Below are 144,179 nucleotides of genomic sequence, written 5' to 3' on the forward strand. Positions count from 1 at the left end.
TGGAAACCATTAAATTATGAGCTCGGGATAATAATAATAATAATAATAATAATAATAATAATAATAATAATAATAATAATATAGAAATTTTGAAAGGTTTGTTTATGTCATGGATATGCATGATAGTCTGTGTGCCCGGCATTGAATTGATGAAATTTCAATTAAATTAATAGTTGTGGTAAACAATGACTAGCTAATGTGTATATATTATTTATCTATTTTTTTTTTTTTGATGAGCAAAGGGGGGAAGGACCCCAACAGCAAAGAAAACAGAAAAGAAAAAAGCAAAAAGAAAAAGAGCAGATTAGGACCCTCTTAAACGGAGGGCCCCGTAACAATCACAAAAAAGAGCATAAGTAATATCAGATGGTGCTCTATCGAGCAGGTGTAAACCAAGAGGCATGTCCTGCCCTTTTTTGGCTAGAAGGTCTGCTACAGAGTTAGCTTCACGAAGGGAGTGTAACCAAATAATGCGCTGCAAGCGAGCTGCCATGATGCGAATGTCCTGAATGAGGGGGGCACAGGGATGAGTTGGGGAGCAGCCATGATTGATGAACTTGATAGCCGCAGCTGAATCAGATTCTACGACAATGGACTGGTATCCGTTAGCTACCGCAATTTGTAGGCCATGGACGATTGCCCATAATTCAGCATGCATAATAGAGCATCCACCTAAATTACATGAGAAACCTTTCAAAAATCTACCATCTGCATCTCTAAACACTCCACCACATGCCGCATTGTTTCTATAGGCATAAAGGGAGCCGTCAACATTAAGTTTTACAAATTCTGTAGGGGGTCGAGACCAAGCAATGTAGCAATTCCCGGCAGCCTGGAGGTTCCTGGGTAGAAGGTTGCTTTTCGTGACTTTTAGAAACTCCTCCGACCGCGCTTTAATTCGACTCACCGCTGTGGCCATAGGAATAGACTGGCCATTAAAAATGAGCTTGTTCCTGAAGTGCCATATAGAGGAGGCAGCTACACCAAAGAGACATGGCCAGTCATTCTTGCTAGTGAGGTTCTGCATCAGCCAGTCCTTCAGATCCGTATTGAAGAAAGAGTTCACAAAATTGGGGGGGAGAAGATATTTCCAAATGCATTGTGCGTAGGAACAGTCTCGTAGCACATGAATAACTGTTTCATCATGATGATGGCACCGTGGGCAGGAATCATCGTTCGTCAGGTGTCTTCGCCTTCTCTCTGAATTAGTAAGGAGGGCATTATGGGCCACCAACCAGAGGAACGTTCTGATTCTCTCCGGACCTTGCCAATTCCAGACTTGCCTAAAAACTATATTCGGAGTATGTTGCCCTTCAGACAAGCTCTGGTACGCTGACTTGGTGTTGAACAACCCATCAGGGGTGAGGCCCCAAGCTAAATGGTCAGTACCCTTCCATGGAGAGGGAGGAGAAATCGCCACTATCTTTTTCACCACATCCTCCGGTAATAGTTCTTGTAGCTTCCCAGTATCCCAATGCCCTGAAACGTCAAGGAACTCCATCAGTGAATTTGAGTAATTAAAATTACTACTTACCTGGTTTGCAACTCTATCGAGACGACCTAATCCCGGAACCCAGTTGTGGTCCCAGAAACGAATTTGGGCCCCGTCCCCTATCCTCCAAATGCAGTTACTTTGGACTTCCGGCCACAACTGACAAATTCCTTTCCAGAGATTCGAGTTGCTCCTCTTCCTTTCTACTCTAGGAATGACATTGTTACCACTGCCATATTTTGATCTAAGAATTCTGACCCAAAGTGCGTCTTTCTTCTCAACCAAACCCCATCCCGCCTTCATCATGAATGCCTTGTTCATTTGGCTTGCATGTCTAATACCCAATCCACCAGAATTTTTCGGTTCACAAACTTTCTTCCAATTTAGCAGGTGTATCTTCTTAGACTGCTCCGTATCTCCCCAAAGAAAATTCCTGCATTTACGATCAATCGTATCACAAGTAGAAGAAGGCAAATAAGCAGATTGCATAGTATAAGAAGGCATAGAGGATAAGACAGATTTCACCAGGGTAACTCTTCCCGCAAGAGAAAGAGATGAGGCTTTCCAGGAATTGAGCCTGGTATTGAGTTTGTTGATGATATCTTCAAAGGTATTTCTTGAGACTTTAGAGTGAAGAATAGGAACACCTAGGTATTTCCCTAAGTCATCAGTCCTGGCAAATTGCAACGTGTTGCTTATCTCTGTTCGGACATTATGCCCCACATTCTTGGAAAAGAAAATGCGGGTCTTTTCTTTACTGACTTTCTGCCCGGAGCTTTCACAAAATGTCTCAAGGCATTTATTAATAACATTGGCTTGATCTAGACTGGCTTCAGCAAACAGGATAAGGTCATCCGCAAAACAGAGATGAGAGATAGGTGGGCCGTCCTTCTTCAGCCTGATAGGCTTCCAGAACTTATGATCCACCGCTGCACCAATAAGCTGGGACAGCCTCTCAATACAGAGAACAAAGATGTAGGGGGATATAGGATCTCCCTGTCTGATGCCTCTTAAGGGGGAGAACTCTTCCAACTCTTCACCATTCCACAGGACTCTCATCTTAGCAGGTGAGATGCAGTTAAGAATTAACTTTATAAACATTTGGGGAAGACCAATATCCATAAGGGTGTCACTGATGAAACTCCATTTTAACCGGTCATAAGCTTTCTCCAAGTCAATCTTGATGGCCATCCATCCTTTCTTCCCTTTTTTTTGTCGCATAGAGTGGATGACTTCTTGGGTGATGATGATGTTATCGGAACTGTGTCTCCCCGGAACAAAGCTACATTGAGTAGGCATCACCAATTTATCCATAATTTTTCTCAGGCGATTTGCCAAGATTTTTGTAACCACCTTATAGGATACATTACATAGGCTGATGGGCCGCAATTGTTTAAGGTGAGTAACAGGATCCACTTTAGGGATAAGAGTAATAAGAGTTTCATTAACCTCTCCAATCTTGTCAGGTTGGTTGAAGATATTCTTTATCAGGTTACAGACATCATCCCCAATTCTATTCCACTGACTCTGATAGAAAATGGCTTGTAGACCGTCTCTTCCTGGGGCTTTCCAGCTTCCAATACTAAAGATAGCATCTTTAATATCAGCATTAGATACCTCTTGGTTCAAGCTTTGCAAATCAGTACTGTTAAGATTGGGAAACATATTATTTACAATGTAAGGAACATTTATAGAGTTGTCAGAATAGAGATCCATGAAGAAGGAAGTAGCCATAACCTCGAGAGTTGCCTTGTCTGTGACCCAATTTCCATTATCATCCTGGAGAGACACAATCTTGTTTCTACGTCTTCGGATCATAGTTGAGCCATGAAAAAATTTCGTATTGCGATCCCCAAACTCAATCCACTTGCACCTAGACTTCTGGAACCAAAGAATTTCTTCTTGGATAAGGATATCTTCATACTCTCGCCATAGGTCCTGTTGTAGCTTATCAAGAAACGGATTTGAATTGTATATCAAACTGTTGGTTATGCCTTGTAATCTTCTAAGGATTTTCTGCTTTCGTTTGAAAATATTCCCAAACACCGACCTGTTCCAATCCTTGATATGGTCTTTAAATTTCGATAAACCCTCAGTCCAGGAGGTCTGAATATTCCAAGAATTATTAACCACATTTCCAAAATCAGGGTGAGTAAGCCAAGCAGCAAGAAAGCGGAAGGGGCGTCGACCTCTATTATGATCCATAGGAGAAAGAAGTTGAAGGCATATAGGTGAATGATCTGACTTGAGCATGGGCAGATGCTTTATTCTTGCTTCAGGAAAAGTAATTTGCCAGTCCAGATTACTCAACCCCCTATCCAACCTCTCCGCAAGGTTCCCTCTCTTCCAGGTGAAGGGCCAGCCTGAGAAACCCAAATCGACTAAACCGCAAGTGGAGACACAGTCTTGAAAGTCCTTACAGGCACTTTGACCGTTATTAATTGCCCCTCCCTGCTTCTCATGGTTGTGTAGCATCGCGTTGAAATCGCCCATCAGACACCAAGGAAGGATAACATTACTGGCATACTCTTTTAGAGAATTCCATAGAGACCTCCTATACACCTTTTGAGGATTGCCATAAATAGCTGTAAGGAGCCAAGGGTTGTGATTATTACCAGAGATTTTGAGGTGCACAAATTGCCTATCGTGTTCTAGCACTTCAACTATCCATTTAGAAGAATCCCACAAGCACCAGATACCACCAGCGCGACCCACTGCTTCCACAACATAAGACTTATCAAAGCCCATCTTATCCCTAATCTGCTTCCCTCGATCACCGCTGATCTGAGTTTCAAGAAGGATGATAAAGTTCACCCCATATTCATGTCGAAGATCTCTGATGAGGGAGGGGAAGGCTTTACTGCCAACACCGCGGCAATTCCAACTAATGATGTTCATCATTAAAACTAAAACGAAGAGGAGGGGTCACAGAGGACCAATGTCATTTACGGCCAGAGGCCCTCTGATCTGGACCAGCTTGGTCCCGGGAGGTAGACTCCTATTTCTTGCCATCCATCATAACATCACCCATAGTGGTGTCCGCCTGTTTTGCTATGCTGCTAGTAGTTCCAGCAACCACAGCTGGCGCCTCTGTTCTCATTTGGTTGTGCCCAGATTTGAATAGAAGGTTGTCTCTTATGGTATGGTTTCCCAAATTAGCACTAGCCTTCTTCAACACTTCGGAGGCTTCCCATTGATCTTTCTCCATACGTTTCATATATTCCCTGACGACAAGCTCCATGTCTTCGATTTCAACCTTTTTGCCTTTCCCTTTCACGGAACTTGGTGAGGCTTCCAATCCTTTAGGGTTCACATTAGAGTCTTCAGGAATTTTAATTTTGTTTCTATTTCCTTTTCCATTTGGGTCGGTTCCAATTTTTGGGTGGGAGATTGATTTCCTTTGATTTTGTGGATTTTTCCCGGCGCCTGGTCTTAAGATCTTTTTTTGCATGGATTGGGTTTTACCATTCACAAGTTGGGCTTGTGGCTTTTGAGGCCCACATTGATTTGGCTCTTCTTGAGCCTTTTCCTCATGATTTTCAATTTCATGCATGTTCTCTTGCCTTTCCTCATGTAATATAATAAATCGAGATCCTGATTCCATATCTTTCTTTCTTGGAGAATTATCCTCTTCGGAAATATATATATTGGCATGATCTTGAACGGCGGAGGATCTTCCTTGCCTTATTGGGACTTTCTTTTTTTTACTATATCTTTTAACTAGCATCCAAGGTCCGAAGTCAGTGGAGATATTCTCGGTACTAGGATCACGCTGATTGGATGAAAATTCATTCTTTCCATTTTGGTTTTCAACCGTTGCAGCCTTCCCTTCCGTTGTGGAGCTTTCTTCAGCAGCTGCTACGTCCACAGGATCACCGTTAGCCATCGGATTCTCCATACATTGCTCCGCCCTATGACCATACTTGCCGCAGGAAAAGCAGATTTGGTAAAGACCTTCATACTCCAGATGAAGTTCGCACCCAAGCACGGAGATCCGCGGTACTAATTGCTTAGCAAGGTCTATTTCGACACAAATACGTGCAAACTTCCCCCTCGAATGAATGGATGTAGTACGATCAATTTTGAGCATATGTCCAATGGCCGAGCCTACCCTCCAAAGAAACCGTTGGTTGTATAGCTCAATTGGGAGATTCGGAATGCGAATCCAAGCGGCAATTTTTCTAACTTCCGTTGAGCCTGCGAGGAAGAAGGGTCTCCATCTTTGCACAATGAGGTAGTGTCCGGCAATCATCCAAGGTCCTTCCATAAGTGCATGCGAATAATCTTCCTCATCTGAAAAGTGAACCAAAAAATAATCACGATTCATATCAATGACATGAATCTTACCTTTATTAGCCCAGTCTCTATGTAAACGTTGCTCCATGAATGCAAAAGACATCCTTTTTCCTAGAACCTTGACCATGAGTGCACTTTTCCATGGTTTACACCACTCTTCAAACTCCTCCTTTGACACTGGGATCGTGGGACAAGGGTCAAAAGGTTTATCTTGGTTCTCTCGTTCTTCATTATCTTTGTACCACTTATCTTCAGGATTAGGACCATCATCGTCTATGTCTATTGGTTCATCTTCCTCATGATAACCTCCCAAACCAGGCCCAGTCAAAAGAGTATCCTTATAGGAGCCTTTTGGTGTTGGTTTTATGGCACTTTCATCACTTGGCATAATATCCATACAGTCGGGAGGATTGTGTAGTTCCACCTCTCGGCGAGTCTTCACTTTTTTTGTGCTTCTTTGTATTTGGTCATCCTCTAGTGGTGAAACTCTAGGAGAGCGAGTTTCCATTTGGTTTTTTTTTTCCCTTTTTATTTATTTATCTATTAAATAGACAAATGTGCTGACATGAAATTTTTCAAAGATTAAAGAATGTGTATTTATTAATTTTCTTTTTATGAATTAAAATGTTTAGTACATAGTAACAATTATTTAAGAATTCAAGTCTAAGCATCTTTTATTTTAATAAATTAGTGTTGAACTAAAGACTATTATAATAAAAATACGTATTATTCTAAACCGTAATTATCAATGAAAAATGTTCAGCTAAATCCGTTGAATTCATCAAAGTTCAAACTTGCTTTAGGGTTTAGTCCGAGACGTTGAATTTATAAAACCTCAAAGATAGAGGTTACGTACCATCAGTCCATCCCGTCTAATATTTTACCATTTTTGTGAAGAAAATAATGTTAGATCTTCTATCATTTTTGTTGCATATAGATATCACCAAAATATTATTGTAGGCCCTGATATTTAGGATTTATTTGAGTGAATTTTTAAGAAAAAAAAAATTTTAGTTATTTTTTTAATTTAAAAGATCTTATAAAAAAATAAAAGTAATTTTATATTTGGATATCTTATATAAAAAGATTTTTTTATTTATCAATTATGTTTGGGTATAATAATATAAAAATACTTTTTTGTTTATCTACTATATAAAAAATATCTTTTTTTAAAGAAAAAATCTTTTAAAAAAAGATGTAAATTATAGCTTTTCAAAAAAAATATTTTTTTAATTTTTTAGTACTTTTATTTTTACTACTAAAAATTTGTCAAATATATTAAAAAATAAAAAAATATTTTTTATTAAAAAAAATTATTTTATTAAAATATTAACGCCCAAATAAGCACCTAATAGAGGGGACGGAAATAAATAATATGTAATAGTGTGATATACTTATTGGAGTTCACTGACCATGGTTTGAATTCAAAATAAATTCGGTTATTTAAGACCTTTGGTATGCTTATTGTCGGGTTGCATATATCTTATTAAATTTTGGATCTTGTTAACATGTAGTTATCATGTACTATATATGATACACATATTAGGAATATTATAAAAAATATTAAAAATAAATTTTATATTTTTAATACATTAAATATAAAAAAATTGATTATATTATTAAAATATATTCTTAAAACACATAATTAAATGTAAATTTTTTTCATAACCGGAAATAAGTCGTCAAGGCACTGCAAACCGATAGAGGAATAAAAAGAAAGAATATAATATAGGATTTTGCTAACTTATGCTTTGAGAATATAGGTTAAACATATTATAAAAAATCTATTTTATAAAAATTATTATAAAAATTATTTTTTATATTTTTAATGTATTAAATACATCAAAAATATTTAAAAAAATTTATTATTATATTTTAAAATATAATTTTAAGTAGTAATGGACCTAAAAATTTTAAAAGTGGAGACAAAAATATGTATACTAAAAAAAATTTGTTAAATATTATTAATTATATAAAAATATAAAAATTAAAAAGAGTTGGTGAACACTTTTCATTCTTAAAATACTATTTATTATATATAATTTATAAAAAAATATTTTTTTATTTCTAAAACTTGAACTTAAAATATTTTAATTAAATTATAGATAACTTATTTTTCTTTACCAAAGATAGGAGACTCGAACTCGCAACTTCTTAATTGAGTATGGGAAGATTATGCCATTTAAGCTATTACTCATCGACAATTATTGATAACTTGTTACTCTAACTAATTTTTTAATACACATTTAATAATAAAAAATTGAATCAATTGGCATATTATTAATGCTTAACGATACACTAGTATTTATAATTTAAAACTAAAATTATATATAAATACTAAAAAAAGTAAATCTGTATATATAATAAAAACTTAATTTATATTTTTTTCTTTCTTTTTAAAATAATTAAATTTTTTATATATTTTTAATTTAATTTTGATATAATGTTAGATGAAATATTTTATGCATTTGTTTAATTATGTATTGTAATTAAAATATTTTTTATTACTATTTCTAAAAATAAAAAATATATTCTAAATTAGTAAATTAATCAATTTATTTTAAAATTTTATATGTAACATATGTACATATAATATAACAAAAGATAAAAAAATAAATAATAAAGATGAATAAATTGAAAATAAAATAAAATATATAAAGTCAATGAAAAGAATAAAAAATTAGATTAATACCTAAATTATAATTGTTTGAATTAAAATTTGTAATTGAAAATATCAAAAAGAAAAATAATGAAATTGGAAGATACATAGAGTTATGGAGAGTTATATAAAAAAATATGGAGAATTTAAAATTTATCTTTTGATGAAGAAAATATGACTACTAGATAAGAAAATAGAAAAAGAAGGTTGAAAATATAAAAATAAGAAGATGATTTAAGGAAATAAATGAGTGACGACACAAGAACTAAATTTGATTAGGTTAAATAATAGCTAAAATGATAGAAAAATAAATTTAAAATTTTGACTAATTAGATTTAATTTATTTATAGTAAAATTATTTAAAATTTAAAGTGAGAGTATATTATATATAATAATTTAAAAAAAAAAATTAAAAACACAGTGGGACAAATATCCCCTCATTGTTATCGTGCCTGGCCTTAGAGTATAAGTTAGTTAAATACTATAATATATATATATATATATATATATATATATATATATATTTTGAATATAGAAGCGAGTTAAATGTAAAATTGGGCTAATTTTTTTACATATAAAAAAAATATTGGTGTTACACAATTAAATTAATGTATATAAAGTATTTACACTATTAAGATGTCAATGTAAAACAAAGTTTACAATTTGATTTCTTTTTTTTAATTTTAATCCTGCAAAATACAGCTTACAATTAGATTTTTAATATTTTTAAACGTGTAACTTACAAATTGTACTTTTTCGTTTTGAAAATTGTAAAATGATATAAATTTACTAGGTTATGATTATAAAAATCCCTCAGTCATAAGAATCAACGTTAATAAAAATGAGTAAAAAAGGAAAATAAAGACCGAACCAAGATACATACAAAAACAAACAGAAAACTTTATTTGGTTTTGGTCACCCTGAAAAGTTACATAATATAGAATTATAGATCTTTTTCTTTTTGTTGTTTTCTCTTGAATCAATACATTAATAGCCACTTAGTAGACTTACTAATAGATTATTAATGATTGTACAAAATTTAGGCGAACTATTATATTAAAATATAGACAATAGTAACTATTCGATAATTGGATAAGTTTTAAATTTGAATCTGATTTTAGAGTTGATCCTTGAATTTCTGATAACCAAATTAAATTAGAATAACATATTACAGGTTACAACACTTCTAAAAAAAAAGCAACAATAAAAATTATCTATTCTTGTATAGCCTCTTTTAGATGAAATATAAAGCTAGCTCTAAATGATTCTATAGTTGTTAGTTGCTCAATGCAGTCCCTAAGTAGTAAGTATGGCATTATGTCTCTGGAGTTCATCCACTATTACAGATTCATGAAATTGTCCTACTCATTAAAAATTAAATAAGTAAAGAATATTCAAATAACATTAAATCGACAAGACTCCTATTAAATACATTACCTAATAGTCTACTTACATTACAACTAATGCACAAACTGCTTGGATGAATTGGTGATTTGACAGAGTTAAATCAAATATTTAGATAAAGTAATAAATAGTAAAGTGATCTAATTCATGGTGTAAATTAATGAAATTTATTAGTCATCATGAGATGAAATATTATATATCACTTAGAAAATTATGATCATGTCTCTTAATTGAAAAAAGAATAAAGCTGAGATGCAGATATTAAGAGGCAATGTTCAAAAACTGCAACTACAAAATTAGAATCTTGCTTAATCAAACACACATGCTAGCGATACATTTTACATCTTATACATTCATGTTAAGAGGTTGTGTTTTATCCAAGCTTCAACAACATCACCAATTATCTACACAAATTGCCAAAATCCACAATATTCATACTTAAAAATAAAGAATTAAGAACAAGGATCTAACCAAACACTTGGCAACACTGAAAAAATAACAATACATTAAAGAAATGACAGTGTTGAATGAATACACATTAAAACTAAGAAAACTCTGCTAGATTCCTAATCTAAAACACTCAAACCAAGTTCGTAAACTAAAAACACACATCCAAAGACACATTAATCAGGCATCATTCAAATTGCATATTCCTTTATCATCTCACATCTTAAATTGAAAATAAAAATAAACTAAACGACAGTTCAATTGGTGACACATAACTTCAGTTGCATGAACAAGGATTAACATTAATAGCAGAAAACTAAATTCGAAGCTTAAGAACTGGAACCGAGAGATCTAAAACAGCGAAAATAATGAGTAACGCAAACGAAAAGATCTAACTTGTAAGAGAATAAAATGAACGAGTTGTAAGAGAGAGCATAATAAATCGAAGCTGCGAACGAGTCGACTCGGCGATACCTGAAAGAGCATATCAAAACTGCAAGAAGAATCTGAGTCAAAGAGCGAGTTCGTGAGCCCTAAATCGAAAACCAGAGAAAAAGATAGAAAGCGATAGGTATGAGCCTTTGCTTGATCTGAACTGTGGTGGCGAGGGCGGCAACGACGGCTACGGCGAGCTTCGGCGGTGAGTTTAGGCTCTCTCTTCTCTGAGATCTCTTTCTTTGGTTTTTCTAAATCTATTATTTCTTTAGTTTAGATAAAAAATTATTTTAATAAAAATAATACTAGCCATAATTTTATGGTCACTAAAAATTTTTTATTTAAAAAGAGTGATAGTAATAATAATAATTGTCATTACAATATAATTTTAATAAGAATAATACGGACCATAATTTTATGACCACTAAAAAGTTTTTTATGAAAAAATATTTTTTGTATTTATTAATGAAAATAATAACAATTGCTATTATAATATATAATAATAATGACAGATATATAATTGCCGCAAAAAGATAACTTGAATTAAGAAATTAGTGACTATTATGTTATTGCCACTAAAAGTTTGTCACTAAAACATATTTTTCTTGTAGTGTGAGTAACATTTTATACAAAAATTCTGTACAAGTATTTGGTGGGTTAATACATTTTTAAATAATGTCTATCATTGACGATGCAGTATGCAGTGGATTTTTTATATTTATCAACAAATCTAATTTTACGTATTGATGATAGAGTTGTACGTTGAGTTTAAACAGCATATGGGACTGGACGCGGTTGGTGAGGAGGTGAATATAGATGAACTCTATAACGATCCAACCTCTAGTACGTTATGATCGTACTAAAATTAAGGTGTTACTGACCCTTTTTTCTTTATTATCTATTTAATATTGAGTCTTTATAATGTTACATTCCCAGTTTTCGGAAAAAAGCTAGTAAATTTTTGTTGTGATTACACTGTGTATAAATCGGAGCCGCAGACATTCTACGCAAAATACAAAAGGTATGATACAAAATGTAATTGGTTTATTCAAACTAGCTTGATTGAGGCTAGTACTAGAAGAGGTATGCTTAATAATTTGAGTGTCAAGGCAAGTAGTTGATGAGGGAGAATCTGAGATATCTAGAAGAGGTAGAGTTTGGAGAGGGTTAGAAGTCTTGCGTGAAATATTAAATGTAAAAGTTAGAAGATCTTTAAGTGTATCCTAGTTCTCTATTATATTTTTATTGTGAAATAAAAAATTGTAAGAAAATTTACTTTCATCAAATATCACATGTCTCAAATATTGAATTTTTCCATCTTTAATCATGCACTTATAACCCTTGTAGTTATTATCATAGTCAAAAAATAAACACTTTTTTTATTTGAATGCAAATTTTATTTTGTTAAAAGATTTTAAATAAAGAAAGCAAACACATCCAAATATTTTAAAGTCCTTATAATTTAGTAATTTTTCAAATAAAATTTTAAAAGGTGATTTATTTTCTAATATAAAACTTAATAATCTATTGATTTATTCTCATTCACTGACACAGAAAATAGAATTAGACACAAAAATAAAACTAAAACTCATACATTATAATTATAGTACCAATCCTAAGTAATAGAATAATATAATATATATAATAAAATTACCTATAATTTAACAACAATCAAAACCAATAAAAACTAATTTACTTATATTCACTCACAAAATCAAACTCTCCTTATCAGAATGATAAGCTTTTAAAACAAGACATCACAACATAAATAAATAACTATATAAAAGTCATACATTAACTTGAAAATGATTCCTCAATTATGCACTGTTTAACATGGTACAAATTATAGTCTCAAAACAGAAAGACACACGATAATCGATCATAGGATGATAGCTTTAATTTCTAATAATGTTAAAATAATACAGTTGTATAACGAAGTATACTTGAAGTATTTGAATTTATTAGAATTTCACTAAAGTTAAAAAATAATATTATCTATCTTATCACAAAATAATTTACTTGATACAAAAATATAAAGACATAAATAATCTTGCATGAATATTATTCATCAAACTAGTTGAAATGTACAGAAAATATTGCACCATTTATTAAATCAACAATCTCCCTACTTCTTCAACGAACAAATTGTATAAGGATGCCTTCCACAGTTACAAGCTGCAACCAAAAAAGTATAAAAACGATAAATCTCATAACTCTAATATTCACAATCATAACATTTTTATTCATAGAATATCACTTTAATTGAGAAACAATCGAAATAATTAAGAAGCGAAGGAATAAATACCCAAGCATAATAATAAGTTAGTTATTGGTTACCTTAAACATAAACAAATGAAAGGAATGTAACGAATCTTTGCTTGATAAGTCTACTGAATTAAGAGCATGGTTCCACACGTAGAAAACCATGAAGGCATGTGCCACAACCTAACAAATTTAAAATATTGATAAAATGATCAACAATTTCACTTTAATTTTATTCTTAAAACAACATAGATATATATAGTTTAAAGAAAATTTGAATAAATGAATCAGAATAAAAAACTAAAAATGCCTTATAACTTTCTATAAAAAATTTTCTAATATCATTATATGAATTTTTCTAATATTATCATAATAAAAGACTATAATCTATATATGCATGTATCATATTACCGTAACAATTTTGCTCCATAGAACAGGAGATAATGCTCCCATTGTAATAGCAATTCCATAAGCCATTTGAATAAGTGATACACATAACCAAAATACCTAAAAAAAAGATGTGAGTATATATATCATCAAAACTTCATTTTTAATTAGATAATATAAGAAACTAAAGAAAAATAAATTACCGGCTTAACACCCAAGCGTATTGGCAAAGTTTTCAAACCTGCTGCTTTGTCTCCTTCAACATCCCCTAAATCCTATTTATCACCAAATAATATTAGATCTAGTTGTGATTAAACACATCCAATAAAAAAATGGTATTAAAAATTAATGTTTCTTTTAAAAAAGTTGAAAATTTTACCTTTGTTAATGTTATTATTGTGTAGAACAAACCTATGACCACACAACCAAGAATCATAGATCTTGGAAAGGTAGCTGCCTTTTTTAGCACAAAGGTCTAAACATCATCGCACGAATTTAAAGTGAAAAAAAAAAAACAAAAAAGCATTAGACTTCATGAAAATTGCATGATAGGAAACTAAAGAATATAATTTTTAAAAATATATAAAAATTAATAAAATTGTAAATACTAACAAAATAATTTAACAATTAAATATTATAGTTTAGTAAAGCAATACCTTCATGTGAAGAAAAGGTCCTATATGAAATGATGCCAACATAGCAATTGCATTAGATAGTGATGTGAGGATTATAGATCTCTTCCATCTTAATAAAGGGAACTGAAAAGTATAGAAATAAAGAGTTACAAACATGTCAATAATCTAGTTTCTATTAAATAAATATGTTAGACTTGAAAATATTAAAATCACAAGCCAATGCCCTTAAATTAACATACAAAATAATCATGGCTTTGTTATCTTTATTTTTTATTTTTGTTTTAATCGATTTTAATCCATCTTGAATTTGACACTACTTCTAAAGTAAGAAGATTACTTATTTTAATTATAAACAGAACACAAAATTTAAAAATAATTTAAATAAGGAGGATGTTCCATAAATATGTATAAAACGTCTTTTTATAAAGACATTTATGTGTCGTATTATTATTGGACGTATTAATGAATCGGTTATTTTTGAATTTCTTAACAAATTAGAATAAAACCGATTTTTTTATAACAATAACAATAAACCCAATTGTTATCAGATTCGGTCGAACCGACCAATTTACAAAACCTACAGAATCATGATTTTTTGAAACAAAAATCAGGAATATATTTGTTTTTTTTATCAAAAGATTTAAACATGATTTGGTTCAGATTGTGTAAATCGATCGAATCAAATAGAGTCTAATAATTATAATGCGGACAATTGGGTTTATTATTGTTGCTATAATAAACCGATTTTGTTCTAATTTATTAAAAAATAAATTATTAACCGATTTAATAAAAATATCCAATAATATCACGACATATGTAAACGTCTTTAAAAGAAGACATTTTTAGTGTCTTTATCAAAGTAGTCTCCTTTAAATAAAGATTTAACTAACTTATATGTTAAAGATATATTTTAAAAATATAATAATAAAAATTTTTATAATATGCTTAATTTATGTCTTTAGAACACAAGTTAACAAAATTTTTTAAATAAATATTTTTTGAAATTTTATTTTAAAGCAACTCACATTAACTGAATATGCTCCCATTAGCGCAGCAGTAACAACAACACTCCAAATTAATGGTTGTGATCCTAACATCCATGCAACTCCAAAACCCTGCACAAAAAGCACAAAGAATAAGCTTTTCTAGGTAATGTTTTTCAATAAACTGTTAGATAATTCAATTAAATAATATATATAATAAAAAATATAAAATTATTTAACAATTAATAATATCATCTTTATATAAAAATATCTTTATGAAAATTAAAAAAATAATTCTATATGCAATACCGCAAGTAAAAACGATGTCACAAGTATAACTCCAGAAGTGAAGGAATATTCTCCGGATGCCAAAGGAAGATCTGGCTTATTAATCTACAACAAAATTTATAGCAAAGGTAAAAAGAATTAATAACAAATTAAAACAAAATATGCAAATGCAATGATACGTTAATTGGTAAATTTATCTTATGTCTTAGGCATATGTTAATTAAACCCTAAAGGTTAAATGATCTATTTTATTAACAATACGTTAACCAAACAATTAATGAAGACCTAGTCTATTGAAGCAATGAAAATCCAAGTGTTGACTTTTAGTAAGAAGTGCATACCTTGTCTATTTCCACATCGGATAATTGATTCACTCCCATAACAAATTGAGACGTGAAGAAGAAAGTTACTATATACTGAAACAAGGGAAAAAAAAATTGAGTAGATTATTAAACTATTTCAAAAAGAATTGAATATATGAATCAATTTTTAATTAGTTAATATATATTAGTTAATTTTTTTATTATAAAATTAATTTTTACTTTTATTTTAAAGGATTAAGGATTAGAATTTAGGATTTAACTTTTTGTGATTATTTAATATTTAAGATTTAAGATGTAAAATTTAAAGTTTAAAATTTAACATAAAAAAAAGAATTTCAAAAAATTAGCTGAAAAAAACTTGACTTTCTTGTTAAACTCTTTCGAAATAGTAAAATTACACCTTTTAAAATAGAAAAAAAAAAATTCTTTTCTAGGCAGATCATGAAAAACAGAGGATAACCTTTTTTAGGCAACTTGCGTTGATGAATAGAGATGTTGTCGTTACACAAAGTTAATTAAATATGAAACTTTGAAAACTTTGAACACTTCGAACAAGACCAAATGTTACATCAAAGAATAATTATACCTTAATAAATACATTTTCTAAATCAAATCATACAATAAGTAAATATAAATAATTAGTTTGAAATATCTAATATCTAATAAACCTAAAATCAAGAAGTACAAACATACTTGAAATGTGTAATTACCATACAAATTCAATTTTATGTTATTTATTGTGTAGAATAATATTCATCTCTTAAAATAAGTTTTGAAATTTTTATAAAACTATTATTTTTATATTAAAATGTGTAAATTAGCACTTTTTTATTATAATAAAAAGATGCATGTAATGTACCATTAATTTTTTTTCTTTTTCTACTGATTTATGATAATATCTATTATGAAATTAGTTAAAATACAGCCGTAATTTTAGAATTTATATTAAACAAATTATCTAAATTTTTAGAGCTCACCTGCAAGACTCCTTTTAAAAATAATAATGGAGATATTTCTGAAAAATTATCTACGGCAAGAAGTGATGAAGAAAGTCCTGCTGGTATCTGTTAAAAAAAAAAAAAACAAAATGAACAAATGATAATGACTAATTTTTATTTAGGGCATGTTTAATTAAAAATAAAAAATAAAGTTAAAAGCTAATTCAACACACCATTAAATAGGACGTAATAAAAAGGATGAAGATGATAAATATTATATTTTTTTATTTTTTTTAATATAATAAATAAATTTGATTCTCCACCCTAAATTTGATATCCAAATCAATTAAAGTTAAATATAATTAGATTTTACTCATTTTGACTCGATTAGCTAGCGAATATAGTATCTAATATAATCGAGTCAGATTGGATTTAATCAGATAATCAAATTATTCGTATCTGTTTACACCGCTATCATTAAGTATTAGTATATGGAATTAAAAATGAAACTAACCATGCCAAGGAATGCATAAAGTCTGCAAAATTGGAGAAACATAACGAGTCCCTTTTTAATAGACTCTAAAGCTTTTGGTGATTCATGAACTTCTGGTTCAGATTCATGTGATTGTGCAGAAGATGATGCATTTGTTAAGTATGTTTTCTCAATTTTATTGCATCTAGATCCTCTTTCAATGGGATTGTAATGAAGCTTTGAAATGTTGTGCTGCAAAGATGTCTTGATGCTGTGATCTTTTGTGAGATTCCTATCACTCTGCCATAAAGCTCTTCTTCCATAAGAATCTGGAGACCCAAATAAAATTTCATATTAGCACTGAAATTAGGAATTAAGATACTAATAGTGTATTTCGTTTGTATTTTTTATTTTCAGTGTGTTTAGTTTGTATATTAAATTTTAGTTTTTTTGTTTTTAAAATTTTATAAAAAAATAAAAAGTAGAAATAAAAACTCATAATTTAGAAACATAATAAATAATTCTCACTACTAGAAAATTAGTTATTACAGACGGATATTTCCGACAAATTTTATCCCACGGAAATACAAAGAAAATCTCAGAGAAATTTTTTGTCGAAAAACCAAAAAAATGGATTAGCATAAATTACAGACAAAAAAAAATCCGTTGATAATTCCGTCAAAAAAATTAATTTTTTTCATAAAAAATGATTACAGACAGAAAATTCGCCTATAATTAAATAAAAAAATCTCTGTCTTTTATTCCAAAGCCAAATAAATTTTTTATTAAATTTAATTTTAAAGAAGTTTTTTGTCTTTATAAAAAAAGACACATAGGTCTTTTTGCACTGAATTCAAACTATTGTTAGAGGAACCTATGTGTTTTTAATTTATAAAGGTTAAACACCTATTTGTATTTTAATTTGGTAAAAAATTTATTTATTTTAATAATAAAAGATCAGAAATTTATTTATTATTTTCTTTTAAAATTTTATTATTTTAACTTTTTATAAATTTTTTAAATTATAAAATATTAAAAATAAAAAAAATAAAAATGTAAATCAAATATATTCTAACTGTTTGTGTATATTAAATTAAATTTTATATTACCACTTGAGCTGCAGCTTATTAATACTATTTTCCACATTCAGCTAAACTTTCCGCTTAAATCATGACTACTTTAGCTATTTAATATTCCAATTTTATATTATCTTCTGCTGAGAATTTTAGTATTTTAGCTATTAATACATTTGAATAAATGTTTATTTGGTTCCATTAAATTGATAAATTTTTTTATTTTTTATTATATTTAATAAATTTTTAATAGTAAAAATAAAAATATTAAAAAAATAAAAAACATCTTTTTTAAAAAATTATAATTTACATCTTTTTTTTTAAAAATTTTTTTAAAAAAATATAATTAAAAATTAAAAAATTTTTATATAAAATATTTAAACATAAAATTACTTTTATTTTTATAAAATATCTTTTAAAAAAATCTTTTACAAAAATGCATCGAAAAAAACCCTAAGAATATTTGGAGTTTACATTAATAGAAAAAATCTTTAATGCCAAAAAAATGTCACTTTCAATTACGGAGAACAAGAATTTGAATACAACAACAACAAAAAAGGACGAAGCATCATCTTTTAATTTCAAAATAATAATAATAATAATAATAATAATAATAATAATAATAATAATAATAATAATAATAATAATAATAATAATTTGTAAATATATAAATGAATTTGAGTGATAAAAATTTACTATAAGATATAATGGTGTCCAATATTTTCTCTTAAAATTATGTTATATGTATATAAAAAATTAATTATTAATATAATTATTTATATAAAATATATATTAAAAAATTATATATTACATATATTTATACATAAATATATAATAATTATTTTTCATAATTAATTTTATATTTTATTTCTGATATCATATACAAGACTACAAGTTGATGAAAAACCGGAATACTTATTTATTTGGCAAATTTTACATTTATCAATATTATTATTATTATTATTATTATTATTATTATTATTATTATTATTGAATAAAAAAACAAGGGTGAATTAATATACAGACACGCATGTTTGGATCTATATAAGGTGAATACTATGGTCTATGGTGTATATAATATTGTGTAAAATTTATTAAAAAAAGACAAATAAATAATATTTAATAAATTTTAAATATTTTATTTTTATTTTATATATTTTATTATTTATTTATAAAAATAAATTAAACGATTTAAGCACCGTAATAAAAACTATCATAAAACTCACCTCTATATAAATCCGTGATGATCTTGCGCGATCTCCTTCCCTTTTCTAGAGTCTAAATTTTATTTTACTAAAATATTTGTTTCATCACTTTCATGTATAAATATAAAATATTTTACTATTCCTAAAGTTGGAATCCAAGACCAATTTTGTTAGAAACTAGTAAAAGTTTGGCCACTTGTCCTAGCAAAGCATATTTTTTATTATTAAATCTAATTCTTTTTAGAGGAAAGAGAAAGAGAGCATACTTGCATAGTAATTGTCGGCGAATTTTTTACTCTTCCAGCAGCTTGCTATAAGAAATGAAAAAGACAAAAAATATAAGTAGATAATAATATTATTGAATAATGTGAATAATAAAATTAAAAAAAATAAATTAATTTTTAATTTAATTAGTAACATAGCATGTTTTAGTTAAATTAGACTAATTTTAAGATTTATTATTTATGTTGTTTAAAAAAGTCATTAATTATTTAATACAAAAATAAAAAAATTCACCCTTGTTAACAAGCAAATATCAAGAGAAAAATTTTACTAACAGCTATAATTTCAAGATTTCATTAGGAAGAAAAAAAAATATACAGTCATGATTTGTGAATATATTTACCAGCAAGCTTTTCGTTTCTCCATTAATAATTTGAGATAACTTTAATTTGTAGTTGTATTTCGTATATAATTAATTATCCCTCTATATCTTATTTCACATAGGTTGATGTGCATATTTATATGGCTGACTAGGAAACTAAATCGTTTAGAAAAATGCTTAATGCAACAATTTTATTTAATATTGTTCAGTACTCAATAGTCTAATATTTTTTAATGTTATAATTTAATAATATATTTTTAATTAATATTTTTAAATATTATTATCTAACTATTGGACTAGAAACAATGAATTGTGTTGAGGTGTAGCATTACTCAATAGTTAATTACCCTGCAGAACACTTTGAGAGATCCATTATAAATTTTTATAATCATAAATCATGACAATATAATATTTTTTATAAGTTACGTACATGTATTTTTTTTTTTAGTAAAATAAGTGGCATGTATATCTTTTACCATGTTTAGTGCGTATTAGTGTAAGGTATTTGTAATTTGTCGGCCCACTTTCTATATTTTTAGATAATAACATAATTTATTAAATTAAAATAATAAAATTACGTAAGTGCAAATATATATTTTATAACACTAAATTAAAAAAAATGAGTAATACCATACCCTTTCTTAAATCTTAAACCACCACCAAACAATCGTCAAAAATACATCGTTACAAACTTGAGTCAGTGTTAATGGAAAAAAAAATATAAAAGATTAGGTCGCAAAATTTAGGAGAGGATTTGGGATATTAAGTATTTTTACACAGAAAGAGAGGGATGAATTTTTTTATACAAGGCCCTTTTTAAAACATCTTCGTATATGAACATCTAGACACTAAAATTGGAGATAAATCTGTCTATTTAAAATAACATAATTTAGATTTATTATAAAACGACACGTTTTAGCCGTTTGTACAAAGAATTTAAAATATCCTAAAAACGACGATAACCTAATCAATTTTTTTTTTGGAAAGCAAATTCATCAGCCGGCCAAATTCTTAAAAATTTATTTAGAGTATTACTAAAAAAATATAAAAAATATAGATACATAATAAAAATATTAAACAATATAAATAATAGATATATTAAATATTTATTTTATTAAATATGTAGATAATTATTATAATATTAAAATTTAAATAAATAATTTAAAAATATCGTATATTTTAATTTAATTAATAATTATTTATATTATTAAAAAATTTATTAATTACCTAGCATAACTCAAAAAGATATTATAATTTAGCGGTCATTTAATCTTCTTTATTTATGTATATACAGCTGTATAAAATATTATAGTTTAGCGGTTATCTAATCCTCTTTATTTATGTATATACGGCTGTAAATTCAACAAACAAATGCATGCTTAATGATATTTTGAAATTATTTTTATATCACTTGTGTTATAAAAATTTAAATTAATAAAAATAATATATAAATAATTATATTTTTTTATATAAGAGATTTTTTAGAATTATATAAAATTTACACAAATTTTCTTTTCATTTTTATTTGTCTAATGTTAAATTTTTTTAAAAAAATTAATAGAGATTAATCATAGATATTTTAATCATAAAAATTTTAATTTTATATAATAATATATTTTAAAAAAAAATTAAACTCATATATATAAAGAACAAAGAAGGCAAAAACGGAATTGCTCGTTTCTAATCAAACTTATGATTGTTAATACGTTATTAAAACAAATAGATCAGAATATATCAAACAACACTCTGTGTCTTGTTCTCTGTTTCTTAGCTTTTTTGAAGAAAAGAACACTGATTGATTAAGGTTAAAATATATCCGCCTAGAGAAAAATGATACTCTATCTTATTTTTAATATTTATCATCTTCCTAACATTCTTTGACTTTTGCTGTGTGAGAAGAGAAGAAGAAGAAGAAAAAGAAGAAGAAGAAAGATGTATACCAGCAGTAGTGGCAATGGAAGAAGTTGATCTGGGAATTAACACCAAATGCCCAAAAGCCATTAGAAATCAGCAAATAATTAATGTTAATGTAATGTGCATCAAACTGAAGATGTGTTGCAATTAGAGCATCGATCAGAGAGCGCTCTCTATGTGTTGCGATCCATAGTTGCATATATATAAATATATAGAAGGAACTAGAAAGGAAAATCGATGAGCCACTATTGGCGGCTTCTACGGTTATTATTTTTTTATTCATGCAACACATGCATGCCCAGTTAGCAACTTAGTATACTAATTTTTTTTGCCTTTTTCCAATGAGAAAATATCATTTTTCATTCGTGTGAGATACTAAAATGACTCTTTCCTCCTCTTTATTTATAAAATATAATTTTTTTATAAAATTTAAAAAACTTTTTTTTAATTTATTTTAAAATTTTTTGTGTTAATTAATATTAATTTTATCTATTTTTTAAAAAAACATTTTTATAAAAATATTTTTTAACAAAAATTTTATTTTTTATCATTAAATTTTACTTACCAAAATATTTTTTAATAAATTATTTTTTATTAATTAAATTATATTTTTATCAAAATATTTTAAAAAAGATCATAATTAATTTTTTTTCTAAGATATCCTTCAATCATTTTTTAATTATTAAATTATAATTTATCAAAATTTTTGTTAACAATTTTTTTATATTTTATTATTAATTTTTTGATATTAATATATATTATTTTAATATTAAATAAAAAATTTTAGTAAAATTATTTTTTAATATAAATATATATTAATTGTTATACATATTAATAATAGTAAGATTTTTTTATTTAATGTTAAAATAATATATATTAATATTAAAAAATTAATAATAAAATATAAAAATAATTGTTAACAAAAATTTTGGTAAAATTATAATTTAATAATTAAAAAATTATTAAAGACTATCTTAAAAAAAATTTTATTAAAGAATATTTTGTTAAGTAAAATTTAATGACAAAAAAATAAATTTTTTATTAAAAGGCATTTTTTTTTAAAAATAGATAAAATTAACATTAGTTAACATAAAAAAAATTTAAAATAAATTAAAAATAAAAATTTTTAAAAATTATAATAAAAAAATATTTTATAAATAAAAAAAAGAATATCATTTTAACATTTTATAGAAGAAAAGAGTGATATTTTCTCTTTTCCAAATTCACCGTTCAATGAAACTAAACATGACTTTTTTCCCTTTTTCCAAATCGAACATTCAACGAAACTAAACATTATTTTATATTGTTCCTGTCTAGCCATCATGAGTTCTAAGAACTTTTTATTTAAAAATAACAAATTTTTTATTAGAGAAAATTTTACCTGCTTTTTTTAAAAGGTATTAAAATAATATTTTTTTTATTTGTGAAATATATATTTTTTTGCTTTATAAGGTTTAAAATTTTTTTTCTTTAATCTATTTTAAATTTTTTGTGTTAACTAATGTTAATTTTATTTATTTTTTTTAAAAAAATTATTTTTTACAAAAATACTCTTTAATAAAAATTTTATATTTTTATTAATAAATTTTGCTTATAAAAATATCTTTTAATAAATTATTTTTTTATTAATTAAATTGTATTTTTATCAAAATATTTTTTAAAATTAATAATTAAATTATTTTTTATTGATTAAATTATATTTTTATCAAAATATTTTTTATAAAAATTAATAATTAAATTTTTTCTAAAATACCCTTTAAAAATTTTTAATTATTAAATTGTGATTTTACCAAAATTTTTGTTAACAATTATAGTTATATTTTACTATTAATATTTTGATATCAATATATATTACTTGTTATACATATTAACAGTGGTAAGATTTTTTTATTTAATATTAGAATAATATATATTGATATAAAAAAGTTAATAATAAAATATAAAAATAATTATTCATGAAAATTTTGGTAAATCACAATTTAATAATTAAAAAATTATTAAAAGGTATTTTAGAAAAAAATAATTTAATTATTAATTTTTTAAAATATATTTTGGTAAAAATACAATTTAATCAATAAAAAAATAATTTATTAAAAAATATTTTTGTAAGTAAAATTTAATGACAAAAATAAAATTTTTGTTAAAGGATATTTTTGTAAAAAAATATTTTTTCTTAAAAAATGATAAAATTAACATTAGTTAATACACAAAAAAAATTAAAATGAATTAAAGAAAAATTTTTTAAAGAATTATAAGAGATAAAAATATACATTTTACAAATAAAAAAGAAAAAAATGTCATTTTAGTATCTCTCATAAGAAAAGAGTAAAATTTTCTTTTTTATTATTGTTGTTGGGTTTATAAGTGTGTTATGTATACCTCATGTGGATTTAAAAGAGAGGTCTGTAGACTTCACTGAGTAGTGTGTATTATCTTTATAAAACTATAAACTATTAAGGCCTATGAAGTTCGAAAATTTTACTAAGTTGTTCAATATTCATTCGATATGTGTGTCTGTTGTATTTAATTTTGTTTTAATAAAAATAAATTTTTTTTGTCATACTTAAATATCATTACATATCAGTATGTCCAATTTTATTCTTAACATGTCTAACTTTATTATTTATTAAAATAAAAAATATTTTAAATATTTTATATAATTAAAGTAAGATATTAAAAAATTAAAAAAAATAAATTTATATTTTAATATAAAAAATATCAAAATATCATTTTTTTGTTATAATATCAAAATATCATTATAATTTATCTAAAAAATACTTTATATTTTATATATATTTGTGTCTTCGTATTTTATAAAATTTTAAAATTCGTGTCGGCATGTCTTCTGACGTGTCATGTCCCGTGTAAATGTCCATACATCATAGATTAAAACTAAACGATGTGGCCGCCATAACTCGGTTACATGTTATAACTCGTCTACATACGTTATAGATCGGTTACCAATAATAAGACATCAAAACGCTCAAACGAGCTATTACTCTCTGTTTAATGCAAAATTACTCGGAAACTCAACTATCACCTTCCATTTCAGATATAAAAGAAAGGGTAAGAATGTTGTTCAGATTATTGCATATTGCAAAGCTCATTATCCACTCACTAACTTGAGTGTCGGAATGCCTTTTCCGAGTACCGACACCCTTGTTCTTTCATTGCCAAAGTATAACTTATCCCGACAGAGAGCTTGCAGTTATTCATCAGCGGACGAGTTATACAGCGGCCAATCTCTACAAGAACAATTGGCGTCCACCGTAGGGTCTAGAAACAAAAATCCTTCTTTCTTTAGGTCCCAAAACTCTCATACTTGTTCATGGTTGACCAGCATCCTCCCACACCATCCATCCGAGCTTCCTCGGATGGTAACGGAGTTACAACAAGCTAATCAGTGTATGACGGACGAAAACCAACGAATGTAAAATCAGATAGCCAAGTTAACTAATGCTCGGATTGAAAATAATGATAATCGCAATGAGCAACCAGAGGGTGATGAAGAAAATTTTGATCCAACACACGTCTCTAAAACTCAACAACTAGAGAGAGATCAACAAAATGATGATGATGACGAATTAGACAACGTTGTTGGACCATTCACAGCCGACGTTATGAATTTCAAACTGCCTTGGAAATTCGTATTACCGATCACTTTGACTCCCTACGATGATATAGGAGATTCGAAAAAACATGTCAAGAAATTTCGATTTGTGATGATAGTGAACGGTGCTTCTAATCCTATTTTATGTCGTTGTTTTCCTATTTTTTTAGACGGTCATACACTTGATTGGTTTTCATCTTTGACTGCAGGTTCAATTTCACGCTTTCAAGAGCTCGCTAAGCAATTCGAAAATAAGTTCACTTCATCTTCCATCTATTTACATGATTCCGACTATCTAAACACTATCAATCAAGGGCAACATGAAACCTTCAGGGAGTATGTCACCCACTTCACCAAAGTAGCAATGAGCATCTCAAACCTTCACCCTGAGGTACACTTGCATGCTATAAAGAGTGGACTCCAACCGGGAACGTTCCAAGAGGCCATCACAGTGGTCAAACCCAAAATCTTGGCTGGATTTCGAGAGAAAGCCAAGGGTCAAATGGAGATTGAAGAGCCACGCCAAACTCGAAAATACGAGAAGAATCAAGCCAATAAGGAAGACAATAAAGCTTGGGACAACAAGAAACTTTTCGATTGATACCATGTTATGATTCTTATACCCAATTCAACACCAAAAAGGAGGAAATCATCAAGGAAATACTGAATTCAAAACTAATCAAACCTCCTTGGAAGGCTGGAATTACCAAGATATAAAGAATGTGGACAAAAAAAAGTATTGTGCTTTTCATCAGAAATACGGGCACACTACTTATGAGTGTATTGTAGCCAAAGACTTGCTTGAACTTTTAGCCCGGCAAGGACATTTAGACAAATACATTGGCGGCCATATCCTAAAGCGTGCCACACATCCATCTGACTCATCTTCTATAGGACAATCTTCACGGGACAAGGACAAAACAAACAATCATCAACCTAATCAACCCCACGGTGTGATCAATTGCATATCTGGGGCCATTGCGGGTTGTGAGCTTCAAGCTCGGCCCGTAAACGCACCAACCGAGCTATGCTTGCTGTCGAACGCATCCACAACAATTGTCAATCTTTGCCCACTTTCTCTGAAATGACTTTCCAACAATTTGACTTCAATTCAACCAAGCTCAACTAAGACGACCCGGTTGTTATCTTTATTCAACTAGGAGACTTAATATTTCGCAAAGTCTTGTTGGACCCCAGAAGTAGTGCCGATGTTTTATTTTACTCCACATTTCAGAAAATGAAATTAAGTGACAACATACTACAACCATCCATGAAAGATTTGGCAAGATTTTCAGGTGAACGAGTACCAGTGCTGGGATCAATGTGGTTACAGACCATACTTGGTGAGAGTCCTCTAACCAAAACTCTAGATGGTTAATACCTTGTGGTTGATTGTTTTAGTCCTTACAACTTAATACTTGGCCGACCTTTTTCGAATAAGTTCGGTGCAATTGTCTATACAATTCATCTATGTGTTAAGTTTCATGTACAGGAAAACCTTGTACTAATCACAGTGACCACCGTGAAGCTCCGCATTACTATAACATCAGTCTCAAAAGGCCTGTATCTAACCGAGCTATAGGTGCACAGATAATACCGTCCACAACTCGCTCGAGCTACCATCATTAGCTGAGTTAGATCCGCACGCCGAGTCTCAAGACCACCCTACCCCCAAATAAAGAATTACAAAAAGTTTCTTTAACTAATGATCCAAATAAGTTCACTTTTATAGGTTCAACTATGCAGGGTGATGACAAAGGAGAAGCTTGGTGTGGTATTTTATAACCCACACTTACTACCGGCAAGTGCACCGGGTCGTACCAAGTAATACCTTATGTGAGTAAGGGTCGATCCCACGAGGATTGATGGATTAAGCAACAGTTATTGAGTGATAAGCTTAGTTAGGCAAGCAGAAATTGGTTTTGAGATGTTTAAAAGGTTTAAGTTTGAATTCAAAATATCAAAAGTATAGACAATTAAATAAATTGGGAATAAAATATGGATAAACAGATAAGGCTTCAGAGTTATCTATTTTTCCGGATTAACTTTTCTTACTAACTATTTTAATTATGTAGGATTTAATTTATGGCAAACTATATATGACTAGACCCTAATTCCTTAGACCTTCCTAGTCTCTTCTAAAATTCATTAATTGCCAATTCCTTGGTCAATTAATTTCAATTAGAGGGTAAAAATCAATTTTCAGTTTATATGCCAAAAAAATTCTAATTACCCAAAAATAAGGGGATTATATGTCACGTATCCCATTAAATCCAAATAATTAAAATTTAGGAGAATATATTTTCAAGCTATTGTTCAAGTAAAGAGTTTTTCCAAGTTTTACAAGAACTCAAATAGAAAGAGGGTCATACTTCCGATCCACCCAAAATTCATAAGATAAAGAACGAAAACAATTCTTAAATATAAATCCAAAACATAAATTAAAATAGAAAAAGTAATAAAATCAATCCATACAAGTAGACAGAGCTCCTAACCTTAATAGTGGAGATTTAGTTGCTCATGGAATGTAGAATGTAAATTTGTATAGAATTCCCTAATGGAATCCCTCTAATGTAATCTAATGTGATGTCCCTAATAGAAGAGAAGTCTCCCCTTTTTATAACTAATCCTAATTAATTTAAAATCTAATTATCTAAAAATAAAAATAATATCTTTTCCTAAAAGATAAGATTTGAATTTAAATTCGAATTAATTAACAGATTTTCAGTTGATGGGTGGGGACCACTTGCTTTGTCCATTCTGCAGCTTCTAATCTGTGTTTTATGGGCTGGAAAGTGGGTCAAAACAGCCCAGAAATTCGTAACCAGCATTTTCTGAATTATTGCAGATCGCGCATGTGACGCATCCGCGTCGTCCACGCGCTCGCGTCATTTGTGCATATTCCAGTCCACGCATTCGCGTCAGGCACGCGATCGCGACATTGCAATTTCTCCATTCCGCGCGGTCGCGTGAGCCATGCGTCCGCGTCGGTCTTCGCTGGTCATCTCATTGGTTTCTTCTTCTTCTCTATAGAAACTTCATCAAATTCCTTCGAATGCTACCTAAAATAAATAATATTGCACAAAACTCAAAATAGCATCCATAGTGGCTAAAATATAATTAATTCTTAATTAAACTCAATAAATTAGATGCAAATTCACTAGGAAAAGATAGACAAGATGCTCACGCATCAAAGCTCATCCAATTTCTCCAACAAAATGCCAATCTCTTTGCTTGAACTCCCGCAAACATGCCAGGCATCGATCTCTCTGTAATATCTCATAAGCTGGCAATAAACTCGTCAATTTGACCTATAGCACAGAAAAAGCACAATCTCGGAATGGAAAAGAAACAAGCATCATTAGAGGAGACCAAAAAGCTCATTGATGCCATCTTCATTCAAGAACTCAGATTCACAACATGGTTAGCTAATGTTGTCATGGTAAAGAAACATAATGGTAAATGGCTCATGTGCATCGACTTCACTGATTTAAACAAAGCATGTCCTAAAGATGCATATCCCTTACCATCTATTGATGCTTTAGTTGATAATTCATCTGGCTTTGGCACTTTAAATTTCATGGATGCATATTCTGGTTATAACCAGATCATGATGCATCCACCCGATCAAGATAAAACTGCTTTCAAAACTAAGTATCGTAATTTTTACCATAAAGTTATGCCTTTTGGCCTTAAGAATGCGGAGACTACTTACCAACTACTTATGAATAAAGTGTTCGATAGGAAAATAGGGGGGAACAGGGAGGTCTATATTGATGACATGGTGGCAAAACCCAAAATCAGCGAGTCTCATGTCAACGACCTTGTGGAAATTTTTGCACAAGTCAGAAAATACAACGTGAGGTTAAATCCTGAGAAATACGTCTTTGGCGTCCAAAGAGGTAAATTCCTTGGCTTTTTGCTTACAAGCCGAGGCATAGAAACAAATCCTGAAAAAGGCTGAGCTGTTTTGGAAATGTAAAGTCCTTGAACTATAAAGGAGGTCCAACGATTAACAGGGAGACTTGCTGCTTTATCAAGATTTTTACCTTGTTTAGCTTATAAATCTTCTTGCTTTTATCAATCACTCAAAAAGAAAAATAATTTTAAATGGGATGATGAATGTGAAACTGCTTTTTCAAACCTACAAACTCTGCTTTTGAAACCTCCCATTTTGCAAATACCCGAACTTGGCGAAGAACTTTACCTTTATCTATCAATTACTGACTTGGCAATTAGTTCTGTTCTTGTTACAGGAAGGGACAAGATGCAAAGGCCTGTTTACTTCATTAGCAAATCACTATAAAATTCCTAGCTTCACTACCGAAAGATAGAAAAACTCGCCCCACCTTAGTATTCTCAACTAGGCATCTCCGACCTTATTTCCAGAGTCATACCATTAATGTTCAAACTGAGCAACCACTATGGCAAGTACTCACAAAACCAGAATTTGCTGGGAGATTAATAAAGTGGTCAATCGAATTATCCGAGTTCAATATCAGATATCAATCATGAGGCTCCATCAAATCACAATATCTTGCCGACTTTGTTGCCGAGTTTACTGCTCCCAACTCCAACGATATGCCAGCACATGGACACTCTATGTCGACGGCACCTCTAATTCTCAAGGGTCAGGAGCTGGAATTCTTCTCGAAGATGGTAATGGAATTGTTTTAGAACACTCCTTACGCTTCTCTTTTAAGGCTAGCAACAATAAAGTTGAATATGAAGCACTAATTGCAGCCCTAAGGTTAGCCATTGAGTTAAGCATTTCTGAAATAGAGGTACACTGTGACTCTTTATTAGTAGAACAACTGGTAAATAAGTCTTTTCAAGTCAAAGATCATCTCTTAACAAAATATCTAGATATTGTCAAATCACTCATGCCTTCTTTTCAAAATTTAAAATTTATCATATTTCAAGGGAACAAAATCACCAAGCTAACATTCTGTCAAAACCCGCAAGTACACAATGACACATTGCCACTCTTTTAAAATCCACACTAATTACACCAAGCATCCATTTCATTAATGTTTGCAACATCAGCTAAGCAGACGATTGGCAATGGCCTTATGTCCAATATATCTAAAAACTAGAAACATTCCACCAAAAATCGATCATTTGAAAAAATTCCGAAGACTAGCTTCATATTTTACATTGTTAAATGATACTCTGTATAGACGAGGATATACCCATCCCAGATTAAAAGTTTTTAAATAGGTCAGAAGCCGATCTTGCCTTGGCTGAGGCTCATGAAGGAATATGCGGCACGCATATAGGAGCACAGAGCTTATCATTCAAAATTCTCTGAGCTGGTTTTTTCTGGCCGAGTTTACAAAAAGATTGTCATCAAAAGGTGAAAACTTGTAAAAATTGTCAAAAACACGCTCCAATGATACATGTATCAGTCGAGCAATTGCATCACTCCGAGGTAAGTTGGCCATTCTATCCGTGGGGGATTGACATCCTCGGTTCATTTTCTATTGCACCCGGACAGGTAAAATTTTTAGTTGTGGCTATTGACTATTTCTCCAGGTGGATTGAGGCACAACCACTGGCCAAAATCACATCATAGCAAATGATTTCCTTTGTTTGGAAGCACATTATATGCATATTTGATATACCTCATCATATTATTACTGACAATGGTCGTCAGTTTGTCGACCATAATTTCACATCTTTTTTACAGAACTTAAAAATCCAACAACACTTCTCTTCAGTTGAACATCCGCAGACTAACAAATTAGCAGAAGCCGCAAAAAAAGTTGTCTTACATGCTTTAAGAAAGAAATTAGATGATGCAAAAGGACTTTGGGCCAAGCCAATTTCAGAAATTCTTTGGAGTTATAACACCACTACACATTCTACTACTAAGGAAACCCTATTTTGTTTAGTCTATGGGTCTGATACAATGATTCCTTTGGAGATCTCTCAATCCTCACTAAACACAAGCAAACAATCACAATGAAGCTCGAAGAATTGAACTAGATTTACTTAAAGAAATCCGAGACATAGCCTCTGTCCACCACCGAGCAATACAGCAAAACATAGATCGGCAGTACAATCAGAAGGTCAATCCTCTCTCTTTTCATGTTGACAACTTGGAACTCAGAAAGACTAAGCAAGCCAGACGATCTCCATTTCATGGGAAACTTGCAACCAAATGGGAAGGTCCACTCAGAATTCTTGAAGCTCTCGAAAATGGGGCTTATAAGCTAAATCTCTAGATGGTATAATATTACCTAACACTTGGAATATTTCCTCTTTAAAGTAATATTATAGTTAAAACGACAAGGACAGGCTTGTACTTATTTTCCTACTCACAAGATTTTTTCCAAAAAGGGTTTTGGTTAGAGAGGTATTAACGAGGCAAGCCTACCTGCACCTTTGTAAACAAAGGTCAAACATCAATACATCACGACTGAAGAAACACCGAGTTATATATCAATCATCCTCTTTTCTCTGATCTCTTTCAAACCAACCTATGACTATATACTATCAAATCAGTCACAAAATATCAAAATGATTTATCCACTAGTGATAACTCTTCAATTCAAATTTGCATCATTTAAACATGCGCAATCAAACTCAATCATCAATCAATTACCAAACTACAAATTTAACTAACGAGGTATTCTCGTCCAAACAATAAAGTGTACTTCTATCAAAACCCCAATCAAAAATAGGGACCAATAATTCAGTGGCAATCTAAAATAGCCATTAGCCAATAATTCACTCATAAATCTACCTACAAATTCATTAAATATCAAATAGTTATTCAGATATTATCCAAAAGAGATACGTCTTAACAACTAACTATTACAAATAGCCAAACTAAACTCGTAAAACTCAAATCCAAACTCATCGAACAATTTGATGTCTAAAAGTAATAAAATCAAATACCATAAGTTCAAAATCAAAATAGAAAGTACAAATTACTTTAAATTATCATCTTCTTCCTCGGCAGCCTCGTCATCATCTACTAAGACCCCATCACGAACCACTTTGCCCATATCCATTTGTGAGAAATCAATGTCAGGGGCGACAAACTTTGCCTGCGTCACTACACGCTCCAATCCCTCCACAAAAGCATCAAGAATCTCAGATACCCTGCTCTTCTCCATCTCGTTCAATTTCACTGTAACTTCAATCACTTGATCCTTCATGCTGGAAAGATCACTATCCCTCATTCTTAATAATTCTATGTCTTTATCATAATTATTCCTCTTCGATTTCAACTTTTCTTCTTTCGCAGCTAGCTTTTTTCTCAGATCATCAATTACCATTTCTTTCAAATCAAGCTCTTCCTTCAAATTCACTTATTCATCATTTTTTCTAACAGTTTCTTATGCCTCCTCTCCTGACCCCGACAAATACTGACCATGCGAAAACCCAAAACATAAAAAACCCAATAGTTATACAACATATAGCTCATCATTCAAAAGTTTACAAATGAAGTTCAGTTTTAATACCTAAAGATATTGGTCAACAGCAATATCTCCGACCTCATCAATCAAGGCAACGTCGGAAGACGCCTACAATACCTTGTCAACCATAAACCATAAAAGGAATATCTCATCCCATACCGAGGAACTATCCCCATCCTCGGCAAACTTATGGAGCTTCTCTTGCTTATTTACAAATGCCAATAGCTCTTTCAAAGAAATTTCCTTCCTTCTTCGTAACATCATCACTCAAATTTATAATATCGGCCTTCCTTTTCTTAAAAACAATGCTCTTTTTCTTAAGGGCTGGTTGATTCACCTCTCCTTCCCCATTAATTTTTTAGGATTCGAAGATGAACCCTCTTTGTCAAAATTCTTCGTCTTCAGACGAGTTCTCAAGCTCGTTGTCGATACACCCGGATACTTTCCTCTTATAAAACAAATAAACAATGTAAAAAATACAGCAAAATTGTCAACATTTTCAAAAAATAGCTTATCAACCCTCACCAAGGTAGTTTACCACAGACATTTTGTCTTTTTCCCATGGAGGCAAATTCACGACATATATCAATTTTTCTCTATCAACAACCTCAACCAAGTACCCTATTATACACTCATTTCGAGGACTTATCTCCTCTGGACCTAATATATGTTGTGGTTGTGAACACCAAAATAGAGAAAACTTCTCACCTAAATACTCGTCTAAATAGAATAGAAAATCCTCATCCACCGACTTTACTTTCATAAATATTTTCTTGAAATCTTTGAAAGATGACTTATAGAGTTTGAAAACTGAAAAACCAAGAGCACTATTTAGATTAACCTAAATCTCCTTTCAAATTCCTTTAGCTTGAAATAAAGAGAAAAACAACTCAAGAGAAGGTTTTATTTCCAGAAACTCCATTAAAATTTCAAAATATCTTAGAAAAGCCCAACCATTTGGATGGAGCTGAGACAGGGCACAATTTAGTTATTTCAAAACATCACACTCGAAAATGGTAAAAGGCAGTTTCACACGAAGTTCTTCAAGAACACAGCTATGCATGTAAAAAATATTCGAAATCTATTTTTCTATTAAAGACACGATCAGCCTTGGTGCATGGCAGCAACTCAACCCTCACTCCAAAACCTTTCCTAACTATCTTCGATGCATCAATCTCACCCACACTACCCTCATCAACAAACAGTGAACCTCGACTCCTCACGTCCTCATTTACCCATTTGTAAGAACCGTCTTCTTCATCTTTATATTTTTTCTTCCTTTTTTTATCACCCATGGACTCTTAAGAAAAGCAAAAATAGACAAGTAGAAGAGGTTATTAGAAACCCTCTCGAATTTTTTCACCACTACGAAAAATCGAGGCGAAACCTGGAATTCAAGGGAAAAACTCAAAGTATTAGATAATATATCATTCAAATCACTTTGTGTAACCCATTCATCAGCAGTATGGGTTTATAGCCTAAGAAGAGAGGTCAATTGGTTGAGAGTCTCTAGGGTGAAATCTTCAGGAAGATTTGGTTTTAGTAATTCCTCCATGATCAGAGTCGAGGTGGGTACTTCCTCCTCGTCGGTAATCTTGTTCAAAATAGTCAAAAGTTCAGCTAAGTCAGCATGAAGCGGGCTAGAGACAGTGGCTAAAGGTTCCTTGACAAGTTTGGGACTTTGTTGGAAAGATGGTCTAGATTGGTCCATTGGACTTGAAGGATTATGGGATTTTGGAGTAGCCTGAGGAGAAGGCATTGTTGCCTTAGTATCTCGAACAGGTGAGTCAATGGTTTGTGAAAGAAGGGGATTGATGATAAGATTGACATCAATCGGAGAAGAAAGGGTAAAGTTATTCACAGTTTGACGTGAAGGAGATTTTTCTTTATTCGAATCTATTGGATTTTGTTCTTCAATAACCAACGAATTGATAACTTGGGTAGGAGTGACAATGGTGGTTATCGGTTAAACAGGTGATGAAGGTTTTTGGGCTTCATGTGTGTGATGAGAGGTTGTTTTGTCACTGGAAGAGGACAAGCTCGAGTGATGGCCTTCTTGCCTTTTTGGATCAATCTGTATTATCGGCACAAAAGGAGTGGATTGAGTAGTCCTCCCAGCCTTTGTCATGATAAAGATAGTCATGAGTAAAATAAAATGGAAGTTGATGAGACTAAAGCTAAAATTAGTGAATAATTATACCTAGGCAGGTCTTCTAGGTTTGAGATGTGGAAATAGAGAAGAAGTCTCTGATGATTCATTTGAATCAGAATTCTCGGAAGAAGAGGAGGTAATTTGTTTGGTGGAAGGTTGATGACTTTCATCAGAGGAGCTCTCACTCGATGATTGTTTCTGAAATAAAGAGTATAGAGATTATGGTGCGCAAAGTTAGAACTTGCACAACTTCACCAGCAAGTGTACCGGGTCATCTAAGTAATATCTCAGGTGAGTGAGAGTCGATCCCATGAGGATCATTGGATTGAGCAAGTAATAGTTATCTTGCTGGACTTAGTCAGACGAAATAGAAAAAGAGTGGTTGTTGTAGGCACATAAAACAAGGAAATAAAGAAAGCAGCAAAGAATTGGTATAGAAACAATGGTGAGAAATAGTTAAGGCCTTGGAAATGCTTATCTTTCTGGATTAATACCTCTTACTGATTATTGTAACAACGAATCATTTATTCTACGGCAATGCTGTAAGTGATTAAACCCCAATTCCTTGGACCCTTTTAATCTCCTCTGATTCTCATCAAAAGCCAGGGTCAGTAGTCATTCGAATCAAACGAGGGTGAAGCTCAACACAATTCAATCTCTCTTGATCCTACTTAAAATGTCACAGACAAGGTCAGATCTTTCAGATCGGAGAATGAAGCTCAGTATTCTAGCCTTAGCACCACAAAAACCTCAATCACCCAAAGCTAACCGGATTTTATGTCACTTATCTAATTAGCCCAGGCAATTTACAGTTTAGGAGATGTATTCTCAAACTGTAGTTCAATACTATCCGGTCAAGGACTTGCAAGAACTCATGTAGAAAAAGGGGTCCTACTTCCGTTCCATCCTAGAATCATTTAGATGAAGAACGATAATACATCATAGAATGGAGTCAAACATATATGAAAATAAAAAAGTAATAGTATTAATCCATGGGAACAAGCAGAGCTCCTAACCTTAACTAGGAGGTTTAGTTACTCATACTTTACAGAGAAAACAAAAAAGATCTGAACATAATATTCCGTGTGTGTCTGAATCTCCCCTCCCGGGAGGCGTGATCCTTTGGAGGAAGGAAGTCCCTTATTTATAGTAAAAACCTCTAAGACTAAACCTACAAGATGTTAATTTTAAATTTAAAAGTTACAAAGATAAGACTAAATAAGCTAAGGAGTGCTAAAATCTACTTTGGACCCACTTTAGTCATGTTCTTTGGTCAAGCCTAGCATTCAACTTGGAGCCCATAAAGGGGGTGATCTCTCTGTCTTCTGCTCCCTGGCGTTGAATGTCAGTTTTGGGCGTTCAACTTAGGAGGTTGGTCCTTCTTAACTGTTGAACTACTGATGTAAACATTCAACATCATCAGTTGTGGGCAATATTTCTGAAAAAGAAGTATAGACTATTATATATTGTTGAAAAGTTCTGAAAGTATTAATTTTTTTAGAGACTAAAATATCCACTTTTAAAATTTTGAAAAATTAATTTAAGTAATTACTCTTTATTTTTTAAAAAGCTTTAAAAACTTGAAAATAAATATCAAATAGTTAATTAAAAATTAAAGGTACAATAAATTTAAGTGTATGCATCAATTTGGTCAACAATTAAAAATTAATAAATAATCCATATTTAAAAATCCCTTAAAAGTTAATTTTTGCTGTGCCAACACTCTGCAACTTGCTTTTTTATGTTTTGAATATTAAAAGGTCCTTAATTTTACATTTTATTCACTCCCTATTCAGAAGAATTGTATATTCAGTGTTTTGACGACTTATTCCATAGTTGTGAATAAAAAATTTAGGATGTAGTTGTTTTATCTTTTAGGGATATATTTCAATAATATAATAATATTTTTAAATAACTTTTAATAAAATATTTTTTATAATACTGTTAAAATATGTATAATGAAAATACATGTTAGCAAGATCCAAAAACTTAATATGTCATATGCGTAAGCCGATAAGCACGCCAAAGGTCTCAACTGAATTTGATTTCTTGTTTTGAATCCATGCATTGACCAGTGTTGTTCATTCCAATAAATAAAGCACCCATTAGTGGCACGTATATTTTTTTAATGCCGCCTCCTCTGACAATATGTTAAATATATATTCACTATGGGTACAGACTTACATTCTAATATTTTGATATTTTTATGCCAAAAAAATGCAAAATTCATAGAAGATCTAAACATTGTTTTAACCAAAATTAAATGGTTAAATATCTGAGACTTGATGGTGCGTAGTCTCTATCTTTGAGGTTTTATAAAGCAGCTGCTCGGACTAAATCACTAAAACTAAAAACAATTACTAAAATTGATTAAAATAAATTTTATTAAAATTATAGTTATTTTATTTCTAAGACAATCAGATCATTTTGATATCGTAATAATTAAATAAGTAAATTATTCTTTATTAAAATAATTTATTCTAATTAATTTAAACATAGAGTAAACTATCATTTCTACCCACAAAAATTTTAAATACGGACAAATCTACTCATAAAACAACAAAATTAAAGTTGTACCCATAAAAAATAGATTCTGTACGACAAAACTATTCAAACTTAAAAAATAACAAAAAAATCCCAAAATATCCTTCTTCTAATCCTAATTTTTCTCACTTCTTATCCCTTATCTATTCCCACTGCAAATACTGTAAGCAACAAAATTAATTTTCTAAAGTTGTCAAAACTAGGAGAGGAAGGAAGGAGGTGCTGGTGGAACTGAGAGCAGCCATCGCCATTGCCATCGAGCAAAGGAGGAAGAGTGAGAGAGAAGGCTGAAACAGAGAGAGTGAGAGAGAATGACAAAACGCGAGGAGAAGAAAGAAGGGATGTGTTGTCGCAACTGAAGCCTCCTTCGAAGTCGCGGCTATCAGAACTTCCGCCAGAGGAGGACTTTGTCGTTGTCGTCGTAGCTAGAGGTGCAGAAAGGGGAGGGTTGCGATGGAGGCCAGGAATCATTCTGTCACCACCGCGCTTGCTGTCACCATCGATGAAACTCGTCGTTGGAGGCATTATCTTTGCTAACAGCTCCAACTTTAAAGGCCGCAACATCACTGTCAACGAGCCTTAATTAGTGTTGATAGCGGAGGTGATGGTAGTGGCTTCAGAAATGGAAGAGGCTGTGGATATGGTAGTGGTGGTGAATTTCACCGCCATGGTGGCTGTTGTGAAGGTGGATACAAAAAAAATGGTGGTGATGAAAGTGACAGTTATTATGGCAGTTACAAGGACCGTAGTTTTGGGGATGGTGGAAGTGACTGGTATTTGGTTATGTTTTCATGGTGTTGTGGTTCTATCTAATTTTTTACCTATGAATCTGGTTGTTTGTTGGGAGAAAATGATGGTGGTAAAATGAAAGAGGCGATGGGAGTGGTGGTTGGGGTGACGGTAGTACTGACAATTATGGTAGATGTGGATGAGAATTGAAGAGGAAGAGTTTAGTGGTGATAAAGCTATAAAGGGGTTAGGGATTAGGATGGGTTAAGTTAGGCTAAAAAGGGTAATTTAGAATTTTTGGGTAATATTTTAGGGTTTGGATAGTTTTGTCGTGCGAAATCCATCTTTCATGGGTAATGTTGAGTTTAAAGAACTAAACTATCATTAAGATGATGGCTAAACATTGTTGGATTAAAAGTCAATTATATGTGTGATTTGTTTTGTTTAGTGTGAAAAAAATAAATTGAATTAAAACTGGCCTAAGAAACAATGATACCAGCCAAATAGCATCTAGCACACACAAACACACATAATGGCCCAAGAATATATTTTCTACCATCACAAATCCTTCCTATCAGCAACAAAATAAGCCTCTAACAAAATGAAAGAAAGAAAGAAATTGGCTCAAGTTCATCAATAGTCCAACCGGTGGTCCATATCCAAATTCAATCTTCTCACTTAGTTTCTAACTAAATGATTCAATTTTCATTTCATTTGAACCAATTCACATCACCATCGAACCAAAACACTCTTCACCAAAACTAAACTCTTTCTTCTCTCTCTTCTCTTTTTTTCACATCACCCACGTAAAAACTTTGAAGCAAAAAAGAAAGAGAAAGGAAGCTCTGTGCTAGGGCACAATTGAAGAACGAAAAAAAAGTTTCCGATTTCAAGCAAAAGAAGAGAAGGTCAAAGAGATTAGGACAAAAGGCAATATCACATCCAAAGGCAAATCACAAAAAGAGAGTTTCCACATTTTTGTTTTGTTCAAGATTGCTGAAGAAATTGTTTGTGTTACAAGCACTGATTTGGAAAAATAAAGAAATCAAAGATGATAAGCTCTACTGTGAATCAACGCTCAAAAATAAAACTTGGAGCCAAAGTAAAAAGACGCGGTCTAGATTCAATAAGCAAGATGAAAAAGGTTGAAAGAGAAGATGAAAGGTATGGTTGCATGTTTGATTCGGTCGTTGCTTCTACCTCATCTCTTCTCTGTCATGCCGTTGCTACATCTGATTTTGGGAAAAGAAGCCAAACAAGGTGCTAAAGCAAGTTTCAAGTCTAGGAAGCTTCATTCCTCAATTAAAGGGATGAATGGCCAAGGATTAAAGCAAGGAGTGAGAGCACAACGTTTGGATTCTTATAGCTCACTGAGCTGTTTCCTTCATTATTTTCATTGAGTGTCTCATTATCTCAGTCTAGTCTTTCTGTGTTTCAATGGTAAAAGGAAAAATGGTGAGGTTTACATGTAAAAGCTATTGAGTGAAAAAAAAAACAGAGAGTTAGACTTGAAGAAAAAGCCTAAGTTTATCTCAGAAATTATTTTTTAGTTTTTCTGTTTTGTTATCATGATTCTGAGAGGATTTTCTTACAAGTTGGGTTAGTATTTTGCTGTTGAAAGTTAGGGTGAGTTCCTAGTCAAGTCTAGTTTGGGTTAGAAACTGGATCTGTCGCAAACAGAATTTGTTAGAATCCTAGGGAGAATTGGTGATTGTAATTCTATTGAAAGATAGTGAAATTCCATCATTGTTGTAATGGAGACTGGATGTAAGCTACATTGGAGTGAGTAACTGAACCAGGATATATCTGTGTGTCATTTTCTTTTCTCTTCTCTGTTTTTGGTTCTGCACTATAGGAGACAAAACAAAAGTATCTCCTGATTCTACTATCCAACAATACTTCACTATAATACACCTTGCACATAAATCTGTTTGACTCTCAATGCGTCATGAGACAAAATCAACATATCTCCTATTTTCTACTCAAAATTTCTCAACAGAATTCAAGGTTTGGAAGCAAAGTTAAAGGGAGACCAAGATTCAACACCCCTTCTATTAGCCACTAATTACCATTAATTGGTATAAGATCTTGGTCTCAAAGAGATCAAGTTTCACAGATTGGAGGAAAGATCCTGATGCCAAACAACATGGGTTCCAACATAGTGGCTTACACTCTAACAGAAGGACAATCCAACAACAGACCTCCATTATTCAATAGAAAAAATTACAATTACTGAAAAGAAAGAATGAAGATCTTTGTTCAATAAGTAGATTACAACCTTTAGAAGATAATCACGAATGGTCCTTAAATCCCTACAAAAACTGTCGCTGATGGTGTTGTTACTCCTAAAACCGAAGTAGAGTGGAATGAAGATGACAAGATAAAGGTGGAACTCAATGCCAAGGCTGTCAACATGTTAAATTGTGCAATCAGCTTCGAGAAATACTGAAAGGTTTCAAGATGCAAAACAGCAAAGAAAATATGGGATAAGCTCCAGGTTACACATGAGGGCACCACACAAGTAAAGGAACCAATGATTGACATGTTGAGCAAAGAGTATGAGATGTTTTCTATGAAGGAAGAAAAATCAATTGATGAAATGTTTGAGAGATTCTCTATCATTATTAATCTCTTAGATGCTATGGGAATTACTCACTCTGAACAAGTGCTGGTAAGGAAAATCTTGAGAAGCCTGACTAAAGAGTGAGAAACTAAGGCTACTGTGATCTCTGAAAGTAGTAATCTAAGTCAAATGACCTATGATGAGCTGGGAGAAAAGTTACTAGCATATGAAATCACTCACATAAAGAATGATACAAAAAATAAAGGAATGGCTCTTAAATCTTGTACTAAATCATTGGATGATGAATCCAGTGACTGTTTATCAGATGACGAGTTTGTGTTTTTTGCTAGAAAACTTAGAAGAATGATGATACTCAAAAGAAGAAGTAGAAGAGGTAGCTCAAAGGAACCAAATAATGACCTACGCAAGATTATTTGCCACAACTGTAGAGAGGCTGGACACTACCAATATGACTATCCGAAGCTGAAGAAAGAAGATAAGTCTCGAAAGGACAAGAAGAAGGGACTTATGGCTTCTTGGGAAGATCTTTAAAATGACACTGATGATGATGATGAATCTGACCACAACTCTCAAGCATGTTTGATGGCCAACCATAGCCTCCATAATGAAGTAATCTTTCTTGAACCTTCTAATGAAGAAATCAATCTTATAATTGATGATCTCATTGAGAAAATAAGAATTTTTTTGAATCAATTTCATGTATTTGAATCTGAAAATGACATCTTATAGGCTGAAAATGCTTTTCTCAAAGATAAATTAAGAGAAGATGAAACCACTGTTGATCTTTGTTGAAGAAAACAAGCGGCTTAAATCTGAAATCAAAAGTCTTGATGAAAAGCATCCTGTTGTTGCCTATTTGAATTGCTTTAAAGAGAATGAAAGGTTGCATAAAGTAATTAAGGGTCTAAATTAAGACTTAGCTAAGTTTTCTCAAAGTTCTGAAAATTTAGATAAATTACTGGCTAGTCAAAGACCTCTTTTTGAAAAGGATGGGTTGGGTATCATGAAAAATCTAAACTTGTTTTTGAAAAATCATGCTTTGAAAATGAAGCCTCAACTTCCAAAGACAAAATATTTCAAATCCCAAATCACTTTAAAAAAATCAACAAGTAACAAATTCTGTCATATATACAATTGGGTTGGTCATTTGCCTATTCAATGTTTTATTTTTTTAAAAAAAATTGGTGATAAAGTTTACAAAGTAATTGGCAAATACAATGCTCTTGGGTAACCGAGAAGGTTTAACATTAAATGATCCAAAATGATTTGGATACCTAAGGTCACTTAAAGATTTTGTGCAGTTTTGCCTAGAATCCAAGAAGAAGAATGACATGTGGTACTTGGATAGTGGATGCTCTAGGCACATGACCAGAAAGTCCACATTTTTCATCAAGGTTGATAAATACTATAGAGGCTTTATGACTTTTGGTGACAATGGAAAAAGAAAGATAATGGTCGTAGGTAAAGTGGGTAAGTGTTTTTCTACTTTTATTAATGATATATTTTTAGTTGATGGATTGAAATACAATCTTCTAAGCATTAACCAATTGTGTGATTTAGGTTATTTGGTTATTTTAAAAAAATTGGAATGCTTGGTTGTTTGTGAAAATTCTGGTGAAACCTTGTTTGTGGCTAAAAGATGCAATAATGTATATGGACTCACCTTCAAAGAACTAAAAAAATAAAATGTGGCTTGCTTTACTTCCTTTGAATATGAAAAATGGTTATGGCATAAGAAATTGGGACATGCTAGCATATTTCAAATTTCTAAACTTGAGAAAAGGAGTTTGGTTAGAGGTCTTTCTAAGATTAAATTTGACAAAGATATCACTTGTGATGTTTGTCAATTGGGCAAACAAACCAAAAGTTCTTTTAAGCCCAAGAATGATATCTCAACCAAAATACTATTGAAAATGCTATATATTGATCTTTTTGGTCCTACTAGGCCTCAAAGTCTAGGTGGTAAACATTATGGTTTGGTAGTGGTTGATGATTTCACAAGATTTGGATGAGTTCTTTTCTTGACTCATAAAAATGACACTTTTCTTGCTTTTTCAACTCTATGCAAAAATATTTAAAATGAAAAATATTTGAAAATAGTTTTCATAAGAAGTGATCATGGAAAGGAGTTTAAAAATCAAGATTTTGAATTATTTTGTGATGAATTTGGTATTTTACATAATTTTTCGTGTCCTAAAACACCTCAACAAAATAGGGTTGTTGAGAGGAGAAATTGAAGCCTTCAAAAAATGGCTAGGGTAATGCTTTGTGAAAATAAAGTTCCGAAATTCGTTTGGGTTGAAGCAGTGAACCCAGCTTGTTACATGTTGAACTGAACCATCGTTCGAAAAGTTTTAAAGAAAATAACACCATATGAGCTTTCGAAAGGAGTACCACCCAATCTTAAGTACTTTCATGTTTTTGGATGCAAATGCTTTGTTTTAAATACTAAAGATAACCTTGAAAATTTTGATCCAAAATCTTATGAATGTATCTTTGTTGGTTATTCAACCACTAGTAAAGCATATAGAGTTTACCTTAAAGAACATAGAATAATAGAGGAGTCCATACATGTCACCTTTTGTGATTCTAACACCATTTCAAGTGTTATTGAGAAAAATGATGCAGGAATTAAAACTGAATTAAGTCTTGAAAAGATCCATGATCAAGACAAATCAAAACTTACTTTGGTAAAAAGCTGTCCCTGTTTCTGCAAAACAAAATGCAGGAGAACAATTCTATTTTGTCTCCTATTGATGCAGGGATTTTTGGGAATCTCAACAATGCAGAACTAAATCATGCACAACCTGAGATCACTTCACCAAAACCCAGAGAATGAAAATTCTTGAAGAACTATCCACATGAGTTTATTATTGGAGATCCATCTCATGGAGTTACCACAAGATCCTCATATAGAAAAAGAGCCAAACACAATAATCTTGCTCTCATATCACAAGTGGAATCACAAGATGTCAAGGAAGCCCCTGATGATCCTTCTTGGAAAAAGACAATGGAGGAAGAATTAGTCCAATTTGAGAAGAATGAGGTTTGGTCACTAGTACCTTGTCCGAATAGTAAGAAGGTAACGGGTACTAAATGGATCTTTAGAAATAAATTGGGTAAGGATGGTAGTGTTGTTAGAAACAAAGCTAGATTAGTAGCTCAAGGGTATGACCAAAAGGAGGGCATTGACTTTGATGAGTCATTTGCTCCGATTGCAAGAATAGAAGCAATAAGATTATTGCTTGCATATGCAGCCCACAAAGGGTTTAAGCTTTTCCAAATGGATGTTAAATATGCATTTTTGAATGGTTTTATTGATAGAGAGGTATACGTACCTTAACCTTCCAGTTTTGAAAATAAAGATTTTTCAAATCATATTTTTAAAGTCTCTAAAGTACTTTATGGTTTGAGACAAGCTCCAAGAGTTTGGTATGAAAGACTTAGCTCTTTGTTGTTAAAAAATGATTTTCAAAGGAGAACTCAGATACAACTCTTTTTATTAAAAAATCTAATAATCATTTCATACTTGTTCAAGTTTATGTGAATGACATTGTGTTTGGATCGGCTAATGAAGCCTTGTGTGTTGAATTTAAAAATTAATGACTAATGAGTTTGATATGAGTATGATAGGAGAACTCACATTCTTCTTAGGACTTCAAATCAAACAAACTACTAGTGAAATTTTTGTGCACCAAGGTAAATATGTAAAGGAGTTAGTAAAAAAATTTGGTTTAGAAAATTTCAAACCAATGAGTACACCTATGCATCCAAATTTCAAACATGATAAGGATGAAAAAGGGAAAGATGTGGATAAAACAAGGTATAGAGTTATGATAGGATCTCTCATGTATCTAACATCCTCTAGACAGAATATTATTCATAGTGTGGGTGTGTTCTAGATTTCAATATTATCCAAAAGAATCACATCTTTCTGCTATGAAAAGGATCATTAGATACATCAAAGGTACGACTGATTTTGATCTTTGGTATCCTAAAACTGATGAGTTTTGTATAGTTGGGTATTGTGATGCAGATTTTGCTGGAGACGATGTTGATAGAAGAAGCACTTCAGGAATTTATTGTTTTCTTGGACAGTCTTTGAATGTGTGGTCAAGAAAGAAGCAAGCTACTGTTGCTCTATCCACTGCTGAGGCAGAATATATAGCAGCTTTCTCTTGTTGTTCTCAATTAATTTGTCTTAAAACACAACTTACAGATTACAAATTGTCGACAGGAGACAAACTCGGTAGATGATGACTTTCTCTAGGTTCCATGAAGTTCAGATAATATGTTGATAATTTTAATGAATCTGGAACTGAACCGAATCCTTGGTGGTCCAATGTGCTTCCTTAAAACCACCACTGGCCCCAAGAGAAAGATATTCTGTTTTATGAAGTGGGCCTCTTGCTTGTTTTGATCACTAACATCAAAAAGAGTATTTGAATTTTATGTTATTTCATTTAAGTCAAATCAGTCAGTTTCTTTTCAAAATCCTTATTTGATTTGTCTTTTCAAAATTGCATGTATTAATTTTAAAATTCAAAATTTTTTAAATCAAGTTTTCTTTATTCTCTTTGCGTCTTTCAAAGGATTTCTGAGCATTTAAAGCAGTTATTGATTGATAACTTCTCATCTTTCACATTACTCCACTACTTCCACTTTCTCTTCTTTCATATCCCTTTTATGATGAGAAAGAAGGTCGCTACCCACAGAGATATTAGTACCATATATCCACCTCACAACCCTCCACAAAAATTACAAGCCCACACTCACATTTACACACACTCGTATTCTTCATTTTATTCCTCTCGACCACCCAAACCAATGGCTACAACAAAGGCCACCAATCCGAGGCCATCTTTGGCACCTCAATAGGAAGGCACTTGAAAGGCAAAAGTGGCGAAAGGAAAGAGACCTATTACTGATGAGGAACCACCAACCTCTCCTCCTCCTCGATCAACCTCTCGTCCTCAAAGACGCTTGGCCCCTCTTCTCACCCTTCGAAAGGTAACAAAATACCTTTTATTAACTCTGTAAAGGAACCTCTATAAACTGATCCAGTTGCCTTCAAATCCTATTTTGGTAAATGCCCCCACTCTTATTATGATTCTTTATAATTTTCTTTTAGCATGAATTTTGAGTTTTACAGACATTGTTTCCAAATGACTCCTGTGCTCCACTTATGTTGCTGGCCTAAAATCTTTGGCTAAAAAAGAAATTGATTTTCTTTAAAATTATAAATACTTGTATTGGGAAAGGCTTTTTAAAATTCGTAAGCCTGTATACCCTGATTTGGTCAAAAAATTATATGCTAACATACACTATAGTGAGGCTTCTCTTCACTCATACGTTAAGGGCTGTCAAATTTATTTGAACCAAGAAAACATTGGTGAATCTCTTGCTTATTCTGATGTAGGAGTAAATGCCTACATTTCTAGAAAGTGGGATAATAATCTTTGGATTTCACACATAGAGACTTAGGTGAGAACATATCCCTCTTGGATGGTGTTATACCAAATCATAGAGACTTAGGTTTTTCCAAAGAACAGCTTCACCGCCTTATCACTCACATTCTACTGTCCTAAAGTGGTTCATATCAAAGGGTCACCTTCTCTTATACTTTGGTCCTCTTTGCTATGCTCAACAAAATAAAAATTTCTTTTGGTTACTTGATGATGTGCCATATGTTTTATTATATCAAAAGTGATAAAAATGTCTTGCTTTCATATGGAATGTTTTTAATTTGCATCTTTGAGTACTTTGTTGTTGATTTGAGCAATGAGACCCTAGAAGACAAAATTTCATATCTCAAGTGTGGTGGTGCAGTAAAGCAATCTAAAAAAAGGGTACAAAGGCAGCCAGGGAGACTGCTTTGGAAGAAGAAGAGGTCGAAAGTCTTCCTCCTCTATCTACTGCAGGGACATCTTCTTCTCATAAGTACCTAGTGAAGGACATTATTAAGGATGTGTTACATGAGTTTATAAACCTCACTAAACAAATGATCAACTCGAGCCAACAAGCTAGGAAACTAGCTATCCAAAATGAGAACTTATTTCAAAAATCTCAAAGCAGAGTTGAGGTGTTTCTCAAGTATATAGACTCCTTGGATGACGAACAAGCAATGTCCGATCAAGAAGAAGATCTTCTTAGAACCGAGGATGAGGGATCTAGTGTCTAGTCTCTGCTCAATATTGATGCTGTTGAAAAATTATTTTTGAAACACTGTTTTATTTCTTTTGGTCTTTGAATTTTATTGATCTTTGGGTATTATTTACTGTTGGATGACTGTAATAGTCATAAGAACTTTAACACTAACATTTTTACCTGCTTTTGCACTTTTGGAATGCATGTTGGACTATTTTCTATGCAAGTTTTCCTCCTTGATAATAAAAGGGGGAGAAAGAGTGAAAATGAATTGAAATAGCCATTAAATTTGTTATTAATGTTAACTGTTGCAGCCTATATATACTGTTCTGATTGTGTATAGTCTTTGTTTGGTATTTGAAATTTTGATTAAGCATATTGCTATGATATTGAAATCAGGTTATACATGTTTCTTGATATTTTGATTGATATTTGATCTTTTAAATGAATGACTTTAATCATTGTTTTAGCACTGAATTGGCATATAGTTTTTTATTAGATTTTTTATTAGCTCTGATTCAAGGTTGGTTGATGATATCTTTTGATAAAAGCCTTGTAATTTTTTAGAAAATCAAACAGGTTCACCAATACATCAAAACTGATTGCAAAACTCTTGGATGTTTAAAATTGTTTCTACTTTATATTAATAATAGGTTGATAAAAGTAAATATTCAGGGGAGCTTGTTAAAAGAAAGGAGGAGCTTCAAATCAAAGAAAACATCAAAGGAAAGTATCTTAAACTCTTCTCACTTCTTCTCAATTCATTTTATAATGTTTATCATCAAGGAAAAGATTGTTGAGTTTAAAGAACTAAACTATGATTAAGACAATAATTAAATATTATTGGGTTAAAAGCCAATTGTATGTTTGATTTGTTTTGTTTAGTATGCAAAAAATAAATTGAATTGAAACTGACCGAAGAAGCAATCATACAAGCCAAAATAGCATCTGGCACACACAAACACACACAATGGCCTAAGAATATATTTGCTACCATCACAAATCCTTCCTATCAGCAACAAAAACAAGCCTCTAGCAAAATGAAGAAAAGAAAAAAATTAACCCAAGTTCATCACAAGTCCAACCGGTGGTCCATATCCAAATCCAATCTTCTCATTTAGTTTCTAACTAAGTGATTCAGTTTTCATTTCATTTGAACCAATTCACATCACCACCGAACCAAAACACTTTCTACCAAAACCAAACTCTCTCTTCTCTCTCTTCTCTTTTCTTTCACATCACCCACGTGAAGGCTTTAAATCAAAAAGGAAAGAGAAAGGAAGCAATGTGCTAGGGCACAATTGAAGAACAAAAAGAAAGTTTTTAATTTCAAGCAAAAAAAGAAAAGGTCAAAGAAGATAGGGCCAAAGGCAATATCACATCCAAGGACAAATCACAAAAAGAGAGTTTCTATATTTTTGTTTCGTTGAAGATTGTTGAAGAAATCTTCTGTGTTACAATCACTGATTTGGAAAAATGAAGAAATCAAAGATGATGAAGCTCCGCTGTGAATCAACATTCAAAAATCAAACTTGGAGCCAAAGTAAGAAGATGCGGTCCAGATTCAATAAGCAAGATGAAAAAGGTTGAAAGAGAAGATGGAAGGTATGGTTGTATGTTTGATTTGGTCACTACTTCTACCTCATCTCTTCTCTGTCACGCCGTTGCTACATCTGATTTTGGGAGAAGAAGTCAAACAATGTGCTAAAGCAAGTTTCAAGCCTAGGGAGCTTCATTCCTCAATTAAAGGGATGAACGGCCAAGGATTGAAGTAAGGAGTGAGAGCACAATGTTTGGGTTTCCATAGCTCACTGAGCTGTTTATTCTTCTCCTTCATAGTTTTCATTGAGTATCTCATTACCTCAGTCTAGTTCTTTCTGTGTTTCAATGGTAAAAGGCAAAATGGTGAGGTTTATATGTAAAAGCCATTGAGTGAAAAAAGACAGAGAGTTAGACTTAGAGAAAAAGTCTAAGTTTATCTCAGAAATTCTTAGTTAGTTTTTTTGTTTTGTTGTTATGATCCTGAGAGGATTTTCTTGTAAGTTGAGTTAGTACTTTGCTGTTGAAAGTTAGGATAAGTTCCTAGTCAAGTCTTGTTTGGGTTAGAAACTAGATTTGTCTCAGATAGGATTAGTTAGAATCCTAGGGAGAATTGGTGATTGTAATTTTATTGAAAGATGGTGAAATTCCATCATTGTTGTGATGGAGACTGGATGTAAGCTACATTGCACTGAGTAGCTGAACTAGGATACATCAATGTGTCATTTTCCTTTCTCTTCTCTGTTTCTGGTTCTGTACTATAGGAGACAAAACAAAAGTATCTTCTGATTTTACTATCCAGCAATAGTTCACTGTAATACACATTGCACATAAATCTATTTGACTCCCAATACGTCAAGAGACAAAATTAAAGTATCTCCTATTTTCGATTCAAAGTTTCTTAACAGAATTCAAAGTTTGAAAGTAAAGTTAACATGAGACCAAAATTCAACTCCTCTTCTCTTAGTCACCGATAACCATTAGGTATAATTTTAATTTTAGTTTTTATAGGTAAATTTGTCCATGTTTAGAACTTTCATAAATAGAAACGATAGTTTATCCTTAAATATACGTAAATATTTTTTAAAAATTATTATGGATAAATTTTTAATTAGTAAATTAAATTAAAGCATAAATAAAATCTTCCAATTCTGGAAATTATTAGAAAACAAGGTATTGAGCAGTTTATAAAAATTTCCAAACCGTTTATCTTCAAATAATAAAATTTGTAAATACAGTTAAACTTTTGTACGACAAATGTGCTGACTTGAGAGTTGAGATTTTTTGTAGTTTAAAGAATAGGTATTTAATTTTCTTGTAAAAAATTAAAATGTTAACCGAGTAACAATTCTTTAAGAATTCAAGTCTACGCATCTAGTATTTTAATAATTGAAGTGTTGAAATAAAGACTTTTATAATAAAATAATTTAATTAACTATCATGTGCTATAAAAATATATATTAAAATTATTATTGTAAATGTTTTTAATTTTTTTATTTTAATAAATAAATAATAAATATATTAAAAATTTAAATTTTGTATTTTTGTATAAGTTTTTTAATTAATAATATTAATATGTGATTTTAGGATACATGTTCGATAAATTAATAATAAAAATATTTTACTCAAAATTATGAGATAATATTCAATTTGGTCTTCATGCAAGCCACAATTTGGTCTATCAAGTTTTAATTGCTTTTATTTAGTTTTTAAATTTTGTAAACATATCTCGTGTTAGTTCTTGAAATAATTTTCAACGTATAGACGTTAACGGAACACTGTCGTGAACATCTGGATGCGACACTAAATCTTGTAAAATGATGTCGTTTTAGTTTTGGCACTCAAATAATCCAAAAACAACCTCGTAAATAGTATTTATTAAAATTTTACCTAATAAAATAAATGATATGATGCCGTTTTTAAACTATTTAAATGTCAAAATCAAAACTGTATTATTTTACAAATTTTAACGTACATCTAATAGTTTATAACAGTACTCTATTAATATTTTTATACTAAAAATTGTCTCAAAAATTAATATAAAATATGTTTATAAATTTTAAAAATTAAATAAAAATAATTAAAATTTTAAAGACTAAATTAAAATTTATGTATAAATTTAAAAATCAAATTAAATATTAACTCCAAAATTATTGAAGAAAAATATTCGGCTAAACCCATTGAATTCTTCAAAGTTCAAAGATGTTTTTTATTTTAGTGATTTTAATATATCGTCAGAGGAGGCGGCGTTTAAAAATATACGTGCCGGATGCCACTGATGGTATGCTATACTTATTGGAATGCACAACCGTAGTCAATTCTTGGATTCAAAACGAGAAATCAAATTCAGTTGAGAGCTTTGACGTGCTTATCGGCTTACACGTATTAAGAGCAACTGTTGTTTAGAAAGTTTTAAAAATTATTTTTTTAATTTTTAATTTATGAAAAATAATAATATTAATATTTAGTATATTTTTTAAAATTAAATTATAATTTTTAAAAAATTATTTAAATATTTATAAAAAAATAAAAAATATTTTTTATAATAATATTTTTTATCATATTTATTTTAAAATAAATACTTTTAGAATTAAAAAATTAAATATAAAATAATTTATTTATAAATTATTTTTAATATATATTTATTATTTAAACTATTTTTTTAAAAAAAACTTAATTAAGTTATTTACTCAAACGAACTTAAATCATTCATTTAATTTTTGAAAGATGATTCATTTTTTTAAATTAATTTTTAATTTTTTTAAATTAAATTCATCTTAAAGGTTTTAAAGTAATCATATAATCCTTCTATCACTTTCTTTACTAATAACATAGAATTTATTGATATAATACGTTAAATAATATCATAATACACATCTCATAATCTTATTTAATTATTAACATGATTAATTTATGAAATTAAATAAAATCAATCTCAAATTACAAAATTGTTCGGTAGTCGGTTTCCGGACAGATCGGGTGAGTAGGTGAGGGAGTGGGGACGCCCTTGCTTTGGTCGCACTGGAGTTGGGTTTGCCGAGTAGCCGAGCACTTGTTGCAGAGAGAGGATGAGGGGGGTGCCACCTGCAAAGACACTCCGACGCTCAAGTCAGCGATGTGCAGGCGGGCAAAATGGTTAGGTGAAAGGATATGACGTACCTCGGGGAAGGGCAGGTCTTTCCCTATTTATACTGTGTCAGAAGTGGGCCCTAAGGGGACGAGCCCACTTTCTGCGAAGGTTCCTCCCAGCTGTATTAGGGGAATGATGAGGACGCGTGTCCAGATGTCGTGGCGGATGCTGATGGCTCGATCGCCCGGGCCGGGTTCCCGATGGGTCGGGTCGACCCGTGCGTGGCTTGGGCCAGACCGTAACAGTGCCCCCACGCGCCGTTAATTTGCCGTATAGGCTGTTGGCGGCGAGCATTCTATTATCGTTGTCGTCTGGTCGGCCGTTCGTGTGAGAGACGCGCTGCCCGCATGCGTGCCCGTTCGTGGTTCGGGGCGTTCCATTTCCGCCTCGTTTCTTGCGCGGGGCATTAAATGCCCATAAAAGATTGAAAAACCCCATGTGTGCAAAGACGATTTTGCCCCCAGGTCTTTCGCGCTTCCACTTAGAGCGGTTTTGAACAGTTTTCACGCTTCCGTTCTTCTTCTATTTACTCTACGTTCCTGATCATACTGCCCATTCGTCCTTCCTCCGCTCTCATTACGCAAAGGTTGCTTCCATCGCTCTAGTGTGCTTCGTCCTTATTAGAACTTCCTCAATTCTTCCAGGTAACTGCTTCTTTTCCTTTTACTCTAATGGTTGCTTGCATGTCTGTCATGATCATTTTTCTTGTTCCTGCTCTGTTCTTGCTCTTTTCTTGCTTTTTCTGGTTATTCATGGGCGCATTTTGTGGATGCACTTTCTTTTCCTTTTGTTGATCATGGGGGGTTTATGCTTTTTGTTCGGTCTTGGTTTGTCTGGTTCCCCTTGTGGTTACGGCACGAGGGGTTTCTTTGGGTTTTTCCCGGATTCCGGCCTCACGGACTAACCGCGCGATGCCCCCCACTGTAGGTATGCCTCGTGTCGTTAGCCGAGCTTCGACCTCCGCCGCGGGTTACGACCCGTATGCGTGGGTAGTTTCCGACCTCAAGAACTCTCCCAATCAGATGGGGGAAGAGGAGCTAACGGAGTTTCGCCAAGCCGAATATCTCTGTGGGGGTACTGACGAGGAGGCGAACTACGATGTTTATGTCCCCGCCCCTCACGAGCGGCTTTATGAAATTAATTTCAATGCCCCCCGGGTTGCCAATTGGATCTGGTTTTATAAGGCCATGTTCACCCAGGTTGGGGTCCGCATCCCCTTTTCCCCTTTTCAAATGAGCCTCCTAAACCGGATTTCCGTGGCACCGTCTCAATTGCACCCGAACAGCTGGGCGTCCATTCGCTGTTTTGAGATGGTGTGCGAGTATTTTGAGCTGCCGGTCTCCGTTGATGTCTTCTTGTTTTTCTTTAATCTAACTAACCCTTCGAAGGAGGGGAAACATAAGAAGGGGTTCATGTCCTTCCGGTCTGCCCAGGGCCGGAGAATCTTTGGCTTGTTCGAGGACTCCTACCATGGGTTCAAGGATAAGTACTTTAAGGTCCGTCCGGCTAAGGGTCGCCACCCTTTTTGGTTATCTTTGGAAAAGGAGCGCCTCATCCCGACGTATTGGAGTTTCAGGGCGGGGTCTAATCCCTTTATCAAAGTTACTTATAAAGGGATGTCGACCGTGGATCGGCGGATAGCCGATATTCTGTGGGCAGTTCTTGGGAGGAATAATGTGAACCCTCATCTCCTCATGGGTAACCGGGAGGCCGCCCGAGATTATATTCGTGAGTTCTCTTGTCGTGTAGTCGCTTGTTTGAATTTTCCTTTGTTGCTTTTATTAACTTGTTTATCTTTCGATTTGTTCTGTAGTGGGGCTTTCTGCTGAAGTGACTGGCATGGACAACTTGTACCAAACCTTCCTTCAGGACGACGAGGAAGAGGAGACTGGAGGACATCAGGCGACGGTTCCCCCAGAAGTGCCTCCTCCTGAAGTCGAAGCGTCTGCTAAAGTTGCCACTCCGACTTCCGCGACCCCGATTCCTCCCGAGGTTCCTATTCCCGGGCACTCGTCCTCTTCTCGCCGGGAGGATGAGGAGGAGTTGTCCGTCATCCCCACTCCCAAGAGACAGAGGTCGCAGTCTAGCCCCGAGGGGGTCTTGACTGTCATGGAGAGAAATTTTGATGCCGCTTTATTCATAGATGCCCAACTGCTTCCGGGCACGGAGGATCACTTCCATGGCACCGACCTCTCGGGGCAGGCTCGGTGGATGTACCGTACCCTTCTTCGTGGCGCGGCCATAGCCCGGAAGGCTGAGTTTGAGCTTTCTGGTATGGCCTCGCTTCGTCGGAAGCTTGAGTCTGCGGTTGGCGCCAATAATAAATACAAAACCCAAGTAAAAACGCTTCAAGATCAGCTAGTCAAAGCGGGGAACAAGCTTGACGCCTCTCAGAAAAAAGCTGCTTCTGCCGAGGAGAAATTGAAGACTGCCGACGCCTCCGTGTCCCGTTTGACGGAGCAGGAGCAGACCTTGAAAAGCCAGCTAACCGCTGCACAAGGTCGGCTGTCCGCCCTGGAGAAAGAACGGGACAAAGCGGAGGCAGCTGCCAAGGCTGCCCGGGAGGAGGCTGAGTTGTTTAAACGGAAGCATAAGGAAGTCAAGGAGCAGGGCAAGAATGCGATTTTTATGACTGAAGAGGCCCTCAAAGCTCAGGTGAAGATCATTTCCCCGGATTTCGATGTGTCGTCGATCGGAGTGTTCAAGACCATTAAGGATGGCAAAGTTGTCGATATGCCGAAAAAGTGATGTTTGTATTGTTTGAGCTTTTTGTTGAACCTGTTATTACGACTTTGGTGCCCGTTAGTGGGTTTGTGGGCTTGTTTGCCCGTATGTTTAACTTCTTGTTTTATTTGTCGTCGATTTACTTCGCGTTCCCGTTTACTCGCGTTGGCCGTTTTATGGCGTACATTTTTGTTGTGGTCGTTCACCGTATTTTTTGAACTGAGGGGCTCCTGGGGTGATCAGTCTCGAGGCCTCGTATCATCGTCCTTATAGTGGTCGCTCAGAAGGTTAGAATTTGGAAAATAACATAGGCAAATATAGAGAATAACATGGGCAAATATAGAATGTAGAGAGTTAGGAGGGTTCAATCATTATATCAAAGACACTGAAGTGCTATTACGAAATAGATGGCTTATGAATAAAACCTCCTTAAGTTATCGGCATTCCATGTTCTCGGGACCTCCTTGCCATTGAGTCTTTCTAACTTGTATGCTCCTTTTCCAATTACCTCCTTGATTCGATATGGTCCTTCCCAGTTCGCCGCCAGTTTACCTTCTCCCGGGGTGGACGGGCCAATGTCGTTACGCCTCATGACGAGGTCGTTTTCCTCGAACTTCCTTTTGAGTGCTTTGGCGTTGTAACGTAAGGCCATTCTTTGTTTTAGCGCTGCTTCTGCCAGATGGGCCATTTCCCTGGTTTCTTCTATCAGGTCTTTCTCGACGGCTTCGTCTACTCCCTTCAGGAGTAATCGTGGACTCGGTTCTCTAATCTCTACGGGTATCACTGCATCTGATCCGTAGGTTAGTCGGAAGGGTGTCTCTTTGGTGGAGGATTGTTCGGTTGTTCGGTAGGACCATAAGACTGAGGCTAACTCGTCGGCCCAAGAGCCTTTCTTGCTATCCAGCCTCTTCTTGAGCCCTTGCAGGATGACCTTATTTGCGGACTCGACCTGCCCGTTTGTCTGTGGGTGCTCTAACGAGGAGAATCTCTGCTTTATGCCCAGGCCGGTGAGGAATTCTGTGAACTTTTTGTCGGTGAATTGTGTCCCGTTGTCCGAGATGACAACCTCCGGGATGCCGAACCGTGTTATGACTTGTCTCCACATGAATTTCCTGCAATTGGACGAGGATATGCTGGCCAGCGGTTCAGCCTCTATCCATTTTGTGTAATAGTCGATAGCGACTATGAGGTACTTGACTTGTCCCGGACCGACGGGAAAAGGTCCTAAGTGGTCGACTCCCCATTGTGAGAATGGTCGAGAGACCGTTAGCAAGTTGAGCTCAGAGGCGGGTGCACGATGGAAGTTGGCGTTTTCTTGGCACTTGACACACTTCTTAACGAACTCCTTGGAGTCAGCCATCATGGATGGCCAGTAATATTCTGCTCGGATTAACTTCCTCGCTAGGGCTTTGCCACCTATATGGTGGCCGCAGCATCCTTCATGGACTTCCCTGAGGACGTAGTCCGTCTGGTCGGGATGTAAACACTTCAGCAGGGGATGATTGAATCCCTTCCTGAAAAGCTGACCCTGGATGATGGCGTATCTGGCGGCTTCCCTTCTTAGCTTTTTGGCATCTTTTTCGTCGTTGGGGAGCTTGCCGCTTTCTAAGAAGTCGATAATGGGATTCAGCCAGGAGGGGCTTAGCTTCGAGAGGTGTAATGTGACTGCTGGCTCTTTCAATTTTCCTTGGATTAGAGACCGGTTACCCTCTCCCGGTTTGGTGCTAGCCAACTTTGACAAGAGATCTGCCCGTGTGTTCTTTTCTCTCGGGACGTGCTGGATCGTGACTTCTTCAAACTTTCGGCTCAAGTCCTTGACTTTTTCCAAGTATTTCTGTAGCAGCGAGTCCCTAGCTTGATAGCTCCCGTTTACTTGGGAGGTGACGATTTGCGAATCGCTGCATATCTCCAACCTTGTTGCCCCGACCTCTGCTGCTAAGGTTAGGCCTCCTATGAGGGCTTCATACTCTGCTTGGTTGTTTGAAACGGGAAAATCAAACTTAATTGATTGCTCGTATACGACTCCAGCCGGGCTTTCCAGGATAACCCCGGCACCCCCGAACGTCTGGTTGGAGGCTCCGTCTACATGGAGTTTCCACCGTGTGTTCGTGTCTTCGGCTGGGTCCCCCGCTACTTCCACTAGAAAATCCGCCATTGCCTGCGCTTTGATGGCCTGCCGGGGTTCATATCGTATGTCGTATTGAGAGAGTTCAATCGACCAGGTCATCATTCTCCCCGCCAAGTCGGGTTTTTGAAGCACTTGCCGGATTCCCTGATCCGTTCTCACGACGATCTGGTGGCTTTGGAAGTACTGCTTTAATCTCCTCGAGGAGGTCAAGAGTGCCAGAGCTAACTTCTCCAATTTGTTATATCTCAACTCTGCCCCTTGTAAGGCCCTGCTGACAAAATAGACTGGTTGTTGTGTCCTTCCTTCTTCTCGTACTAAAACTGAGGCCAAGGCTTCTCCCGTTATGGCGAAATACAGGTACAATGGCTCCCCTTCTTTTGGCTTACCGAGGACAGGTGGTGTCGCCAGGATTTCTTTGAAGCGTTGAAAGGCTTCCTCGCATGCGGGTGTCCATTCGAACGCTATTCCTCTCTTCATGAGATTGAAGAACGGTAGGGCCTTTGTTGCCGATGCTCCAAGGAAACGCGACAATGAAGCCAGCCGACCTGCCAACCTTTGGACTTCCTTAATACTGCCTGGGCTCTTCATTTGGAGTATCGCTTGACATTTCTCCGGGTTGGCTTCCACCCCTCTTTGGGTTATCATGAATCTGAGAAACTTTCCAGCTTCCATGGCGAAAGCACACTTGAGGGGATTCAGCCTCATACCGTGTTGTCGGAGGGACGCGAATACACTCGCCAAGTCGCTCAGAAGGTCATCAGGTCGTGTTGTTTTTGCAAGGATGTCATCCACGTAGACTTCAACTGTCTTTCCTATGAGGTCGTGGAATATTCTGTTCATCAGCCTCTGATATGTTGCCCCCGCATTTTTTAGGCCGAATGGCATTACCTTATAGCAGAAAGTTCCCCTGGCGTTATGAACGCCGTCTTGTCTTCGTCTGGACGGTGCATCGGTATTTGGTTGTAACCGGAGTAGGCGTCCATGAAACTTAGATACCGGTATCCTGCCGCGGCGTCGACGAGTGCATCTATGTTAGGGAGGGGGAAGCAATCTTTGGGACATGCTTTGTTAAGGTCGGAATAGTCTACGCACATTCTCCACTTGCCGTTGTGCTTTTTTACCAATACTACATTCGAGAGCCATGTCGAGTAGTCCACTTCCCGTATGAAGCCTGCTTCTAGGAGACTGGCCGTCTGTCTGGCCACCTCCTCCGCTCTTTCCGCCGACATCTTTCTCCTCCGTTGGGCCACCGGGCGTGCTTCTGCCTTGACGGCTAGATGATGCGAGATGATTTTCGGGTCTATGCCCGGCATGTCGGCTGGAGTCCAGGCAAATAAGTCCCTGTTGGCTCTTATCATTTCGACCAAAGGCTCCTTCAACTCATGTGGGAGGTTCTTGTTAACAAATGTGAATCTTCCCTCTTCGTCCCCGATTTTGAACTTCTCCAGATCCCCTTCTGGTTCTGGTCTAGGCTTGTCGTCTACTCTGGCATCCAGGTCGGCTAAGAACACACCGGACGCCTCCTTAGACTTCGTTCTGAGGGAGAGGCTGGCATTGTCGCAAGCGACCGCCGTCTCAAGGTCTCCCCTTATGGATCCTATGGAATCGTCGTCGGCGACGAACTTCATGACCAGCAGCTTTGTGTTGATTATGGCTTCGAAATCATTGATCGTTTTTCTTCCCAGAATGATATTATAGGCGGTGGAGTCTCGGAGGATCACGAACTCGGCCATCGCCGATCTCTTGCCCTGGGATTGCCCTACTGAGATTGGCAGGGATATTATTCCATCCGGTTTGATGAAGTGGTCGCCCAATCCAATTACCCCGTGTTGGTGAGTCGTCAGATCGGCATCCTTTAATCCCAGCGCATCGAACACGTTGCGGAACATGATGTTCGAATCTGCTCCCGTGTCAACAAGGATGCGCTTGACGAGACCGGTCCCTACTCGGGCCATTATGACCATGGGCGGGTTTTCCGGGACGTCGTCGAACCATTGGTCTTCTGGGCTGAAAGAAATGAATGGAGGCTTCTTAGAGTTTCGCGCCGACGAGGAGGAGATCGACAATATCTTGGCGTCCTTCTTGTGTGCGGATTTGGATCTTGGTGCGACGTTTTTGGCCGTCACTACGTTTATCACAGTGAGGCCGTGTTCTCCACTTTCTGGCTCTTGTCGCCTTTTTGCCGAACGGGTTTTGCCTTCCTCGTCTTGGTCGCGGTAGCGCCTCCTTGGCTCCCTGATTAGGTGGGAGAAGGCCGCTAGTTTACCTTCCCTTATCGCTTGCTCCAATGCATCTTTCAGGTCGAAACAATCCTGCGTTAGGTGGCCGTATCCTTTGTGGTAGTCACAATAAAGGTTTTTGCTCCCTTCAGTGCGGTCTTTGAGTGGTCGGGGCTTCGGCAGGATCCCTTTCTCGGCTATTTGTTGGTAAACTTCCACGATGGGGAGAGTAAGTGGAGTGTAGTTGGTGAATTTCCCGACTCTGGGGAGCGTCCTTGGTGCCTTGCTCAGCGCCTCTTCCCTGATTTGTCCCTTTGGCCTTTCTCCATTGCTCTGTTGTCGAGTTTGATTGTAGCTGGGCTGCCGCTTGTTGGCGGCCACAACTCGACTGACCTCCTCGTCGTTTATGTACTCTTTGGCCACCGTCTGGATCTCATGCATTGTCCAAACCGATTTCGTGGTAAGGTGTTTTCGGAAGTTCTCGTTGAGGAGGCCGTTTGTCAGGCAAAGACTGGCCACCGAGTCGGTTAAGCCATCGATTTCCAAGCATTCGTCGTTGAACCGATCTAGGTACCTCCTGGTCGGTTCTCCTTGTCTCTGGGTTACCCCTAGAAGGTTGATAGGGTGCTTGGCCTTCGCTATCCGTGTTGTAAATTGGGCCAGGAATGCACGGCTGATGTCCGAGAAACTGTTGATGGATCCTTGCGGGAGGCCGTTAAACCATCTGATCGCTGGCCCCGCTAAGGTTACTGGGAAGGCACGGCATCTTACCTCGTCCCCCACTCCCTCCAGATTCATCCTGGCCTCAAAGGCCGTGAGGTGTTCTAGAGGGTCTTGAGTTCCGTCGTACCTCATGTCCGTTGGTTTGTCGAAGTGTTTCGGCAACCGGACCTCGAGGATAGATCGGTGGAATGGGGTGACGCCTATTATCACAGGTTGTCGTGTTCTCTCGGATCTCCCTTCCCCGTCTTCGCGACCTCTTGCCGCTCGGCGGGTTAGCCTGCCACGGGAGTAGATGATCGTGTCATTTCGTCTTCTCAGTATGGGAGACTCCTCCCGCGTGCTCTCCGCTTCCGTTCGGGATACGGATGTACGCTGCGGGCGGCTTCGGTGAGAGTCTTCCTCCTCGCTCCCGGGAGACGGGGTGTAGCTGGGATCGGTAGTTCGTCCGTCCCGCTCCCGGTCGGCCAGCTGTCGCTCTTAGTTCTGGACCCTGTGGCGTAGCTCCTGCATTATTATGGCGCTATCGCCGCCCGTTCCCCCGAATGGTCGTGTTCTCGTGTGTTGTTGGGGGGACCTCCGCCGCCCCTTTAACGAGGCGACGGAAGCTGCCCCCTCCGCTCCGGCTGCTCGGGCTTGGTCTCCGGGACCCAGCGCGACTTCCATCTAGATCGAGTCCCCACAGACGGCGCCAATATTCGGTAGTCGGTTTCCGGACAGATCGGGTGAGTAGGTGAGGGAGTGGGGACGCCCTTGCTTTGGTCGCACTGGAGTTGGGTTTGCCGAGTAGCCGAGCACTTGTTGCAGAGAGAGGATGAGGGGGGTGCCACCTGCAAAGACACTCCGACGCTCAAGTCAGCGATGTGCAGGCGGGCAAAATGGTTAGGTGAAAGGATATGACGTACCTCGGGGAAGGGCAGGTCTTTCCCTATTTATACTGTGTCAGAAGTGGGCCCTGAGGGGACGAGCCCACTTTCTGCGAAGGTTCCTCCCAGCTGTATTAGGGGAATGATGAGGACGCGTGTCCAGATGTCGTGGCGGATGCTGATGGCTCGATCGCCCGGGCCGGGTCGACCCGTGCGTGGCTTGGGCCAGACCGTAACAAAAATTCTAAAGCTTTAAGTTCTTTTTTCAATTAATTTTGATTTGATCTAATTTCATAAATTTATTATATTAATAATTAATTAAAACTCTTAGATGTATATTATAGTGTTACTTAACGTGTTATATTAACAAATTTTGACAATATTAATAAAAAAAACTAACAAAAAAACTAAGATGATTAACTTAAAATTTTTAAAAAATAAATTTGATTAAAAAAGTTTTAAAAACCAATTTAAAAATAAAATAATTTTTTAGAAATAAATTTAATCATTTATTTTAAATATTAAATTATTTAACTGTTCACTATTAACATCCGAATATTCTCTTTAAATTTTGGATCTTTTAAAAAAAATTTGGAAAGTAGAAAATGGTAAAAAAAAATTAAGTGTAAAAATAATATGAATATGTTAGAATTGATAGAGATAAAGAAGGAGGTAATTACTAAGTTTGATATAGTGCAATTTTAGGATAATAATGCAGTGGGTTTGAAATTTATGAGATCAGAAGGTACTTCTAGAGGTTTATTAATAATAGGGGATAATATGATGTTTGGGTTGAGTAATTGTTATAAAGAGGAGAGATAGTTGTGTATAGAAAGAAAATTGACAAATAATAATTTTCATTTATGCAGTTTGTTTAGTGTATGGTGCGTATACAAGGGAAGAGAAGCTTGCTGTATGGGAAGACTTTAGTTTTTTTTATTGAAAATATGTCAAGTTTCTCTTTACTACATGAGTGTTTTTAATGAGGTAACGAGTATTGCAGGAATAGTCAACAGGTCGATTAGGAATTACAAAGAGTTGAATGATATTCATCTTTTGGGTTGTTGATAATTTTTGTCGAAAATAATTAGAAATTAATTTATTTTTTCCGTTAGTATTTTTTTGTTGGGTGTTAATTTTTTTTGGACTAATACTTGGACCAACAAAAAGCCCAGGTCCAAACAGAATCTCAAACCTCCCACAACAATCCTCATTGTGCGAGAGGCGCTGCACTTTCCATCCTTTGCTTTTTGTTTCAAAAAAAAAAAAAAAACATGCACGGCCCTTGTCATAGTATGGACCTCAAAAACATACATACATGTAGAAGTGACTTGTGATAACAGCTGCACTGGTGCGGCTGAATTGGGAGTTTGTGAAAAGACCTTGCAGCAGCTTTTTCAGATGAATCTGAACGCAACAAGGGTTTGTGCTGGTGTAATTGTGATTAGTCATCTGATTAGAATGTCAATTAACTTAATTAGGTTTTGGTGAGAATTGGGCTAAATAAGTTGTGGAAAAAACATGTGAAGGTAGGCCAATGGATGGGCTTCGAACTTCATATAGAGGTATCACTAAAAAATACACAGTGGTCTTGATTCCTAAGGTAAGACAAACACTAAAAAATACACAGTTTTAATTCAAAAAAAAAAAAAAAACACAATAATACACAGTTATTCATCATTATACAACATCTCCAAAATATAACGTGAAATACCAAATCTTTCACAAAATATAAAAACCACTTTCTACTTAAAAAAGGAAAAATGACCCCAAATCATAGGTAACGAAAATGCTTCCATTTTGTGTAACAACAAATTTATATGTACCATGATTTGTGATTCCAATCAAAATTTAATATCCGTAAAAAATATAGCGTTTTCCCAAAATTATATCCGAAATTGGATTTATATTCAAATTTTTTTATAACCAAGGCCTTTTCACATTTTTCAATTTAAATTTAAATTTAAAGTGAATAACAAAACAACACTTAAAGTGGGTTTGGATTTTCCTTTGAAACAAATACCTAATTTTTCTAACTTTTTAAGAATAAATGACCAAATGTACCTATGAAAGATGAAAACGCTGACAGTTGTATCCATAGAAGATCGAAACTAACTTTGTACCCATTGAAGATGTGGTCCGTGTGACAGAAATATCCTGCCTTGGCTTGACACCAGCTTCGTGCTTATACGAACCTACGTGGCACTCCAAACCCCCCAAACCCCTATCTACGTGGATTAAACCTTTTTTTGTTGCTAACTGTTTGGTTTTTGAGGAACATTGCACGGGAGAGGAAAGGTGTGCCCTAGCAGAGGAATTTTGGTCGCGATCGAATGCTTTCCCAATCGGAGACGTGTTGTGAATAACTCCCACGCGAAGAAGGTGAATCAAGGGGTTTCGTCATCGTCGTCCCCAAGTCGAAGAAGCTAGTACGAAGCCAATACGTAGCCAAAGGGTGTCGTGGTGGACGGCGCAGAGGTCACTACCTTTGCTGCTCAGCGAACAGAGGTATCTCATAGCCATTTTTGATTAATTTCATGTCATTCCCATTAGTTAGAAATCATGTGATTGCTGAGGATTGGTAGAAAAGTTGGGTTAGGGTTTGTGTTACCTGTGGTTAGATACAATGTTTTCTTAGCTTGTGTTGGGTATTTTCATTTTCAGGAATGACCACCATCCATATAACACTGTGTATTAATCATAGAGGACGGTTTGAGAGAGGGCCTGGTGGGACAATTAGTTATACTGGTGGTGAAGTCACAGAAATCAATAGGGTGAACGTTGATACACTGAACGGTTTTTTTATAACTGATTTGTTGAAGGACATTGGATATATGTCCGTTTCTAATTTTTACTGGCAAGAACCGGGGAAGGAGCTTGATGATGGATTGAGGGACCTAAGGGTTGATATGGATGTAGTTAGAATGTATGAGGCAGCCGTGAAGAATGGGAACAAAATCAATGTGTATACAGAGCATCCGGTGGACCAGGCTGTGATTGTTGAGGAGAACAATATGACTCCGTCAAAGAGGAGAGTAAAGACATGTGCCAAAAGGACGCCAACACCAAAGAAGAATCCAAAGAGAAGATTGGTAGTAGTGGAAGATCATGATGATGCTGAAATTGTAGGTAATGTGCAACTTGTGAAAGAGGACCAAAGAAGGGGTGAGGCCCAGAACATGGTAGAGGCCCATGAAGAAAATAAACAGGCTGAAGTTGTGGCCCAAAAAGAGGACAGTTAGAGTATGTCCCAGGAGACAGAAAATCCACCACCAGCATCATCCCATGAAGCAGGACATTTTTCTCAGCCTCCTCCAACCCCTGTCCTACCAGATCAGCCACCATCAAGTCAGTCACAACCCTCCCAGCAGCCTGAAGCCAATGTTTCTGAACCTGCTGAACCCGAACAACTTACCCAATACACCCCATAGCTGTGTAAGAATCCACTTTCCCAATCGATCCCTAATTCAGGCCGATCCTCTGATTCCAATAGGATCCCCCAAACTAATCAAAGCAATCCTTCATTTGAGGTTGATGGAGGGCAAAAGGGGAACAAGAGGAGATCAACCAGGAGGCCTTCCCCTACAGGACAATCCTTTATCCCGAACCCTGATCCGGAGAAGCCACCAACCTTTTATGTGCCAGTTGAGGAGGATGAATTTTCTGATGAAAACCCTGGACATCATTGCTATTCTTCAGAGGACTTGCATAGCATAGCAAGTGACAATGATACTGAGACTCCAGTTTTTCCTCAGAGCAATGCTGATGCCCCGGTTAGCCAGGTGAGGTTGGAATTGGGGATGGAGTTTGAGACTCTCAACCAGTTCAGGAAGGCTGTCCGAAAGTTTAATATCCACATTGGTAGGAGCATATTCTTTGCTCGTTGTGACTCAACAAGATCCAAGGCTATATGCTACGATGAGGACTATCCTTGGCAAATCTACTGTGCCAAGAGAACGTTTCCCGCAAGTTATCAGGTAAAGACATTTGTCAATGAACATACTTGTAGCAGAGATAATCATTGTAAGTTAGCAGATAGGAAATGGGTAATAGATGAGCTAGAGGAGAGGATTAGAGTTCAACCAAACTTGACAGTGAGGGAGGCTGACCAATACTTCAGGTCTGAATATGATGTACTCATCAATGAGAGGAAAATTTACAGATCTATGAAGAAGGCGAAGGAGAGGATTGAGGGTTCAGAGATTACACAGTATGCAAGACTTCGTGATTATGGTAATGAAATACTAAAGACTAACCCTGGCTCGACAATAAGGATACATACGAATCCTATACCTGATTCGAATCCTTTGTTTCTGAGGATATATGTATGCTTTGATGCATGCAAGAAGGGATTTATGGGAGGTTGTAGACCTTTAATAGGTTTGGATGGAACCTTTCTTAGAGGGTACTACGGGGGGCAGTTCCAAGCCAGGAGTTCTGGGAGCACCTAGACACCCTACCTATTCTGCCACCACGATACAGAAAACCAATTGGGAGACCTTCATACAAGAGAGACAAGAGAAATGATGCCCCTGCTGATAAAAGTGACCCTCATAGAACAAAGAGGAGGATTGGAACTATTGTCTGCAAATTCTGCCTCCAGGTAGTACTGCTCATATGTGTTATTTATTCATATCAGTTCAGGATGCAATAACTATGTAATTATGATGTATGTTCAACTTACATTAAGTATTCTTTGCTTTAGGCTGGTCATAATAAAAGGACCTGTAAAAAGAGAAAAGTGGCAATGGGTGAAGGGAGTGCACCTTCGCAAGTGCCTGAAGGGGATAATGATGATGACATGATGGCTGAAATGTTCTGGGAGGAGACAGTAGAGGCTGCAGAGGCTGAAGCAGCAGCCACTGAGGATGGAAATGATTCCGCAACACCACACCCTGCTCAAGTAAGTGCATTACATTAGTTATAATCCTGTTGTTATTGCTGCAACAATAACAAATTGTTCTAAGATCTGTTTCTTATCTGCAACATGGCACACCACAGGGAATACCACCGCCAACAACCACACAACACCAACCTCCAACCAACAATGCAACAACCAGGAAACAGGTTAAAAGGAGAAGTGTTAAGCGGCCCCCTCCAACTGCAAAAACACATCAAACACATACTCCATCTGCCAACAAACCAACTACAACCCCATCCACACACAACTCTGAAACTACAGCGCATCCACTGCAAGGTGCAAGTGCTGGGACATCCAGACGGTTTGTGCAATTCATGCCAACGCCGTGAGTGACTACGGGTGCTACAGGCCGAGGAACAGCTGCTCGGGGTGGACTTCATAGCAGGGGACGTGGAAGGAAAGGCGCATTCAGTGGATCAAAAATAGGTGTTTCAAGTGGGAGCAGTAACTCAACTCCACTTTGATAGAAACTCATGGGTTTGGAGACTCAATCAACATAGGAATTTCGTGGTTCATTAATGTTATGTTTTGTTATAAAGAGCAACTCAAGACTCTTGTATTGTGTAATTATCATGGCCTGGTTTAGGATAAGGTAGTTAAACTTGATTTCAGTGTGTTTTTTGTGAAACTAAACATGGTCTGGTTCGGCTTATGACATAACTCTTATTATTTTGTGAATCAGAATCCACTATTTATAATGGTTATTTTATCAGTCTTTTGACAACACCTTTTTTTTTATTTTGGATGAGTCCTTGGAATAGAAACCGAAAGCATATTGATGCTATGTTTCTTGTTCTACTAATACTTGCTTCTTTAAGAGGAATAGACAGATTCAGATCAGTTTACAATGGCATTGTGTCAACATAAACTTTGTGTTAATTTACATGCCTGCATCAACTACAACTAAACATAACACTACCAGAGATCGAAATCTTCGTGCCTATGTTAATGCATCAGAATTAATAAAAACCAGATCAAAGTTATACAATCACTTAAGCATCATGTCATACCAAAGTTCCCAACTCATACACTTCTTACACTTGCATAACCAAATACAACTCAAAAATTAAACAGAAGGCAACCCCCAACGCAATGGTTGAGAGCAACAGTCTCATTCCCCTAAGTTCCCCCCTAACTTCACCCCTAAATTTTTCCAATTTCCTGGACATCATCGACGATGCTGGCTGATTTTCCAGACCAGTCGTTACAGTCACGCCATCCTCATGCCTTGAATAAGACTGATCGGAATTTCTTTTTGCTAAAGCTCTTGCTAGGCCCTCCCATCCTTCTTCAATTTCATCCACCCACACAAAGTATTTGCAATCTCTTGTCTGGAAAAAATAAACCAACCGAAGTGTCAACTACAATGTCAAAAATAGATTTCTAACCTGAACAAGAACACAGCGTGTATATTACCGCCCACCCAGGACATCTGATGAACCATCTATTAGGGTTTGTCATGGTGCCAGACTCTATCAACACAACATCCCTCCCACACAAGCATTTCCCGTCGAGCATCTTTCCCTTCATCCTCTTCGAACTCGATGAACTGCTGCAAGTTCCATCACTTGCAGGAGAGTTATATCTTCGCAACGACATGCTAGGGCTCACAAGAAAATTCCTTCTCTCCTTATGTGCACTTGAAACTGGATGAGGTTGAAGTCAATTGCATTTACTGGGGTGTGGTTCAAATTGGGGAAGATGACTCCCTAGGGTTTCCACTTCATGGGTTAATCCTTATAATAACGTTCAAATCCACGTAGATAGGGGTTTGGAGTGCCACCTATGTTCGTATAAGTACGAAGCTGGTGTCAAACCAAGGCAGGGTATTTTTGTCACACAGACCACATCTTCAATGGGTACAAAGTTAGTTTCGGTCTTCTATGGGTACAATTGTCAGCATTTTCATCTTTCATGGGTACATTTGGTCATTTATTCAACTTTTTTAAATGGATCATTTCAAGATACAAAAGATATTTCATATTTAGATAATATTTTTTAAAAGTAGTTTATAAAAAATAATTGTTTTAAAAGTTATAGTATTTATATTTGATAAATTAAATTAAAAATATTTTTTAATAAGAATAAACAATAATAATTATATTTAATAAAATAATTTTTAAAATTTAAAAATAATATAAGACATAAACATAAGAGTTAAATATAAAAATTAATTAATATATAAAATTATATTAAATTTTTTTAGTTTTGATAAAGACAAATCAAATTAATATCATTTAGTAAATACAAAGCTGTGAACATCTCAAAAAATACCCTCCTAGTACGCTCAAAAGAAAACCAAAGATGGTCTTTCTTGGTCCATTCATGTGTCCAGCAAGAGCCCATATCACCAAAAAATTGAATTTCTCTTAGCATCCTCTATCTATAATCTTATATTATTTTTTTTTATTTCTCAAAATATTTTCTAGTCTGTCAGATTAAGGACTCCACGTAAAAAATGGGATTCGAAACCTCCAACACATTCTTAATAAGACTACTGATATCATCTTATGTTTTATTAAGTACCAAAAACTCATATGTTTTTTCTGGCCCAAACACAACAAAATAATTATCACATCATCAATAACTATTCTCTAGTTCTTTGCACGGACAAAATTTTGCCTTTCCACAGTGTATTTGACAAAACCGAATGTACAACAGTATACAAAGTGACCAATATTAAATTGATCACACGCATGTGTAATTCAAAAAGCCGCAACACTTATAATTCTACAAATATGGATACTTTTTGAATCTATAACTTAGAAAATCCGAACTGTTATAGGTATTTTAAGAGTGTTATAAAAAATATTTTATTAAAAGTTATTAAAAATATTATTATATTATTGAAATATATCCTTTAAAGATAAAAGAACTAAATCCTAAATTTTTATTCACAATCATGGAATAAGTCGTCAAAGCAGTGAATATACAATTCTTCTGAATAGGAAGTGAGTAAAATGTAAAATTGAGGACTTTTTTAGTATTCAAAACATAAAAAAGCAAGTCGTAGAGGGTGTTGGCATAGCAAAAATCAACTTTTAAGGGATTTTAAAATATGAATTATTTATTAATTTTTAATTATTGCGGTTCCAAAAGTTACCTGAAATGTTGATTTGGGCTTGAATGTGAGGTCCGGATCCCTTTATATGGCAGCGTCTGACTTGTTGATACCGAGATGTCGCCTGTCCGAGTTCCTTGTGAAGAGGTGGGTGGTGATACCTGCAAAATATCCGATGCTTAAGTTAGTAAGAATTTTAGACAGATTTTTAGTAGATTAGAATGTACCTTATACTTGAGGGGTGTCAATGTATTTATAGTAGAGTTGATAACCACTTTTGTTAGAATAGTTCCACCTTTATTGATGCATGACCGTTCCGTTTATCTGTTACTTGTTTGGACAAGTAGAGCTAGGCTCTCTATATAACATCTGATCTCCTTAAAGAGGTCGGGTAGATGATGCAGGCCGACCCTCTGGAGTTGGGCCTTTTATCTTTATTAGGCCTGATTTTATGTTTTGAGGTCAGGGTATGAATAGTGCCCCTGCTTGAGTCCTGGGCCTTTTATAGGTCGGGCTCAAACATTTTGAGGCTTCTGCTTAGATGTCGGGTGCTCTACCTGTTCGGAGGTCGGAAACTCGACGTGTTTCAAAATTTGAATTTTTGAACGTCTCCCCCCCCCCTTTAAATGAAAAGCGAACGTTGCGCGACAATTTCTCCTTAGGATCTGCACGCACTTGTTTTAAAGAGAAGTGAAGGAGCCGTTCGTTCTTTGTTTCTTATAAAAGGTCTTTCCATTCTTCTTCTTTTCCTTTTTCACATTTCTGAAACCTTTCCATTCCCTCATTTCTTCATGAAAAGTCCTTCCTTTCTTGCTTTCAAAACTTCTCTTTCTTGGATTCTCCTGAAGGTCTTGCCTTGCAGGTGTGGAGAAGAACGTTCGTGTTTTACTGCTGTTTGACGTGCCCCTCCTTCTTTTGCAATCTTCCTCGAGGTTGGTTTCTTTTACCTTCTTCCTGATAATCTTGCATTTTTGTTTACCGGAGATTGCTTTTGAGTAATGTTGTTGATGTTAGTGTGTTGTGTTTGTCGATTCTTGGGGTTGCTTTAACTGTTATTGCATTGCTTGTTGTTGAAGCTGGTGTTTTGAGTTTAAAAGACTCTTTTTGATGGTTAATTGGTATCACCCTTTACTTGTTTTTGGGGATTTTGGGTTTTCGATTCTTTAGTAGAACTATGACTGTTACCGTTTTGTTGCCTGTTTGCATTTATATTTCCCCTAATGGTGTCGCTGCGATGTGACAATGTTGCATGGGAGGGACACTTTTTGGTTGTCCTTTAAAAAGAATGTGAAAAAAGTGACTTTCTTTTATTTTGTTGACTTTGCCAGACTTCTTTTGGGTGAGATCCGACCTCTTTTAAGTAACAATCTTTTTACTTTGCATTTATAGGTGTAGCCTTTATGTCACGCTCTGTCCTTACGAGTATGTCGAGTAAAGTTTCCTCTAATCTCTGATCTTGGGTAGATACTACTGTCCTTTCTTATGTCCCTGTGACTGATAGGAAGTATTGTGAGGAGTTCCATAGGCGCCATAGCATATGCAAGAACAAGGAAGATGAAAGGAACTATGAGTTAGTGGCGCCTAAAAGCTTAGATGACCATTATGTTGTAATCATCTTATGTGGCCCGTTAACATCTTAGCTAATTGAACCCCTAATCTTTTCAACTTCCCTAACTTGTTTTCTAATTAGAGAAAAAGCTTTGCTCGATTATGGCGCGACCATCCTCCCCAACCCATGACACTACTAGAAGCGCATTGATTATTGACAACCATTCCGATGCATAGCCATTGGAAAAACAAGAGGACATCGCTAAATTATGCTAGTTTTGATTTTGTTCGAGGCTTATATTTATAATCGGTAGTTGTTTGGAAACTTTGGCATCATCTTGGTGCCAATCGGTAGTTGTTTGAGGCTTATATTATCAATGTAGTATTGTTGACAAACAAGCCGTCGGTAGGTATTTTTTTTTATCAATGACTTAAATGTTGGTAAGCTTTAAAGTTTTTTTTTAAAAATTAAAATTTACGTTAATATATTACTGACGACCTTTTTGTCTATAAGTTAATATTTTTAAATTTTTTTTAATTATAAAAATTTAATTTCAACATTCTAAATTTGAAAAATTAATTACCAAAGACTTGGTGTTGGTAAATTAAAAATTAAAAAATTTGAATTTCGCGTGTTGGTAGTATTACCGCCTATGAGGTTGTCAATAATGCTTATCTAATGAAACACAACGTTTAATAACGTCAAACTATATTTGCAGACAACTAATCCATGGGAAAAATGAAGGCTTTAATTAAAACGCCAACCTCTCTCTCTCTCTATATATCTTTGTTTTTGAGTTTCCTTTTTAAATTGGATTTACAATTATATTTAGATCTCACAAGCGTCAAATTATAATGTAATTGATTATTTGGATTTCTTTTTCAAATATTAATATTAATTATCGTCGAATTTTGTATTGATCATATCTCATAATAATCTTAACTAAATTTATTTTAAGTGTTTTTTTTGTTTCTCGTTATTGTTGGATATTGCGACGAATATATCTGACAGTAATTGATATTTGTAATTTTTTATTTCGAGTTGTTTTCGTTGACATTATCGTCATATTTTTTTTGTCGGTAACGACTATTCAGATTTGTCATTTTTCACATCGTTTTTGTCGAATTAATCCAAGGGTAATAACCATAACCATCAATTTCGCATATGAAATTCGACAGTAAATCTGACGGCAGTCAGCATTTTTCTTGCAATGAACCTTCCCTTCTTCTCACTGTATGTGCCCCTTCTTTCTAGGTTTTCTCTCTCCTCGAAACTCCAATCAAAATTCTATTATTGCCATTGTATTCATGGTGATTTTCTCTTCAATTTTTTTGGTTTACAATTTTTTATTAATCATATTTTTTTCTATCGTTTTTAGTGTCCTTATTTTTTGACTTCAGGTCTAAGTGAATTCTAATTTTTTGTAGATTTCAGGGTTATTTGCAAGAGTTGTGTGCTGTTGTTTTTGCTGCTATTGACGAATTTAGTAGGTTAATTTGCCCAATAAGTTAGTTTCTATTGGTATTAAACATTAATTGAAATCGAGAATTATAGATTAATACAAGTGAAACAAATTTATGCATTGAAAAATGTTTCTTTTACAAATTATTGTATGTTTAGGATAGAGATTTAAGCTCTTAGGATAGAGTTGTAGGATGAGAGGCGAAATGATTCTGTAAAGAAGCTAATTCCTTCGCCTCTTAGTAATTCTTAGGAATGTTGTTTGTTTCGGAAACTTGTTCATTAACAAAAGTACCCCACTAGTCAAATAAATATTAAGTTTGATTTGCCTCGGTCTTAATACCATCATTCTAACCGTGACAAACAATTTAGAATGAACACAACCATCAAACAACGGTTGTATACGGCGTATTATAAAAGATCATCAAACCTAGCTAGCTGCTTTCGGATAAATCTCTTATTCAAAATTCTCCATATTACTAACACGAATTGCATTAAATATTATCTCATTATATTTCCTACAGTTACCTCCCAATTAATTTCTTTCAAGATAACTTCTCTTACATTAGCCTTTCTTAACCGACCTTTAAACCTATTGGCTATTAATGCAAAACAATTAATCTCGTCTACATTAACTTCCCCATATTTAGACCATATGCAAGACCAAGGCTTGAACCCATGGCAGTAAAAGTGGTTGGTTATATCGCCAGCACGTAAATACTTTGTGAGTCGATGCTTACTAGAAAAGTATTGACACCATAAAAGTACTCAGACTTTATTCTACCGTTGAGCGTTACTTCTATCGTACATTATTCACAAACAATAACTTAAAATTATCGTGCCACAAAATTCAAACAACCTAAGTATTAACAAAATTACAACTTATTAATTTTTAAAAAAAATTTTGACAGTATTTTTCTTAAATTAGAAGCATCCACCAAATAATATCCTAATTTCTTTTAGAATTAAAGCAACATAAACATCAGTGACATCAGAAATTCAAAACTTTTTAGAAAAATGATGGCAGAATATTTTCTTCAATTAGAGGTCTCAACCAAACAACATTTTCAATTTTCACAAAGTAAATAATATCAAACAAGCATTTAACTAAATACGGGACAGACTCAAGGGAGACCTTTCAAACAAATTTTAAACTCATATACTATTTTAATAGATGCATTGTATAGAGTAAAACTTAATAATATAGTGATAATAAAAAAAATTAGTATTTTTTATGCATTAAAATTTAAAATTTTCTACATGTATTTATATTATTTGTATTTTTTATTTGATTTAGAATTTTTTTAACATTTTTTAAATATTAATTTTAATATCTATAATCATATAAAAAATACTTTAATATTATTTATAATAATATTATTCTTTTTCTAATTTTATTTAGTTGTTTCTTTTTTATTATTTTTCTATTAATTTTTACTCCTATTATTATATAAAAATACTTTAATATATTTTAAATTCATATAACAAAATTGTTAGTTTAATTAATTTATATTATTTTATGTCATATCTTTTAGTGATATAAAACATAAAAATATAACTCACTGTCACATAAATATTTAATAAAATAATAAATAATTTTATATTTTATTAGATATAAAATCATAAAAAAATTATAAAAACTGAAATAATTCTTTTATTTGACAAATATTTATTAATTTTTTAATTAAAAAATTAATTATAATTATATCTATTATCAAATATATGACATCATATTTAATTATACAAGATTTTAATTTTTGACCTCTCCTCTCTTAGATTTCTAAATCCGTCCGTAATTAAACATACATATAATCATAACCACTCTAATCTATATATACTCCTTTATTACTATCCACAATTTTTAATAAACAAAAGGACAACAAGGAGACACTAGACATCCTTCGACCTCCTACTTCTTTCCTACAAATATACCTAGAGAAATTAAGTATATCATAAAGTAACAATACTTATAAAATTTAAATATAATTATAGAAAACCAACCTGAACTCCAAACAATATGGGAGACAGCTACACACTTTTAAGTTGTCCACGAACAAATCTCCAATCGAACTAAAAGAAAACAGACAAACCCTAAATTTATATAACAATTTGGTAGCAACTCATGTTAATGCTCTAAGCACTTCCAACTGAGTCACCAAAAGATATAAGAGATTAATGCTCTGCTATAATTTATGTTATGGTGTATTTGGAATATAATGAAGTTGAAATTGATTTAATTTTAAAATAAACTTTAATTTTTTTTCGAATGGAGATAAAAAATAAGTCTTTAAATTGATTTGTAAATTCATGAATTTTACATTATCATTAGACCACTCTAAGAATAATTCATTAAAATAGGAGTTACAATATTCTTTTTTAATTATAAAATCAAATCATTATATTAATATTCATATCTAAAAATTTATATTTTACATAATTTCAAACCCAATAATTTATTTTCAATTCATTCAAATCGAATCAATTCCAAAAATAATTTATTTTAAACGCTCTAAATAAACACATTTATAATCGCATGTTACATAAGGTCTGGTGAAAATGCCACCCCTAGTAACTGTCTTGAAGTATAAGAATTATGATGTCTTATATAGAAACCTAATCTTTTCTCATCAAATTATATTTGTTAGTTTTTTTTTTTTTGTAGTATCTTTTATTTAATGATTTGTTATTAATCAATAAATTATTATATATATAAAAAGAAATTTAAATTTTTCAACACTTATTTAAGTAGACGAATGAATTAACCATTCCACCAATTCAAAATATTAATATTTCACTCTTTTCTAGTTTTCTAATTAATTCTAGCGAATCATCATGGTCTTATCATCATTTGGCATAAGCCAATTCTTTCCGTGAAATTATTATATCCTTACGTAATTATACAAAGCCTCGAAATCTCATCCTCACAAGTTAAACTTTTAGCTTTATATATAATGTTTAATTCTAACTTCAATTTAAGCCTAATTGCTCTATAGTTTGACTATTAGTTACACCAATGATCTGGCTTCTAAGGCAGCAGCTCTATTGGCAAATAAATTACTCTCTATAATCTAATTTTTTCTAACTTTTATTCTTAGTTTCCTTAATTAATTAATTAATTAATTTTTAAAGTTACTTAATTATAATTTGATAAAATTTGTACTTTTCAAAAATTATAACAGTTTTGTTTGATAAAATTAAACAAAATGAAAGAGGCTTGCAGTAATAAGTATAAGATATAACAATAATGGTTGGTAAAATTACACGAGTAAGAATAAATCTGGATATATAGACGAAGAAATAATTAAACACAACAATTCAAGAAATTAAATGAAAACAAAATAATGATCAAAACAATAATAAGAAAGATGAAAGAAGAGATACCGGTGGTGATGGGAGAAGGAAATGATGACCCCAGAAGCCCAAAAGCCAGTGTTCTTGGTTAAATCAGCATAATCAGTTGGAACCGAAAGAAAAAGGAATGCAACAGAAGCGAAATTCTCGGAAAGCAAGACGAAAGGGACAAAGAAAAAATCTCGTGTTGCAATCTAATACAGACCTCAAACTATTTAAAGAACTGTACCTTGTGATGGCATAAATTGAATAGTCAACAGCTGAATTATTAAATTTTGTCAAAAGCGTAAAGGTTGATGAGTAGATATGTTGAAAACAGTAGCATGACTAAAATTCAAATCTTTTATAATGTATTAAATAATTTGTTTTTATTATTATATATATTATTTAAATAATAGATTAATAAAATAAGCTTTTTTATTAAATTTATAAATTTATTATATATTATAAATAAAAATTATAATATTAACAAGTTTTTTTTATAATTTAGTCTAAATAATTATTTTGACTATAAAATTATAAACAATATTAATAATCCACGCACAAATAAATATATATATATATATATAATATAATATTAGAGATTTTCTTTTACTTTTTATCAGCATTCTAATGAACTAAGTGTTTATTATTTTTTTTTATTTTGGACTTAATGTCTTATGCGTGCTAGTTGAATGAAAGTGAAGTATCATTTAAATATTTGTGAAATTAATGATTAGTTGATAATATATTTATTAACTCTCAATAATAAATCCGAGCTATACAATTATCGTGATTGTAGTAAAGCTTTGACCAAAGAGATTGAAGGAATAAAGAAATTAACAAGCTAACTGTTTGAAAAGCTTTTCTCCACTGTACTCTGGACGAAGTTTAACACTTTCAACGAAAAGGAAGCATAGGTAATACCCAAACCAGGAAACTAGTCACACAATGAAATATGATGTTTTAAAAAGTTCTTTAATGTTTCTATGCATATAAATACAAGACCTTAATAAATCTCTAAAAGACAAGAAGTTGTAAAGAGTTTTCATATAAGATTTTTAATTCATATTTTAGTTTATATTATGTTCTTACATATTTGAGATGGTTCATACACATTAGATAACATTTTTGAATGAGACTTCAGAAGTTATAAAAGATTTTTATACTCATTCTTTCAAAATTTATTATAATTAATTCAGTAATAATTTTTAGTTTTGAGAAGAGAGGTAAGAAATTATCGAAATAGCGACCGATTTTAGCAACTGAAAAAATTGGTTGCTAATAACAACCGATTTAGCGACCGATACAGAATTTTTAGGATCAAATCAATATTGCTCACTAAATCGGTCGCTAAATTACATTCAGCGACCGATTTTAGCGACCAATAAATTCAGTCGCTAATTGCAACTAAATTAGTGACCAATAAGTTTTAAATACGACCAAAATAAAATCGGTCACTAAAATCGGTCGCTATTTTTTGATTTAGCGATCGATTTAGCAACCAAAACAGAAATAATGTCTTTGAAAATGTTGGTCACAAAGGCGGTCGCTATTTTTATTTTAGCGACCAATTTTACATCTGATAGTGAAATATGGTGGACAACTGTTTGGTCGCTAATTGTTAATTTAGCAACTGATTTTAGTGACTAACATAATCGGTCACTAATAACTGCCAAATTAATAACCGACTAGTTTTATACAACTAGAATATAAACAGTCGCTATTTTTTAATTTAGTGACCGAATTAGCAACCAAAACAAAAGAAGGAATGTCATTGGAAATCGTGGTCACAAAATCGGTGTTATTTTTTAATTTAGCGACCAATTTTGCAACCGATTTATAGGTAAATAGAATAACGTGGTTGGTTACTAATTCAGTCGCTAAAGTTATGGTCACCAAATCGGTTGCCGATTTTATAAATTAATCAGTCACAAAAGCAGTCGCTAAGTAAAAAAAAGATGTTATCTAAATTACCCTCACCAACCCTAAGTCACCCACACCATTCTCATCTCCTCCAATCTTTTGCACGCGTTATCGTCTTTTTCGCTGCCGTCTTCTGCGTACGTCTCGCCGCCGTCTCCTGAGGTCCTGTCGGCATTGTCTTCTCCGGTCTTAGCGCCATCTCCTGGGGTCTCCTCACTGTCTTTTTCCTCCCACAGAAACCGCCACCTCACCTCCCGCCTCCTCCACTCGCTCCAGCCAGACTCACACATTCATCCACTATTCTCTCTCTCTTTGAGTTTTCGAATTCTTTTTTTAGTTATCACTTTTCGTCATTTGCATTAAAGCCAGCTTACAGAGGAAGAAGTTCAGGCTCTTTCAAAGAGGTAATTAAAAATGCTCTTTCTCTCAAATCAGATCTATTTTCAGATTTTTTTTTCTTTGTTCTCTATTTTTTATTTTTTCCTTCTAGGATCTGATTTCTTCATTTTAATAGCTTTCAACGATTACTTCCTGAAGCATGGCTTGACTGATGATAGCTGCAGTTTCAGTAACACCGCTGCTATTACTTCTTTGAACCCTAGTAAGTAAATAAAACCCCTCATTTATTTTTTTTTTCTCCTATTTTTATCTTACTCTTTTGGATCAGAACTTCATGCAAGGTAGATTTGGTTCTATTCGTCATAGATTAGTTCGTGTGAATTCAGCTTATTTTGTGAAATTTAAGGGAAAAAAATATGAGTGAAGACTTATGCGTTAATGGATTTTGATTTTTCAGGTACTGATAAATGCAAGTTTCCTTCCAGGTGAATTGAGCTAAAATTTCACTTTATCAAAACTGGAAATGACTTTTGTTGTTTCCTTTTAATTACGGTTTACAATGTAATTTCTTGGTGCTTATACAATAAAGATCGGAGGGTTTATTTATTGAAGTAACAGTCAGTTTTACATATTTTTATGAAGGTGGAAACTCACCTGCAGTCGACTGCAGGTGAAGTTGTTTCTGAATCGTTGACACGTATTACTGTATGGTTTAAAAAAATCGATTTATTTTATACAAATGATTTATTTAAAAAAATCGGTTTGAATAAATCAAATAACTACTTTTAAAATAATTTAAATTCTTTCTGCGTGTTATTTCTAAATTCCTAACAGATGAATTTGATATGTTCTTTTTCTTCATTCATATTGACTAATTTTTTTTTAAATTTATCTAAAACTTTTTTTTATTTAATTTTTGTCAAATATATGTATACAAATTGTTTGAAAAAGTAAAATTTAATATTCTGAAAAAGAAACAAAATTCACGATTTTTTTTATAGGAATGACATAAATGATATCATCTGTCCTTTTTTTGTGTCTCTGTTTCTATTTTCTTGATGAGTTTTGTTTTGTTTCCCATAACTTACATTTTCAGTTGCTTTTAAATTAAGATGTAAACAGATTTTAAATTAAGCTGTAAAAATATGTTCAATTGCAAATTTATCGTTAAATTAAATTTTATGGTAATCAATCAATTAACTTTTATTTTACTAATAAACTATTTTCATGCAAATTATTGTTGATTTTTCAATATTATTCTATAAATAAATTATTTTTTTAAGATAATAAGACTATAATTTACTTGTCTAGAAATTATGATTTCACTGTTACGCACGTTTTTGTGTTTTTACTTATCAACTAGAATTTATTTTTTAATGAAATTAGAATTTATTTTCAATAAAACAAAAGTATCTAATCAAAATATTAATTTGGTCTCCTTAAATAATTGAACATAATATTATTAATTTTGTCTACAACAAAAATTTTTAATAAATTTTTTCAAAATAAAATTGATTCAAAAATAGAGAAAAAAAAGAACAACTAATGAAAATATTTATTTTGACATTGCCATCAAGAATAGGATAGCCATAGAAAAAATTTAACCAAATAAAAAGGACCTAACTCATACAATTAAACTACCATCATATCATCACAATAAACTATAATATCACCAACTAAAGAGACATATAACAAATATGAAAGAGATCATGCCAAAATTTCAATAATGCTCATGCTATCAACTAGTCTACGTTATACCATAATTATATTTTTGTCTTTTATCACATGAAATTGCCATGAATTATCTTGGCATTTATGATCCTGAACATCAAAATGGTGTGATGACATAAATATGTACGTATTTATTAAATAATTTTCATCATTCACAGAGGAATGAATAAAAACATAAATTAAGAAATACATTTGAAATAATAAATTTGATTAAGAAATATAAATAAAAGGAACATACCTAATTGAAAGTTTCATATTAGTTCTGAAAAAGGGATTGAAAGAGAACGAATTTTACGTGCGAAACGAAGAAGAAGGGAATAAAAGTAACTGCTTGGTCCAATTCAAATCGGTTTTTTTAAATAAACCATTTATATAAAATAAACTAGTAACACGTGTCAGCCATCCAGAAGCAACTTCACCTGCAGTTTCTGCCTTTTATGAATGTCTCATTTCTTCCCCTGTGACTATGTTATGATTATTAACACAACTAACTATTTACTTATTCGTGTTCTTATGCAGGGCTGGCCAATCTCTCTGTCTGGGGTTAGGCTTTCTCCTACTGCATGGTTTTCTTAAAAATATATTTAATTGTTTGTGCATTGCAATCATGAGAACTATTTCAATCATGGCTTTATACTGTGATAGTATATCATCATTCTTGAAATTTTCCTTTTTTATTTGATTTTGAGTTTTTGATATTGAGAAGTTTTAATAAATTGCTGCTTCGTATCTTCATGTGGATTCATGGCTAATAAGAATCCAATTCATTAGATGGGGTATATAGTTTCATTATTGTCACTATCTAACTCGGGGAGGTAAGCTAATGGCTGACAATTACAGTAGTACTAATTAAATTAAAGACACCCATATATATACAATTAACAAGTTAGTTAAATCCTAAAAAAAATTAGGAGAAGATAAACTTACAGGGTTCTTGATATGGCGTATTCCACAGCCATGGGAACGGGAATAGATAATTTATTTCAAATTGCAGTTCTCTTTTACTGAGAATAATTTATTTTGTTCCTTTGATTTGGATAATAATGAGGTTTTTTACCTTCTTTATTTTTCCGCATTCTCTTTAATATTTTGCTGCTATTAACGTAAATGATCTTGCCTCTGGAGTCTGGACATTAAATATATAACATACATTAAATATAAAACTGTTAGTACATTGCATGTGTTATTTATAAGCTTCTTGTGATAATTGCTTGATATCTTCTACACGCAAAATTAATTAAATTGCCTTAAATTTATACTATTTTTATAAGTTGATGTTATAAAAATTTCTGGTCACTCAACTTTTATTAAAAATTAAATACCAATTTCCTCTTTTTGTTAAAAAGAGTGAAATTTATAAGTTATGAAGGTGCTAATCAGAATTTGAAAGTAAATTGAAAGTTGAAATTGTTGCAACTCTGTTTTTTGAGTGCATTTGATTCTCTGTTTTTTGCAACTCTTATTTATTTAAAATTTTATATGTATACATATGCTTAGATGCTTATTAGTTATTACAATAATGGATACTTATCTACTAATACTATAGCTGACTTTATTATTATATTTTTCTAAATATAAATGTCTGGCCTCAATTAGTATTAGTATATAAATATGTTAATAGACTTTAAATGATGCTAGTTAGATACATGCCATCAACATCATCAGCATCTTCATCTTCTTTCTACTCCACATCATCATCATCAAAGAAAGGAGCAAGGTCTCAAGTTGAGAACAAGTTAGGAGAGTTTTTCATGAACCAGATAGCCAATGATTCGTCACCAGCATATGGAGGTGGGTTTAGGTCTGCAATTGAAGCAGTTAATAAGTATGGTTTGCGTTGTACCTTGGATTATATTCATTTGACTGGTCATTTCCCACTGTAACAAGTTAAGAGATCAGAGGATGAACATGAACATGCATGTTGATGTATTGTATGAGTGTGGAAATGCAGTGTTTGAAGTTTGATGTAGAATCAGGTTTGGACAGTTAGTCCCTCTTGTTATTTAATGCCCCGTGGGGGGCAGAGGGGGTGTTCCTATAACTATAGTCCAAATTCAGATAATAATATTCATGCTTCATTCCCTTGTTTCGATTTATGTCTCTTCTTTTGGTTATTGTTTCGATTTATGATATTTTGGTTATTGTTTAAGTATTATTTACTTTTATGTGTTAAAGTGTAGATTTTATGTTGATGGTTTTTTAATATTTGATGGCATAAATGTAAAAATTTAGTAAAAATAATAATTACAAAATTATGATAGACTAAAATGCTTGGTTGATAATTAGCGATCATTTTAGCGACTATAATGCTTGGTTGCTAAAATATAGGTCCACACTTAGCGACCGAATTAGAGACTAAAATATTGGTCACAAATTAGCGACTGATTTAGAGATCAAAATAACGGGTACGGATTGAAGACCGAAATACTGGTCGCAAATTAGCGACCGATTCACTCAGTGACCATTTAACCACGAAAAATTTGATCACAATTTAGCGATCGATACTCTTTGGTGAGGGTTTGGTGGCCTTGTTAACAAATCGGTCGCTAAAATCGGTCCCTAAAGTTTAGCGACCGAAGTTGGTCGCTATTTTCTTATTAGCGACTATGGTTTTAGCGACCACCCAAATCGGTCGCTAAGTCGGTCATTATTCCGATAATTTTTTGTCGTAAGAATTAAAAAAAATATCCAAAATTTTTAGATTGGTGTTTGATACGATTTAAAAAAAAAAGAAAGAAAAAGATAAATAAAAAAATTATATAAGAAGAATAAGAAAAGAAGGTGACCTGAGAGAAAAAAAAATTACTAAGAAGAAAATATAGAATAAAAAAGAAAAGGAGTAAAAATTTGGAAGTTGATCACATCACTAAAAAAGAGAGGAAAAAACCCGATTAAAGGTTTTTGAATAGACTTAGTTATAAATTAAGTTAGCCACACATTATTTCTTTAATGTTATTTAATTTCATTTTTTTTCTTTATATATATACCTACTTTCTTTTTCTCTTTTCTTTTTTAAGGTACGATATATACTTAGTGAGAGAACTGAAACTGAGAGCAGAGTTGAAAGAAAGAATTGCGAGAAAGTTAAGAATAAATGAATTTTGTTATTGATTTAAATGAATGAAAAGTATTTTAGGATTTTATGGAGTTACAATTTAAAGTAGTTGATAAGAATTGTCAATCTAAAAATTTAAACATCTTTAAAGTCTTAACTATTTTCTCATATTATTTTCACAAATCATTTATTATTTGATTTCTTGAACTCATTGATTTACTGTTTTATGCTACCTGGAATTCAAAATACTCATTTCAACTTGTCTAACTAGCCTAATCATTCAACTATTGTTGTTTAGTCCATTAAATTTCGTGGGATCGACACTCACTCACCTGAGTTATTACTTGGTACGACCCAGTGCACTTGTCGGTTAGTTTGTGGTATTCAAAATCCACATCATCCTCTGTATGAGTCTCTTGTGTAGTTCTCATAGGAATCTCGTGTTGTTTATTCACCACCTTCTTTTCTTGCATCTGATTCTTTGTGCACCAAGTTCGCATGAGCCATGGTTAGATCTACTTTTCTACACCTATCATTCACTTCCTCTTGTGCTAAGAGTTGTGACTCAAATTCGCTAATTGTCATGTGATGCATTCTTCCATTAATCATGGTGATAAATGCACAAAAACTCTTCATCCAATTCTCCTAAAGCACATTCGAAGTATTCTTCTTTTGAGAGAGGAGCTCCAAGAGCTGAAAGTGAGTTAATTACCTTATTCATCTTGCCAATGTATTTAGAAACTGCTAATTCATGCTTCTTGATTGTATTCAGCTGCACTTTTAGTGATCTTATCCTTGACTTGAGTCTTGCTGCAAAGTAATCTTCTAGAGCATTGCAGATCTCAAAAACATAGATATCAAGCTCCAAACTTGACCTGCGAAGTTTAGGCTGGTCAGAGTATACAATTATATATATATATATATATATATATATATATATATATATATATATATATATATATATATATATATATATATAACTCAAACTACATAATAACACCTGTTTCTCCAAGTCACCTCTAAGAGGAAAAAACATAAAATATATGCAGATGAGAATTTGTTTACATATACACATAGCATAAATACAAAATACCACATCCCAAAATAACCAAACTTTGCTTGCACAGGAAACTCCAGACGCTCAGCGAGGTGCCTCTCGACCTGCATCTAAAAAATAATAGAATATATATGGAATGAGATGGAATCACCGGTGGAACAACTCTCCCTCACACTTTCGCCAAGAGGGGTCTTCAGAAAATATAGGAGCAATTACAGCAAGTAGAACAAGTAGCAGATAAGCAGAGTTAAACTGTTAAGCAAACTAAAACAATGCACACTCAAGCAAAACAAACAAATGCATATGATGTATGCCTGTCCTATGACTAATGAGTTTCATCTGTCGGTTATATAGCCAACCCAACATGTCCTGGTAGTTAACCATTGGACAGTCCCTCTATGCGCGCATCCCCAAGCTCAAAATAAATAAAGTCAAACTCCAAGCTAAATAATATAATATTCCATGGAGTCAAACTCTAAGCTCAAATATAATATTCAAAATCCATATATATATATATATATATATATATATATATATATATATATATATATATATATATATATATATATATATATATATGCATGCCCATGGGGGAACCTGGGGAGTTAAAGTGCCCGGTCACATCTTGCGACAGAGAGCCAACAAATAGTCTCAAATACACAAGCCACATAATAATCTTTTTCCTTTTAAAAATAACACTTCAATCAAAACTCCAATTCTTATAGAAATTTCGGCAGTATCTCCTCTAAAACTTAAACTTCTGCCATCCTTCAAGGGTCCCAACCACCAAACCAAACACCTCTCAATCATTCAAATAATTTCCAGTATCAAATTTTCAAAAGCAAACAAATACCAATATTAAATCTTTTCCTAAAACCAACCAACTCCAATAGCAAATCATTAACAACAAATAAACCACACATCTTATACTGATGGTTATCAGTGGCTAAGAGAATGGGGTTGAATCTTAGCCCTTTTTGCTGAGAGTTACTTTCTGCCATTTGAAATAGCTTCAGGGGATTTTTCTTCTTTTTGTCTCGTAACTAGTCAAGTGACATTTTCTTTTTGTCTCGTAACCAGTCAGGAGATATTTTTCAATTTTGTCTCCTATGCAACAGAATCATAAATGGAGTAGAAGAGAGAGAGAAAATCACACCAAGAAGTATCCTGGTTCAGCTGCTAAGTGCAATGCAGCCTACATCAAGTCTCAATCACAACAATGATGGAATTTCACTATAATCATCTCGATTATATACACCAATTCTCCCTAGGAACTACCCTTCCTATCCGGGACAAGTCCAGAATCTATCCCCAATCTTGAACTTGACTTGGTCACCTACCAAACTTTCAACTGCTAAGTACTAACCCAACTTGTAAGGGGATTCCCACAGAATCATGATACACAACACATAGATGTACAAAGGACCTCTAAGACACCTATGAATTTTTCTTTAATTTTGTACACTCTACCTTTTTTCACTCACTGGCTTTTTCTTACAAACCTCACTGTTTGCCTTTTTTTCACCATGAGACTCAAACAGACAAAACTTAAAGAAAATACAAAATAGAACACATTGAAGGAGAAGAACTTCTGTTAGCTTAGGTAGCTATGAGAAATTTGTGCTTACTCTCCTTGTCTCAACCCTTGGCCGTTCACCCTTATTATAGAAGGGGAAGCTTCCAAGGTTGAAATAGTTCAACCGAGCTAACTTCTTCTTCTTCAATACCAAAACTAGTTCGGATAGAGAGAGGAGAGAGGGAACCGAAAGCAGAAACCAACATGCAATTACCTCTCTCTCATCCCTTCTCATCAAGCTTCATCAATCTGAGCCTTCCATCTTGACTTGGTCCCCAAGAAGGATTTCTGACCCTTGATGAACACTTGATCCTTGACAGCTCTATCTGCTCCACTTTTGCTTCCTACTCCACGTAGCTACAGTAGCTACCTTCTGTGATAGATGAACAAAAAGTAGAAACAAGCCATACCACAGGGATCTTCTTCTCTAACCGAATTGGATTGCTACCATTTTTGGGCATGGAGATCTTGAGGTTTCTTATCCACTTTTTACCTTTAGTGGAAAAGATCTTAGTCACGCCATACTGTAGATCTTCCTTTTGCAAGGACCATCATCACATTGGCCTCTTGCTTGTTCCTAGCTTCTGTTCTTCTTCCTTTGATAGCTTGCATCTTCTTCCTTCCTGACAGATTAAGTGACCGAAACATAGAAAGAAGAGAGAGAAGAAAGAAAAACTTTCAATGAAAGTAAAGGAAGAAATTAAAATGAGTTAAATTTCCACTTTCCAAAACCCCATGCTTAGTAACGTGTGAGAGTAATAAAAGCCATCAAATCAATTTTGAAATTTTTCTCTCCTATTACCGATGCAATTAAACCAAGTTAATTGAATTTGAGTTCCATTCCTTAGTGGGAGTAGGTATCTGTGGAAAGCATGCAACCTTCGCTTTCTCTCTTCTTCCAATTTCAGACCCATGATAATATTGGGCCAGGACAATTTTATCTTGGGCTTTGTATCAGTTTTCATAGACCAATCAACACAAAAATAATTCAGCCATAATGCTTGAATATTTTTGTACCACATGCTGAATATTTTCCTAACTTATTGGGCTATTTGTTACATATGCCCATTGATCAAAATACTACACACAAAATGGAAGTTATTAATAAAATAATCTAAAGTTTCAAATCAATTAATAATTTCTAATTAATATTTTTAACAATGTTTGATCATCACAATAATTTGAAGTTTTTCAAACTCAACATATACCATATACACAATCCATCAATAATTCATTTAGTTCATTCCTATCTTAAGGTCTTCTAGCCTAAGTTTTCACGTGAGATTAAACATTAACTACGAAAAGCAAAAATCATACCTTGGCTAATTCCTCCCTAAACTCGAAACACCTCAAAAACCTCTTCTTTCACAAGCTCCAAGCTTCCAAACGTTAATTTCTCAAGTTTAATCACTCTAATTTCGCTCCAAACCGTCTAATTGAACTCCAAATCAGCAAGAACACAATCTAATTCACAAAATATCACTATAATCATCATATGGTTCACTAATTCAATGATTCACAAGGGTTTAATAGTTTCTTATCTTACCCACGGATCGATTGGACAAACCCAATGATTATCCACTGCTAGAATTCACCTAAACGATCAAAATCATTCAATTCATCAATACCAAACTCAAAATTCACAAAATTGAGGAGAGGAAGAACTGGGTGAGAAATGTAAATTTCTTACCACTTTGTTAGGATAGAATTGAAGAGAATTCTGAGGCAAATACGTGGTCACTGACATCTCGTCAATCGGAGCTCTGAATTGAAAGTTACGGACGATTGAACTTTCAAAAGGAGGGTTAGGTTTTTCTCAGCGTGATTCTCTCTTCTTTCAGCATATCACAAAAAAAACTGAGGAAGGAAGCTTCGTTGGGAAGTTTATATAGGTTGGGCCTTGGGCCGATTTGGGCCCAGTCCAATCGGTTCGGCCCGTTGGCCCGGTTTTGGGCCAAAATCTTTAAAATTAGTGTCAAAATTTGTATTTTTTAATATTTCTACTTTCCTAAACTATAAAATTTAATTTTCTAATTTTTTTGAATAATAATTAATTTATTGACTAATTATTTATTAATTTCTCGGGGTTTACATCCTACTTACCTAATTAAGAATTTTGTTCCCAAAATTCAGATTCAGGTACTTGAAGATAAGTAAGAGTAGTCTTCTCTTATTTCAGACTTAAGTTCCTAGGTGTCTTCCTCAGTTCTAGCTCAACTCCAAGCAATCTTTACTAACAAAACTCCTTTTTCGTGTAGCCGCTTAACACTATTATTGTCAATTTTAACCGGAGTTACTTGACGCGTTAGATCCTCTCTCAGTTACACTAGTTCAGGTTCTAAAATGTGATTGGCATCAGAAGCGTACTTTTGAAACTGCAAGATGTGAAATACATCGAATCGGTTTGAAAGATGTAGGGGTAGAGTTGCCCAATAAACCACCGACACAATCCTCTTTAGAATCTAAAACAGTCCTTTTTTTATTACACTTCGGCTTCAGTCTTGATTATTCATCAGTTCCAGTATGCTGAAGTAACCTTCACAAATACAGGACTTCCTTCTTAAAGTTTGAAAGGTTTCTTCTTCAGGTCCACATAACTCTTCTGTTGGCTTTTTGTAATGAGAATCTTAACTCGAATTTGCTTGATCTCTTTTCTGTCTCCTCGGCTATCGTTTCGGGACCTAAGATGCTTGATTCTCTGGGTTCACACTAACACTGAAGTGATTGACACTTTGTACAACCTGACTATCTTCTTAACGTACAGTTTCCAATGCTCTTTCTTTACCTTCTAAGACATCAGACACTTGGTCGCAAGTGATGCTGCGCCACCTTCGACCCCAGGCCACCAAAACATCTACTTTAATTCGTGGTGCATCTTAGTAACTTCAGGATGAATTTGAAATATGCTTTTGAGAACTTTAGGTCACGGTTTACGCCTCTACTTACAACATTCGGCATGCAAATCATTCCGGTGTACCTCAAACTACTCCTTCTTTGTCTCCTTCAATCTTCTTCTTGATTTTCGTGTTCAACAGACTTCAACATCCTTGGTAGCTTCTTATCATCTTGCTGCACTCTCCAAATTCTCGACCTTACAATATCTTGCAATTTCGCAATAGGTTCAGTCTGACATCTCCATCCACTTTCTCAACATCACACTTAAGACTCCAAACTTACTTAATAGTTTTTCTTTCTTAATCATCATCCAAACAATGTTCAAAGACTTCCTGCTTAGGGCTTCCATCTCGATATTACAATATTGCCTCCGTGCATGTCCTAAGACATTCGGTAATGCATTACAGTAATTCCGAAAAGTTCATTAGGTTCAGGAACACTAATGTTGGCGCTGTAATCAATCTCTCCTTTCAAGTTCGAAAACTCTCTTCACAGTCGGGCATCCATACGAATGGTGCATCCTTGTGAGTCAACTTAATCACAGGCAATATGATCGATAAGAAATAAAGCTCCAAAACTCCTCTTGATGTCGCATTCTTATAAGTCCCATCTTTCACGTTCACAAATCTTGCTCTACGGAACTAACGTCGTAATGTTGCATGTAGAAGTTGTATGCGACGTAAATTCCAGCTCGAGTTGATTTTTGAAAAGATGCTAAGTTTCAAGAGACGAACTAGCAATATGAATGGTGTTCACAAGAGATTAGAAAAAGGTCTTGTATGCGGTCAAATAGAGTTGTATAGAAATAACGAAATACATAAGAAAAGGAACTAAGGTATAACTCAAAAAGAAATTTAAATCAAGACCTTGATAGAGAGAATAAGGCATAGCGAATCTGGTAAGTCTCAGTGGATTTTAGAAGAATACAGTTTACGAAGGAAAGCAACTTCATTCACAGCAAGTTCCTAAGATTCAAGGATTACACGATTATACCAAGATAAGCTCAGGCTTATCTCGGAAGAGACAAGATTCATGCAATTAAGGAATAGAATTGGAAAGATGATCAATTCATTTTTCAAGATGATATTCGAGATAAAATTCCAATGCAAGTTGCAAAAGAAAGGCTAGATCGACTCGTAAAGATGCGTTGGCACACTCTCTTTCTCGCCTGAAGCTTCCGGCTGCTGTCTTTCTTTTGATGAACACTAGTGCTTGGTGTTTCTATGCCCTGAAGTTGTCTTCATCTAGTTTTATTGTTACTGAAAAATTGGCAATTGAAGCCATTGTTGTTGTTATTAACTGAAGCTGTGAAGCTTGAACGGTGGAGTATTAGTAAGAGAAAAATATGGAACCCTCCGTGGATCAGAACCGAAACTCTGATACCATGTGAGAGAACTGAAACTGAAAGCAATGTTAAAAGTTAAGAATGAATTTTGTTATTGAATCAAATGAATGGAAGTTCTTTAGAGTTTTACAGAGTTATAATTTATACAGAAAAGAGAGGCGTAAGAAGTGTGGCCGTAGTTAATTAAAAAGAGAGTAACAAACTAACTAACTTGCTGATTTTAAGGATATTCACTTAATTAACACTAACATACTTTAGTTCTCTTGGGTTCTTTATTAGTAAATATATTACTTTATATTATTTGATATTCTAAAAGTATTGTTAGATGTTAATTTTGGTCAGTAAAATTTATATGAGTAATTCATTATTTGTTTTGTGTTGAATTTATGAAATCGCACACTAATAAGTATTATTTCAATCTTTCCTAAAATCTTATTTGATTATTATTTTAATTTGATAAAAGTATAATTATTTTAATCTAGATTGAATATTAATTATTATATTTTTCTTAGCATGAAGGATATAATAATTATATGATAATTAAAAATGTTAAATGTCCATAACGAATAATGAGTTATTACTTCAAATTTAAAGTTTATGTATAGATAAGATCCTAACTAAATTCGATCTATTTTAAATTGTTATATAAATTGATTTAATTTAAAATAAGATGCGTAAGATAAGAAAAATTAAAAATGATATCATACTTTTATGTATATAATAATGGATACAGATAATTATATCCCTTTTTAGTTAATATCTACACATAAAAATGTCAGTTTAATTTTTAGATAAGAATTTTCAGTTTGATTAGAGTTGCAGAATTTTTTTTTTTTTTTGAATTTCATTAGTCAAATAGTTGACAATAAAAAATGGTCTCAACGTAAAATCATAAATACACAAAATCGAAGGTGAAAAAATTTAAAGGTTGTTACTGATAATTATTAGAGAATCATGAGATATCTGTATTAATCTATTTAGCCAAACATACTTATATGTTATACTGCTGGATGTAAATAGCAGTAGATATGGACAAATTTTTCATTTTACATACATATTATTATTCCATAATAGCGGCGCATAATAGTCTTCTATGAGAATTTGAATATGAGATTCGAGATATTTTCCTTCATAACTTCGACGACTTGTATAAAGTGGCTTATTGTCAAAACTGCTTTAAATTTGTCATATTGGTGGGACACATGTGGGGATTTAATTTACACAAATTAGGGATAGGACAACGATGGTGATTGGGTGATGTGCGATTTTATGAGTGATAGTATTTTGATATGGGTTTTGACTTTTGACAGAGAATTAATTTTTTTTAAATCAATAATCAACTAATAAAATAACAGAGTAAAAATTACGAGTTTGAGTTATTATTATTATTATTATTATTATTATTATTATTATTATTATTATTATTATTATTATTATTATGAAGATATAAAGAGCATTTATAGAAAAAAAATTAACTGATTGTTAACTAAATAAAATTGATTGCCATTTTTTTTTAGTCTTGTTACACATCTAAAAACAAGTTTATATCCAAGTCATTTAGATTACGCTGCGAAATTTCGTCTTTTTCTTCTTCCTCCTCCTTTTCCTCCTCCTCCTTCTTCTTCTTCACTTTCTCTTTTTCCTTTTTCTTCATCTTGTTTCATTATCGTCATGGTCACCATCACTATACCACCACATCTATCTCCTCCTCTTCCTTCGATCTCTTCCTCATCCTGTTTTTTTTTATTTGAATTTTTTTATTTCCTCTTTCCTTTTCTTCTTCCTCATCCATCATCATTATCGTCATCACCAATGTTAGAAAGGGGAGAGAGGGCAATAAAAAAAGGTTTGTGAGTATTCAAGTTGTCTGGGATAATACAATATAAAAGGGTATTTATAGATATTAAGAGAATTGTAATAATAAAGACGTAATCTCCTATAATAAATATTCAAATATACTAAATAATACTAATTGATCCTAATTGATCATAATTATATTCTAACATCCCTCATCGACAACTTGAGTTTGAAACTTATTTAACACAATGAAATAAAGAGAAAAAATTGCATAAACTGATAAAATCGGTGCAGACGGAACTGCCAGAAGGAAGCGGATATGAAACTGCCGCTTGTCTGAAGGAAGCGCAGATGGAACTGTCAGAAAAAAATGCAAACGAAACTGCCACATGAAAACACATACGAAATGCAGACGGAACTGCCACCAAAAAACGCAGACGGAACTGCCACGAGAGAACGCAGACGGAACTGCTATGAGAGAACGCAGACGGAACTGCCACGAGAGAACGCAGATGAAACTGCCACGAGAGAACGCAGACAGAACTGTCACAAGAGAACGCAGACGAAACTGACGAAAGAGAGCGAAAACTATATGATTTCTTCATGAGAATAGGAAAACAACGGATGACATTGGTGTTTGATTATTCGACTCGAAAAGACACAAGAAGGAGAGAATAGACTAGTCGGTAAGGTGAAAAAGCATCAAAGAAGTGACAAAAAAAAAGAAGAAAAAAATGGTATGGAAGAAAAGTATGAAAAATACGGTAATTTCAACCGAAGAAAAACAATCTATCCTCCTCAAGGAGGATACCATGGCTCTAATACCATGTTAGAAAGGGGAGAGGGAGCAATAGAAAAAAGGTTTGTGAGTATTCAAGTTGTCTATTCAAATTGTCTAGAATAATACAATATAAAAGGGTATTTATAGGTACAAAGAGAATCGTAATAATATAAATACGTAATCTCCTATAATAAATATTCAGATATACTAAATAATACTAATTGATCCTAATTGATCCTAATTATATTCTAACAACCAACAATACCGATATTTTGCTAACATCTTTATTGATTCTGATTTTCTGTGGTGATCGAATGAATGAAACCATTGTATAATACCAAATGAACCGAAAATGGTCCATTATATAAATTCGAATTCAGAAACACATGCTTCTCGAATGAATTGAAAATTAGCTCAAAACGAAACCATTGTATAATACTAAATGAACCGAAAATTGTTCATTATATAAATTTGAATTCGATGATAACAATAACGACGATACATATTAGAAGAAGACAATGATGATGATGATGATGATGATGATGATGATGATGGAGGAGGAGGAGGAGGATAAAAAGGAAGGAGGAAACAAAATTCCAATAGGAGGAAGAGAAGGAAGAAGAGGAAGAGGTGTTGTTGGTGATGACGATAATAAAATTGAAAAATAAAAAAGGAAGAGAAGAAGAAAATGTAACATCCTGAGTAAAGAAGAAGAAGAACACATGCATGAATTTGGAAGAAGAAGAAGAAGAAAAAGAAGAAGAAGAAGGAGGGGGAGGGGAGAAAACGGAAAAAAAAATGCGTAACTCAAATCACTTGAATGAACTTAGATGTAAAATTATTTAGATGTGGAGAATGAATTACTTTTTGTTGCTATCTCAAAATTTGAGTAAAAGTTTTTTCATTGCTGTTGGTTTGGGTAGAGATAAAAAATTAAGTAAATTTCACTTTAGTAAATTTAATGTGTAAATTTGTACATGCATGAAATTCATTTATGTAAAATTTACTTGTGCACACTTTTAAGTTTTAACCAAGCATCTCTCAAACAGTAAGTTTAATTTATTGAGTCGATCACACTATTGAAGGATTTGCTTTCGTGAGTTATTTTAACAATTCAGGTTCGTATTTTCTATACTCTAAGCCAAGAACCAAGACACTTAATAGAGCTTTTTCAATAGGAATTTAGATTTTAGAAAATGGATGCATTTGGGATGAAGATCAAACTGAGTTGAGTGGAAATTGTTAGAATTTGGTTGAATTAGTCCCACATTACTTAGGATAGCAAATGGAATTGGTGGCCTAGACTATAAATATGAGGCTAAGTTCTCTATATTTTTTGCACCAGTCGGAAACACTTAAAGCTTGTATCTGACTTTTCTTTTCCTCTATACTCTTTGATTAGACAGTGTTGTGAGGTGTAGTTAAATATTTGCTTTGAGAGTGTAGGTGTACTGGGGTGCCGGTGTTAGAGAGAAAGAAGTCTATGTGTTGTAACAATTTTCACATAGTGATATTCTTTGGTTGTCATTTGACAACGGCCGTGGTTTTTCTCCAGTAATTAGAGTTTCCACGTTAAATTCTTGTGTTGTGATTGTGTCTATTTTATTTTTCTATGAAAGGTATTTTCTCAATGGGGAATGGTGTATTATTCCCAACATGTGGTATCAAAGCTTCGGTTCGGTGGGATTTATTGTTAGTATGCTCTGTGGTTGTAGCCTAGTCTGACCTTCCACATCAGAAAAGAATTTTATCCTGTGGCTTGAGGTTGATCTTTGGTTGCTGTTGTTATTGCTGGAAAGCAGTGTGACACTGTGAGAGTGCAGTTTGGAAAGGTTCTAGCTAAGGAAAGACTTGGTATTTAAGTGTGTCCATTGTGACCCACCTCTCTTTCCTGGGGACCTTTCCTAGTGCACGGTCTACAGTTGAGTTATACTATTCCAGTATACGGCTGCAACAATGTCAGGATATTCAAGTGCTGTGAAGCTTGAAATAGAAAAATTTGATGGAAGAATCAATTTTGGATTGTGGCAAATACAAGTCAAGGATGTGTTGATACAATCAGGTTTGCACAAGGCGTTGAAGGAGAAGATCTCTCTATGAGAGAAGATGATGTTCTCTAGAAGACAAGAAGTATCTTCATGGTATTACCGCACTGCCATGGATAAGGATAAGTTGTGGCAATCGGGTCCACAATTGCACACGGACATTGGTTGGCGTTGAGATGCAAGGTGTGTGGCGGAGTTATGTCGATGGCTGAAGAACTTCCAGGAAAAGCCAATTTGGAAGTTGCACCATGAGTTTTCAGCAAGGTTTCGATCTGTACCAAGGCGAAATGCTTGGAGTGGTCTAATTCCAAGTGAGTATACTTTCATGGTGGAGTATGATAGTTCTCTGAACTATGATTATCGGTATAGACAATGGCAGCAAAGAATTGTCAGTGTTGACTATGGAAGCTGAAGATGTGTGACTATTTCAATCAAGGTGGAGATTGTTAGAATTTGGTTGAATTAGTCTCACATTGCTTAGGATAGCAAATGGAGTGGGTGGCCTAGGCTATAAATATGAGGCTAAGTTCTCCATATTTTTTACACCAGTCGGAAACACTTAAAGCTTGTATCTGACTTTTCTTTTCCTCCATACTCTTTGATTAGACAGTGTTGTGAGGTGTAGTTAAATATTTGCTTTGAGAGTGTGGGTGTATTGGGGTGCCGGTATTAGAGAGAAAGAAGTCTATGTGTTGTAACAATTTTCACATAGTGATATTCTCTGGTTGTCATTTGACAACGGCCGTGATTTTTTCTCCAGTAATTGGAGTTTTCACGTTAAATTATTGTGTTGTGATTGTATCTATTTTATTTCTCTGTGAAAGGTATTTTCTCAAGGGGGAATGGTGTATTATTCCCAACATGTCTCCCCCTGATATCAGAACCGATGGTTAATCGGTCTGGTGGTTTTAAGGGGTATTCAAGGTGAAGCATCGAAAGTCTTCTCGGAAAAGGTGGTCTGGCGGCGTGTCCCGCGGTGTTTTGTGGCGGTGTGATAGACGAATACTCGTGGTGGTGGAGGAGCTAGAGGGGAGTTGATGCTTGATGTGGAAGCTCACACTTGAGGGGGAGATTGTTGGTGTTGCAAGTGTGAGGAGTGTTGAAGTTAGTCCCACATCAAAGAAAGCAAAAAAGAGTGAGGAGTTTATGGTATCATCACAGACAAAGTAACATCACAGACAAAGTCATTTCTGTTGGTGTTGCAAGTGTGAGGAGTGTTGAAGTTAGTCCCATATCAAAGAAAATAAGGAAGAGTGAGGAGTTTATAAGATGAAAGACCCATTAACTTGACACCTTAAGGTTTTGAGTTGGATGTGGTGTCATCTCATCTTATAAACTCCTCACTCTTTCTTATAAACTCCTCACTCTTCCTTGCTTTCTTTGATGTGGGACTAACTTCAACACTCCTCACACTTGCAACACCAACAGAAATGACTTTGTCTGTGATGTTACTTTGTTCACTATTGTCTTTCTTACTTGAAAGAATCTTGAGTTTATTGTTGTTGTCGAGGATATCAGTTCAAGCAGAAATGGTGGAGACAACAACATGAAGGTCATAAAAGTTTAAATTAGAGCGATTGAAAGAGGATAAGATGTCCATACTTTTTGGTTGTCCATGTTGAGTTTTATTTAACAGTCTGTCGATCGTTGACTAATAGATTATTGCATTTACAAGATGAATTTAAATATCTTGACACTTATTTAAACGAACGAGTAAATAGACTACTTGATTAATTCAAGTTGATTGAATAAAATGCCCATACTATATGTTGGAACAAAAGTGGTAAATGATCAACCTTTTGATGTCTTGAAAGATCAATTAGTAAATAGGTGTTTCCCTCGACTCATTGGAGTTAAAAGGATGATGAACTGATTCATTTTAGATACCTTATTATCATTTTTCTCAGTTCTTGCTTTATTTTCGACCAAAGTGAAAGTACTTTGATCTTTATGATCTAAGAAAGGAGAAAAACATCACTGATTTTGGAATCGATTTTGTTAGATAGATAATAGAAAATCTTAACAACGTGAACCATGGATTGAAAATTTGGCCCAATAATGAAGTTAAATAAAAAACACTCACCCAAAGTATCCAACCAAAAAATTTCATTCAATAATTCAAAAATTTTAACCATTTATTATATCTTAATTTACTAAAACACCAGCTTTTCTCCCAAACCCTCTACCGACGCCGTTGTTGCTTGGTTTCTAACCAGCCCCTATCGTCACCATCGGGACCTTCCTCACCGCCGCTAGTTCGTCAACAAAGACCCTCATTGGCGTTGCTCTCCTCCGTACCGGAAACGAGCCGCGCTGCCGGACTCCTCCTCGCCGTTGCTGCTTGACTTGTCACGCATTGTTACTGGCGTCGTTCACTCCTAATGAAAATAACCATCCACTTAAGAATAAAAATAATCATCCACATACCTAATGAATTAAACATCTAGCATATTTTAATTGTATATAATTAAACTCAATCCAATCAAATAACCATCCACATAAGAATTAAAATAATCATCCACATACCTACTAAAATGACCATCCTGAACTAGCCATGATTGAATACCAAAACTTGAACTCAGGAAAGCGGCGAATGAAGGGACGAAACTCATCGGATCATGTGGTGGGGAGAGTGGCACCGTCGTAGAGTTCCTAAATTTCAGGATCAACTTGAGGAAAAACGATGAGGAGGTTGAACATGTAGATTTTGAGGCCGTAGGAAACGATGTAGAAACCTTGGATCAAGTATACGCGCAAAACGTAGATACAAGTGATGATCAAGGAACCAATCCAGCGGCGGAGCATGTGCGGCTTGGTCCTGTCGAGGAAATGTTGGTATAGCCGCGACACCGTGAATTTTCATTGCGATATGGCGCCATCTGGTGAAAAATAGTCAGCGGAGATGGAAGAGATCGATGCCGGTAAGAGGTGCAAAACAGCATCACTACCCGAGTTGGAAGAGTACCTGCTGCTGCGGCGGTGAAGGAGGCGGTGGTGTCAAGACCTTTGAGACGACAACAATAACGGTTGTGGGAGAGACCGACGCCATTGAAGAAGTTAGTAGAGTGCAAAACGTATAATATATGAATGTATAACCGTACGCAATGTTTTAGGTGTTAATTATAATATTTTCAAATTTTAAAATCTGATAATAATTATTTAATTAATTAAGAATCTAATTTTTAATTCTAAATTTATATTCTCTTTTTAAACCGTTGTTCACATTATTTATTATATACATTATTTTTCTATACTTTTGTTTTTGTAATTATTAGCTAGTGCAAAACTCCAACGATGACCAATAACCAAAATAAATAAATATAAAATATACATAATAAAATAAATTAAAAAAGTACAGTATTACGCATATACCACAAGTAGTTTGAAAAATATACTAAACGAATTCAAAAAGGCATTGTTTAGCGACGTAACAAGTTAACAACCACTCCAGTCTCCAATTTCAAGGTGTATATAGCAAATCGGTAAATATATTTCAATTTTAATATCGTTTGACCTTTGATTAATTATTTGTGAATTATTGGTCAGCTTTTTGGTGTGGAATGTGTCCAGTTTCAATTTGTTGTAATAAAAATATAAAAGATAAGATAGTCTTCACGACTAATATTCTTCTAACTTCTAAGATACAACAATTACATCTCATATCATTATCATTGCATTTGAACCACAGAAAAACAACTAAATTATTGTGGAGTGATGTGATACTTTAATTTGATTTCTAATAATTTTTATAATAAATAAATCAATATTTAATAAAAAATATTGATAAAATAGTCTTTAATCTTTTAAAATATTAGATCAATTAATTTTTAATAAAATAAAATTGCAAAGTAGTTCTTGATATTTTAAAAAATGATAAATTAGTCATTAATTATTCTATAAATAAGTATGATTGATTGATTAAATAGTCTAAATTGTTTTTAAAAATAGAATTAATTTGTCCCTTTATTTTGTTAAAGATTAATTTATTTAATATTTTAAAAAATTAAGAACCAATTTATCAATTTTGTTTTGGTTAAAGACTAATTTATTCTACAAGAATTTATTAGGGACCAGTTTAAAGGTTCACTCATTATTATTGGATAGCTCACAAGAAATTAAAATTATAGAAAAAAAAAGGAAAAATAATACCTGTATTGTGTCACTTCAGTGATGAAATGTTGTATCATTATTATATGCATATATTAGTCACTCTTTTCTGTCTACCCGTGAAGTTGAAACCAACCCCAAAACAATGGAAGACCATAATATAGAATAATAAAAAATCAAGAACGTGAGTAAATAGTAAAAAATCAAGAACGTGAGTAAATAGTCGATTTTGACTTGGTCAAAAATTTATTATTGAAAGAGTTCAATAGCAAAAATAACAAAAATATTCAACATAAAAATAATGTGAAATCACTCGTAATACAATATGGTATAAACAAATAAATATAGTAAGTAAAGCAATAATAAGAATATACTGAGATTTTAACCGAAAAACTCTCTTAATATGAGAGGTAAAAATCACGAGTCGTCTAAACTAATAAAATAGCTCCATTATAATCAAATGAGATACAAGAGAGTTTCAAATAAAGCACAAAAATGTGCATAGTGGCGGAGCTTGAAACAAAATTTTGGGAGAACTAGAAGATAATTGTTAAGATGATTTTGATATAGACCCAATTTAAGATAAGCTCGTCTAATCTCATCTCTTTTATTTGGGTGATATTGCCAAATTTAAAACTGTTTTCCAAGGTCTCGTTCTAAAAAATTAAGGTCAAACTCATCAGATGTAACATTTTAAACTTTTGAAAGTTGTATCTCACTTTTTTGTGATTTATTAAAGTAGAAGAACTATCTTCAGGTGTTGATATTGTAAAAGTTATATGTTCTCCTTCTTGAATATTAGCCTTCCTCTTAAAAATGTATCAATTCTTTGATTTTTCATGATTATTTTATATAAAAATTTGAATATATATCCTATAAAATATGTAAAAAATAAATTAGAAGGACAAATATTAAAATTTATAATATTTATTGAATTTTTTTTATCAATTTATACAAATACAATAATATTAATACTTATTGAATATTCTAATATTTTTTTTCATATAAAAAATTAAATTAAATAAACAGTAAAATATAAAATAATATTAAATCACATAAATAAAAAATACCTAATTTTTTATATTTGAACTCAAAGATAGAGGGAGTGTTGCTTATTGAATAGAGAGTTGCGAAATGCGAATACACCCAATTCAGTCCAAATCCAACAAGGTTTAAATGTTTTAAACTAAAAATTATTGTGCAATAAAAGCAAGAGATGAATATTGAACTTTGGTATTTTAAGTCATAGTAAAATATTTGAGCCAACTGAATTATTTTTTATTTTTTTGAAAAAGTACTACTAATCTTTTTAACAAAAGTTTGGGGGCCATGGCCCCATTGTCTTAACTAAGTTCCACCCCTAAATGTGCATATAACAAGCCAAAACATCAAAACACCAAAGTTTACAAATGAGAAACAAGAAGATAAAAAATTTTCAAAAACAGAACTGCTGTTTGAAGCCTATTTCTCCTTCTGCAGACTTTCAATCAAAATATCTACCGTCCAAAATGAAGAATAAGATGAGAAAAATCTACAATCCGAACTTTACGTTGATCCAGCGGTAAATGAATGAGAAACTGCTATTCAAAATTTACTGCTCTGCATAAAAATGAAAAATCTATTTTCTCTCTTTCGAAGCCAATTTCTCCCACTACAAGCTTCCAATCAACTTCTGGACCGTCCAGAATAAAGAATAAAATGAGGGGAACACACATTTCGAATTTCAAACCGAACTAACGATGAACAAATAAAAAACTACCATTTAAAATTTATTATTTTGCATAAAAACAGAAATTCTGTTTTTCTTTTTTCTCTCACTTTGTAGCTAGTAGCTACTCTCTCACACTCTCAAAAGATTCCAAAAATTTGATTAAGATAGAGATACAAGAGTACAAGAATACACTCCAAAAATTAAATTTGGACTCAAAAAAAAACCCAACAATCATCCCATAACCTAATAGAAATTAAATTATAAATTATTTAGAATTATTTCTAATAACCAAGAAGTTTCTATTTTCTTTTACAATTAAATTCAACTAACTAAGATTGAATTTGATTATTGAGGTATCTTTGTGATCGATTATTAATTTAAAATAAGAGTAATAAATTAAGATTAATAAAATAGGATTCATAATAATAATAATAATAATAATAATAATAATAATAATAATAATAATAATAATAATAGTAGTAGTAGTAGTTTGAGCGAGAAGTATAAAACAATAATTTATTTCATTCAGGTTCGAGTCAAATAAAGTGTTCGGTATCCATATTTGAATTAGTGGAAGTAAAGATTTATTTTTCGACAAAAACGTATTAAAGTCGATTTTTAAAAGATAATTTTTTATAAGTTATAATATTTATATTTGATAAATTAAATTAAAAATTATTTTTAATAAGTATAAGCAATAACAATTATATTTAAAAAAATAATTTTTAAAATTTAAAAAATTAAAATAAACATAAATATAAAAGTAAATAATAGATTTTTTTTTTAGTTTTGATGATTATAAATCAACTTTAAATATATCTCATAGTGAAACTCTTACTCTCTTATTAGTGAGTTATTAAATAAGAGAATATAAGATGAGAAGACACCACATCCAACTCAAAATCTTAAGGTAATAAGTTAATGGGTCTCTCATCTTATAAACTCCTCACTCTTTTTTGTTTTCTTTGATGTGGGACTAATTTCAACACTTCTCACACTTGCAACACTAACAAAAAATTCACCTAATCTCCATTCTTTTGCTCCGATATTGAGTTCTTCTTCCAACATGGTTCATCTATTCCTTCTTATTCTTGTTTGGGCTTACCTATCAATAATTAATAGATGAAAAGGATGATCAATTTGGATGTGTGATAAAGTTCATTTTACAAAATTAGATTAAACGTGATGGAAATTATCAATTTACTTGCACAATTTTTGCGTAATTATTAGTGCTTTTGTGAATCTTTTTTCTCATTAAAATTAATGTGTAAAAACATATTTTTCAAGTCTTTAAGTTGACAAATTAATTTTATTTTTATTCCAATCATGCTGTATGTATTTTCTTTGAGTGTTTTAGAATTAAGTGACATTAATGGTATAAAATAGCGATAAGAGTATCAAGAGTTTACTACATTAAACAAAATTAAAATGAAAGAGGATACAAGCCAAAAGTATTAATGAGTAGCGCTAGTGATAAAAAAAAAATAAATAAAAAGATAAAGATAAAGATTAAAATTTGAATGAAAAAGATAAATTAAAATTAAAATAAAAAATTAAAAATAAAAGGGATAGATTAAAATTGAATATAAAGAGAATTATTCTATTTTTTTTGTTCGATTTGTTGATGCAATAAGAAATAGATTCACTCAATCTAACATATACATATCATAATTTGGGATAAATTGAAATTGAATGGAAGAAAATCAACTCTACTTTCTATTTAATTTCTCGATGCAAAAAGAGAGGATTCACTCAACTGTTTTTTGTTTTTCTCTACCAAGATTTTATCACGAACCAAAAAGTGATTTTTTCACTTCTTTCATTTCTGTCTTTCAGCTACAATAGTTTATGAGGTATTTATACACCTAATATTAGGTAAAAAAAAAAAACCTAAATCCACTAATATAATAAATCAAATCAAAATACATGAAATTAAATTGAACATTCTAACACTTAAATATATCACTACAAGAAAAATGTTGAGTACCGTCAGATTTACTGTCGAATATATAGCGTCGTAGAGCAGCAACGGATTTACCGTCAATATGTAACGACGTCAAATTCGCAAGGTTATATAATTACCGGATGATTTATGTTTCCGACGGCAACTTCGCCGGTAATATTTGGAGGAAAACAAAACTATATTGGTGCATCTTTTAGAGTCGGATTTACCGTCAGAAAAATCCGACAGTAAACCAACTTACTGAAACGATGTGTTTTGGTGACTCGCAATGGTTTACTGTCAGATTTTTTCAACGGCAACTGGAACGTAAATTAAAAACGCAAACCCTCTTTCCCTCATTTGAATTTCACACACACACACACACACTCTCTCTCTCTCTCTCTCTCTCTCTCTCTCTCTCTTTCTCTCTCTCTCTCTCTCCCCATCACCACCATCTATGCTACCGCTGATACCACCACCATCGCAGCCCTCTATCCGTCGCCGTCAACCCACCGCCGACCCTTCCCTTCTATTCCTTCTTCCCCTCTTCAATTCTTCTTTCTCCTCGCGCCGTCAAACCATCGTCGCCCCGACCGTCATTGCACCGCTGCTGCCCAGCCTTCGATGATTTTCCCAGCCTTCGGCGACCACCCTTCCGTTACCTATAGCTCTAGCAACATTATAGTCTTACTGCATCTACACCTCTTCTCTGTTATCTCCTTGTTTTGCATTTGAGGTTTCTTTAAAATCTATTTTTCTTTCTTCTTCAAATTTTGTTTTGGTTAGGTTGTTTTATTAGTCTAATTTTAGTTAGTTAATTTAGTTAGAGTGAATTTTTTTATTTTAGTGGATTTTAGGTAGTTAAGATAGGTTAGTTTTAGAATTATTAGTTTGTGTTATATTGTTGAAAGTGTGAAAAATTGACTGAATTGAGAGATAATGCTGCTGATTTTATGTTGAATATGCTGAATTTGTGTGAATTGATGCTAAAAGACTTTGTTTTGTTAAACAATTGCTGAAATTTGGTTGAATAGCATTGACTTGAATTTGAATTGTCAATTGTTACTTAGTTGCATTGATTTTGCATCTTTGATGTATGTGCACGCCAATTCTTCGTTTATATGCCTCTATCTATTGTCTGTTTTAAATTGCATGTTGTATGTAATACCCTATCACCCTAAGCCTTACCTCATGCCGTAAAGTAAAGGATAACAAATTGCCAAAACAGTTCTAAAGCTCATACAATAATTTATATATATATATATAAGAAAATAATAATACTAGAAACCCGATGAAGAAATAAAGCTCGAAACAGAGATACATGGTGCACGAAATTGAACTTGCACAACTTCACTGGCAAGTGCACCGGGTCATCCAAGTAATACCTCATGTGAGTGAAGGTTAATCCCACGAGAATTGTTGGATTGAGCAAGCAGTGGTTATCCTGTAGATCTTAGTCAGGCGAATAGAAAGATAGTGATTGTTGTTGTAAGCGCATAAAACAAAACAATAAAGAAAACAGCAAACAATTCACGTAGAAAGAAAAATCAGTTAAGGCTTTGGAGATGCTTTATCTTTCCGAATTAATACTTCTTACCAACCACTTTAACAATGAATAAGTCATTCTATGGCAAAGCTGTAAGTGATTAACGCCATTGGTCATGGTTAATTAATCTTCTCTAATCCATATCAAACACCATCATCAATGGTGTTTTAATATGAACGAGGATGAAGCTCACACAATTCATTCTCACTTGATCCTACTTAAAGTGTCACAGACAAGGTCAGATCTTTCAGATAAGTTATTGATCACCATGACTAACGAGATTTTATGTTACTTATCCCAATTAGCCCAGATAAGTTATTGGTTCATGTGATGTATTCTCAAGGTAGGTGCAGCTCAATAGTATCCGGGTCAGGACTCGCAAGAGCTCATGTAAAATAAAGGGTCATACTCTTGTTCCACCCCAGATTCGTTAGATAAAGAATGATATTACATCATAGAATGGAATCAAACATATATTAAAGGAGAAAAGTAATAATATTAATCCATAGGATAAGCAGAGGTCCTAACCTTAACCTGGGAGGTTTAGTTGCTCATAATTTACAGAGAAAACTTAGATGTCTGATAGTAAAGTTTTTTTATAAACCTAAGTGATCTACTCATTAAATAGGAGATGCTCACCCTAAAAGATGTTAATTTTGAATTAAAAAGTACAAAAATAAGATTGCATAAGCTAAGGAGTGCTAAAATCTACTTTGATATGACTAAGATGAATTTTTTTAAAAAAATAAAGAAGATTCGAAAATTTGAAGAAATACAATTAAAAGAAAACTTATTAAAAAGTACTTGATCTAAATAGTAAGACAACCGATAGTTTGTCAATCTCGAACAATCCCCGGCAACGGCATCAAAAACTTGGTACGCGAAATTGAACTCGCACAACTTCACCGACAAGTGCACCGGGTCGTTCAAGTAATACCTCAGGTGAGTGAGGGTCGATCCCACAAAGATTGTTGGATTGAGCAAGCAGTGTTTATCCTGTAGATCTTAGTCAGACGAATAAAAAGATAGTGGTTATTCGTAATTGTCGAAAAAATTAACATCACTAAACAGCGGCGATTTGTGTCAATCGCAAAACAACAAAGAACTCCTGCTTGGGATATCACGACGATTTAAAACCGTTGTCAAACAATGCAACGCAAAATATTCGATCAGCGGTAGTTATACCAACGATTTTTAGAAATTGCCACAAAAATTAATCACTGCGCACTAAAGGACGTCGGTTGCAGAACCGTTGGACATCGGTTTTGCGGCGAAAATAAACCACCACAAACCGCAAAATAAACCACTACTATTTGACACTTCTATTGTAGCGCAATCATGGCCAAGAAAAAGAGATTCAACCTCAATAAGTCGTATGAAATCAGCTTTAATCATGACGGAGAATATAACAAATAGAAGCAAGAGAATCTACAATGTGATCATATATAGCTGAAGTTATTCTTCACTTAAGCCTTGAGATATAGCTCAAGTTATTCTTCACTTAACCAATATAACCAATCAGTTTTAGTTATTCTTCACTTAAGTTTTGAGATATAGGTTAATGTGATCATTAGTAAAAAAGGGTATAACCAATAGAAGCAAGAGACTACAACTTTTTTAATATTTTTAAAATATTCAGAGGCGGATAAACATCCTTTCATTATGTTCGTGAGCATAGCTTTAAGCTGTTGAATGTAGATCTTGGAGGTTTCTGAGAAATGCTTTTGAATTTTTTCCCAAACTTGATAAACAAACTCGCAACCAACATCTTGTTTCTGAGAAATCCTTTCATTATATTGTTGTATATAAATATGTGAAAAAACGACGTAAAATAAATCACAAATAAATTTTAGACTCTAAAGTAACAACTTAATTTATGACAATCTATACGCCACCAAAAATTAGAGCAGCAATATCATCAAAAACTCCCATAAAAAAAATTTAAAAAAAATAAAAAACCTTATCAGTAGATTTTAAATATAGATCTCTCAAGACAAAGGTTGCACCATCTATTATGCAGCAATTCCTTATTACATCTTCATCTAACAAAAAGCATAAGAATATTTTCCGTATAAATAAGCTGCAAAAAGAAAAATTATCAAATTAATTAGCAACAACATAAATCACTAATAACTTGTATGCATATACATTCACAACATTCACTAATATTTTCCAATTTTAAAGTATGCTTAGAAGATAAATAGCATCCTCCAACAATTAATCAAATTATAGGTTTGCTTTTCTTTGTAAAAATTCATTTGTCAAATGGATTCAATCCTAGGTAGTTGTTATAGAAATTAAACTCACGAATTTCCCATTTTTGTTTTTGATTTCTTAACGCAAAAGAAATAACACCTATTTGATTTAAATATCAACTATTTGTACAAAACGCATGACAAAACAAATTTGTTCACCTTGAAAACCAATTCCTCATATAATTTCATTTGTGTAGAATTGTTTATTACCTTAAAGATAACCATATAAAAGGCTTGCAATGAATCTTTGCTTGATAAATCTACGAGAGTAGCGCGATACCAGACGAACAAAGCCATGATCGCATGAGAAAGAACCTAACAAATTGAACGATATATTAAAGTAAAATCATTAATTAGTAAAATAGTCAAATAATAATTAACTTCAGTAACTTTTTTTGGGACTACTAATTCAACTAGAAATTAAAATAATATGTTTACACTTTGAAATTCAACAGAATAAAATTAAAACTATTATATATTACCACAAAAAATTTGCTCCAAAAAAAAGGAGAAGATGCTCCAATCATAATAGCAACTCCATAAGCCATTTCCAGAAGAAAAACACAAAACCAGAATACCTAACAAAAAATTAAAGAATAAATGTAAGCATAAGATAATAGCACAACTTAGTTTCATAATCAATGTTGGACTTATTTGGATCTCAGCTATTCATGGGAGAATTGGTTGTTTGGGGTTTATAGAAAGTTCATTTTATGAAATTGATAAGAGATAAAAAAAATACGGATACTTTTTTTTACCACCAAGTAAAGATGAATACTATATAGTAGCTATAGGAAATTCTTTAGCACTGAATCGAAGTATTCGGGAGGAACAGATTGTCCCAGCGCGATATCGTCAAGAATTTCTGACCGTTGCATGGAAAGAGGTTCATCTCCGAAGTATTTTCTCCTTTCAATATTTTTCTATTGGAGTTTCGCTCATTCCTTTTTTCGAGTATAATGATGCGAATTGAGCTTTAATAAGTTCAAATATGCAACGTCAAGCAGTTTTATTTTTTCAATCCAAAAAATGCATTGTGGGAACGGGATTGGAATGCCAAATAACCTTAGATTCGGGGGCTTCCACTATAGCAGAACACGAGGGAAAGATCTTTTATACCGATACTGAAAAGATCCTTCTATTGGGCAATTGAGAGACTTTAAACATCCCATTGGTTATGTATCAAGGTTCTAATAAAAATACTTGCATGCATCAAAAATCTCAAGTTCAACGCGATAAATGCATAAAAAGGGGTCAAATTTTAGCAGACGGTGCTGCTACAATTTGCGGCGAACTTGCTTTGGAAAAAAATATATTAGTAATTTATCTGTCATGGGAGGGTTACAATTCTGAAGATGTTGTACTCATCAGCGAACGTCTGGTCTATGAAGATATTTATACTTCTTTTCACATGCGAAAATATAAAATTCAAACTCATGTGACAAGTCACGGTTCTGAAAAAATCACTATGATTTGGCGGATTTGGATTCTTATATATCCACTCATGCGGTACTTCATTGTGTGATATATATAAGATCCATCTATATAGATATCATCATCTACATCCAGAAAGCTGTATGCTTTGGAAGAAGCTTGTACAGTTTAGAAAGGGGTTTTGATTAATCAAAAAGAAGAATCCACTTCAACCGGAAAAAAAATCGACTCGAGATTTGTTCGACTCGATAAAAACCTAATCTAATAATCCTAAACAATATAATATAGAACAATATAATAGAAATCATAAAATTCATTTTAGAATACTTAATCCCTCCTTTTTCAATTTTTTTTAAATTCTAAATTATCAAAATTATATATATAAATTTCTATATATATATATATATATATATATATATATATATATATATATATATATATATATATATATATATATATATTAAGTGAGGTTCGAACTCTAGACTCTCATTTAAAAAGAGAGACAGTATCATTTAAGTTTCAGTTTAATAGCAATTAATAACATATATATCAAGTTACATTAGGAGAAATTCGAATTTTAGACTTTTTATTTAAAGAGGGAGACAATATTTAAGTTTTAACTTATTAGCAATTAGTAATGATATTTATTTTTTGGTTAAGTTATATTAAAAAAGACTATTTAAACTTTAAAATAAAAGACATATGTAGTTTGAACTATAATTTATTGATACCTAATAATCATCATATTTAACATGAGAGAATAAAATACCTTCTTAGGACCTAAACGTACTGCCAAAGTTTGAAGACCTGCCATTTTGTCTCCTTCGATATCAGATATATCCTATTTAATTAATTTCATAAAATAATGTTATTACGTAAAGTGACTAAATACCTTGCATTATCCAATAGCTAGTGTATGAATAAAATGTTTATTTTGAGAACCTAAAAAATTTTACCTTTGCCAACATTATAATGCCATAGAAAATGCCCATGACTGCAGTAGCAAAAACTAGTGATCTTGGAAAGATAGCTTTCTTCTTGAGCATAGTCTAAATTATGCATGCTATACATTAGACTTCCATGAAATTAAAGCTTAGTAAGAATCAAAATAGTTTATCATGTATTCGAGTATAGTACAATCTAAATTAAAGTTGCTATTATTTACATGAAATTTAAAGCATAAACATCTACAATATTATATGTTTCTAAGGAGTAATGTTTTAGTACGATAATACCTTCATGTGAAAAAAGGGACCAAAATTAAATGATATCAGCATAGAAAATACATTAGCCATCACTGAAAGTATTGTAGATTTCTTCCATCTCAATAAAGGTAACTGCGAAGTAAAAAAAAAAATTTAACGACATTAATTATAGAAAGTATAAACAATGTAATTGTATACCTATATAATATACATCTATACTATATATATAATAAGAATATAAGAAGAGTTAATGTCTACTTTTCTTTTTAAAAATATATTTTATTATATATAATTTATGAAAAAAAAATTGTTATTTCCATAACTTAAAACCCAAGATCTCTTAATTAAATTATAAATAACTCATAATCTCAATTAATTCTATTTTTATTATTTTAGCATATTTAATATATAAAAAAGTGGATCAATAGCTACATCGCCAATTGATACACTAATATATATAAAGAGTGAGTCATTGTCTTCAAACTTCATAACATATTTGTTTGACCAAAGTCTCATCCTAATACAAAAACATTAAGAAAGTTATTATAACATAAACTTGTGACATTCTTTTATTTAAATTTGTTGCATGCCAACGCAAATTAAATAACAAGTATATACTTTAATTTCTGTTGCATAATTCTCACTCTTAATCCCACTTAGATATAAGTCTTTTCTTCAAAGAAGAAATTTGAATAAAGTAAACATTAATATTATGATGACATGAGTTCTAAATACGCATAAATAATTATTCAAGTTTAACCAACCTCTCTAAAATATTGCATAATAAATTTTGTCTCCCCGACTCATTGTGGTTTATCTTTGAATTTTCTACTTTTGTTTTCACCATTCTTTATTTTTATAATTTTATGAAGAAAAATATAAACGTAGAAATAAAAATAGAAAGTATTATTTTAACTTTTACTTTTTTTTCTATAACAAAATTCTAAAAGTAAAAAAAATAAGAATAAACTACCATTTGTATCCATAAATTTTGTGAACGCTGACAAAAGTACCCATCAAACAAGAATGTTATACCCATGAAAGATGGATTTCGTGTGACAATAATACCTAAACCCTGATTTTTTGTTGACTTTTTAATAAAATTTTCAAATTATCCTTTTTATCTTTCCCAAATTTCAAACATTCACCACCCTCACCCTTTGTCTTCTTCTGCTGCTGTCAACCACCAAAAAATTAAAAAATCAAAAACTGTGGATTATTAATTATCTGAGGTTATTATTCAAATATTATGAATTAGTAGATCTAGTGCAGAAAAAGAAAAAGAAGTTTAAAATTAACAAAAAAAATATACATTTTGGTTTTTTAGTGTCACTATAGGAACAAGAAGGGCAAAACCAAGAGCCTTTGGGAACGGAAGGAAGGATAGGTTGGAGACAGAAGATGTGATAATCTCGGTCGCATTTGTTGCAGAGGAAAAACTTTGCTGGGAACTCACCGGAGGAGTAGTACTTGCTGATGATGTCGTTGTCGAATGTGGGCTTGGGAGTGTGGTCCTTCTTCACCCTACATTCTTCTGGCCATGTCTTCGATCATAATCGGCATATTCAGAAGCTTATCCTCATCAATGTACTCCGCCACCATCATCCCTCCTTGTTCTCCAGTATTCAAAGTGAAACAAGATCCTTCAACAATAACGTTACTATCACCACAACCTTTTTAGAGGGTTCTGCGGTGGCCTCAGAAGTCTAGCCTGAGCGGCGGCGGCGGCTGCAGTGCGAATTCCACCAAATGGGCATGAAGATACTCTAACAGCAACCCCTTTTTCTACATATCGACGGTGCTGAGCAGTGTTTGGAGTCACCATTGTAAAGAGACCGTGGCCACCGGCCTCTTGTTGGCTCTGATTGCTGAATTCTGTTACTTATTGTTTTGGAATAAGAAGAACAACAATATTCAGGTTGAAGAGGTTGAAAAAAGTGTGCTTTCTGAGTGTTGCAGCTGTTGCATCCGAAGAAGAAAGAAACAACAAGGGTAATGATGTTAAAGTTGATTTGGATTTAGATTTGGAGAACAAACTAGGATTGAAATAAAGAGAGATGGAGGTTGAGGATAAAGGTTGGAGGAAGATATCAGGTGCTAAGGTCTTGAGGGAATGGTGACTGACGGTGGTAAAAGAAGACGAAGGGTAAGGGTTGTGAAATTTGGAATTTGGGAAAGAAGATAGAAGGGGATAATTTAGGAATTTTATTAAAAAGTCAACAAAAAATCATAGTTTAGGTATTATTGTCGTACGGAACCCATCTTTCATGGATACAATGTTAATTTTCTTATTTGATGAATACTTTTATCAGCGTTCACAAAATTTATGGATACAAATGGTAATCTATTCAAGAAAATAATTTCTTAAATCAAATGGACTCAAAATTTTTCGGTAGATGATTAATATCGTTAATTTTTTACTTTCTATAATAGGATCTTTTAATATAAAACAGAAAATATAAAATAGAATATTTTTATATTTAAAAATAAAAAATTCTGTTGTCATTTAAAGTATTGTGTATTAAAATATTATCATTTAAAATATTTATTTATATATTAGAATATTTTGTATTTATTAAAATCCATCAATATTCTTCTTTTATATTAATTTTTAATTTTTATTTAATAAAATTTAATAATTTATATAAATATGACACATCTAATAAATATATAATTATTGTGTTCATTTTAGACATATTCATTTATAAGGTAATTAAATGAGTGAGCAGACGAGTTGCGAGCCAAAATTAGAAAAATGAGTTAGCTCAAATTTTAAACTAGTAAAAAAATATTAATCCAACTCGGTTTGTTCAAGTATGAATGAGTTAGATGAGTTGATTGTTGACTCATTTATCTTTTTTTTTTTAAAAAATACTTCATATTTTTAGTAATTTTTTTGATATTTATAAAAATAAAAAAAACAAAAATATTTAATAATTAAAAAAATTAATAAAAAATAGTCATAATTTATCTTATTTAATATTTATTAATTATTATGATAATAATAAATATTAAATAAAATAAGTTATACCTATTTTTTTATCTTTTTAATATTACCGTAAAAAAAAATATCATACATTAATATATATTTAGAATAAATTATCTAAAATCTAAAAAATTGGTTAACAAGAAAAAAGATTTTGTGTCCTAAAAGAGACTTTATACACTAAAAAACAGGAATCAGATAAGTCAACTCGTACCCACTCATTACAAACCCGTTTACAAACTGAATTAAATTGACCTTCTTTTATGAGTTAATTATGATTTGACCCCTACTTTTATATGAGTTATCATTTAATGATTTTACTAACTCGATTCTCCTATTTTTATCACTCCTACTTTTATGAGCAATTCGAGAGTCATAGCTCAGATGGCCTTAGACGATTTTTTACAACATCTGAACTATATCTTACTATCCCATGCTTAATCTATTTTTTTATTATCTTCAAATAAATAAAAATAAAAAGAATTGAAACAAGAAGTTGGGGAAAATAATGTGACATTTTTTAACTAGTGACTAATTAAAAAAGAAATGTCAAACGAATCTTGAATTGGTAGACACCTATTTATAACCAAAGAAACCTATTTCAAGTTGAATAATTTGTAGAAGAATTATATGATGTCAAGTTTCATACCACTAATCACTTTAACGGTTATTTAATTTTTTAGGACAATAAAAATAGCTATTAATATATTTATTGATAATTAAATATTAATTATTTTATATTTTATTATTAAAAAATTTTAACTGTAATCATATAATTATTGATAAAGACTTTTTTAACGATCACAAAAATATATAATTGTTATTATAACATATAATAATAACAATAAATATATAATTACTATAAAAATAAAAGTTAAACAAGATATATAATAATTATTATATTATTTGTTATTAAAAATTTATCACTAAAAATAATTTTTACTCTAGTATACTTTAAAGATTTTTTATTTAAATTAAAAAATTTTTCAATATATATTCATCAGGCAACATAATATTTTAAGAGATCAAAATGCATGTAAAAAAGAGCTCACATCCACAGAATAAGCAGTAATTAGAGAAAAAAAACTGTAAAAAATACTAATATGCATTTATTTCTACAGAAAATAATATTAAAAAATAACTCACATCAACTGAATAAGCCGACATTAAAAAGAAGCTTCCAAAAAGAGCCCAAAGCAATGGCTTTGATCCTATGATCCATCCAACTCCAAAGCTCTGTACAAAAACACATATTAACGTTGAAGAAATTAAGTCTTGTGATATTCGTATATTTTATTTCTCTTATCTTTCCTTCCTTTTATTTATTATATGATAAAATCATACTTTAATTAAGATATATATAAAAATTATTCCTTTGAATTCAAAGTTTCACTTATTTATATTAAAAAAAATATTAAACTAATAAGTTATTTTTGTAACTAAATTTATCCAATTTTTTTTTCTTTATCTTATGTGTCTCCTCTTTTTTTTTTAATTGATTTTTATGTATAAATAAGTTATTGAATCAATTTAATTGAATTTAATTACCAAAATAACTTGGTTATTTAGCATCATCCACCTTAAAAAATCAAACTTATCAAAAAGTTGTCAAATTGAAATTTCTTGTCCAGTTTTAAATAAATTATTTTTATTAAAATAAAATTTAAAGATATTATATCATAAGAAATTCACACAGATAGGATCATAATTATGGGAAAGTATGAGAAGCCAATAAAATATTTATACAATGTGTACAATGGAGATTTAGGAAGTATTAGAGATATAATCATTAGTGTTACATTTTTTCATCAGGTGAAACTTTTGGGATGAGTGATATCATGATATAATATTAGAGCTTTAGATCCGAAAAGTCAAGAGTTCAATCCTTAGTGAACCCGAAAATCAATTTAAGCTTTTGGGAAGATGTTTATTTTTCCTACTACTCGAATGGTTATTCTAGATAGTAGAAAATGTTCATTTTGTAACTCATATAACCTATTGTACACATTGTATAAATAAGTCATTGTCTTCCTAGCGGGACTCAATTATTATATATTCAATCTTCAAACAGATTATTTAATCCAACTATAGTTTATTATAATAAATTCAGGTCTTATTAATTATTTTAGTTTTATTTTTTATTAACATTTCCTATAAATATATTTATTCAAATTAACTTTGAAATATAAGTATATAACTAATAAATAAATTATGGATCACGGAAAATGAAAATAGATTAAAAACAAATGGAAATTTCCCGTCCCTAATACGGATTTAAGCTCAATTTTAATCACAAAATATAACCATCCAAGTCGATAATAGCAGTGATCACAGAATATTTTTACATAATTTTTTCTTTTAGAAAAAGGAAAACTATATCAGATATTGTTAAAAATTATTTATAGTATAAACTTTTTAATATAAATTAGATACTATTTATGAAAATTAATAAGACTTGAACATGCGTGTGTGTATATACAAGTAAAGTATTGTTTTTGATTTTTTGTTCTTAATGTTTGAGATAAATTTTAAAATTATCTCTAATGTTTAAATTGTCCTATTTAAGTACCTATTATTTTAAAATCATCTATATTATTGTGTCGTTAATGATCTGTTAATAGAATTAATGGTAGAACAACATTAAAACAATTTTAAAATATTAGAGACTTGAATAGGTCGAAAATGATAAAAATAAAATGATATATTAGTCTTAAAAAAATTACCAAATCAAGTAAAATAAAAATGAATCTTAATGGAATAAATTGCATTATAAATTAAATATTCTTACTCATGTTTCGAAAATGATTGGTAGATAAGCTTTCGAAAAAAAAAAAGAGCATGATAATGATAAAATAAACTATAAATTATATATTTTTGTCTCTAATGCTGCATTTTTTTACAGACCGGGATATTAAGACAGGGATATAGAAACACAAAATCGTATTTGATAGCTAGATGAGACATTGACAGAGACATTGTATTGAAAGACACTGCATTAATGTATTTAATTTTGTGTCTATCCTAACAAGAAAGATACAGAGACACTAAAAATAGACACAATTTATTTTTAATTTTTTTATTATTCTTGTTAATTTTTCATAATTATATTTTTTGTTATTATATTTTTCTTCTTAAATTTATTAAATAAAAAAATGAGAATAAATTAGACTTTCATAATTTGTTCTAATTTATCACTAAACAAAATACAAGAATATTAACTTTTGTGTCTCTGTCTTTTGTGTCTTATTTTTAGTGTCTTGTCTTATTCTTAGAACTAAATACAGCCTAATATACCAAACTTCTTTAATATTTGATTTAGTTAATTTTTATTTTTAAGTTTAAAATAAATTTTAATGTTATCTTTTAATAATATTAATGTTTTTACGATAGGTAGTTATTAAATTTATTTCTTTAATTTAATTGTTAATAGAAAATAAATTATTTAAAATAAAAGTAATGTAATTAAGAGTAAAATTAAAAAAATAAATTAATTTAGAATAAAAATAATATGATTAAGAATAATTTATTTAAATATAATTAAAAAATAATTAAATAATTATCTATCATAAAAAATTGATATTATTAAAAAATAAAATTAAAATTTATTTTAAAATTAAAAAATAAAATTTAATCAAATTAAACATTAAAAAAATTGTTATAATAGAGATAAAAATGGTATAATTTATATTTTATTATATATGTACCATACTTTATTTTTATTTTTATTTTTTTTAATTTATCTATTAACTATTCCACAAGCATTACATAATGAGTAAAACTTTTTAAGAATAAAATTAAAAAAATAAATTTATTTCAAATGAAATGAATGTGATTAAGAATATTTTATTTAGATATGATTAAAAAATAATCATAAAAAAATTAATATTATTGAAGGATAAAATTAAAATTTATTTTAAAGTTAAAAATAAAATTTATTTAAATTAAATATTAAAAAAATTTGGTACGTTAGTGATAAAAAAGTATAATTTATACTTCATTATATATGACTTTTGCTCTTTTTTTCTTTTTCAGAAGATTATCTACTAATCATTTTACAAACATTCTATAATTTGTAAAAATTTTAAATTTCTAATGTAATTCATTTCATTAAAATTTACTTTTATTTTTTTATATGGTAATTTTTTTAAGAGTAATATATTATTTTTATCTCTAATAATTTTGTCTTATTTAAATCTTTAACGTTTTAAAATTGTCTTAATGTTGTTCTATCATCAATTTTGTTAATAGATCACTAATAATAAAATAATATTGAGATAATTTTAAAACATTAGAAACTTAAATAGAATGTTTTAAGCGATGTTAATGTGTGCGGGAATAATACCGTAAATAAAAATGATGTCACAAGTATAACTCCATTTCTGAAGGAATAAACTCCTGATGCCAAAGGAAGGTATGGCTTGTTAATCTACAATAAAAAAGGGAATGTAGTATAGGTAATTAAAAAATATGACAAATCTTAAGTATATTTCTGGGTATATTATCTCATGCTAAAACAAATTATTGATGAAGGTAACTTTTTTACATGGCTACAAATATAATAAATAATGAACGCAACATATTTAACTTTTATATACCTTTTATAAAGAAAAATTATATGATCCTAATGGATCCAAGATATTTAATACTAGTAATTATAAGTTCATACCTTGTCTATTTCAAGATCCGCTAATTGATTTACTCCAACAATGTACATATGCATGAAGAAGAAAGCTGCTACATACTTAAAACAAAAAGAAGAATAAAAACGACAATATTAGTAAAACACTTTAAAATGTATAACTATCACTATAACAAAACAGTGCAGCGGCAGCGATTATTTTGGGGGGTTGCGGTGGTTATAACCGCCACTAAAATCAGCTTTTGGCAGTGAGTAAAACGCGGCAAAGTCAACCGTCAGCACAACAGCAACAGTAATTTTAAAGAACTGTTTGGAATAACTACTGGCGAAATCACTCGATTAATATTTACATAAATTATTCTTTTAGGAAAAGAAAACTAGAACAGATGATTTTAAAAATTAGTTAATATTATTAAAAACATTTTGATATAAAATAAATAGTATTTATGTAAATAAAGATTTGAATATTATATATATACCAAATTAAAAATATTGATGAATAAATATTTAGAAACCTTAAAAATTACAAATAGGACATCTATTCTATGGATATAGACTATTTAAGAGAAAATAAAAAAGTATATGCTAAGTACAAATTCAAAAAATAAGGGGAAAAAGAAATCAAAAGTGGCTTCTATCTAGTCAAAAAGAAATATTGATGTGTTAAGAATGATTTAACCAAAAAACATGATGGAGTAATTAATAAATTTCTAAATTGCTTTTCTATTTGTATACATATTATTGGTGTTTACTCACCTGCAAAAAGCCATTGAAAAATGTTGGAGATAATTCTGATAAATTATCGACGGCAAGAAGTGATGATGAAAATGAACCCACTATCTGAAAGGAGAAAAAATAAACAATATTTTTAAAAGATGCAACAGCATATAGTAATTATTATTTTGTTCAAAGGCTTAATTTCTTAATTTAGTGAAGAAAAGAACGAAATTAACCATGGCAATGAATGCGTAGAATCTGCTAAACTTGCGGAAAGCATCTAAAGCATGAATGATGGAGTTGAAGATGGTTTTTGAATGTGGTTCAGCTTCATCATGTGATGATTGTGTCACATTCATCAGGTACTTCTTTTCATCATGTTTTTCACATGTTGTAATTGTAGATCCTCTTTCAAATATGCCTCTGGAATTGTGCTTCAAATTATATTCTTTTGACAATTTCTCACTCTTATTCAACCAAGCTTTTGTTACCAATGAACCTGAATAATCAAATTAATATCTTAGTAGGGGCAGACATTAAAAATTCAAATATCATCATTATTTATTTATTGAGTTTTTAATTTAGGATGCATGTTGCTGCGTGGAAATCTTTGAAGAAAAACTTATTTATTCAACTATCTTATGTTATACGGAAAAAATATGGAAATATATATTCAGTATTTATGAAAAATTTAATTAAAATATGGCGTAATTAATTATTTATTTGATTTAATTGAGATAAATATCAAATTATTTCATATTTTGTTTAATCGTATTAACTATAATTAATCAAATACATTAATTATTTGATTTGACTGCAATAAATAAATTAATTTTGTTTTAATTTCTTTAATTTTTTTGCCTTATGAATATTGATTAATGATTTTTAAAAGTATTATAATTTTTATATGACATATTTATAATATTTATTTATTTATTTAACTTGCTTTTAATGAGTCAAATAATTATAATTAATATATTATAGTAATTATTTAATTTAATTAGTTCTAATATATATTATTTGATTCAATTTATTATCACATTAATTAATATTTGAGTCGTTGTTTACCAAAAAAATTTCTTCGTTTTCTATTTTAATCTTAGATATTTGATTTTAAATTTCATATTTTTATTCTTCATTGTTTGTATTTTTTATTTTAATATCAAATCTAATATTTTTATTAATATTTTCTTGCAATTTTTTCTTATAAATATTTCAATTAATTAAAATTTCAATTTAAACCCTAAACTATAGGATTATTTAAGATTGTTTGATAGTATTAAATTGCAAAATTTCAAAAATATTAAATAATTTATTGTCTAATAAGGTAAAAAGAAAAATATTTAAATTATAGTTTAGGGTTTAAATATTTATATTAATATTTCCTTGCAATTTTTCTTATTAATATTTCAATTAATTAAGATTTCAATTTAAATCCTAAAATATAATTTAAGTATTTCAGCGTTTAAATTGAAATTTTAAAAAATATTAAATCTAATATTTGAGGACAAATTGAAAGAAAAATATTTTTGAATTTTTGCATTAGTTTTGCAATTTAATACTATCAAAAAATCTTAAATAATCCTATAAAAGTATTTTAGTGTTTTTAAAAGTAATTCTAAAAATATATGTTTGTCAAAATATTTAGAAAGTTACTTTAGTGATCAAAAGAATATTTTAGTTTTTCAAGAATGAATTAGAAGGGTATTTTAGTATATCAAATTATATAATTTTAACTTTAAATATAAGACATATGTGGGGCCAAATTAAAAGAAAAATAATTTTTGAGGTTTATAATTAGAATTTTTCCAATTTTAAAATGACTCCGCAGAAGTTAACAACATCTAAGAAGAGTCTGTGTTACCTCTCAAATATAGGATTATAGAGAAACCACCTCTTTAAAATACTAAAATGAGATAAGTTTTTCATTTCGTTCATTTCTTACTCACTTACATTACTATTAATTGTTACTAACGTAGTTCGCGTGACACTTAACCATAATATGCTAATAAAAAATTAACAGAATGAACAATTTGGCTCAGGACTCAGGTTAATATTTTTAAAATCTAAAATAAGGCATCGAATCATTTAAAGACAAAATTTATTTATATATATAATATGAGTTTTTATGAATTAATTTGAGTATTAACTCTATAAAAATTTACCAAAGAATAAAAAAAGAATATGATAAATTAAAGTCAAAAACAAAGAAACTAATATAAAAAGTAAATTTTGTGGTGGCTATGATTGTGATAATTATAATTGTTATGAAACTTTGGCAACATTTAAAAATATAGCTAAAATTAAGGTTATATTTTTTATTATTTTGCAACCATGTTTAATTTAATTGCACTTTTTGCTTCTTTTTTTTTTCAAATTAAAAAGTATTGTTTAATGAAAAAAATGTAATATTAATTTTAGTTACATCTTTTAAGCATCATTAAAATTCTATAACTACCGTAATCATAGCTACTATAGAATATACCAATATAAAATTTACCAGAGGAATAGTAATTGTGGGCGTGTTTTTTACTCTCCCAGCAGCTTCTACCTAGTAATAACACAATTTGTTATCAGGAAAACGAAGAGAATTAAAAGAATAATAAAATAGAATAAAACTAGAAGAAAAGAAAACAAAATGAAAATTTTAAAATATAACAAACAGTGTGTTGTATTATTTTATGTGGATGGATTTTTTTACCTATAACTTATTGAATCAACTTAATTTAATTGGACTTTATTGCCAAAAAGTTTCTACAAAAGCAACATAAAAGAAGAAGAAGAAGAAGAAGCGTACCTTTAGCATGAGTGTTATTTTGATGTTGTGGGTTCCGAAAATATAGTTATTAGGTTGGATATCGGAGAATTATTTGTTTTTGATATTGGAGCGGTAATGGCATTTTTTTGAAATGTGGATTATTGGAGTGTTATTTTTAAACATGGAATTATTTAATTAGAGAAGTAAAGATCAGATCGTTCGATTTGTTAGAGGTACAGAAATTAGACTGACCAATTTATAGAAGTACAAAAATCAGATCGTCCGATTTATAGAGGTATAAAAATCGAATCGTCCGATTTGTGTTAAAAAAATTAAAAAGTTTGAGGTACAGAAATCAAATCCTCCGATTGCGTACTTTTCACAATCTTAAAAATTACAAAAAAATTACAATTTTGGATACAAAAAGAGGAGTACGGTGTAGTTTACTTTACCAGGTTTTGCTATTATATATACCCACATTATTTTTATTAATCTTTTGCAATATTCAATTGGCTTATTGAAGTTATTACATTGGGAGCATTATCTCTTTTATGTCTAGTAATCATTCTGATCCAAAGAAAAACCAAACCTTTTTTATATCTATATAAAACATGGGTTATATATATATGTATAGTCACCAAAATATATATATGTATAAAATAATAAAAGAAAAATAATGAGAAAGATAAAAGAAAAAATACCGGTGGTGATGGAAGAAGGAAATGATGACCCTAGAAGCCTCAAAGCCATTGATCTAAGTATGCAATAGAAGCAAAATTCTCAGCAAACAAGACAAAAGCGAAAAGGAAGAATAATTCTCTTTGTACGATCTTAGCGAGAAACGCTCAAACTATTTAAAGAACGTAACGACACTGATAAAGACAGTATCTAGTGACTTCGCTGTTGCACACAGAATTATAAATCCATTAATTAATTAGACAGTGAAACACCTGAATTATTAAATTGTACCAAAAAAGTATATGTCTAATATTATACCATGACTAATATTCAATTTATAATTTATTAAATAATCTGTTTTTATTATACGAATTATTTAAATAAAAGATTATTATGATTATTTATTTCATTAAATTTAACGATTTGTTACTATAGATAAAATTTATAATATTGATAAATAAAAATTTATAATTTGATCTAAATATTTTTTTATAAAATTACCTTTATTAGATGAAAGTGTAATAAATTTTATTTATTAAATTAATATATAGATGATATATACCAAAGATATGTCATTGAATTGACTCATAATAATGAGAATTTTTAATAGTTATTATTATTCTATATTTGTTAATAGAATATTTAAAAAAAAAGCATAATTTAGACATTTTCCTTTTAATTTGTGATATGCATTTTAATAAAAAAGCTAAGTGATTGTCATAATTTAATTCTAGATATTTAATCATTATAAAAATATAAAATTAAAAATTAAAATATTTATATCGATAGTTTAAACGTTAATAATATTAATTATAAAATGTAATTATTCAAAAAAATTTAGGAATTAACACTTTTATTAAAATTTGTTCAGCACTTAATCAGTAAAAAAAGAGTGAGTAATCTTACACCATGAGATATAATTTTACACTATTAAAAACACTAATAATAATTAATTGATGACTACAAATTATAAAATTTGTTGGTACTTAACACTCTTTATTATTTAATTATAAAATAATGTCCACAAAGAGTCCTTGCTAAAGAACTCTGTCATCATTAACATCAACCTTATGCTCATGGACAATGATGTATTTACCAGCATTGCTGACAATAAAACGGAAGTGTGTTAAGGTTTGGTTTGCTAAAATTTTTTAAAGAGGTTTATGTTTTTTAAAAGTATAAATTTTTTATTTTATGTTTGGTAAATAAAAAAGATCATATGCTTGTGTTTGTAGTTTTTAAAAGATTCGAATACTTTTAAAAGTATTTAAGGTAGAGTTTTTTAAAATTAATTTGTACTTTTCAAAATTTAAATGTCTAATATAATCTCATATATTAACTAATTTTTAAATTTAACGCTTAAATTTATGTCTCTTGTAGTATTTTGAAATTTTAAAAACTATTTTACTAAACATAATTGTTGTTACTTGTATTTATTAAAAATTATTTTTAATTTAATTTATCGAACATAAATACTACACTTCTTAAAAAGTTATCTTTTAAAAACTACCTTTTACAAATTATTTTTAAAAAATAAAAACTTTACTAAACTAAATCTAAATATACTAACGGTAAAGAATGTATAAGTGAAATTTTGACTTAGTTGGCTTTACTAAACTAAATCTAAGTATACTAGCAGTAAAGAGTGTATAAGTGAAATTTTTACTAAACTAAATCTAAGTATACACCAAGCAGCATGGTTAACAAAATCGAAATGGCACTGACAGGGTCACCTTTTTTACCAGGTCACAATTAAATAAACATAAAACTATAAAAAAATTAAATAAAAATTTAAAAGCCATAGGAGTTGATGTTTGTTCTTGAGCTGGTGTTTGTGATTAAGAAATCTTTAAAAGTGGAATAGAATTAAATGAACAAATTAACGAACTAGCAACTCAATCAACCAATGAACTAATAAGTTAAAACAAGAACTAAATCGACCTAATTAGCTAAATGAAGAACTAAATGAACCAATTAACCAACAAACTACTTTAGCTAAATGCCTAAGTTGACTAATTAACTAACTTAAGTAGATAAAATAGAAAAAGAACACACCAGATCTGAACAAAGCCGCTAAAATGAAGCAAGAGAAACAGAAGCGGCGAGCAAAGGAGAAAAGCTGCGACTAGAGGCGAAGAGAGGCCAAAGCGCGAACAGATGCGGCGAACCACCGACACTGACAGCAAGACTCAAATGCGCGAGAAGAACAATCAGCTGCGGCAGAAACAAAAGAGACGCGGATGCAACAGGTGAACCACTAGCGACGATCTGGTTCTCTCTTGTCTGATCTCTCTTGGTTTATTGTGTAGGAACTAGGAAGGCTAGGTAGAGTGTCGAGTGTTGGTAAATTAGGTTTTTCTTTTTTTTTTTTCCAATTTTTTAATGAAACAATGTGAAGAAAGAAACTAAAGAAAGAAAGAGAGTACGTGTGATTTTTCATTAGCATTTAGCAGTGAGGCGACGCGACGACAGAGGTGGAAGAAGCTCGTACGACGAAGAAAAGAAGAAATAGTGACGACAATGTAATGGTGACAGCGTTAAGGTGTTTTGGTGAAGGTGATGGCGTGAATTGGTGAGGGTGAGTGGCGCGAACAAGCTAGATAAGGGATTTGGTGAAGGTTACGGCGTGAGGGTAATTTGGTGAAGGTTACGTTTGGTGTATTTCGCGAAAAGGAAAAAAAATTTACAAAGTGTTGGTGTATTAACCCTATATACATTAGGCAACACTTTTAAAGTGCACTCCAAATATAATAAATATATTACTCTTTGAAAACATTTTTTTGGGTGAAAAAAGTGTACCCATAGATATTAAGATAAGACTACGTTTTATAAGTGATTTTTATAATATCTAATTCATAATTGTGTTTTCTATTCTCCTATAAAATAGTAACATAGAGAAAAACGTAGCCTATGAATAGGCTACGCTTTTCAAATGTAACTTAAAAAAGTATGGCTGATTGGATATTTTTCTTATAGTGATTTAAGTTTGTCATGAACAGAATATATAGTTTAAGCTTATGGCAAAATAAATTAAGACTGGCGTGAACAACATTGTTAAGATCTGGATGGAGATTGGTCTATGAGTTGAATGGGAAGGACTTTGTTAAGTATTGGTTTATTGTTATTCTTGAGGATATCATTTCAAACAAAAATGATAGAAACGGGCAACTTTAAAAGTCTAAAGGAGAGTGATAGAAAGTGAATAAAATACTCATATTATGTTAGAACATTTAAAATTGTAAATTATATTGCTGCAAATATTTCAGTTAGAGAAGTACATTGAACAGTTTGGTGAAAGAAGCAGCATTCATTGCAAGAGCAGCATTAACGACGGTTTTTTGCGGATCGCTATTTTCCATTGAGCCAAAATTATCTTCCATGGATCTGCGTGGCTCGTGATACCATATGAACGTTTTTAAAAATTGATATTAACAAATAAATAAAAAGAAGAAAAACAAGAGAGGGGAGAAAATGGATTCTATTCTGATTCTAATAGACTAACTAACTTTCTTATGAATTTGACATATAATATGGAAATATGAGAAAAAGGGTAATTGAATTTATTAGTAGACTTTTTTTCGATAAATAGTTTAACACTCTAGATCACAAAAGTGGGAGAAAGTCTAAATACAAAATCTTACCGCAAATAAAGATGTGAAAAATAAAACAAAATAAATTACAAGTAAATTTTAAAACAACCCGTCAAATTATGACAAGTTATACATCACCACCAAAATATAGTGCAACAATATCATCAACCATCGAAAATTCCCACAAAAAGGTTGCACCATCTATTAAGCAACAATTCCTTATTACATCTTCATCTAACAAAAAGCATAAGAATATTTTCCGCATAAACAAGCTGCATAAACAAAAAATATCAAATTAGCAACAAGATAAACCACTAATTAATAACTTGTATCCAAATAACTCAATTAACAAAAACTATATGTATGCTTAGAAGAAATTATTAAAGTCACACGAATTTTCTATTTTATTTATTTAATTTAAATATGAACTATCTGTATAAAATTCATGGCAAAACAAATTTATTCACCTTGAAAACCAATTCCTGATATAATTTCATTTGTGTAGAGTGGTTTATTACCTTAAAGATAACCATATAAAAGGCTTGCAATGAATCTGTGCTTGATAAATCTACAAGAGAAGCGCGATACCAGACGAACAAACCCATGATAGCATGAGAAAGAACCTATAACGAATTCAATTACTTGAGTAAGTTTGTTATTGATATATAATAAACTATGTTAATATCATGGAGCATAAATTAGAAGTATTATTATGATCAATAGTACGTAGACTTGGCTTATGAAGGTTAATAATTGAAGATAAATATTATAAAATATGTGTTTAATATTAGAGATATAATTATTTATATTGTCTCTTATTATTAATTTAAATTTTTTAGGAGAGTGATTTCATAAAATGATATCAAAAATCTATATCTAAAAAGTCTAAAATTTAATTTTGGTGAATTCAAAAATAAAAAAATAGCATAAGGATAAATAAAAAAATAAAAGAAAGCTTATAAAAAAATAAAGTAAATCCAAAAAAAAAATTATTGCTTGAGCTTAAATTTTTTGAAAGAGTAGTTTCATGATATTTAATGTACAACAACTACTATAATTTTCCTAGTATGTAGTATGTAGTAATTGAGGCATTAAAAGGCCCTTACCTAACAAAATTACAAAGTTTAATATGCAATTAGTAGAAATCACTAAGAGATAATGTAATTTTCTTCAACACTTCCCTAACAATTTCAATAAATTATGGTAGATCATATATCTTTTATTCAATTATTGGAAAAATATGCTAGCTAATTTTGTGAGTCACTTCACATTTTCACTTCAAATTTTGTTAGTCTTAAAGAGAGTAAGAACCGTAATGCAGAAAAAATAGATAAAGTTGTTAATAAATAAGAATTCGCTAGGTACTTTACCTCATTAATGAAAGCTTTTAGTTATTTTCTGTTATAACTGTCCAACTGATTCTGTTAATGGAATCTAGACTAAGCTACTCTATATATATTGAAGTATTCAATAATCAATAACACACATCATCGTTTTCAGCTATATATATATATATATATATATATATATATCATCTTTGCTCTAGTATTCATCACTGCAATCCTTCTATTATTTCAAATAGATTTATTGATCTACTAATTCAACCAAAAATTAAAATAATCCTTTTCGAATTTTAAATTAAAGAGAACAAAATTAAGCATAATATTACCACAAAAATTTTGCTCCAAAGGAAAGGAGAGGATGCTCCAATCATAATAGCAACTCCATAAGCCATTTCTAGAAGGCAAACACAAAACCAGAATACCTAACAAACGAATAAAGAATGTAAGCATTCATAAGATAACAAAATCTTTTTAGTCAAATTATATTAGGAGAGGTTTAAACTTTAGATTTTTTATTCGAATAGAGAGACAATATCATTTAAATTATAACTTATTAATACTTAATAATGATATAATTTTTTTTAGTTTACATTAGGAGAAACTTAAATCTAAAACTCCTCGTTCGAAAAAAAACTATGATATTTGAGTTATATGTCATTGGCACTTAATAATAATATATGATATGAGAGTATGAAATACCTTTTTAGGACCCAAACGTACTGGCAAAGTTTGGAGGCCTGCCTTTTTATCTCCTTCGATGTCAGGTATATCCTATTTAATTAATTCCACAAAATAATGTTATTACATAAGGTGACTAAATTAAATACCTTGCAATATCAAATGCTTGTGTATAAATTAAATGTTTATTTTGAGAACCTAAAAAATTTTACCTTTGCCAACGTTATAATTCCATAGAAAATGCCCATGACTGCAGTGGCAAAAACTAGTGATCTTGGAAAGATAGCTGCCTTGTTGAGCACAGTCTATATCATGCATGAAGCATGGTATACATTAGACTTCCATGAAATCTTAGTAAGAATCAATATTATATGTTAAAGTTGCTATTATTTACATAAAATTTAAAGCATAAACATCTACAATATTATATATTTCTAAATAGTAATGTTTAGTATGATAATACCTTCATGTGAAAAAAGGGACCAAAATTAAATGATATCAGCATAGAAAATATATTAGCCATGACTGAAAGTATTGTAGATTTCTTCCATCTCAATAAAGGCAACTGCGAAGTTAAAAAAAAATAATTAATTATAGAAAAAGAGTTAATATATATCTATACTATATAGCAAGAATATAAAAAGAGTTAATGTCTATTTACTTTTTTCTCTTACAAAATTCTGAAAGTAAAAAAAAAAAAATTATTAAACCAAATAGACTCAAAATTTTTCACCAGATAATTTATAAGACAGTCAAGTTAGAAGGATTTATACAACCTCTCAACTATATCTTACCATCCTATGATTAACCTATTTTCTTATTAACTTCAAACTAAAGAAGAAAAAGGCTTGAAACAAGAAGTTGGGAGAAAATAATGTGACATTTTTAACTTGTAACGGATCTTGATGATACAATAGGCAGTTGGGGAGGGAAATTAAGCTGGTCCTAATTGGCACTAATCATGAATTGTTACACACCTACTTATAACCAAAAAAAAAAAACTAGCTATTTCAAGTTGAATACTTTGTTCCTTTAAAAAAAAAGTTGAATAATTTGTAGAAGAATTAATATAACGTCAATACTTTAAAAAACTTTTTTATTTAAATTAAAAAAATTTTCAAGATAATATATATATATATAGGTGCCTAATATATATATATATATATATATATATATATATATATATATATTCATTAGGCACCATAATATTTTAAGCAATGTTCTAAAAATCAATTCATCATTGAAGCGGTAAAATTAAAATTTTAAAGATTCAACTGAAATTAAACCAAATAGAACAAAATAATATATTCTTACATAAAATATAATTTTAAAAAAATAATTTTCTTATATTTTCTTATTTTAAATTAATTAACCACTAAAAAGAATCGATTTGACATGTTAACTGAGTCTTTGACTAAATTTTTACGTACTTTGATCGATTCTTTACCAATCAATTTTTTTTATCTAAACTGTTTTTTTTAAATCAAAATGCATGTATTTCTAAAAAAATAAATTTAAAAGGAATATGTAAAGTAGCTCACATCCACAGAATAAGCAGTAAAACTGCGAAGTTGCATTATTTTTTTAAAAATATATATAAATAAATCTAAAAGTTAATTGAATAGAACTCACATCAACTGAATAAGCCGACATAAAAAAGAAACTGCCGAAAAGAGCCCAAATCAATGGCTTTGATCCTATCATCCATCCAACTCCAAAGCTCTGCACAAATATTATCGTTGAAGAAAGTATACCTAACAAATCAACCATCAACAACTCTTTTTGACAACTTTTCTTTTCTTCTTTTATTTATTATGTGATAAAATCATATTTTAATTAACATATAAAAAACTATTCCTTTCAATTCAAAGTATGTCCGACTTGTTAAAAAGTGATCAACTGAAAATTTCTTCTCAAGTTTTAAATGATTTATTTTTTTTAAAATTTGATTTCGTGACAGATAGTTTTATAAATTAATTAATAGCATAAACTTTTTAATATAAAACAGATCCTATTTTTGAAAATAAAGACCTGAATATATATATATGAGCAAATGATACCGTACTGTAAGTAAAAATGACGTCACAATTATAACTCCATTTCTGAAAGAAAAATCCCCTGATGCTAAAGGAAGATATGGCTTGTTAATCTACAATAAAAAAGAAATGTAGTATAAGTAATTAAAAAATATCACAAATATAATATATAATATAATGAAGCCAATGTATACTTTAATTTTATATACTTTTTATAAAAAAAAAATTATATGATCGTAATGGGGCCAAGATATTTAATACTGGTAATTAGAAGCTCGTACCTTGTCTATTTCAAGATCCGCTAATTGATTTACTCCAACAATGTACATATGCATGAAGAAGAAAGCTGCTACATACTTAAAAAAAAAAGAAGAATAAAAAATCACAATATTAGTAAAACACTTTAAAAGATATAACTACACATTTTAAAGAAACATGGGCAAGGAAACAAATAAAGTATTAGGAACTGTTGTTACAAACTGAATACCATTATACAATACTGAAAAAATTGAAATAAATAAATAATAAGCTAATAGCAATGATTCTTTAATTTCTTCAATTAATTGAACAGCTGCTTTTATTAATTGATATTATTAAAAACATTTTAATATAAAATAAATAGTATTTATGAAAATAAAAATTTGAATATTAGATATATATACCAAATAAAAAATATATAGAGTTGATAAATATTTAGAAACCTTAAAAATTACAAATAGGCCAGGACATCTGTTCTATATGGATATAGACTATTTAAGAGAAAATAAAAATGTATACGCTATGTATAAATTCAAAAGATAAGAGAAAAAAAATCTCAAAGTGGCTTCTAGCGAGTCAATAATGATATTAGGAAGATCTTTTTTTGGTACACAAAATAATTGATGTGTTAAGAATGATTTAACCAAAAAACATTATGGAGTAATTAATAAGATGGAAACTTAGGTGTAGTCGACTTCACGTGAAGTTGATAACTGAGAGCCCTTAGATGATTTGACTAAATTTTTATCTAATGCCTCTTAGCTATTAACTTCACGTGAAGTCGACTGCATCTGAGCCTCTTAGCTATTAACTTCACGTGAAGTCGACTGCATCTGAGTTTTCACCAATTAATAAATTTCTAAATTGCTTTTCTATTTGTATACATATTATTGGTGTTTACTCACCTGCAAAAAGCCATTGAAAAATGTTGGAGATAATTCTGATAAATTATCGACGGCAAGAAGTGATGATGAAAATGAACCCACTATCTGAAAGGAGAAAAAATAAACAATATTTTTAAAAGATGCAACAGCATATAGTAATTATTATTTTGTTCAAAGGCTTAATTTCTTAATTTAGTGAAGAAAAGAACGAAATTAACCATGGCAATGAATGCGTAGAATCTGCTAAACTTGCGGAAAGCATCTAAAGCATGAATGATGGAGTTGAAGATGGTTTTTGAATGTGGTTCAGCTTCATCATGTGATGATTGTGTCACATTCATCAGGTACTTCTTTTCATCATGTTTTTCACATGTTGTAATTGTAGATCCTCTTTCAAATATGTCTCTGGATTTATGCTTCAGTGATGTCTTCAAATTATATTCTTTTGACAATTTCTCATTCTTATTCAACAAAGCTTTTGTTACCAACGAACCTGAATAATCAAATTAATATCTTAGTAAGGGGCATACATTAAAAATTCAAATATCATCATTATTTATTTATTGAGATTTTAGTTTAGGACGATGTACATACGTTGCTGCGTGGCAATTTTTTAAGAAAAACTTATTTATTCAACCATCTTATGTTATACGGATAATCGTATATTTAATCTTTCTAACATTAATTCCAAAAGAGTATTATTTTAGTCTTTTGAATATCAAATTCAAATACACTTATAAATTTATAAATTCTAATATATCAATATATATATCATAGCTACCATAGAATATATCAATATAAATTTACCAGAGCTATAGTAATTGTGGGTGTATTTTTTACTCTCCCAGCAGCTTCTACCTAGTATTGCCACAAATTGTTATCAGGAAACAAACACAACCAAAAGAATAATAAAATAAAACTAAAAGAAAAGAAAATTTTAAAATATAACAGTGTGTTGTATTATTTTATGTGGGTGGTTTTTTCATACCAATAAATTATTAGATAAATTATTATGACATTGTGGGTTCGAATATATAATTATTAGGTTTAAAGAGGTGTACTTATAACGGTGTTCACCAGGTTTTGCTATTAAATGCCCACATTTTTTTATATTCTATTAATTTTAATATTCTTGATATAAAAATAATTTAATTATAAAATTAAAAGTAGTGTACAAATTCAGTTAAATAAAAATATAAAAACTTAATTAATTATAAATTTAGTGAAACTATAGAAAAGTAATGATGATGATGATAAAAGAAAAGATACCGGTGGTGATGTGAGAAGGAAACGATGATCCTAGAAGCCTAAAAGCCATTGAGCCTAAAATGAAAAAAGAAGACAAAAGGAAAATTCTCACAATGCAAGACAAAAGGAAAAAAGAAGAATAAATCTCTTTGTGTAATCTGAGCCTAAGCCAGACATGCTCACACTATTTAAAGAGCACAACGGCACTTACAAATTAAAAAGAAAATTATAAATAAAAAAGAAAATTGAGATAGTCAAACATCTGAAATTACTGTATGAATTACATAAAATGATCTTTCATTAAATGAATGTATAAATGATACATATAAGAATATATGTTGAATTGAATTTGAGAATTTCTAATAGTTATTATTATTGTATATTTGTTAATAGATTATTCTTACATGAACATAATTAATATTAGAAGAAAAATATTTTTACTAGTGATTAGCATCTTAATGAACAAGTGTTTATTATGCTTTGATTCTAAATACCTAATCATTGTTAAACTGTAAAATTTGAAATTAGAATAATTATATCGACGATTTGGACATTGATAATATTAATTATAAAATTTAATTATTTAATTTTACTGACAACTCAAAGTTTCAAACATATGTAAATAAAAAGAAGTAGAATCTTTTATTTTTCCCTTATAGAACAAGCTAAGTCATATATTTCTGCGTATATCTCATGCTAAAACAAATTGATGAAGGTCACTTTTATATGGCTTCGAAATTTCAAATATAATAATAAGTAATATAATGAAGGCAATATATTTAACTTCTATATACTTTATATAAAGAAAAAATTTATGTGATCCTAATGGAGCCAAGATATTTATATAATACTAGTAGTCATCATAACAACGATTACGGCTATTACGCACAAGTCTTGCTAACATGTAAAAGTAACAATAATATATCAAGGTATGATTATTCGAAGTTTAGAAAATTAGTATACTTCAATTATTTTATAATAATATTATTCTGTCCGAAAGACACCAGCAGTACAAGTACATACATCGAAAGAGATAAAAAAAAAAAACTTTCTATTGATTACTAAAGCGTTATAAAATATTTATATCTATCTATATATTTAAATAAAATGTACAACACAAAACATATCATTAGAATTATTTTAGTATTTTCGCTGTTTTATAAACACCACCTAACATATCATAATTTATTGTTTTTAATTTAATAATATATTTTAGTCCATATTTTCAAACATTAATAATTAAATACTAATAAAAAATAATAAATTTTATTAATCATCTAGTATTTATCTGATATAAATATTTCAAAGTAAATGTACATGGTCAATTTTGTACAAGATTTGGTATAAATAATGATTGTGACAGTGTAATTTAATATAAATGAATCAACATGCTTATAGCGGCATTGACTACGTACGTAACTTCGCTTTAAAATAATATATGATATATATGCTGGTGGATGCAAGTTGCAACGATACCGTATTATCTCATCTTTCTTTTTTTAATGTATTACTATTAATTAGTTTCATAAGAGCGTCGCATAAACGTGCTGTGTTTGACTTTGAAGATGAGATGAGATTAGAGATTGAGTTTTCGTCGATAAATTATTCCACGCCTTGAATAAAACACGTTATATATCGTCAAACAAGTTGACTTAGAAAACGGCTCCACTAGTGTGAAATGAAAAATTTAAACAACCTAAATAATTGGTCGATTTTTTGGCCCACCAAAAATAAAAAAAATTCACCTCCATCAAGTGATGACAAATAACTAATATGATAAAAATCGGATTAAATTGATTGGTTCGATAAAAATAAAAGTGATAAATTTAATTTTTAATTAATTTAATCTAGTAATATGATTGTTTAAAGATTAGAATCGATGAGAATTATTTAAAATCGATAAAAATCGATTAAAATTAATAAAAATTGATAAAAAAAATTTGGTCTAATTGAACCCTTTTAGAAAAAATTCTAAAACTGTTGAATATGTGACTTAAAATTTGGTATTTTTTATTATTGTATGTTCTTCTTATTACTAAATTATATTATTTTTTATTACTTTATATACTAATTATTAATTATATAGTAAAAATATACAATAATTTTGTTAATATTATTTTAATTTTATACTTATTTATATTAAAATTAATTATATTTTTTATTATTTATAATTATTAATATAAATATTATTACACAGGTATAATTAAAAATATCAAATATTTTTATTAATTATAATATTATTATTATTCTTTTTATGATTATATGATTTTTGTTAAATATTATTTTTTAATAAAAAATATAATAAGAAATAAAAAAGAGTTATTTTAGTATGAAAACAAAACTAGAGAATATTTATGTGAAAAAATACTAAAATTTTATATATTTATTTAATAATAATTGAATTATATCTTGTTGATTATAATTTGTTGAAACTTGATTGTTTTTAAAATATTAATGAAGATATCTATTTTACATTTAATTTTAGACTTTTGATTATTTTATATTCTGGATAAAGTAAATTTTTTGTCCCTAAAATTTGGTAAAAGTTTAAAAAATATACCTAAGTTTTATTTTGTTTCAATTTTATCCCAAAATTTTCGATTTGTATCAAATATATCCTCGATGGCTAAATTTTTAAAAAATTTAAGACCAATCTAATAATTATGCATGAAAATTATCAGTACAAATCCACCAAAAATTCTTAAACAATACACCTAAATATCTTAGTTTTATTCCAAAATTTGTTATAACTACACAAAAATATTTTTTCTAATGCTGTATTTTTTTCTTCTTTTTTTTATTTTTTTTAGTTGAATGAATGTAAATTCATCATCTTCCAAGTAATTTTACAGTATTATGTGTTTCTTCTTTTTTTGTTTGATTTTTTGTTTTTATTTTTGTTAAGAAAGAGTAAAGAAGAAGAAACTTGAGAAGATAAAATAAGAAAGAAAAGATGAATAAGAAAAAAGAAGAAGAAGATGGTAATGATGATAAAAAAAGAAGAAGAAGCAGCAAAAGATGAGGATGAGAAAAAGGAAGAGTTTTGAACTATGCAGAATTTATCAGCACAAATCCATTGAAAATTCTTAAAAAATACACATTTATTCCAAAATTTGCTGCAACTATACAAATTAAGAAAATCTATGACGAAAATTCTATAACAAAAATTTTAGATCAGACAACATCATTAATATGACAAAATTTTTACAATAAATAATAACAATAACGATAACGACGATACATATAAGAAGACGACGATGCTATAATGATGATGATCATAATGATAATAAAGAAGAAGAAAGAAAAAAAAAGAAAAAAAAAAGTCTAACGGGAGGAGGAGAGGAAGTGGTGGTAGTGTTGGAGACAATAATAACGAAAGAAAAAAATAATAAAAAAAACGAAAAAAAACATACAAGACACATAAATATAAATAATTTGTATGAACTTATATGTGTAAATGACTTGTATGTGGAGAATAATTGTAAAAAACGTGAATTTTATATAAAAATTTTTGGTCCAAGGAGTTGCAACAAATTTTCTCCTTTTAAAATTTTGTTGGTCAAATAATTGTCAATAAGATTTAGTCTCAATATAAATACACATACACGTTGCGCCCTTAATTTTCACAATTGAAAAAAAAAAAGTTATGCTGATAACTAGAATATCACTAAAATTTATAACCAAAAATATATTATTATAAATTTTTTTAGTATTTTCATCGTGTATTATGAACACTTAGCAAGTAGTTTTTTTTTTATTAAAGAAGAGTGTTAGAAATAATGATTATCTTGAATAACATAAACAATTACTAATTAAATATAAATATACTACACTTTAATTTAATGCTATTAATTAAATTTATTTTTTTAATCTTATTAATTCACATTATTCACACATTGTTCAAGAATGTTATTAATTACTTATATTTTTTCTTTATTAAATTATCTACCTCGTTTTGACATGAATCTTTTTATGGATTTTTTTCACTTCTTTCTTGAACCCTCCGATTCTTTTCACCATCTCCAATTTCATCCGCCTATATAAAATACTCACACCTAAAGTAAATCTTCTAAGCAATTTAGAGAAGTAGAAAAAAAAAAATCACAATACAGAACTCATATTAGAATGACAAAGCAAAGCAGAACAATAGTGTACCTTTCATAAAGGACATTGAAGAATCAATCTTCAAAAATTAGATTCTATTTCGATCCATCTCAGACTCGATCACTGCATTAAATTTATGCAAACATTTGTCATTATTGTAATTAAACTGCTTCTTATTTTTATTCGTCAATAGAAAAGAAGAGCTACTTCAAGCACTGACACAACTTTAGGATATTGGGCTCTTTTTTCGTTGAGTTGTAATTATTTTTTCTATTAGAGTTTGTTAATTTTCCAATTTCAGGTTTTGCAAAGAAGACGAAGGACAAATACTTTTTCTCATTTTAATTTTAAATTAAGTACTAGTTTAAATTGACTTTTTTGAGTAAAAAAATACTTTTATTCATTTTAAATTTTATTTGGATACGTCTTTTAAAAAAATATTTTTATTTAAAAAAATAAATTATTTTTTTTAAAAGTTAATAATACATTATTTAAAAAAAACATAAACAAAAGACAATTTTAATACTTAAAAATTCTTTAAAAAATATATTTAAATATAAAATAATTTTTATCTGTTAAAAAAATATTTTTTTTAAAAAATAAAAAATAAATATTTTTTCAAAAACCAATTTAAATTGACCCTAAATATATTCATTTAATTTTCACCTAGTTTTCTAAATAGCCACATCTTTCATTGCACGGTGTCAAGACGAAAGAAAATGTAACACGTGTTAATTTCTCTTAATAAAAGTAGAAGATATATTTTAAGTATGTATTTGACTCAATAAATCATTGGTGGCTAATTTTGTCCTCTACATAATTTTTTATGTGTACATTTGTTATTTTAAAAAAAAATAATTAGTTATCCACACTATAAGAAAATAGAGTTATTTTGACATTTTATTTTTTAACATTATAATTAAATGTCAAAATTAATATATATTTTTGACAAATATCACAAATATCAAATTTTCTATATTTTCTTGACGAAAAATTTGACCGTAGAAATTACTCCTCAATTTTGACACTCATTTGTTTTTAATTTACTCTACTATTTTTTTTCTTTTTTGGGCTCTGTTAATTTTGACATCACACTGTTCTCAATTTAGAATTATACTACTCATTATATTCTTTATCTTCAAAATCTCAATTTATTCTTTAGTTTCAAGATCACATCTCATTCTTTGTTAAAAATTTTTGTTGAGAATATTTTATAGTCAATAAATGTCAAAATAAATAGTATTTTTGACAATTAATAAGTATCACAGAAAATATGTTCTCAAAATTTTCTAACAAATTATTTTTGACAGCCAATATTTATCAAAATAAGATTTAAATTTTTTTCACAATCGCTTATATGTTAAAAATACTATTTTTGACAAAACTTTTATTAACATATTTTCATAGTTAAAATAGTATCAAAATTTATTTTTTTGACAAATTTTAATTTTCTTTTACACATTATAACCCTCAAAAATAATCTATATTGTTGTAGTGCCACTTATTCTCTCTTTCACTTATATGTTAATAAGATGCATAAATTTAAAAATGGTGATTAATAATACATGAAGTTATTAACTAAACAATTATTTGTGGAAAAATACAATATTTATTAAAAAATGAACTATTAATAAAAAAAAGGAGGGATTACATTGAAATTATGGGTATAAAATTTTAGTTGTAGTTAAAAACACACGATAACGTGATGTAGAATTTTCAAATTAAACGTATATGACTAATTAAGAGCTATCGTTTATTGTAGGTTATTAATGGTTTTAATCGGAACAAAAGTTATTAATGTTTAATTATGTACGAGATTTGGTACAAATGATGATTATGATGTTGTAGTTTAAGAATTGAATGAACATACTTATAGTGTCTTTAATGTAACTTTAATGCTTTAGGCAAATAAATTATACAGGTGGATCTAACTAGTTATTGACGAATTTTTCATTTTACGTATTTGTCCATAAAAGCATCAAATAATAGTCTTGTATCTGAGTTTGAAGATGAGATTCGAGATCGAGTTTTCCTCAATGAATTCGACGACTAGTATATATTCAGTGGCTTATTGTCAAACTACCACAATTTTACTCTGAAAAGTATAAATTTGGAAATTGGAAGGCAAGAGTGTTAAGTGAGACAGGGACCGTGATAATATATTTTGACTAAAAAATGTGTGGTGATTGGGCGGTGGTGTACGTACTGAAGTATTTGTAGCTACGAACTGACCAAGTCTGGTATTAGGGGGTTATAGGGTAGTATTTTGATATGGGTTTTAACCATACTTATCATCTATGAAATACGAACACTTTATTGAGTTGTCGGATTCGTGTGTCGGACACATTTTGCATATGACACTCACCGACACTCATCTGATACGCGTGTCTGTTATGTCCAAACCGTGTCTTAATAAAACATAAAAAATTATTCACCGGACACACTTTGACACACCTAAATATCATCACGTCTCAGCGCGTCCAGTCTTATTTAGGGGTGTAAGTTACCGAACTAGACCGAAAAATACCACAAAACCGAACCGAAAATTACAACAACCGAATGAAAAATAGAAAAAATCGATTTTTTCTGTTTTTTTTTTTAATTAAACCAATCGGTTTGGTTCAGTTTTTGGTTGGTTTGGTAGAAACCGAACCGAAAAAGATGCTACATAATGGTTCCTTTTACCGATTTACCCTTACTGATTTAACCTAGGTATAAAACCCTAAATCTGAATATCCTCACTCTCCTTTCCTTTCACTCGCGCAGTCACCCACTCACCCTCAGTCCTCACTCCTCACACAGACACCCATTCACCAATAGGCCACAGCTCACTTTCATCTTCCATTCTTCCTCCTCCATGCGGCCATGCCTGAAAGAATGAGAGCCTAAGAGAGCCAGAGAGCCAGAGAACCAGAAAGCGCCGTCCACTATCAAGGAACTCCTCTATCGTCGCTCAAAGTCGTCGCAAGTCATCCTTTCATCTCCGTCGCAGGCTCGCAGGCGTAGCAAAGAGCAGCGCCGTCGTGTAGCCAGCAGCATCGTCCAATTTGCGTCCTCATGCAGTCCTGAGTCCACGCCGTCATCTAGTCATAAGCCGTCGCAACAAACCCTAAGTCGTGGCAAGAAACCCTAAGTGGAGCAGCACTCAATCGTCGAGCAACACTCTGGTCGCCGAGCCCTCTCCTGCAAAAAGCACCTGAACAATGTCTTCTTCGGAGGTTAGAATTTGATTTTTAATTTTTTTAATTGATTAGTTAAATTAGTTAAATTCACAAATCATTATATTACCATAGTATATCAAATTTAATTTGTCCTGATTGTTGTTGCTAGTCTCTTCTTAATTAAGAAGATGAGTTTGATTTCTAATTTTAGTCTCTGAAGGTTGTTACTGGTTTGTGCTTAATTAGAAAGACAAGTTTGATTAAAATTATTATCTCTGATTGTTGTTGCTAGGTTATGCCTAATTAAAAAGATGAGTTTGATTGAAATTTTTCTACAGAATTTTTATTGTTGTTGCTTTTACTGAAATCTGTACTTAGTGAGTGATGATAAAAAGTGGGTTACTATCTATTCTTTTTATCTTGTTGACCAAACTTTGGTCTCTATTTTATCCCATAAAAAGTTAACAATTTTTATTAGTTTCTACTAAACATCTTTAATTATTTGGTTAATTTGTTTGCTGACATGGTGTCTAAGTGGTTATAGGAGTTCATATTTGTTGCTACTATTCTTCATATCAAACTATATTATGAGACATGATTTTAGAATTGATCTTACCTCATGCTTTATATTTATGTTGTAAGATTGGAGTGTCTGATTTATTTATAGTATTAGAATAAACTTTTGAAACTTTAAAAGGAAAAGAAAAAATATATCCAATACAAACCATAAAATCTGAATCAAAAGAAAATATCTATTTGCTTCTAGTAAAATACAGAAAATCAACTTTAAAAGAAAAAGAAAAAAATATATCCAATACAAACCATAAAATCTGAATAAAAAAAATATCTATTTGTTTCTAGTAAAATACAGAAAATAAATTTTTCTCAAATTATGCTAACTTAAACTCAAGAAGTAATTGTATTTTTCTTTTAAATTATATCTATTATGAAGATACAGTAAATATGAGTGCATTTTCTTTGTTTTCACATGAATCATGTAATTTTATATGTGTGCCTTTATTTTATATGATTTTATATAGCTGCATATATATGTCTGCTTTTTTTTCACGTGATTTATATATGTGTGCTTTTTTTGTATTTTTTGTGCATATATATGCGTGCTTTTAATTTGTTATCTTGTTCCATAATTTGTTATTTAATAATTAATATATTTTACAATTTGTTGTTGTAGCTTTCCAATATGTTCTCACAAGTTTAAATGTTAAATTTGTTGCTGAAAATAATGCTTTTGGTGCTGTCGATAAGTTAAAATGCTAATTTTTTTTATTGTTATGTTTATATATATGCAGCCAACAAGTAATGAACAGCTCAATGAACCGACGCCTGAAATTGGGGGTGAAAATGTTGAGTCTGTGGTACGTTCTTCAACAGACAACGACATGTTTATCAAACCCCCGCCCCATCTTAGATCAAAGAAGAGGAATGTTGATTCAATTAATGTGGGTGCAATTCCGGGAGCAACTCCTACAAATCCAGCTCTAAGCACTGTGAAAACTAATGAAGAGGTTGGCAAGAATGATCCCAATAAAAATAACAGAAAACCTTCTAGACCTAGATCTTGGACTTGGAAACATTTTACAAAGGATCCTAAGTCCAAGCCATCACATCATAGGACTAAATGTAATTGGTGTGGTGCATCATATGCATGTGACTCTCATAGAAATGGTACAACTAATATGTGTTATCATTTGTTGAATCAATGTAAAAAACTTTCTAGGAACTCGGGTGACCCTAGTCAAACAATCCTTACCTTCCAACAAAAAAAAGAGGGTGAAGGAGTATTTACTGCAGTTACTTTTAATGCTGAAATGTGTAGAAAAGTCTTTACTAGGATGATAATTGTTGATGAGCTACCGTTCAAGTTTGTTGAGGGGGAGAGATTCAGATTCTATATGAGTATTGTGCAACATAAATTTCCACTTCCGGGAAGGATTACTGTTGTTAAGGATTGTTGGAATCTTAATATTAGTGAGAAGAATAGGTTGAAAACTGTGTTCAAACAACCAAATCAATCTGTTTTTTTAACTACTCATTGTTAGACTTCTGTGCAAAATCTGAATTATATGTGTCTCACTGCTCCTTACATTGATCATGATTGAAAATTGCAAAAGAGGATTATCAATTTTTGTCTTATTAAAAATCACAAAGAAGAAATAATTGGTAGAAAATTTGAGAGATGTCTTTTGGGATGGAGAATATCTAGAGTGTTCATAATTACTATTGATAATGCTAGTTCTAATGATACTGCAATATCTTATCTAAGAACTAGAATGAAGGATTGGAATTTACATCTTTTGAAAGGAGAGCATTTGCATGTTAGGTGTTGTGCACATATTCTTAATCTTGTTGTTAACGATGGATTAAAAGAGATGCATGAATCTATTAGCAAGATAAGAAATGCTACTAGATATGTGCGTGCTTCCCCTAGTCGCATGAATAGGTTCAAAAATTTTATTAAGGATGCTAGGATGTAAGACAAGTGTACTATTCAACTCGATGTTCCCACTAGATAGAACTCTACATACATCATACTTAAAAGTGGTTTGAAGTTTCAAAAGACATTCGAGAGGTTAGGGGAAAGAGATACAGAATATGCTCTAATATAAGGTGGTATTCTAAAGAATCTTGATTGGGACAATACAAAATACTTTATGAAATTCTTGAAATTTTTTTATGAAATTACAAAGAGTGTGTCTGGTAGTTTGCTTGTGACTTTTTCTCAAAATAAAAATAAAAAATCTCTGGACTATTTCTTTTGAGACAGATAGACTTTCAACATTCATGCTCAATAGCCGCATTGATAAATTAAGAATGACGCTCAAAGCAAAAAGTAAAGATATAAGGAGAGATGAGATTCCCTTGATGAATACTTCTAGCAGGAATAAATTTCTTAAACTCTTTTCTATTTCACAAGACTCCCGTCTGTCTTAAATATGGAGACGCATAAAATGATAAGGTTGATAATATGAAAAAAAAAATTAATGTCCAAAAATGTATTCTTGATAAAGCTCTATTTTAACTTGTTAAAATCTTTTTCAAAGCCAATTTTAATAATTATCCATCCCCTGAGATTTTTTTTATTTTTCATAAAATAAATAATTTTTTAGACAATAATAATATTATTATCTATGTTGTGTTTTTAAGTAACAAAGTTATATTGAGTAAGATCAATAATCTTCTCCACAAGCTTCCTTAAACAGTTGACAAAAATTTTAATAACAATCTTATAAGATACATTACAAAGATTTATAAAGTGTATTTGCTTAAGTCTAACAATTCAATCAGTCTTTGGAATGAGATAATGAGAATGATGAGAATTTTATTAATTTCTTCAAACTTTTTAAGGGATGAGAAATTTGATGCATTAGGAAACATAAATGGGCCACCATATTTTTTCACGGGCTCTAGAAGAAAATAGCTTGAGGTCTAATAGAAATAAGAGATTAAACTGAAGAAAAAATTTGTGTATTATTGAATATGTTGCAAAAATTATAAAATCATAGATATTAAAAGAATCAAAGTAATAAAAAACATAAAATCATCCAATAAATATACAAATATTTTTTATAAAGCCCATTTCTACCCGGGCCTTTATAACCCCATATTAAAAATGGCCTGTTTGATTTCTAGATCGTAAATAGTTTTGCCAATAGAATTATAATCTTCTATACTAAGACTTATCTAAGTATTCTTGAGGAAAAAGGAAACATCATTGGAGCCCACTCCCTCCAATCATAATTATTAACCCAAAGGCCAAGTTTCCCAAACAAATTAGCTTAGCTTTTTTCTATGGATCTACCTCTGATTTATCCGTCCAAAAAAAAAACCTTCTGATTTATTACATTCTCTCATAATTTCATAGTACATGATTTAAGATTGGTTTGGAAAATATCAAAAAGTTATTATTTTTTTATTTTTGACTTATAAAAAGTTACATTAATAGTGTTTGGTACAATTTTTTAGATAAATTTTTAACTTTTTAAAAAGTTATTTAAGAGTTTTTGAAGAAGTTAAAAAATGTGACTTTTCTTATTTTCAAAAGCTATTTTATCACTTCTATTTAATGCACAACTTTAAAATAAGGATTTCTATAATAACTTTTCAAACACAAAATAACTTATTTAAAAATTGTTATTAATAAAAGTCCTTATATTTTAAACTCATTTTTCAAAAGAACTTATTTAAAAAATTTAGCCAAACTGACCTTTACAAGTTTGACTCCTCACAAGCTTGTTAGGTATAATTATAAATAGCATAAAATTATAGGAAGAAATGATAAATCTATAATTCAATATAGCATTGCTATTAAGTTTAAGGGGTGTTAGAATTTACACATTGGTTGTGCAAAATGTACGAAAGGAAAGTCATATGAACATATGGTGCACAATTTTTAATCCCATGAAAATTTGAGGTTTTCCAAAATCAAGGAGCCAATCGAAATGCCTTTGCTTCATTATATTACAATTTTTTGGATCATTATTAAATTCGTACCATGAAGCATTATAGTTACAACTTACAACAATTATGGAAACTAAATTTATAATCAGTGTGAAAATATCACAGTTTATTCGTAGATATACATCTACTTGAACTTATTAGTAGAGTTTGAAGATATCTTAAGACAAATGTTGCAACATCGAACTATTCAACAATTCCCGATGACATCTTCATCTCACAAAAAGCATGAGAATATTTTCCACAGAAAAAAGCTGATAAAAATGAGAAAAAAAAAAGAAAAGAAAAAGATATTAGTAACAAGATATATAAATCACTAATAATGACTACTTGTATCCATGAACATTCAAAACTTTGGTAAAAATTGAGGTTTCACATACATAATAATTTCACTAGATATAATTAATAGCTCTTGATTATGATTATGAATCAATTAATAGATCTTTTTAAATAATTTCATTGTGTAGAGTTGTTTAATTCTTACCTTAAAGATAAGCATATAAAAAGCTTGCAATGAATCTTTGTTGGATAAATCTACAAGAGTGGAGCGATACCATACGAACAAAGCCATGATAGCATGCGAAAGAACCTAACAAATTATTGAGTCATATATTAAAGTAAAACTATTAATAAATTAATCAAACCACGTTAATAACTTGATATAAATCGATCAACTTGAATTGGAGTAAAAAAACAAATGCCTTATAACTCTTTTTTTCCCCTCAAACCTGCATGGATAAAGGTGGTAAGCTGTAAACTAGTTTGAATTCATATCATTTCATAATATTATATTGTTAAAAACTATAATAAAAATATTATTTATTAATAATTTTGTAGCTTATTAATATGTTCTTTCAATATGCTATTCTTCTAGGACAATTCATCTTACCTTAATATTTCAAATAGATTACTTAATCTACTAATTCAATCAGAAATTAAAACAACACCTTTTAGATTTTAAAATTAAAGAGAATAAAATTAAACATAATATTACCACAAAGATTTTGCTCCAAAGAAAAGGAGAGGATGCTCCAATTATAATAGCAGCTCCATAAGCCATTTCAAGAAGTAAAACACTAGACCAAAATACCTAACAAAAAAATATAGAATAAATATCAGCATAAAATAACACAACCTAGTCATAATATTTGATAGATTTAATTATTTGATTAATTGTTATAATTTTGTCAAATTTTTAATTAAATTTTTATATTTTTAATTAGATTCTTATACTATTTTTAATTTTGTAATTAGATCTTTTTTATATTAAAAATATTAAAATTAATAGAATATTATTTTAAGAATATATATAGTAAAAGATCTAATTAAATTTTTAATTATGAATATTTTCAACTTGTAAAAAATGTTCAGTTAATTTTAATATTTTTTATACTAAAAAAAATCTAATTATAAAATTATAAATAATATAAAAATTCAACTAATAAAAATTATAAAAATTTAATTATAAATTTAATAAAGTTATAAGAATTAATAGAATAATTAATTCTATTATTTGATATGAGAGGATAAAATACCGTTTTAGGACCCAAGCGTACGGCTAAAGTTTGGAGTCCTGCTTCTTTATCTCCTTCAATATCAGGTATATCCTGTTTAATTAATTCCATACAATAATGTAACATAATAAGGTAACTGAACACTTGTGTACAAATAAAATGTTCATTTTGAGAATATAAAAAAGTTTACCTTTGTCAATGCTATAACGATATAGTACATGCTCATGACCACAACAGCAAAAAGTAGAGATCTTGGAAAGGTAGCTGCCTTCTTAAGCACATGAGTCTAAATATCACACATGCAGTGTATATTTGTTAGAGATGTAATTATTTATTTATTTTTTTCTTAGATGCTAAATTCAAAATAGTTTACATTGTATTTGACTAGTACAATAAAAAGTTGTAGTTAAAAACTAGTTGTTGCTAGTTACTATTTAGATAAAATCTAAGGCATCAACATCAACAATATTATGTTTGTAAAAAGAGAAATGCTTTAGTAAGGCAATACCTTCATGTGATAAAAGGGACCAAGATTAAATGATATCACCATAGAAAGTGTGTTACCCATCACGGTAAGTATTGTAGATTTCTTCCATCTCAATAAGGGCAACTGTGTAATTTCAAAATAACAATATTGATTATACAAAATATGAACATGAAAAGAGTTAGTCAATGTCTTCAAACTTTTATAACAATTTGTTTGACCAATAAGGTCAACTATATAAATAAATGAGCAATGCTAGGGCCAGCAATTTTTGTGATTGTTAGCCATCAACTAGCCATCAATGATGATTTGATGGTGTGAGATTGGTGTAAAATTTCATCCAATGGCTCACCTTCCTCTGCTGGTTACATGCTGGCCAAAATTCAATAAAACTGCTGGTCCCTAGACTTTTCCTAAATTAAATTTAAAAACAACTCACATTAACTGAATAAGCACTCATTAGAACAAAACTGGCAAAAATAGTCCAAAGCAACGGCTTTGATCCTATCATCCATGCAATTCCAAAGCCCTGTATTTAAAAAAAAAAAAAGGAGGTTCTAACCTCGTTAATATTGATCTTCAAAAACACAATATGAAAATAAACACTTGAAAACGCACACACACAACTATAGTACCGTAAATAAAAATGACGTCACAGTTATAACTGCAGTTCTGAAGGAATAGTTTCCTGATGCCAAAGGAAGATATGGCTTGTTAATCTGCAATAAAAAAAAAAAAAAGAGAAACATTAAGTAAAGCATAAAACTAATTCATGTATATTTTTGAGTATATATATCATGTTAAAACAAATTGATGAAAGTAACTTTTCTAAAATAAACCACCATTAATAACATTTCTTTATAGTTGGTCAATTTTGTTTGAATTTTATTTATTACTTGTAAAAGTATTATGTTGATAACCCTATTATTTAGGTCTTATCCTTACATTTCATGACTTCCATGAAATAAATAAAAAAATAAATAAATAAATAGTATGCTCTCATAAACATTAAGCCACTAAAATGGTTTAAGGGAGGTGGGTGTTCTCTCTAATTCTATATAACCAAAAGTGTTTAGGAGACGATATAAAAATTTTAAATTGGACAAATTTATTTTATTATATATTTTTTAATTATTATTTATTTTATTTTATATTTTTTAATTATTATTAAAATAATTGATTAATATTATAATTTATAATATTATTAAAAATAATATTAT

General features: G+C 31.2%; 5 protein-coding genes across 11 annotated transcripts in view; all 5 read right to left on the reverse strand.

Annotated features, from left to right (window-relative positions):
- Positions 1–12,608: 12,608 nt before the first annotated feature.
- On the reverse strand, positions 12,609–22,010 carry LOC112707566 (naringenin 8-dimethylallyltransferase 1, chloroplastic). Its single transcript, XM_025759350.2, has 13 exons — positions 21,844–22,010; positions 19,566–19,610; positions 17,064–17,350; positions 16,589–16,675; positions 15,630–15,704; positions 15,310–15,393; positions 15,043–15,132; positions 14,039–14,140; positions 13,762–13,857; positions 13,586–13,657; positions 13,407–13,502; positions 13,071–13,178; positions 12,609–12,908 (listed from the first exon to the last, which is right to left on the reverse strand). The coding sequence occupies exons 1-13, from the start codon at positions 21,902–21,904 to the stop codon at positions 12,867–12,869; spliced, it is 1,245 nt and encodes a 414-aa protein (XP_025615135.1). The 5' UTR covers positions 21,905–22,010; the 3' UTR covers positions 12,609–12,866.
- Positions 22,011–36,264: 14,254 nt separating this feature from the next.
- Positions 36,265–74,996, reverse strand: LOC114924329 (uncharacterized). 3 transcript variants are annotated; one of them, XM_072201339.1, is made up of 5 exons: positions 74,710–74,996; positions 73,330–73,398; positions 68,361–68,479; positions 66,674–66,966; positions 66,215–66,588 (listed from the first exon to the last, which is right to left on the reverse strand). In XM_072201339.1, the coding sequence occupies exons 4-5, from the start codon at positions 66,854–66,856 to the stop codon at positions 66,292–66,294; spliced, it is 480 nt and encodes a 159-aa protein (XP_072057440.1). In that variant the 5' UTR covers positions 66,857–66,966; positions 68,361–68,479; positions 73,330–73,398; positions 74,710–74,996; the 3' UTR covers positions 66,215–66,291. The 3 variants fall into 3 exon arrangements, 1 of the variants encoding a protein (XP_072057440.1); XR_011864871.1 differs by lacking the exons at positions 66,215–66,588; positions 66,674–66,966 and adding an exon at positions 36,265–36,403 and having other exon boundaries at positions 74,710–74,858; XR_003811458.2 differs by lacking the exons at positions 66,215–66,588; positions 66,674–66,966 and adding an exon at positions 36,265–36,444 and having other exon boundaries at positions 74,710–74,858.
- A 29,526-nt stretch (positions 74,997–104,522) lies between these two features.
- LOC114924330 (naringenin 8-dimethylallyltransferase 2, chloroplastic-like) lies at positions 104,523–116,244 on the reverse strand. Its single transcript, XM_029288568.2, has 11 exons — positions 115,984–116,244; positions 115,787–115,870; positions 115,058–115,132; positions 114,734–114,817; positions 111,538–111,627; positions 107,436–107,537; positions 107,157–107,249; positions 106,970–107,041; positions 105,249–105,344; positions 104,977–105,081; positions 104,523–104,591 (listed from the first exon to the last, which is right to left on the reverse strand). Exons 1-11 carry the CDS (start codon positions 116,104–116,106, stop codon positions 104,550–104,552), a joined length of 966 nt encoding a protein of 321 aa, XP_029144401.2. The 5' UTR covers positions 116,107–116,244; the 3' UTR covers positions 104,523–104,549.
- A 6,478-nt stretch (positions 116,245–122,722) lies between these two features.
- Positions 122,723–129,465, reverse strand: LOC112707569 (naringenin 8-dimethylallyltransferase 2, chloroplastic). 4 transcript variants are annotated; one of them, XM_025759356.3, is made up of 13 exons: positions 129,242–129,465; positions 128,780–128,830; positions 128,191–128,465; positions 127,994–128,077; positions 127,112–127,186; positions 126,860–126,943; positions 126,427–126,516; positions 125,258–125,359; positions 125,007–125,099; positions 124,816–124,887; positions 124,443–124,538; positions 123,292–123,396; positions 122,723–123,045 (listed from the first exon to the last, which is right to left on the reverse strand). In XM_025759356.3, exons 1-13 carry the CDS (start codon positions 129,288–129,290, stop codon positions 123,004–123,006), a joined length of 1,218 nt encoding a protein of 405 aa, XP_025615141.1. In that variant the 5' UTR covers positions 129,291–129,465; the 3' UTR covers positions 122,723–123,003. The 4 variants fall into 4 exon arrangements, with proteins under 4 accessions (XP_025615141.1, XP_025615139.1, XP_025615140.1 ...); XM_025759354.3 differs by having other exon boundaries at positions 126,427–126,548; positions 126,826–126,943; positions 129,242–129,398; XM_025759355.3 differs by lacking the exon at positions 128,780–128,830 and having other exon boundaries at positions 126,427–126,548; positions 126,826–126,943; positions 129,242–129,391.
- Positions 129,466–140,861: 11,396 nt separating this feature from the next.
- The window catches only part of LOC112707570 (naringenin 8-dimethylallyltransferase 2, chloroplastic), a 7,644-nt gene continuing 4,326 nt past the window's right edge, over positions 140,862–144,179 (reverse strand). The window contains exons 5-12 of one of the 2 annotated variants that reach the window (XR_011864872.1): positions 143,595–143,678; positions 143,399–143,488; positions 142,984–143,085; positions 142,666–142,761; positions 142,497–142,568; positions 141,956–142,051; positions 141,446–141,689; positions 140,862–141,215 (exon numbers count right to left, since the gene is read on the reverse strand). Coding sequence is in view for 1 of the 2 variants with exons in the window: in XM_025759359.3 (XP_025615144.1) it covers positions 141,174–141,215; positions 141,446–141,550; positions 141,956–142,051; positions 142,497–142,568; positions 142,666–142,761; positions 142,984–143,085; positions 143,399–143,488; positions 143,595–143,678 (687 nt within the window). In the remaining variant the exon portion in view is untranslated. The remainder of the gene's footprint in view (positions 141,216–141,445; positions 141,690–141,955; positions 142,052–142,496; positions 142,569–142,665; positions 142,762–142,983; positions 143,086–143,398; positions 143,489–143,594; positions 143,679–144,179) is intronic. The other variant, XM_025759359.3, reaches the window with a different exon arrangement.

This window comes from Arachis hypogaea, chromosome 8 (assembly GCF_003086295.3).
Source record: "Arachis hypogaea cultivar Tifrunner chromosome 8, arahy.Tifrunner.gnm2.J5K5, whole genome shotgun sequence".
In the NCBI taxonomy this organism is placed as follows: domain Eukaryota; kingdom Viridiplantae; phylum Streptophyta; class Magnoliopsida; order Fabales; family Fabaceae; genus Arachis; species Arachis hypogaea.

Coding starts and splice junctions, on each gene's coding strand:
- LOC112707566 (XM_025759350.2), bottom strand. CDS start 21,904: ATGGCTTTTGGGCATTTGGTGTTAATTCCCAGATCAACTTCTTCCATT. Junction 19,611..21,843: donor TTCCATTGCCACTACTGCTG/GTATACATCTTT, acceptor CATTTCTTATAG/CAAGCTGCTGGAAGAGTAAA. Junction 12,909..13,070: donor TTCATTTGTTTATGTTTAAG/GTAACCAATAAC, acceptor TTTTGGTTGCAG/CTTGTAACTGTGGAAGGCAT.
- LOC114924329 (XM_072201339.1), bottom strand. CDS start 66,856: ATGTCGTTGCGAAGATATAACTCTCCTGCAAGTGATGGAACTTGCAGC. Junction 66,589..66,673: donor TCAGATGTCCTGGGTGGGCG/GTAATATACACG, acceptor TATTTTTTCCAG/ACAAGAGATTGCAAATACTT.
- LOC114924330 (XM_029288568.2), bottom strand. CDS start 116,106: ATGAATGTGACACAATCATCACATGATGAAGCTGAACCACATTCAAAA. Junction 107,538..111,537: donor TGTCGGCTTATTCAGTTGAT/GTGAGTTATTTT, acceptor TTTACTTCGCAG/TTACCTTTATTGAGATGGAA. Junction 107,042..107,156: donor GCATTATAATGTTGGCAAAG/GTAAAATTTTTT, acceptor TTAATTAAATAG/GATATATCTGATATCGAAGG.
- LOC112707569 (XM_025759354.3), bottom strand. CDS start 129,290: ATGGCTTTTAGGCTTCTAGGATCATCGTTTCCTTCTCACATCACCACC. Junction 127,187..127,993: donor TTTTCAATGGCTTTTTGCAG/GTGAGTAAACAC, acceptor TTTTTTTTTAAG/TATGTAGCAGCTTTCTTCTT. Junction 123,046..123,291: donor TTTATATGGTTATCTTTAAG/GTAATAAACCAC, acceptor TTGTTTATGCAG/CTTGTTTATGCGGAAAATAT.